The sequence below is a fragment of the Manduca sexta genome, chromosome 16 (genome assembly GCF_014839805.1).
Source record: "Manduca sexta isolate Smith_Timp_Sample1 chromosome 16, JHU_Msex_v1.0, whole genome shotgun sequence".
In the NCBI taxonomy this organism is placed as follows: Eukaryota; Metazoa; Arthropoda; class Insecta; order Lepidoptera; family Sphingidae; genus Manduca; species Manduca sexta.
This window is the reverse complement of record NC_051130.1, coordinates 6,173,210-6,317,388: the sequence shown is the minus strand read 5'-3', so window position 1 is coordinate 6,317,388 and position 144,179 is coordinate 6,173,210. Positions and strand designations below refer to the sequence as shown.

Here is a 144,179-nt window from a genome sequence, read left to right as displayed (position 1 = left end):
AGGTGCCACTATCGTGTATTTGTTACAAACCTTAAATATTAATAATGTTATTACGTCTAATTAGAAGTCAACATCCCTATGATGCAATAATTACGGCGAAGTATTTTCATAATAATTATAATGTAGGACTTATTCGTTTAGACCAACACTTTATACTTTCTATTAATTATTGAGCTATCAAATATGTAGGTAAAATGTAAAAGTAAACGCACATTTTGTATCAAACTGCAATATTATTATATTTGCGTGCAACCAATTGAATAGCAATAAACTACTCAAAACGATATAACTATTAGTAACTTTTAGAAAACACGACATAAAACATTCATTCAATCAGAGACACTTTCCAATCGTAAAAACTTTATACGCCACAAAATTACACTTGTCCAGTCATTTCCTTTTTATATTAGTATAATCAAAGAAGTTTAGGCGGTGTTATCATATAAAATAATTAAATTATCTACAAACATCCGAATGGAATGTTATATGTTAAGTTACAAGGGTTTATGTGCTATAGAACTCAAAATCACTCAACTATTCTATCTGTATGTAAATAAATTTAATTTTACAGCGTGTCCCCGCGTAATCGGTTCACGGTTAATGCTGTCGGATTCATTCGTGTGATATAGAGCTGTGATACCGATTTAAATGGGTATTTGATAGATACTTGAATAGATGAGTTTATGCACCGAGGGTGGACGAAGTGGAATTTTGATTGGGACTACTTCCACGTATAAATTAATTAACTAGTATTTACTTTTGTAAAATAACTTAATAGCAAACATTTTTCATAGAGACTTTTCCTTTTCAATTTGCATTATACAAAGTTTTTATAATGTAATTAACAACGTAGAGGGATCAGTTCTCAAAATTCTATAACTAGTGCTAATAAACGTAACAAGAATTTCTCATAGCAAAATTCCATGCTTCAAGACCCATGGTTTGTAGTGTTAAAAATTTTATTTATATATTATACAAAATATTATCTTCATTATCCTTGGTCAAAATTTCCCTATTCTGACTGATGTGTCGGCAACACATCCAAATTTATTTACGAGAATCCTCACTACTAAGATAGATTGTGGTCTATTAAGTTCAAATTCGAATACGACGTGATTCTTCTACTAAATATTACACGGGACTTTTAATTGCAACATTGTTTTATTTATTAGACGTTCGTGTTTAATTTTTCATGTGCTTATCCGGTTTTAACCTGATACTGATGTTCAAAGGACACTAGAACATGCTACATTAAGCCTTCAGTATGCGGTAGCAAATAGATCCACCGCTAATAATAATCGTGTTTGGAAATAAAACATTGTAAAACGGGTCCATTAGACCACCCGTGGCGGCGGACGGTTAATAGATTTGTCTTAAATGATAGTAGTTATTTCTTCGAAACAATAGCTATCAATTAAGTATATTATAAACTCAACACATTATATTAAATTATTTTTCAGATTTTATCGCGATTTTTTATTTTAATTTGGTTAATACACGATTTGATAAAATTCGAAAAGTACTTTAATTTACTTTGACCACTGGATAACCACTAGCAAATAAAAGAATATTATACACATGCAATATCACGGTTCAAAAAAAAGAGCATTCAATAATACAGATCCAACACCACATACCATGATCTTGAACTTCTATCCAACATTTTTATAATCTTTCTAATATCGTAACGTCATTAATGTTTACGTTAATATACATCATGTACCATAAAATAGATGACATAAAACGCAAATTACGGCTTCCAGATAATATATTTTTGAACAGGAATCTATTATTTACGTTTTATGAATGGGAAGTATTTTTTATGGATTCGTATCCGAATGAAATTAAAAAGTACCCAGACATATAGCCGGGATAGTATTCTTGAATAAATTTAATGGTAATTTGTTTATTATATTATAAATCTAGCTTTTGCTTGCGGTTTCGACCGCGTGAAGGTGTGTTTCGGGATACAAGTCCCGCTAAAAAAGTATCCGATTTAATTATATTTAAGGCTTACTATTTTGGTCATAGTGGCTGCCACATAAAAGATAGATATATGCTGTCGCGGAATTTTATTTAGATCTATTTAAGACAAACAACTACTGTACATCATCTTTGTCTAACTCCAACGGTTTTGGCAGCGTACGCCAATATATATATTTTTTTTACTTTATATGTATCATTATATTATAACCAAATTGCACAAAATCATTATAAATTGTAGCTTATGTGTTATTCTGATGTATACGCAATATTACTGAAAAGTTTCATCCAAATCCGTTCAGTAGTTTTTTCGTGAGAGAGGAATAAACATACATACATACATCCATCCTCAGTCCTCACAAACTTTCACATTTATAATATAAATAGGATTATGTGTATCAGTATATACATGCATAGTATGTTGTTTAAGTTATTTAATTAATATTTCACAAATATATTGATTGCTAATATTACTTAAAGTTGTTTATTCGAAGATTATTCGCGGTATCCGGCAATATAACATATGAATCCAAAATAGCATGAATCACGGATATGAATATCGTTCCATCAAACCAAACATCCGTAAAATTATTACCTATATTTTATAACATAATACTATTATAAAACGTAAACGGAAGCTCTTTCATACTAAGGTCTTGGTCATGCAATATCAATTAAAAAAGTAAATCTTTTTTATCGAGAAATAATGTCGATTATCCATATTAAAAATAAATCCCAATACGTTAATATAAAATAAAAAAAGGCATACTTTAAATGGCTTAACTAAATTATTAGTTATTTTAAATTAATGAAAAGGTTTTTTTTTAATATACAATTTTGACGCAGGCCATATAGCATATTTTCATTCCAAATGCTTGATATTACTATAAATATTCACAAATGCTAAAAGGACTAGGAACAAAGTGCGTGAAGACACTTAAAAAAAACAAAAGTTAACATAAAATTCCGCGATAGTAACACAATCCGGAGCTAGCGAGATGTACGTCACAGGTTAATATATGCGTGCCATTAGCGGCGCGGTGTCGGGTTCGCTTCCCGTCTGAGCACACATGTCTATCGACACGCAAGAGTTATGAATTGTGATTGTAACAGGACCTTTGCAATTGTTAAAAATAAACCTCTTGAACTCTCGGCAAATGGTTGATGTTTTTAATATACAATCAATACTGTATCTTAAATCTGAATGTATTGTGTAATTTATTTACAAATTAACGAGAAATACGTTTTAAGTGACCATATTCCTGTAATGTACAATAAATTAATATTCACTAATTCAACTATTTTAATTTTATTAAACTCTGTACTTTATGTAGGAAGTTTATTACCAAATCATCTGTAATTAAATCCATTAGTTAATTGCTCATATAACATATTTTTACTACATGTTTTACTTGGTGCTAAATACAATGTTTTATATTAATAATTGCAATAACTAAATAATTGATTACGTAATTAAATATATTAAAATAAATCTCTAAAGCATCTTAGTTTCAATACTTTAAGAACCTAATATATTTTTAGGGTTTTACAAATGCTATAAGTTACTACATGTAGCTTATAGCTCTAGACGTATTTAAGATCTTTCCTATGATAAAAATCCCACTGTCCCAACATTTTCGTGATAAAATTTGCCTAAATTACAGTAATTCCAGTAAATGGTCTATCTATATACTAAATTTCATCCAAATCCGTTCAGCGGTTTTAGTGATTACGCCAAACATCGTAACATCGTCACAAAATTTCGCATTTATCATGTTATAAGACCATAAGATGTAAAATAAAATTTTACGCAATTTTGGAGTAGGTACTTAGTTAGATTTTGCAACTAGTCTGATAATACTAATCTATACTAATATAAAGGAGAAAGTTTGGATTAATGTTTGTTCCACAATCACGTCAGAACCGTTGAACGGATCATAATGAAATTAGGCACTGAGATAGATTATAGTCTTTAAAAACACATAGGCTAATTTTTATCTCGGAAAAATATATATCGGGACGTTCATCCCAGAAAAACTTTTTTACGCGAACAGAGCCGCGAGCAAAAGCTAGTTTTAAATAACTCTAATTATTAATAAGCAATATTTTTAAACTTTTCATCTTTAAGGATTTATATACAAAGAATTTTATAATATTAGTGGTTTACCAAAAAATATTGAAATTCAAATACGTAACACTGATATATCCCATGTGGTACCCATTAGAAATGTTTATAAATAACTCAAACTACATAGTAAATGTAGAACTATAAAACTAGATTTTTATAGTTTCCTTATAGACTTGTAAATACGGCCAAGATCGAAGACCGGATGCCGAAGCGTCTTCGGTTCATTATAAGCCGATGAGTGCGTTTAATATCATAATTCCTAGCTTATTCCTTTTATTTCTCATTTGCAAAGATCGAAGTATCGTCTCAATACAGGGTAAAGACACCTTTTCAGTAAAGAAGGTCCGTTTTAACAGCGGGATTTTATGTATTAAAATAAATGACAGAACAGGAATTAACAGATCGGTATATAATATTAAGGGGAGACCCAATTCAGCATTGGACTAAGGACTTCCTTTATACAAATTGTCATTAGCGTGGTAGAAAATAAAAATGTTTTTAATCATTGGAAATGGCTAGTGAGTTCGGTTTCAAAATGTTTTTTTTTTTATTTTATTTAGTCTCCCTCTTTGTTTTGTATCTGCTATTGGCAACATCACCGATATATAAACGGTGTCATCATAATATTATAAAAGAAGAAGAAGAAACGACTAGTAGAAAAATCAGTGCCAATAAATCTAAGTTATAAATGATTGTTTTTATTTTTATTTAGATAAGTCGCAAGTATACTTGCACCTTTTTTGTTATATTCAGTCTCTTACTTCAAGGCCAAATTGTCTGGAAGAGATCGCTTTTTAGCGATACGACCGCCAATTAATGCACGTAGATATTTTTTATAAAATATTATTGTATTTACTTTGTTGTATGTGGTGTAAAATAAGGTTTTCATTAATTAATTCACTCAAAACTAAATCTCTTCGATCTACTGGTAATACATCTACTATTTGAATCAAATTGTTATATATTTAATTATAAATGTGTTAGATTTAGATCAAAGTTAGTACTTAACGGATCGATTTAATTCCAATGTATCCCCTGGATAATTACGACCAGCCCAGCGAGATTGCAAAACGCATGTTTAATCAAAGGAAGATAATATCTCGTCCGCAGATTGGTATATTATAGATGCTAACAGTACAAATGACCTGCAGCCTACCATCATTTTATCAACTTATCTCATACTAGATGAAACAATCTCACACAGATGTATTGATAGCAATATTATTGTACCAAAATAAATAACACACGCCTTTAATCCACAAAGAGGTAGGCAGAGGTACAACTGGTGCACCCACTTTCGGCCGTGCGTATTCCGAGGTAGGCTGAGGCTCAACTGGTCCTCCACCATCCACTTTCGGCCGTGCGTATTCTATGCCATGTGATAGAGGGCTAACCTATCACAATATCAGACACAAGATATTAGTAGAAAAACCTAATATCACTTTGCCCGACCCGGGGATCGAACCCGAGACCTCAGCACTGCCGTCGTACTGTAATACAACTACGCTACAGAGGCAGTATAAGAATTATTGACTGACCGATATATTCCTACATGTCATCACTGATAAAATTATGCTACGATGGCTTTTAGAGTAATTTCCTTGACTTTTATAAAGAAATCCGAAATTAATGACTACTAGTGATAGATGAGCATATCGGAATTTTGTCATTACGAGCATACAGCACGGCTTACTCCATATTAAACTGTCTACGGTAAATAATATTCCAATCATATGAAATTATAATCTACTGATCATATCCATCATGTGTTAATTAGTCATGCTTTATTGGTAATACCAAGCACATCTACCGATTGCAAGCTAGTGTATTTAACTGCAATATTAGTATAAAAAATACTTCTATTTAAATTAATTAATTGGAGGCAGAATCTATACGCCAGTGTCGCGTGGAAACTCCACTTAAAAAAGAAAAAAAGTTATCAATACTAATAATAATATCAGCCCTGTATTATATACTTTCCCAATACTGGGTTCGGGTTCCTTCTCCTCTACTGAGAGGGATTAAGTCTTAGTCCACTATGCTAGGCTACTGCGGATTGACAGACTTTACATAGTCTCCAACTTTCTATAGAGAACTCCTCAGATATGCAGGTTTCCTCACGATGTTTTCCTTCACGATTAAATAAGCGATAATTAATAAACAATACACATATAAGTTTTAAAAAAGTCAGAGGTGTGTGCCCTTGGGTTTTTGTAACTGCAACGGACATTCGTCTCGACAGTCCATTCCACTGCCAATGAGGCTATCGCCGCTTTATACCAATAATACAAACTAATATTATTTCAGCAAACAAACGTACACATATGAACATACATGAACTCTCTTAAAAGAAAATTACGTGGAAATTTCTATCTCATTGATATGCCGCGAGGGAATGCTGAACACATTGAGTGCCAAACTAGCGGAAAAACCAGAACGAACAGTACATCTGCGTGTTTATTGTTACGAGGCGCGAGAGATAAATTAATCTTACAAAGTAATAATATTAACAATATAATAATTGCTTTATATAATATGTTAGCGTAGAAAATATAAGTCATGAAGGACTTGCATTTTTTGCCACTGATTGGAGTCAATAATCGATAGAAAAATAATGCTGGTTCTATCCCAGTGCAGCCTTATTTATATAATACGAAGTGACTGGGTTATGCTTAAAACTTCAACTTAGTGAAAAGCCCTTTCCACTACAGAGGTCCCTAAAGTACTGTAACAATTCATAGCCAAATAATTACAACGCCAGCAACTACCTATTTAAAAATATGTACTTAAATACTCATTATTTCCTATAGGAGCAAATTACTGGGATAAAGATTGAATATGTGTTAAACCAGGATACAGAGTGGACATCATGCATTGCTATAGCAAACTGGATGGTGTTGCTGCAGTTTTTGAGAGATTGTTATCATCAGGCGAAAGGCTTTCTCATCTTCAAGGTAAGATTTATAAAAAAATGAAATAGAGTTAATTATAATTTGTTTTAAGGTCAAAGAATATTCTCGAAGTAAGCCCATTACACTTTGTTGGATCGTGAATAAATTCATACCAATAAAACATTAATAAAACATAGCAAATTCACTTCTTAACTCTTTCTAATCCGCCCAAAGCTATACAAGATAGTTATATCGTTTTGAAATGGCAACCGACACGCGTACTTTAAGAAATCAAGTGGAGTAATTTAATTGCTGTTAACCATTTGAGCAATTACTCTTATCTAAGCAATTTATTTAATCTACGTAATTCGCTGCGAGCGAACAAGACTTTATTTTGAATAAAATTTGTATTACCCCGCTGGATATTGATTTATTTAGACGTGGTTCGTGTAGATATTATGTTATTGATTACGTGGTTCGTGTTGATACACGTGCATGCAAATTGTATGTCTGAATTAAAACCCCGCCTCTATTTAATCCCAGTCTTTAAATGCCATTTTAACTGACATTCAAATCCCGGAAAGTGTATGATTGAAGCGTTTATTGATGCCTTTACAAACTTACAAATAAAATCTATGAAGTCATATTAACTTTTTTAAAATTATATTCTACATTTACAATACTAAATTATTTCGTAACCGACAAGATCTTAGATCTTAGGATTAAAAACACATGCAGATGTAAGATTATTAATAAAATTATATAAATATTGTTAAGTTAATAATATCGCTCAGACATGCAATGTGCGCATAACCTTAGGCTGAATAACCTGTTATCGTGCACGTGGCGCATCGTAGTTCAAACAGAATGCAGAACGTGAGACGCACGCCCGCGGCTGCGACTGCGATCCAGTGTAAACACAGCTTTACGAACTTCCAGCGCGTAAACAAAGAGAAACTTAAATGGGGAATATACAAGGATTAAATCTCTTCATACGAATAAACACCAAATAAATCTGCACAATCCATTTCCATCTTTGATACATTGCATGCCAATAGTTAGTTTTGTTACAGATATTGGGCTGAACAGCTTTTGAAATGAAGTTGTAAGTAATGATAATATATTCGCTACTCATTTCCACAATCCTTTTAGTCACAGCACGAGAAAAAGAATATTTTATTTATAAAATATAGTCTATTGTTATTAAAGTTGTCATAGACCTACAAAACCTAGACGAACGTCGTAGGGAAATCGGCCATTCCAAATATTACAGCGTATTTTCGGTATATTTGTCGTTTAGATTGTATTCGCTTCGATATTACTCTAAAATGTTTGTCTCAAGTTTAATGAACTACACCACATAATGTTAAATCACGCATGAAATGAAAACGGATCTTGGCAACGACTGTACATTCATTAGTGGAGATTCTTTTCATATTCGCACGAGATCTAAGAGATTGTTAGAATATGTCTCAAATGTCATTAATGAAACGAAATTTTGAAATACATTTTGTTCTCAATACATTCTATAGCAAGTTAATAGACATATTGGAAAGAAAGTAATGAAAGAGAGTATTTTTCTTCTTTTATGATGCCATAACTGGATTTTTTAATATTAATAGTTCAATATAAAATATATTTTTAAAAACTGCCACTCAATAAGTCACGAAATGTAAAACTACACCGACAAAAATATTTTTTTACCGCAACCAAGCCGCGAGAAAATACTAACACTATTTAAGTGAATATCTTTGGGAATTGTTAGTAAGAAATCTTAGAAAAAGAACCCGCTGAGTGCCAAAATTTAATAGAAAAACTATTTCTAATTAGCCATGCCTCCCACGATTCTTCTGTTCCAAGACAAGTTCTAATTACATACGAGATATCTCTAGAAGACCGATAAATCACAAAAACCTCACGACAATTAGTAGATATTTCTTTATTATCTTAATTACTATGGCTAGATTATATTCTATATGGCTTTCGTTTTCAATTAAAACTTTTATTGATTAAAGTTTAAGAAAAAAGGACACTAAAATAAACGCGATAACAGTTTCCAAAACAATGTCACACATGGCCTAGGCACCGGAAGAAAGATGCAGGCAATGTTTGTAAAAACCAACATTTTATGACCTTGCAGTAAATTGACTACTCATCATAATGTATTAAAACTTAATCAACACTTCCCAAACTATGTATCAAAGGTAGATTTCGTGGCCTTTAAAAATAAAACAGTAAATCAACTGACCGGGCTAACAGCTGGACGGCCAATAGTGAAGAAAAGTATAAAAATGATTAATCCATGACAACCAAAAGGAGAGACCAGCATTTGAACGTTTTAGTTAGGTGCGTCGCGGCCCAATCAACTTTGGGAACCACTGACTTAGCATTCCTTAAATGCATTATATTTTAATGTATAGCAGAAACGGACACGTGTGCGAATTTCAAAGCTGTAGGAATTTCTATTATGGGAATTCTCTAGTATTGCCATACGCTTAGAATTACCATTAATGTCTTGGACTATAATATCAAAAAACACAAATAGTTTCGTATATTTTGAATTATTATACTTCATTTTTGATAGAACAATATAATTTTCGAAGTATTTTCTATTACAATTACAATTTTGAGTTATGACTCTACTTAGAACCCAAACTATCGTCATTATAGTTATCTTAATTTTAGTCAACAGTAAGCCATCATTTTATGTTTATTTATTGGGGCTAATAAAGATTCTACAATAGATATATTTTCGCGATATGGCGCAGACAATAAGCAAAATGCTGTAAAGTAGGGAATATATTGTTTTTTTTTTCATAAAATTATACATAGTAAAACAATTGCTTGTCATAAAAATTGTAAAGAAATTTAAATATAATTAAAGAATCTTCGTTAAAAAGTTTTCTTAAATTTTCTAAATATTTTTGTAAGCATTAAATTAACCTGCTGCACATTTCAAAATGGCTACATGTAATAAGATCAATTAAATATTCTGTCAGTAATTTATCTACCTAACACCGGAATAACGCAATTAACGTTTCACAATATTATGGTTTGCGTAGTTTTTAAGTAACCACTCATATAGCTAACGAACACTAAACTTTTTCACTAATGTTACTACAAAAAATAACTAAGATTACCATCACATGATTATAATGTTTAAAACATACTAATTAAATTAAAATAACCCACCTTATATCACAAACACAATATTGAAATGGATGCAAAAATATTTTCTAATGACCGTCACAGTTGATGTTTTCCACTCAACTGATTAACAAGAATTGTCTTAATCACCGGATTTTCTCCGAGATGTATGGCATACTGTGCGCGTGCGCAGCGTCTGGCGCGAACATTACACTAAAGGGCTCCATAGTCTATACTACTTTTACTATGGAAAGTAAAAATGTAACCTGTCACAGTTTAGGCAATTACAATGTTTTAGATATGGAAAATGCATATAACAAAATTATAAGGTTACAGCCATGGAAATATCAAACTTTTTTGTATACGTATGTATAAAGTGTACCTTACTATACCCAATGGCCTTATTTTTAGTTGAGTCTCATCACGTGTGTCATCAAAGTGTCGATTTTCCTATTTCTATTATGTATTTTTCGACTTCAAAATTTCAAGACGGCTATATTCGTTGCTAATTTCATTCTATAGTTTTATTAAAGAGAACTATACACATATGATAATATTAATATTTCCTTTTGTATAACGATTCTGTAATTACGTTTAAAGATATTATAATATTACCTATCACGGAACATCTTTCCGTTCTTTGATCTTTCATCATATTGCCACGTTATTAGCATGACAGAAATTATAATCGCAGGCTTACAAAAATGTTTTCACATTTTTGTTGACCCATCAAGAAGTCAAACCCACCTCACAATTCACCTACCACTAAAATCAGGAACTGAACTTTCCATGAGAAAAATTAAAGCAACATCAATTCAAAAATATAATATCCACCTATTCCCTCGGCAATCTCTCGTGATTTATTACATGTTATGAAAAAGAGATTTCCTCAACTAAATTCATTTTATGTTCATCTGGCTTCCCCGTTAGTATTTACACATTCGCCACGGGACATTCTGGATACGGTCACCCTTGATTTATAGAGTCTATGCCTTATAACACCCCAGGTTCAGTGTAATAGAAAAACATTATTTCTCATGCGCACAATAGAGGAGTTAATTAAATAAGATATTGTGCGGTTTCAATTAAATTTTATACATATATTTCTTATTTATACCTATGTCTATTAAAAAACGAGCACCTAATAATAATAATGTTTTTGAGTTTTTAAGTGTCAGGCTAGACCAAATTTGAAATGTATTAGGTTCAACATAATGTTAAGATGTCGTGACTTATGAGTCCTATAAAAGTTACAATCATTCTAAGCTCTAATTTATATAATAAATAACAATATAATATACATTTAATTTTACAAAAAAATTATAATAATCAAGAAATACATAAACGAAACCGTGGGCGGTAAAACACATTCCGAAATAGACAACGAAATAAAAAACGAAGAATCGCACATCGGCTACTCGGATTTCAAAGAGAGCATTAAGTATTTAAAATTAACGCTGATCGCAACTATATAATTCTAAGGTAACCACTGTTAATATTAGTTCACTTCGATAATCGATGTAGGCGATCACGTAGATCGGTCTGACAGGACCACACAGACGGACACCGGTATTATTCTAGCCCACCCTCGTTCAAATTGTGGTCTGCAATCAGTATTGCATTCTTATTAAGACATTAACTGCTGGTCTCAAACGCCATATTAATTGGTCCCGGCTGCTGTCGATTCTACGATTATCATTCCTGAGATAGGCTATTAGGTAGTCATATTTTATGAGACTTCATCACGCAACAATTAGTATTCAGTATAACGAGCAATGTGTACTCAGAATGTAAGATATGATTAATTACAAACAAAGACCTTTCAAATAATGATGGAGTTTTGAGTTATAAAACTGAACAGTTTCAATACTAGGAACTCCATCATCAGTTGAATTCCATAATCATTATAGTTATCTCACCTGCAGAACTGCAAGTGAGATAACTATAATCACGGTTAAGAAACGGTAACCTTCTTTGCGAGTAATCTTGGTATATTTTTATGTAACTAAATGACAAGTTATTCGCTTGATGACTTAATATGTGTCGCCATGATCTTCACCACACATCATTTGGTTTTTTTTTTCACACGCACTTACAACTTTTATCCCGAAGGGGTAGGCAGAGGCGCAACTGGTGCACTGACTTTCCACCGTGTGTATTCCGTCTCATGATGTAATGGATAGCGAACTTATCGACATACCACACAAATTCCAGACTCTGGGCTGATGCTAAGCAGAAAATCACTTTACCCGACCGGGGATCGCACCCGAGTCTTAAACACTGCAGTCGTACCGTAATTACAACTACACCACCGAAGCAGTCTCCTTTTATATTTTTGGTCACATTACATGGACTTGTTTTACTTACCGACTTAAAGCAAGCATTTCCAAAATCAATGTTATCCTCTTATTACCTTTATTTTATTCTCTATTCAATTATAATATACCAGATCTATAAATCCATGAATACATTTCTTTATTATATACTAAAATCAGCAAAGAAATTGAATTATAAGGTAATAATCTCCGACAAGGCCCATACAGGAAATCACCATTCACCAACTAACCAGAAACATTTGAACTAGGAATTCTTGATTGGGAACCACGTTCCCGAGGGTAATGCAAGCTGGTAATTACTGCGGTTTTCCTCACGTGCATACATTGAAGTTTTTTAAATAGTAGCAAAGGAATTTCACATTTTGAATGATATAAAATTGTTTTACTCGTAAACATCTACCATTTTAAGGAGTGTTTCATAATCTAACGTTTAATTAGAATGCAATATAAAAACGTGCCGATAGAACAGTCTATAAAAAGTACTTTTCTCACGAATAATTTCTGTTTAAAATAAAACCAGAGCAATTGTATTATCTACTAAATATTTAAATACATTTCAAAATTCCTTTTCCCTTTCAATCGACATGTTACACAACATTACATAATTCACAGCATCCGAATGAAAAACCTTTATCATCTGTCATTTGATAAAATTTATTACTAGGTAAGCGTGTAAGTGAGTAAATTCAATGTAAATCAATGTACACTTTCGTTATGGTAAAAGCATAATTATCATCATTGGTCACGAACGCGGATGATACTTAAACATTTTTAATGCACTCTATAATAAAATGAATGTGTATGATTCACAAACGAAGTCTTAGTAAAATGTAAGTTAGTATCGCAACTCCGTGTTGGTTTGAAAAAATATCTTCGTATTCTTATTCTAATCGACTATTTCGTTAATTCTTTGCTGCCCAATATAACTACGTTGATCGTTCTTAAAACTGCTTGAAGTTACATGGCTATTTAGTAAATACTTTTTAATTATTACAATTCAAATAAAATAACGAAAATCAAAATGTAAATGTGATAAATTCCAAATAGATTTACAGAAATGTGTTAATTGTATCTAACACTTTAGAAAGGTGGTAGAAAGTGCCGCCGAACTTCTCTGTTGATATTGAAATGATTCTAAATGTGATGGTGTTATTTGGTATTCCATAACACGGTAAATATTTAATCGTCGAAGCGAAGACTATCATTGTAAGCGAAAGTCAAGTTTAAACTATGATATGAGCTGTATAATATAAAAGAAGTTACTTGGCTAAGCCGCTTCGTAGATATAGTATGTTTTAATTTTCATCCTTACTATTTTAGTTTTTTCCTGAAAGAGGAACAAACGTATATACTTACATCGATCCTCACAAACTTTCGCATTTATAATATTAATAGTATTTGAAGGTTTGTTTTATTAGAAATAAACGCCAAAACAGCTAAACGGATTTGGATGAAATTTGACACATAGGTATACCATGTCCAACACATAAGCTTCTTTTATCTTAGTAATTTGCTCACATAAGAAAACATATTTTTTTTTATCTTATTTTTATATAGATGGCGCAAGTGTCGTACAGTGTTTTAGTTTTGTAATAAGAAAGGTTTTTCACGAGGGCTAATCCACAAACACTAGCGTTACATAAATCTTATTTAATCTGGGTATACGAAAAATAAATTCAAATTAACCTAAATATCCACTGAAAATAATCAACACATTTTTAATCCGGAACTTGTAAATTTCAAATTCTTAATCCACCTTTATGATAAACGGATATCTGAATGTGGTTCACGACTGAAATAAACAAAAAATATTTTTAATTCGTTTCCTCGATATTTACGTTTACTATGTTACTGGTGTACCTGTAATGATACTTTAACTAATAATTACTCGCGCTTCGCCTCCCTAGGAGTTAACTCTTAGGCAGGTGAACCCGCGAGGAAATAGTGTACCTATGTATAATTTCATATTCAAAATATATCTTAACATATAAGCCATCTTGTTGTTAATTACTAAGATTCTGTTATTAATTTTCAAATGTTACTTACAACCAAAGTACAAAAGCAAATCTAAAAACAGTAGTCAAACTTCGACTCTCATTGTCTTAAATTTTTTCCACGATAGTTGTTGGGTCAGTAACTATAAATCTAATGATAATAATCCAATAGAGGCGCAGACGCTGCGCAGCATCAATTTATAATAATTAACAACCATGGGAATGACGTGGGGCGTGCGACCCGGTGATTTACCATTGAAGTATGAAGCTTTTTACTCCAATACTATAAATCAAGAAAACTATTACGATAGGCTTCGGTAATGTAGTTTGGTTAATGATTTTGTTATAGAAAGTAAGGTTGCTGCATTGTTAACAGGTTGTGGTAACGAATAGATGGAGACGGAATTCGATTTAGGAAAAATTAAGATAATTTATAATTACCAAAGACTGCACGGAAATCCTATAAATTGACAAATATATCATATTTTCCTCTTTAATTCATAGTTTCGTATATTCATGTAAATAATTTTGTGGTATTTTTTTAAGGAACAATCTTTTATTTCCCATTATAAATGGTACACAAATTTAAATACCTGTAACTTTTTTTCTACAGAACAATAATTCTTCCGAATACGATCTCTTATAGTTTCCCTATCCTCGTTCCAAAAGTACATATTCATCATGTTATGAAACACATTTTATTACATAGTGTGGATATTTTTGTGCATGTTTATTTGTCCCCATTCTTCACGCCTGCTGAAACAGTATGATAAATTAGAAAGACATCTAAATACGAGAAAGATTTTATTTCATATTCTTGTAAACATTAAATGACATAAAACATGAATTCTATTGACAAACTAAATTATAATTTAGCTAAGCGTAAACGACACACGTAATGCCTATGCCGTTATGAAACAAGTTCCTGGCTACATATAACAGTGACGATGTATTGCGAATCTAACCACGCATCAAACAAATAGTTGACATTAATGTTATTAATAAAACTTTTATCATGCAACAAGAATCATGGATTACTTTCTAACAAAAAAAAGTGCCAGCAAATTGCTCTATAAATAACACAATCCCTTTAAGGTTTCAATCATGTTAAAAATAAGGCGGCGATTGACGTGCACGGTTCAATAAATCAAAATCAATAATCGGCCATAATCGATACACGATGCCGATGCCGACTATCGATTTATAATCGTTGCAACTCGGGAAGTGTAATGTTACCTGCATGCATCCCGCACGGAACGAGTTAATGACCGCATAAGTGCGGGATTACCTTACCGATATTATTATAAAAAGCTTATTTACATTCTATATCGGTATATTTAGAATATTTTTTGCTGGGTACTTAGGTTAGTGTTTTAGTTAAACCAAAAAAAAATAACGTAAATAGGTACCTATTAATAATACTAAAATGATATTGTATACAGCAAATTTAAAAAAAAAGCATAGGTACTTCTACAGCCTCAACGATACTATGTTGATAAACCATTTTAGTATAATTGCATTTGTAATTAAAACAATTTATAACGACTTTTTATTTTCCTAATAATGGAAACAGAACAACTGGAAGCTGTGATGGACATAAATGTATTATTTAGAAGACTAATAAATGATTAAAAAAGAAACATTCCATCCTTACACACTTTGAACACAATCGTGAATTTATATTATGAAAAAATGAGTTCGGCTGGTCTTAGCGTGTTAATACTATTAATTGTTTAAATTACATCACACAGAATAAAACTAGTCGATGAATATGAAACAAAACAAACTGATTTATTGATATACTAGAAAAAAAACTAGTACAGAATTTAGAAACCTGTAGCCTGACCCATTGACCGTTCATTATCACGTGTTACTGTTGACAAATGGGCCACGCCTCGAGTAGACCCTCAGGGAGGGAAGAATTCATTAGCGGGCTTATTAATTCGAAGGCGGTCACAGGTCCCTCCCTAATTACAAGCGGCATCATAGAAAGTTTTTTCTTGTTCACCTATTTCGACTTCCATTAATTGAGAATGCAGTTAAAAAATAGCCCACGATCAAATTAAACTCGTTCTATTTTTATTGACAGACATTTTTTATTCTTGGAAAAGTTTAGACAATTATTTTTTAATATGCTTTCTCGGAATGCTATTTGTGGTATAAACAGATGGCGTTAGGTACGCCATCTATCGTCAAGTTCATATTTATGCAAACGTTTATATTCGCGACATCTTGTGTTAAGTTTGGAAATTAAAAAGAAAGCTTATAAATGAAAGAAAATTCACAGCTCGACGATAGAAAGCGCCGTAGTAATATTAGCTTTAGCTTTTTCTACAAATGCTTGTTTAATGATCGAAAATATACTGTCTATTAGGACTGGGAGGTCCTAGATTCTTTTGCTAAGTCATCTTTCTACAGGTTACCTAAAAAAATTCTTAAAGCGGAGTCTCTCAGAGGACATGTATGTGCCTAAGTCAGTCAGTCAACTGGTCGATTAAAATAAGCCAAATAATTTTGTAACATTTCCAACTCAATCACAATAATTGTAGACTCATCGAAAAATTCATCATCTTCACGAAGATTCGTGGAGTTTCGTGTTTAAAATACAACAGACGCCTTGTACATCTATTATCTTTAAACGTCTACCTGTTACCTTTGACCTCCAATAGTACCTATTGGCGTTGCCTTTATAAATTTAAAAATATATGATATTTTCTGATATAATCTATGTTTCGTGAAGCACTACATTGTCTTCAGAACTCAAAAAGGCAAGTAGATCAATATCACTTCAGTTATACCAGCGTACCTATCTACTAGAAAAATTACATATCCATTGCAACCTTCACATGAAATAAGGAAATTCAATCATGAGAACTTATTATTTACGTCTCCGCTATAAAACGACATTATACTATATTTCCAGACAACATACAAAATTCATAGTTTTACTTGCATACGAATGTAGAGATATTTGATCCAATTGTTATTCCAAAACACACCGTTGAATCGAAGGCACCAATGAAAGTATGTATTTAGGTCGAATCAACAACATGATCGCGACAAAAAGCCACTCCTTCAGTCTTAAAAATTTCAACATTACGAAAAAGAATGACCGCGATAAAAGTAATCAGCCGAAGTTACCATCATCTCGCATTATCGCATGGTTACGCAAGATCATAATCTTTAAACTGTCAGTTCGATTATGATAACTGAAATACAGATATAATTCTATCATCTTATCTTAAACAAGAGTATCACTATCTAGAGCAAATACTCTAAAATTTAGTACCAAAGTTGGCCGGACTCCATGTAACCGCGTGTTGTCTAAAAATTATAGTTTCTTTGAAACTTTATTACGGTTCGTGGAGTATACGAGGTGGAGACAAGATCGAAGATGGATAGGCCTAGTACGAGTCAGCAGTCAGTGGACAAAGTCGAGATGTTTGAAGTGAGGGAACACGTTCCATATCAGGCGGAGATCACTCGTGCTCCTGTGACTTATGACGAGGAGAGTGGAGACGCGTACAGCTCCTCGTGGGACTCCGCTTGGGCTGCCATCTGCCAGCTGTTCAATCTACTCCATCACATGCAAATAGCCATAGTGGTGTTCTGTATTTGGCATTTTGCGTTGACCTCGTCACCGAATGGAACAATCAGCAATTTGCAATTGCATATTATACTTGCTGGAACTGGCGTATGTATTGCGATCGTGATGCAATGTTTTTGTACATTATTATGTTAAGTGATGGGACCTCCCAGAAGTCGTCATTACCAATGAATTATTCTAAATAACTGGATTTGGACATGTTTTATGTTATAAATTAGTATACGTGATAATATAATCTGTGATAGGTATTATTTATTAAATTGTTCTTGGATCAACTGCGAGTTACGACTACCTAAGAAACTGACCAATTGCAAGTAACACTCCGGCACTAAGGGTTCCGTACTCCTATCACTACATTTTTATTACCTACACTAAATTATTTTTGGGATAATATTTCGCGTAATAACACAATATACTCAACATTATATATTATAGTAACATAATAGGTACCTACTTATATTATTTCATAAACTTTAATCAAACTAAGAAATTGAAACCGCTGGTGGACTTATTCATTCTTATCCCACACATTAAAACTACTATCGTGAACTTAGGTATACATACAGTTTTAGATAAATCAAAATTTGGACCGGGAGAATCGTGAGACGGGTAACGAGTGCTTAGTGACTCTATTACAAGTCTAAAGTTTACAGACATAAAAATTACGTGTTCCTATTATTTTGCATATTATATTTCATAGATGGAATTGAACAATTAACTAAATGATATTAAGCAATCAGTGCTGAATAATAGAAACTTTTGCGTCTAACTGGTTAGATATACAGTGGCCGGAAGTAGGCAAAGATATATTTATGATAACATCGCTGTAGAGCGATTAATATAAGTCCTATATTGGAACATGATACTTATTTACTTTACATTTAAAAGCAAGATTATCTAACGTAGCATCGCACTAATTTTAAGTCTAGTTTGTTAGATATTTCGTCAATTTTAATTTAAATACAACAAGAGCACAATCCGGCTATATATCTTTTAATTCATAAAAGTTTAAATAAAACAAAAAGTAACAGTGTTATGTACCTATATCCTCATTTTTTATTTTTTTGTTCCAGTATCAACTATTCCTCGTAGAAGCCATTCTAACTCTGCATAGGCACAACTCCTGGTCATCGCAATTGTCCAAAGACAGTAAACGCATTGTACACGGATGCCTGCAAATAATCGGATCTCTCTTCGTCATAACGGGAACGTTCCTCGGACTGGCCGAAGTGGACATGAAGATTTCAACTGCTCATGGCATTTGTGGTATGAGATTTTCACGTAATTATCTATAGCTAGTTATACGTTTACAAAGTAAGCGACATTTCAAACACGTAATTGAGTAACTTCAACATTTTTGTTGCAAATTGTTATCTCTATATGATAAAGATATTTTTTTGTGAATCATTGGGTCGCGTGAGGTATGAAATTATGAATAAAAAACAAAAATATACTGCATATTTTTTTATGACATAATCAAGTTTTGGAATCAAATAATTTTTCACCAAAATTTGGATTGCTTTCTGCGAGTGTATTTATAACAATTATAACAAGTTTTGGTAACAAATATCTTTATTCGCCTGTTTATCCAGATGATAATAAAGATAACTTTGACAGTATCTTTTACAAAACGCTCGAAATAATCTAAACTATTTCACACAGTAAAAAATATTTCTTTTTAAATATCTTCTTATTTGATATGTCCTTACATGAAATATCTTCCGAAAAGGAAAATGGATATAATACAACTAATACCGCGTGCCTTTTTATATAGGTAAGTATTAGGTCGATTGATTTAATTTTACGATATACTTAGTTAATATTATTTCGATCCGAAAAATCTTATAACAGTGGGTGTTTGTCGTAAAAAGTATGTCGAACTCTATTTTTTGTATATTGTCTGATAAATAAGCTAGCGTAAGTACTGGACATAATAAGACATAACATCTTAAGATGGCGAGCGCAGTGAAATACCAAACCATAATTCAAGGTGATGGATGGTGTTTCTACTGTTTATGGGCGGTCGCATCGCTTACTATACGGCGAACAGCAAGCTCGTTTCATCATTCAAAGCAATAAAAACAAAATCGAATCACCTTATCTATTGCAAATTAAAAATTAACTGGTAGACATCGATTATTTACAGAGTGTTTTTCGATTTACAAAGTGTTTTTCGATAGTAGAGTAAATGCTGCGCTCGACTATATAGAGGTCGATTGTAAAATATAAAGGCATTAAAATGATAGAAAACCTCGAAACATAAATTAATAACACCAATACATTATAAGTAAGACCGTATCTATATCTAAGTTTATAAAACTATTTTCATGTTCAGAAATAAGTTACTATAAATGATTTTATTACTTAACTTGTTTAGTTTTAGTTTCCAAATACAGTCTAAGTTAGATAAGCAAATGACCCTAAAAATCAAATCCCAAATTGTCCCTACATACAAATTTGATCGCATATAGGAACTGTTTATTAGAATAAGGAGATTATTCATAGATATTGGTATAACCGCTACTATAGAGACTTGTCTAGTACAGACGCATAGTCACAAGCACGAGTCTAAACAGCTTATTCAGGTGTAATCGTTACCCATATGCCGTCATTTTCGGGTACGAATAAATACACCAAGTTATTCGCAAATAATCTGAATGATGGATGCATAAAAGTGTAACTTATAACTAGGAAATATATACAATCTATATAGTTCATTTTATGTTTCAGGTGTGATCGCATTAGTGTTCTGTCTAATCAGCTTCATCACCGGCATAATTGCATTATTTTCATCGAAAGTGCGTTTGATGATCAAGAGCGGACCAGTGAAAATCCTCCACCTGGCAGTCGGACTATTCGCAATTTGTATGGGCCTTGTCACTATGATAATAGGATTCAATATGGACTACTACAGCTCCTCTCAAGGCGGTCTAGCTACTGCTTTAATGGTTTTTGTTACGATGATTCTCGGGTACGTGTTAGTTCAGCCTATTCTCAACTTGATTTCGACTACCAGAAACGTTATGTGACTAGTTGACGTGGCGGGATCAACAGATGGCGATAGCGTCGCGTAGTTGTAAGTTAGTAATTACTTAGAGTTAAGCTTTGATAGACTACATAAATTATAATCATACGATTGAAATGTAAGTAATAAGTATAATACACAAAGAAAACTGAATTACAATGAAAATATGAAAAAATATGTATTGTTATAAATTTCTGCTGTTCTATCTAATAGATACCATTCGTACTAGTAGTGTATTTATCGTCAAACATCTATACTAGTTTACAAATGTGTCATTACCTAATCGGTTATTTATATGTAATTATTTAATTTTAAGGGACATTACAAAACATTCAATTGAAATTGAAATTTATACAAAATTATTTTTAGATAAATAGTGAGCGTATTAGGCGTGCTTCTTTACAGATTTTTATGCGTAATTCAACTTAGATTACGTATAAAAACTCCGGTAGTGATTGAGTATTTGGGTTCGCAATTTTGGTCTAAATATTTATTTACCGTTTGATTTATAATTGAAATAACTTTTATTTGATTAAGTAAATAGATAGTAGACCTCGTGTTTGTGGATTTGTGTATAGTTACTTATATTGTTATTAAAATATAATAATATAAAGTAGAAATGTCCTAAATGTGTGTACGAACGTTTTTAAATAAATATATTTTTTTAAATGTGTATTTTATTTACAACTAGCCGTGCCTGCTGCAACTTTAGCTTCGTGGACTTAAATCCATCTTAACATGATAAAAAGGAATATAATTTTACAAACGATAGAACCGCCACGAACACCATCTATTGATTTGCATTAATTACAGTTCCATTTTATCCCTATGGAATATTTTCCTTATACACTCAAAAAATAAATACCATCAGTTGAATTTTCGCCAGCCTAACGCGCGACATTATTTCAATAAGTTCATTTTGTAATAGAAAATAAAACGCTTAAACTTAGTAAATTTAAACTGATCTACATTTCAGCGATTTCAACATACTAGACACGAAGGTCTATGTTTGCTAAGATTATTATAATTCTCCTTGACCTTAACTATGACTCAAACCATGTATTAGCCAATAAAATTATATCTCTAATTATAAAAAGTAAAAATACATAGTAGTTGATAAGTCATACAGTTTTTTTTTTATATTTCATACATCACAAGCAAAGGTTAGTATTATATTCAGAAACTCCCATTTATGTAGCAATCAATTAAATTATCATTAAAACCATAGCTATGTTGTAAAACATTTATTGTACGAAATGAAAAGTTACTTAATTAAAGATATAGTTATTAAGATTTAGCTAGCTGTTTCTTCGCAGCCTCGGCTTCTGCCTCACTCTTCTCAAAGTCTGCGATCAGTTTCTCAACCTCAGCACCAGTCAACACTCTAATTATTGTCTTGTTGTCTTTGCGTGTTAGAGTCGCCATTTCCACTGAAAATATTTACAGACTAGTTTATATTTGGTTTTATATAAATAAAGCAGTTGTTTTGTTTTTATTGGTATGAAAAATATTTTTTTTGATGTATACACAATACCCCTTTTAAAACAATTTTATTTGTCATGAAGGTATTGTGTATATTCGAAAAATGACCATTATCTGAATTATCAATATCAATAAATTTCTCAAAAAAAATTTCAACTGTTTATAATATTTACTATGGCAATTGATATTATTAGTAGAAAAAAGTTGTAAATGTATATTTTTTGTTTTTTTTTTATTATTTACTTTGGGGACTTTTCTCTAACATGGACAGTGCCATCATGACATTACCTAAAAGTATACAATCAATTTGATCAATTATACCTTTGTACAGCATTATTATTATGAAAAAATTGTTTTAAAAATATAAAAACCTTTTTCTGGAGTTAGTTTAGTCATGTCTAGAGTCTTGCTGAGGACCTTGATGGCTAGAGCCTGGGCTTCAGCTAGAGTTGTCTCGTTTTCTTTGTACTCTTGCTTCAAACTTGATACTGCAGCCTGAGGAACAAAGCAAATAAGGCCAAAGTAGATTGTAGATTAATCTGTACTTATTCTGAACCATAAATTAAAAGTCAGCAAAAAAAGTTTTGACAAAATTTTAACTCTGAATTTCCATGATTAAAAACACAATATGGTGGAGAGCTGTACCCAACAGTGGGCCAATGTTTTTGCAGGACCAATATTATTACTAAATAAAATTAGCCCTATGTATACATGTCTACCAGCAAAAAATAAACAATTAAAATTTTGAAGATTTAATTATTTATGTTCAGAAATCAGCATCATAGTGTAACATTTATAAAAAAAAACCTCAAAAAAAGTCAGCATGCATAAAATTACTACTGTACTTTCTAAAATATATAATTTTTATAATTATTATAATAATAAAAACCCTTACCGCACTGTTGTTCCCAATGCATGTAGCCTTCCATCCACCGTAATTGCCGCTTGGGTCTGACTGGTATAACTGGTAGCCATAATGCTTATCCCATCCCATGTACAAGATAGATACACCGAAAGGTCTCTTACCTGTAAAATAGATTCAAGAAATCACATTGTAGCTAGATAATAATTGTTTCACGTATAGTATGTCTAAAGCCTAGTTTGGATGATGCTAGAATTTTACTCAAGTAGTATTGTGGTTACTAAACGACTAAACACTGGAAACTTTTTTGAGTAGATTAGTATAGACACATTAGATTCCTAAATTACTTGCTATTCAACTATAATAGTATGCCGAGCCTGAACCAGGCTTAAGACTATTTAAATGCACATATCCCAATTTTCATATAAATTAACTAAGTTTAGGCAATGTGCAGTTAGTTTATAAACACTAACCCATCTTAACAAATATTCCCCAACATGAGAAAGACAAGAAAATATTTTATAATTACCTCCATATTGCGTGTATGCCTGCTTTACATCACAGAGCCATGAGACCAGTTGCTCACAAGGAATAGACTCTCCATACTGCAGCAAATATCTTTGAGCAATAAGTCTGAGTTCGTTTGTGAGCACGTTAGCGTCGGAAGTAATGCCGGCGACAGAACAAACCATATCGTCATTCAACTTATAGATTTTTTCAGAAAAGAACACTTCATCCAACAGTTTGTTCGTATTTCTGCGTTCGGCGGCCAGGAGTATACCGTCAGTGGCCAAAATTCCAAGAGATGTACCCGCATGACTGATGGCTTCCATGGCATACTCAACTTGGTAAAGACGCCCTGAGAATTCAAAAAAGGAATGTAGTAAATGCTGCGCACAATGTACATCAGAACATTGATAAAATATTACCTTCTGGCGAGAAAATAGTGGTACGTGTGTCATAACGCCGAGCCTGAAGAAAAGAAAATTGTTGTTATGAACTTGAATGACCAAGCAAGATGTAACTAACCTGTAAATATTCATTTTTTTTGCACTAGACCCGTTACAAAGTAGTGACTTACCATATTTATGAAATAATTACTATTTTCTACAAGAAATATGTAGTAAATGTAGATTTTTAATATATTAATTCGGTATAAAATTAACAAACTAGCTTGGTTTCGCCGGATTCAACGATGACTTTGACATTTATGAAATGACAATCACAAAATTGGTAAATCTTTTTCTTTTCAAACCACAATTTTCTATATTTGTAGCATGTACGTATAGGTGAAGAAGAAGAAAGATTGTACATTTATTGCAATGACTATTTATATACTATGCAAGTTATTCGGATAATTATAATGTGGTGGTCAATTCCCTCTGCCAGTTTCAAGGTGTAAAGTCGTGATTGTGTGTAATAGCGATTATATGTTTATTTTAAATTTCTAACTTCTTATTGGCCGAGTCAATAATACATCCTATTTTGAGATTGTAAATAAAGAAACGAATTTTTTAAATTCGGATGTTTGCTTTTGACGTTTTCTTATCTTTACTTTTCAACTCAACATTATAAATGAAAGTTGACACAGTAGAAAGGCTATATTTACAAAAAGAGATTTAAAAAGAAACGTTACAAAAATGATAACTTATTATTCGAAAATATACAATATATATAATTATAACTAAGATTACACTAGACATAAATACAATACGACTACCTCGTAGTTGTATTAGTTGTATTACGGTACGACTGCAGTGCTAAGGTCTCGTCTTTCAAAGTTCTGAGATAACTCTTGAAAATAACGCTAAATTGTTTTGGGGTCCGGATTCAGCTTCTAAATTTAGAAACGCGGTATCCGGATGTGCACAAGCTACTTACGTGTTGTCAGCAAGGAAGTCGTCAGTTGTCGTGATGCCGATGCCAGTTGTCTCTTTTGGTAATCTGTGGTTGTCATTTGTCAACGATATCACTTTTGTAAATGTCAAAAATTGCAGAAATGTTCTGTTTCCCAATTTAAAAAACACTATAAAACTCTGCTATAAAACACAGGGAACCGTATGGATCAAATGTAAGCAGCTGCTGCGTGGAAATTTTGTGTAGAAATGCATATATCGAAACTAATTTTTACACATAGTTAAAGATACAGTTACATTTAGGGTTTTTTATTTATTTATATCAAGCTTTACGGGTCTGGAACTAAATCATCGATGATAATGGAGAAATTGAAAAGTATTGGTACTGTCCCCAAAAAATCCCGTCTAGAAATGAATGTACGGCAACTCCTGAATAAGTGCGAATTGATTGCAAAACAAGAATGCATCGACGGAAACTGGAGGCTGAAGAAATATGTGGAAGCTTTAAACGATATGATCACAGAATTGAAAACTGGACCAGAGTAAGTTGCACAAACAAATAGCATATTTCATGAAAAAAAAAAAATCTCAATGATTATATTTCTTGTAATTAAAACTATAATGTTACAATAGAAATATATTTTTACAACTACAGCTGATGTCACAGAGTTCAAAAACATTCAATACGAAGATTTGTAAACTTAATATCTTTACTTCAAAATTGCATCTCTTGTGAATTTTTTCCCATGTATCAATAAGTAAGTACTTAATTTGTAAAGTTATTCAGAGATATCATTTTAATAATTTTAAATGGTACTTTCCAGTAAACCTTCAAAGGATTGTTTGGCTGAATATACTAAGAGAGCAACATTTCTCAAAGGAGTAGTGCAAACCGCCACACTGAACAGTCCAATAGAAAAAGTAAGTTTATATATAAAAACATATAATACTATGTTAATATTATGCAGAAAGCAAGTCTTATAAATATCTCCTAGCCAAATTTTGGCTACAGTAGTCAGTCTTAACAGAGATCAGCCAAAGATGCAAGAGATATGGTGCTCATATGTGTGTGCCATACAAGAGTGCCCTTTCTGTTCATTCAGTCTCATATTTTTGTTAGACAGCAATGAAAAAAGAGGGAGTTCAGGTACAGGTAAACAGTCTTTATATTCTTATCTCAGTAGGAAGTACTTTTTAATTCTAATTTCTAGCTCTTAAAGTAGGAAATGGTAACATGTATTTTGTAATTTTCTAGTTAGAAGCTGTCCAGCAACTATCACATGGTGCAGCTACTATGTCAGCCGATGCATCAGCACAAGAAATACATCAGAAAACGGTAGTCAAATATGGAGTTGAGTTACGTTCAGAACTCTTTGGCCTTGGTAAGTCTTACTATTTCAGTTTTTCATAGTAATATAATCGGCCTAGTTAGCATTAGTCAAATTCTGTGCATGTATTTAGTTCAATGTATTTAGTTAAATAGTTTTTTTTTTTTTTATTTGCTGTAGTTTTGTTTTATATACTGAATACTTATAACTTTGAGAACTATTCTGGTATGCTTATACTTTCATTAATAAGTATGAAAAATTGTAACAAACAATTATTTTAGTGTAATATAGCTTTTGCCTGCAGCTCTGCTGGATGAAAATGTTTATCCAGGTTAAACATTTTTCTGGAATAAAAAGTAGCCTAAAGCACTCGGGAGTAATGTAGCTTCCTATCAGTGAAATAATAAAAATCAGTTTCGTAGTCCTTACATGACTGCAACAAATAAATATGTATATGTTATAATTGTATTTATTTTTTCCAATTACAGAGGACAGTGATGAATCATTACGCAAACGTAACATAATCAAAGCACCAAACTTCACCAGCAATAGTACAAGCCAAGAAGATATTGACTCTATTCTCAAGTACCATCAGAATATGCAAGAAAAAGTTGCCGAAAATATGGTGTTACTGACAAAAAGTCTGAAAGAACAATCACAAATTGCAAGCACTATAATTAGAGGAGATACTGAAGTAAGTGCCTTTACTTTTTGTTTTTAAGATACAAATTATGGTTTTAAATTTTAAACTCCATATGTTCACCAAATTTAATTCAATATTTATGTAGAATAAAAAAGTGAGCATATTCTGAATACAAAATATACACATCATACACGCACATATACTGTAAAACAATATAAAATTCTATAATGCCACTATAGCCTAGTATGTACTAAAACTAGTACCTATATATGAATAATAAACTGATGGAAATATTCTTATACTCAACAAAGTTTCCTTTTTTAAGGCATTGAAAAAGTCGTCAGAGCTGACAGATCGTAATGTAATGTCTCTCAAAGTGGAGTCAGAGAAACTGCAAGAGCACAGTCGCAGCGCATGGAAATGCTGGCTTTGGATTATGCTGGCTATTGTTATGGTTATCTTTATAAGTAAGCATTCCTTTTATATAATACCAAATTTCACACAAATATTATTATAGATAAAAGTTATAGCATTCATACCTTCCTATCTAAGAAAGATTTTTGTAATCAACGAAGTGATATCACAGATTGGGCTAATAAAAAAATATAAACAATCTCTACATTATGATATAGATGTACTTGTGCCTACTGTTCTGCTTGATTGGTTCAGTTTATGCGCAATTGTTCTCAGTATATTTGCCATTATGGCCGTTTTAAATAAATTATTCTAATCGCTTTTTTCCATGCATTGTGAAAATGGAACAATCAGAACAAAGTATTTTTTTTATGCTTACAAATTACTTAATTTGATTGATTTATTCTGGGGATCAGATTGAAGATTAAGATTGGGATTCTTTATTGAAAAAGGCCGTAAATGTGTCTTGCTTTGCCATTTAATATTAAAAAATGTAATGAACCTGTCATTGTATATTTTGCTTTTATTTATTAACACAATATTTTTTTACAGATATGGTACTCTTCATGAAGGTGATGAAAAAAAGGAAATTTGAGTTGTAAGCCAGTTAGGTATGTAGTTATACTCCAATATTATTTAATGATATTGTGAAACTAAGGCCGTGTTGCTTCATCCGTGATCAGGTAAACTTAGAGCTCTTATTATACTGGCTAATTAATAACCAATAATTTACAGGCTAAGTGTGGAAAAAGAAGCCTGTCAACATAGAACACAGAACGATCCCAGCATTGAATGCGCATGCAATATGTTGAAGTCAGCAGCTCTGTTACTACACTGGTTAATTGCAAGCATATTCACAGTGAGGCAAAGTCATTCGTCCACATCCAGTGTAAGAAGACCATAACTTCTTCTGATCATGAATGAGACAACCCGGGCTAAGTCTGTATTTTTATCTTAATATGTATAAGTGATATACTTATTTATTATAGTGTAAATTAATGTGATGTATCCATAACATGAATTTAGAATTTCTAGTAGGTGGGGATGCGAAAAATGAAAAGCCCACAAGAATTTTCAATTACACATTGTTATATTTAGTTTTGAGAGTAAAAATATAAATTACACTATTGAATATATTCCATTACGCGATAAATACTAATGTGCCACATTTGGTCCATTATTTAATGTTACTATAATAGCTACAACTGGCAAGAATAATTAAGTTTAAGAATAAATAGCATTATAAATATAATAATTACACGAATTTGAAGTTTCATTTAAGAGAACTAGTTAATACATACAATCTAAACTCCTTCTTTCGTCTGTGCGTGATTTTTAAACCTGCTCAATCCATTTCAAATAACGTGTTTGTAAGACCCTGGCCGGAATGTTCTTACGTATTTTACTATAAGATCAAAATTGTAGGAATAGCCTTGGCTTGGATTTGACCTAATTAGTTAGCTAATAATTTAGTTTTGTAGTTAGAACTAGGTAGTTCTTTAGCTTACTAACGTAACCCAACTGAAGTTAGTTTCAAAGTTGAAACATCTTGAAAAGACATTCCTGGTCATTGATCGTATAAATCCTATGTGCATTTATATTAAAGTTATAGCAAGATATATGTGATTATGACGCCTACATCCCGCGCCACGCGCTATGCAAGCCATTTGGAGAGATTAATATATTGTTATGAAACATTTGCTACATATAATCTAATACTATTATTGAATCCAAATTGAACGTCAAACGACCGATCGTTGTCATCGTAGCGAATTTGATTCGCATTAGGCAAGCAATTCTCTATTAGTGTGGAAAATACTTAAAACTGTTTATTTCACTATTTTTTTTTACTTTTTATCATATACGTCGGTCAGTTCGAATTTCCAGATCTTGTTCGGTCCGATTTCTGTGACGTAGAGATGCGAGCCGTTCCGCGTCACGGCCAGTGAGTGGGGGTTTGTAAAGCCCTGTAACATAAAAATAATTATACTCTATGAGGTATTTTTTTCTGTTTGATTTGACACTTTAATTTTTACGTAAGAGGGATTAGTACTAAAACGCTTCTCTGCTGTGGAAACAGCAGTGAAATTTGATAAAATAATTCGATAACAATATTTCGCGTAATGAGACATCTCACAATGTTGCGCTATCTCTCTTGCACATATGCACTGCAAGGGCGATGACGTCGCGAGAGTTGAATCTTTATCTTCCATTGGACACAACATTTTACAATCTGTATATACATATATTATGTACCTATCATAACTTTATATAAAAATCAAATCATCTATCTTTTAGTTTGATCGTTTTGACGTCATTCCACAAATATTAAAAAAAATGTTATCTAAGATTGTAACTAGAAATTATTGTTTTTATCTGCTTGTATATCAAAATCAGTCATACTGCATTATTTTATAAAATGATTTTACATCTGAATTACGATATTTTTACATTATACTGTATTTATTTTATTTACTCGTACCTTCATGTCCCGTACTTACAGTAGTTGGTTCCCAGGTATCCAAAATATTGCCATTAACAGCATTCACTGTAAAACCTCTCACAGCAATGTTAGGGGATGTAGGTCCATTAACAGCATAGATCGTATCACCGTGAGATGTTACAGCAAACACTCTTCCCAATGTAGGATCCTCAATGATAGTCGCCGGTTCCAGTACGTCAACATAACTCTTCAATCCTGCTTTCGGGCAAACAATTCTCATGTTCTCTCTATCAGCAACACACACGATATCCAAATGCTCCAATAAAGTTACACTGTGTGGTAAGTTCAGGGTTAATGTATCTGAATACGACGGTATTGCTAGCAGCAAGGTCCCAGCCGCGTTGAATTTTAGTATTTGGTTGTTACAATATCCATCAGCGACGAATATTTCGCCGGTGCTTGCGATTGCAACTGATGTCGGCATGCAAAGTAACACACGACGACGGTAAGGATATCCAGCTGTGAATGCTTCTCCTATTGTCAGGCTTGGGTACTTGTGATTATTTGGAGTGTACTGTGAAAGAAATTTATATTAAATTGTTTTCATAACAAAGTTTTGTTATCACTCATGATTAGCATTGCATTCTGTGGAACCTGTCATATATGTTAACATAAGACAATAAATTTACCTTGAAGACCTGGTGTTTAGCCACGTCTGTCACCCATACGTTGTCGTGGTGGTCTACAGTGAGACCATGAGGCATGTAGAATGCGTAGGCTCCCCAACTATGAAGAACTGAGCCGGTATGAGAATCGAGGACAAGAATCGTGTCTTCAATTATAGGGCCTTTGTCAAGGTTTTGGTATACATTGGATTCATTGAACGTGCTAGAAGAAAAAGAAAATTGAAGGCACTTTATGGTAGTTTAGTTGAATCAGTATCATCTAGTACTCACTTTTCATCCCACACTCGTTCTGCTCTGTGGAAGATCACAGGTTGGCCCAATGAATTAATTGACACGGCTGTTATTTGCCCAACATTCAGAGATTGTTGGGGCCAATCTTTCACTTCCTGGGGTCTTAGTACTACTTCATCCTTCGGCTAAAATTCAAGTATAAATCACATTACACTGTTCGCGTGATAAAGTGCTGCGTAGCTGATTTGCTTTCTTACCAGATGTAAGTCCAAATTCTTAAGTATGTCTTCGTTGGCTCCATAATTGAAGTAGTCAAAGTTATCCCTCACTGTTTCTGGTTCACAATTAATTCCAGCGAAAGCGAAAACTAACAAAAGAATCGGTAACATTTTAACGATGTATTTTGTTATGATCGGACTGTTGTCGAAGCCTGTGTGCTGTGTGCTTGAGATTTTATTGATTTGTGGTTCTTTGATTCGGGTCGTACGCATGCGCGTTACGGCTGTGACTTCTTTACTACATTCTCAAGGTCAGATTTAAGGAAAAAGTACTATAAAAATCCATATGTATCAAGTAAACATAGATTTATTAAAACACATAACAATTAATAACTGAGCGGGTCGTGAGAAATACACATTACTCGTATGTGTATTATGTGATACGTGATAAATACTTGAAACAAATAGCTACATCTTAGATACAATATGAAAATAGAAGGCGAAATTTCATTTCAATTTATAGAATCAGTCTCAAATTAGAATCGTTGTTAGAATTTGGCACATATTAGTTGTTATGCCTAGAGCAATAAGCATAACGTAACATAAGTAAAATATGGTGTTTAATTGGATTTAACTGGTTACTGGCCGCGCCACTCGGAGTTCGGCTGGTCCCATATATAACCTGTCTCTGTCATAGAGCACACTGCGTTGTAGTACTTCCCAGGGCTTCGGCAATACGACCACGATGGACATTTACATCTGAACAACGTTTGGAACTCTTCCTTGCAAACCTCGTTCCACCAACACGTTCTCTAAAAACGAATTGATTATACGCAATGCAGGTTTTTAAATATTAAGTTTTTCAATGAATTAGTGTTTATTAGTCAAAAATATATACCTCTGTGATGTAACCCTTGACGGATTGGTCCGAATAACTTCTTTTTGTGATAGAATTCGCCTCAGGCATTGCACTGAACATGAGAATTAGTACGAACATAGCATATTGCACCTGTAAAATATACGTACACATTTAACACATTATCACTTTAAACGCACACAATATAGACATTACCTTAATCATATCAGGGGTTTTGTTTGAGTTGAGTTATATTTAGGGCGTATCGTTTTCATTTCACGCTCCCTGCTGGAGGTTTAAGCCCGCCCTGCAGACGGCAGCGGCGGCTTGTAGCTTTTGTTACGTTATTGATTAATCATACCAAAGTAGACTTACTAGATTGTGTCAGGTAACCTGTGGACTTTTGATAGTGGCTTTATTTCCTTTATACGCGTAGGTTTTATTGAACGTGCATTTGTTTGTTGCTTATGTGTTTTATTAAGAGGTACAAATGTATTCTATATTTTTTTTTATTTTCCATTAGAGTAATCATGATTAGATTTCGAGATTATATAGGCCCCTTATATTTTTAACGTTTCTATGTTTAAATATTATACAGGAAAATAAAACAAAGATAGTTTTATAAATAACTTTATTATTTTAACAATTTACAATATTTTCTAACTAATTTAGGACTTTTGCGAGTTCCTCAACTTAAATGCAACTACAATAAATATGAGCAACATTATTATATGCTTAACTATGTTATAAAAAATAAGAAAGTATTTAAAGGGATCTTAAAATATAATAAAAAGTGAAGTTTCGGAAAGTACAGTTAAATTATCCAATGTAGAATGGCACTCGGATACTTTTAAACAAAGCACTCTAACTTATAAACGTTCAGTACGAAGTACCATTAACAAATAAAAAAAAAATATCTTAAGATTACAATATTTCAATTAAAGGCACTTTATTTATGAGATTATAGTTGAAATTCCATTGTCAATGCTTTTTATTACGTTTATAAGTAAGAGGTCGATACATAAATAAAATTTTATCTATAAGAGACTAATTAACAATGAACTTTGGTCGAAAACTACCACTACATTTGGGATTATTTTTCTAGCTCGCCGGAGCTATGGGTGCCTCATAAGGCAGTCACAAGGGCTATTTTCCTGTGATATTGCTCCAATTGTTAACGTAACTTGGCCTGAGGTAAGTCATCTACGCCTCCTGTCTATTCTCTAATAACTCTTACGTGACTAACTCTAGATCGGCCAAGGTATATTGTTTCTAAGTTACATAGCATGGACCTCTTCGATAACATTTTCTTCGACGTTCTCGTGTTCTTGTCGTCTGTGTACATCTTCGGCTTCTTTACTGTGAATTCAAATATAATATATTAAGTATAATCCAAAATATCCAAGTTGGAAATAGAACGGACTGTCGAGGCGAAATTCCGCAGGTTCTAAACCCAAGTCGCGCACCGTTATATTTATTTTAAAAAATCGTAAGTTTCTAATAAAATAAATATTAATAAAAGTAATTTTAATTATTCATACCCTAATGGCTGCCATACATGCTACGGTCCATCGGAAAGGTCCACCGGTGCAGGTAAGCCTTCGCCGGTAGACCGAAATGTGTGTGGAAATAGACCTGTGCAGATTTTTGAGCCTGTGCAGGCGACCGGCGCAGGATCGAAAATCAATTCTTTCAATTGATACCTGCGCAGGCATACCTGCACAGATGACCTCTCCGGTAGACCGTAGCGTGTATGGCTTACATAAGGCCACCACTACACGAAGAGAATTAGCCAGAGCGATAACATCATACATTCAGAAATACATACTCGCCTCAAACTACAAAACTATCAATAAATGAGAAAACTAAGAACGGGATTTTATGTTAACAGAGATATTGACTAAAAAAAAAAATAACCCTATATACTTATATACTGGTCTATATAGCCGCCGTACACAGGCCTTTTATTCCCGAAAAGGTAAGCTCTGATGCAATCAGGCAGAGGTGGGTACAGGTTGAATTTTACAAAATCTAGGCGATAAGGGATAAAAGACTTGGAACAATTTTGTGAACATCAAATAAGTTAGGTTATATTAGTTCACCGGAAGACAATATCTCTGCAAATTACTGTTCGTAAATTTATAAATAATTATATTGATAAATGGTTTACAGTGAGTAACCTATCATTAATTCTTTGTAGAAGCCGTATATCTTACGATATCTATCTCTTCATTATTCATGCGCTGATAATTTTTTGATTTGTGTGAATTGTTGAATTTGTGATTTAATTTGTTTATGAACAGTTTTGGTTCTAAGATGCACGTGCAATTACGTCTTTTGTCCTCAAAGGGTTAGGCAGATGCGCAACTGGTGCAACTACTTTATGCCGCATGTATTCCGTCCCATGGCATGATGTGGGCGTCACCGTTACGTGCACAAATTACAGACACCGGGCAGTTACTGAGTAAAAAAATCCAACATCACTTTGCCCAACAGGGTTTCGAACCCAAGACCTTAGCATTGCAGTCGTATAGAAAAACCACTACGCCATAAAGACCGTATTATGTATATATACTTTTAAGATTTTTCGTGCAATTCGATCATTCATTATTAATATATGTTTCTATATTCTTGATCTACTTACGTGTATTTATTTGCGGAAGACTCGAATATGCTTTTAGGACAGAGGCGGTAGTAGGGCCAGCATTCACCCCCCGATTCACCAGCCTTCTGCGCTTCCACATATTCATCTAACAAATCTGCGTACGGTGATTTGCTTGGTCTGAAAATTAAGTCAATATTTATATTAGCTTAGGACTGTATTGTAAACCATATACCTAAGTTATAAAGAATAATTATTCGTAAATGAAATTTCATATAACCTGGTTTGGAATTGGTTTTATTATAGTAAAGACGTCGCTAATAAAGCTTAGTTGGATGTGGATCGGACTGCCGAGACGAATGTCCGTAGGTTCAAAACCCAAGGACATACACCTCTAACTTTTTTAAAATTATATGTGTATTCTTTGTGAATTATCGCTTGCTTTAACGATGAAGGAAAACATCGTGAGGGAATCTGCATACCGGAGAAATTCTGTATAGGAATTTTGAGGGTGTGTGCAGTCTACCAATCCGCACGAGGCCAGCGTGGTGGACTAAGGCCTAATCCCTCTCAGTACTCTCAGTAGTAGAGGAGGCTCGTGCCCAGCAATGGAACTGTATATAACATAGGGCTGATATTATTACTATATACCATAAACATCGTCTGCTCATAAGTTATTGATGTTCTCTATCTAATCTTTTGGGAGGATGGACAGAGACGCATGTTATGACCTGTGTTCATATTTGCACTTAATAAAATAGGTGAATATTACTGTCTAGATCTTTTCTCTTATGGCCAATTGAACATGGTTTCTGTATTCGTGTTCATCGTGTAATCTTATTAACATAAAAAAGCTTTGCATGTTTGCGTGTATGCGTGCTCTTTGTCAGATTATGTCATTAAGATTTATTGATTTTCCACAAAGATTTGATTTATTTATAATTAGATTTTAGTTTCGTAGAGTTTGATGTTACTAAAGTAGAGAAAATAGGTCGATCTGGAAATCTTTAGGAGAGGTCCATATTCAGCAGTGAACATCCATCCATATCATTTTGATAGTTATAAAAGTTGAGTAAATTTGTTTTAATAGGTAAATAAACAAACATATTATAAAGATACAATACTATGTAAGTACATTTCGAACGTATACTTATTATTTTGTGAGTAATAGAAAAAATACACTTACGTAAAGAAGAGTTTCATAACTTCGCCGAGAAAACCAAAGTTCGTGAGGGGATGCGCTTGTATCTCACAAATGGCTCGTAAAAGACATTCCTTTCCGGATAGTCCGAAGTTCGCCAGCATATCTTCGGCAATACCGTACATCAGTGCTCTAAAACCAAAGACATTTTTATATTATTCCTATTTAATTCAAGAACAGTCTGTTAAAGATAACATTATCTATAAAGCTAGTTTCACAATGTTAGCACACATTAGTAATTAATTAACTGCCTAAAATGTCTTTGTTACATGTCTCACATGCTTTTTTTTTTATAATAATGACATTTCTATAGTTCTAATTTGACATAATCATATCATATCTTAATGAAATGTAATTTTTGAAAGACGACCACCCGATCATGTTGTGTTTGCCTGTTCAATATCACTATTTTTTTTCTTTTCTCATGATTGAAAACTATGATTGTAAATGTAGGCGAATGCACGCTGTACGCCGTTATTTAAGTATGAATCTATGTTCTCTTTTATTTGCTATCGCTAATTTTATTTTATGCCGCTCCAGGTTTAGTCGATTGGATTTCATCTTATCCCATGTTAACGGTGATGTGCGTGCATTAGCTTATATAACTATTGTGACTATGTACAAGAAAGACTTGGAAAAAATACAAAAGAAGTACTGAACAATTGATGACAAAAAGAAAGCCCGGAGTTTCTTTCTGCCTTTCTTCTTCGGGTAGTCATCACTTAGGTAGCTAGTGAAAGGCTGGTAGGTTAGCTAGGCTAGGGCTCATGTCCTCACCGGTGAGGATCGCGACGCGTTACCCTTCTATTTCCCCTACTTGCCAGCCCGAGCTGGTTACTTCGGTTTGTACCTAGTCTTTTGTATAAACTTTATCCCTAATTTAAAATCTCCATAGTTATATAAGTGATTTTAATAGTTGTTTAGAAATAATAATTATTCTTATTCTTTGTTTTGACGTATCATAAGTGCAACTTTGTTCGCCTACGTGATAAATAAAGTATTTTATTTTTATTTTTTTATTTTTTATAATGTTTTTACTATTTATTTCCCGTAGTAAAAATCCATGTCATGGATGCTATTCTTGAACTTGGCGAGCGAAAGAATGATCATGTCGGACTCACCGGCCTTTCGACCCAGATGTAATCTAAATGCCCTCTGGATCGGGTCGAACTAAAACCTATGGTGGCCTGCTTCTGCGCACGTGAGGTGGTCACGGACGGAGGGGGAGGCCAAGAATGCTTCCGTATTCGCCGGGCCCAGAGGTCTCTTTTGGGGCCCAGAGGTCTCCCTACCTTCAGAACCATTCGATGAACTGAAGTCGCGCTTTGTTCTCCACAAATAATTACGTACCATTCGAAAGGTGGAAATCAACATGGTAATACTTTCAGCAGATAAATAAACGTATGCTATGTGGTATGGAATACTAACAGATACGGTGCACGATGTGATGCATTATAAATAACTTAATTATTTATTAACTAAAAAGAAGCTGGGCAAATCTACATTTAAAGTAAATAAGTTTTCTAATCTGCTTATTTCAATGTAATTTAAATAGACGTAACTATAGCGTAAGTATAAATTCTCCGCTATTATGCACGTTATGTAACGGAAGACGCCAAGTTTCGAATCACAAACAGCATTCAAAATGGTTTTATGTAAAACTTCCTGCAGCGATCGCCGAAAGTTCTGTATGGAATACATGATGTCTTTATTGGTATGAAGGTGAAAGTAACCGCTAATAACTAACCAGTGGCTGTCATGCAACTGTCACATGTCGAAGGTTGGAACTACTGAAATACGTGACAATCGGTACTGCGTGTGGTCCCAAGAGTTTATTTCACATCCGACCCCGTTTTCAGACTTGGTTATCGTTTCATTGTTTAGAAGAACAAATGATTTGCATGACAAAAGTAGGCGACGCTCATTATCTTCGACAATTAATAACCGAACTTCATGACTAAGAATTAAGGTTTTAACTTACCTTTCTCCGCCATGCATTCGGTCGAGCACAGCCTTTTCAACTTCAGGTGTGATAGCGTTTTGCACAGATCTCTTGCCTCGTCTTCTCTCTAAGTATTGCCCCACATAGTCTGTCATCATAGATAGCGCAGCGCTTCCCATCGATCGCGCCAGAATGGGGGGAAACGATCCATAAGGATTTTCGTTATCGGTTAGTCCGAGTTTATCGAAATCAACTGAAATTTTAGAAATATCAACCTTATTACCATTGTGTATGAGACGGCTATGTTCGAACCGTGTTTCATTAGTGTTTCATATTCTAGGTACATATTACACACTAAAATACTAATGATTTCTTATGTTTACACGAATGTTAGACATTAAAATTATATTTTCTAACTACCATTAATCCCTATTTAATCAGATAAATATATTAATAAGACTACTTGTCACTATACATATACAGCCATACTTACAACTAATATAACAAAATTAGATAAAATCTAAGTCCTATCACTAGACAACTATGCTACTGTGTTACGTTGAAGTACTGTTATCGATAATTATTTATATATTAATTCGCTATTTACCTTATCATTCTTTACTAGCACATTTCATGAATTTTAGCTATAATGTCTATTTATTTATGCTTGATTTCGACTACTTAGCTACATAACTTGGAAGGTAAAAATATTATTTTCCCTTCCAAATTATTAAGTTCAATTTTCTACAACTACTCTCATACAGAATTAGTTCAACTCCTAATAGACCTGAAAATACTGACTTTCAAATTCCACTTCGTACTTCAGTTTACCTGTAAAAGTTTTCAGGTTGGAAGTTTAATATCTGAACTATAACTTATTCAACAATTTTCGATTAAAAGTGGCGATCCCGAACAAGTACTTATAACATAGATGTTTTTATCAATATTATGATTAGATTTCTATACTCACTTGTAAACGGAAAACTTATAGTCATATTAGAAAGGAACCCCTTTGGCGGATGTCTCACAAAAGGCATAGATAAGGACGGTGTGATCGTCATGGTTGTTCCCGGAGGTAACGCCAACCGTCCATCATTTGTTATCCAAAGTATCCTTTTCTGTCGGGAATGGGGTATGTTCTCCTTCGCTATCTGATCATTCGGTGACGCCATTGGCAATAAAGCTGCTAACGCAATGCTTAGTATTACGCGAGGTACTGATGCGTCCATCGCCAACCTAGAAACAATTATCTATAAATAAGTTTCTTTAGATTGTATTAGATTAAAATAAAACTTTTTTTGTAATGTCACTGTCATTAAATTTGTGGTGACGTGTGTGAATAATTTGTCAATGTTTTTGTGATTTTATATCCATGTACCTTATGATAATTTAAAGCAGTACAATATGAAAATATCAGAATGTCATCATGTGCGTATTAGGGACGCAAACAATTGTAATATTGATGTGGAAAAATTTATACAGTCGATTGAAAAGCAATATAAGATAGACTTCAGATCTATTCCCCAATGGAGGGAATCGATACAACGCTTACATGTTACGACAACGGATTGCAAACGAAAAATACAAGATTCAAATCGCCGAAAAAATTTAATTATAAACAAAATTTGTCTACAGTGGAGTCGTCCATCACCTTTTGAATTAACAGATAAGTTGGCTAGAACTTTAAATAAGTGGCGTAAATTGCCGTGTTATGATAGAAAACGGAAAATCTCCTTAAAACCGGAACCGGAAGTAATACATTCTTCTTCTCAACTTGAGGAGCAGTCTGTGGAGGCGAGTGAAACTGCCCATCAAAACACTGAAATTGTCCCATCAGAAGAACATATTGAGGCAAAATTAAAAGCAACCGTAGACTCCGAGGTAAAAACTTGGTCATCGCCAACACCAACACATTTACCTACCTCGATATGTACGAATCCGAATAAACTTATATCCCCTCTCAATTCAAACGATAGCCCACTCATGAAAGAGTCAATTATTTCCACAGATTCTGTTTTAAAGACGGAAATGGAAACAAAAGAATGGTTAATATTTAAATCTACCTTGGGCATTGCATGTAGTCCTGCAAAACTTACCATCGATAACAAATCTTTGAAACGACAAAGTATGAAATTTACTTTAACTAACTGCACAACTGAATACATTCACGCTAGATTTGTATGTGTAACTGATGAGTCTTCGTTAAAATTAGTAAAGATTTTACCAGAAACAGCACTGCGACTGTATCCAGGGATAGCAGTTACTTTTAAATTCACATTCAAGCTGCTTCAAAATGAAAGGGAGTTTGAATCGAGTTTATATTTTAAAGTAGGTCACAACGTACTTATTGATGCACCTTATGAAGCGTGCCATGTGCCGATATTTAGCAAGTTTAAAGATTGGTGCCATGTGTCTGTTTCCGACACGGTATCTATACCACCTGTATATTTGTGGCATATTAAACGTGGCTATCCTAAAGGAGTAGCGACTGTTTGTGTCAACGACAGTAATTACTATCATGTTCATATTTATAAGCATGTGATGGATTTGGCCAAATTACCCGATAACAAAGCGATGTCATTGGAGGTGGTCGCTCCGACTTCACAAAGCTTGATACAAAGAATTGAAGATGGAGAGATTGAAGCTCAAAGTAATATTTTAGCTATAACTAGAGATGAAACAATTGATGAAAATGAATTAATAACACCAGCTGATATAGTCGCTTTAGTTCTTGATGAAATAATAGAACTGTGTTTAGAAACATTTTTGTTTGAACACACGTATTTATATATGCAACCGCAATCGAAAAAATCGTTCCCGGTGTATTTTGTTCATCCACACCATATTGGAAAACATCAATTTTATTATGACGTAGAATTTACAGATCCTAAAACTGAAAATGTTGTAACTAAAGTACCTATTAAAGTGTTTGCTGAAGTTCTACCACATCCTATTCAAATAGATCCATATATATTGGATATGTCAAGTTCACCCATAACGCATGGAATCTGCGAAGGTAGTTTTGTGATAATGAACACGCATAAACTTTATCCAGCTACTATTAAAATCAAGTTAACTACCAAAATGAAGAAACTTTTTACAGTATCGCCCATGGAGACATTAGTGCCCACAACATCAAGTGTAAATTTTAAAGTAAGAACTTGTTCAAGAGAATTTTTGTCGGGGAAAAGACGGGAAGAATTTGCGATTTTTACCTTTAAAATCATTGTCAATGGCAATATCGCGGTATATGACAATGTCCCGCCGATATTTTACGAAATTATCGCACCGTGTGCATTAGAATTCAAAAAAGTTTATAACGAAAATTACTACAAAGAAATCTCGGAGAAAAGTCATAGTGAAATGAATAATGATGAGCAATTTTGATGTTAGAGGTGTTTTCAGATGCTTTCACGATGAATGTTTAGAAATTGTTAATTAAATATTAACTAGAATAACGCAAAAAATATTGTCTTTATTAGAAACGAAACATGAAATATATTTTTCTGCAGAACAGAGATGCTTCGCCGCGCAGCCGATCCATTTGCACTCACACACACACTTACGCCTTTTATCCCCTAACGGGTACACAGAGGCGTAACTGGTCCACTCATTTTCCGTCATGTGTACACTCAATCACTTTGCCCGATCTAGGGAACGAACCCGAAACCTCAGCACTGCAGTCATACACTAATACAACTACGCCACAGAAGCGAATCCGTAATATATAAACAACATGCTATAGTGCGACCCTAGCCTCGTATCACATAATTAATTTCACAAAGTACTGAGATGCTTGCAAGTTATTACTTAAGCCTCAATCAATGCATACAGCAGCATAAGAAGGCATTGAAAACATAGCTTATTCGCCAAGGTCGCTTATAAATCGGTAAACATTGTAAAACATATTGCAAAACTTTCTATGGAATGTCCAGAGAGAAGTCTAAAAGGACCAAACCTGTTGATTCGACCGACTTTCGCATGTATTACAGGTCAAACGTCTTTATGGCCTGAACCTGCATAATATTCCAGATCTACGGGTACCGCGAACCGGTCGGATGTGACAATCGATTGTAAATCAAAGATAACTTTGATGAAGGCAATAGAGCATGTCTGATTCATATTAAATCGTGCACTTTGGTCACATAAACGTGCGAGATTCATGATCGACACCGACTCAAAACACCTGTCATACAACAAATGCTATAGAGTGCACTCTATAGTTAAGAAAGTATTGTGTTTTTTGATAGGCAAAGAAAAATCATGGAAATATTACGGGTCATATATTAGATAGTACTTAGATTATGTATTCGTGCTCGTTGACACTACAAGCTATTTACAAAGCATCAAACCCTAACATACTTTTTCTATTACGAGGCTTAACTTAAGCTAACATAATATGAAAAAGATAATAAATTTGTGTATTTTTATCTACACCCAGTTCGTTTCTAACCTTGAACGCTTTTATTTAAATGCAAGCAGTGGCCTGTGCGGTATACTAAAAACACATAAACGTAAAACGTTATATTTCAATGATCGTTTAGTTGGTAACAAGCGTAACGAAGATAAACATGTTAAACAGTGTTTTCTCAACAACAATACTCAAGTTGCAAATGAGCACATTAATTTTAAAGCATAGGTGAATCATTAGCATAATTTATTTAGTGTTTGTTGAGTAAAACATATTCCGAAACTGTTGCGAATTTCAGGGAACACTGATGAAAGTTAGCCTTTCCGCTAGTTAAGGTGACCTTTATGCAATTCACGTTGTGTTTTTAGATGCCTATCTTCTATAGTGGTTGGACATCGCGTAGGCAATCGGTAAATAGTTGGTACATCGCGAATTGATAATGTATTGATTTGTAAAGTATTACCATGAGTACATTTGAAATTCATTCCGTCTTTTACTTTCCCTATCAAAATACATGAGCGCTTCTTATTCAAACACTAGTTTACAATATATGCATAAAATAACCAAGAAACGATAGTACCTGTTACACATGTAATTAGATCTTCGGATTCGAGATGAATAAATCATGCCTTTATTGAGATGTGAACATTGTTAAAGATCGTTTTATTAGACTTGAATTATTTGAACATGTCAGTTTATGAACATTAATTGATCTTAATTGTAATTGCGGTTATGAAGATGTAATACTCCTTTGAAGAGTCAATATGCTTGTTAGGAAACAAAGCTTCTTGTTTCTACTTTTATTAATATTTCTTTTTATTTCCGCATGCCTTATTTATGGTGTACTGTGATGCTTTAATGTTGGCATTTTCTCAATTTTTTGCCTTTAGAGATCATGGCGTCTCAGACCGCGTATGGTGTAAAATCGCGGTTATTATTTAGTACTTAGAATGAAGACCCTTCCAGAAGCAAACAGCCTTGAGCATTTGTTTCATACATTTAGAGCGCTCGAGATACAGGCGGGAATCTTATATATTTTTTTTTAAATCGTACGTATTGAAAATTTTAAACAATTAAAATGTTTATTGTAATGGTATTATCAGATGTATTTTTATGTTAGAAAATGGATTAATGAACGGTAAACTGTTGATAATTATTATTGATTACCATTTACCATTGTCTATGAATACACACAACACTAGTGAACACATTCTAAATACTAAAAAGAAACTTAAAATTTATATTAAAAACGCCAATCCCATACAAAAGTTCTTAAAGACTATTCAATGCTTTTGCCATTCTAACGTGGCTGAATAATATTTTAGCGAGAATTATTTCGATTTTATAAAGTACTTTGTTTTCTATCTTCCCTTATGATTTTATTAATATTATAAATGCGAACGTCAGTGAAAATGTTTGGATGTTTGTATGTTTGTTTGAAGTAAACACTGGAACAAATAAACAGTTGTCATACGGGTAAACCAGGACATGAAAACATACCTAGGCTACTTCTAACCCCGGTAATATGCTCCCATGGAAAATAATTCAATATTTTTTAAATATAAGGTATAGTAAATCATTTCAGAGACTTTTGTAGCTGCAAAGGGATTTCACGCAAGCAAAGTCGAGCAAAACCGCGAGCAACACCTAGTATTCCATATGATTCAATATAATATAATTACGTTACTATAAAAGCTTTTGATGTCACCACACACCGCACCGTTACCAAGATTACCTCAGCACTAATGACTTACATGTCATCTATGTAGCTTACTGTTAGATTATGCATAGTGAAACATAGTGTCTATAAGAAAATTCACCTAATATGGATCCGCTTAGAATTGATTAATGCACATGTGTTAGTTTATGGTCTCATTAATTGTAGAAAGTATTCTAATTAATGACCTAATGTAGTTTCTTCCTCCTCGCCTTATCCTTAATCCTACCCCAATGTGGGGTCGGCGCAACAAACGAAACGTATATTTTTTAAACAACATGTCTTCGATTTTACTATCCATCCAATCCATCCAATCAATCATCCATATCCAACTACCGAACGTCAATCTTCTCTAGAAGATCCAATATCGCGTTAATCGTATCAAAACTTTACACAAGTCACTAAGTCTTTGCAGCCTTCATGGTCACGGGAGAATGGTATTGGTCGACCGACAAGTCTAAGTTACAATATCTACCTTAATTTTACAACGTAAGCACGCAGAAATTACTTGAATTTTTTTTTATTTTTTTTGAGTGTACGGTCAGCTACAGTATACAAAGAGATTATACATATATTGGGAATAGTGCAACATTAATAATTATTGGTACAATAGATAATCAAATACAGAACACGTATTTACATGACATTGAAACAGTTTTTTTCAATTAATAAAGAATCATATAACCCGTTGAGTCACTACATATCGCTGGCTTACCGCCATTTTCAATGAACGATCCCAATTCTATTTTTCGATCTTTCTCAAAAATGGACTAATCAGAAAATTGATTTTATTGACATGCTTAATAAAAATAAATTTAACAAAAAATTAAACCGCCTTCAAAAACCACTCAAAACCAAAAAATAATTTCACATAACAAGTATATATTGGATACCAATTTTGGAGTCGGTGCCTAATTAAAATTGCTAGTTAGCTATATTTGTTGCATAGTCCATCTACGAGCTAAATTTCTTTCAAATCAATAAAAAGGAGTAGGTTTGCGTGTACTATTAACAAACATACACAGTGAAAGGTGTAATACCAAGCACATGTATGGTATTTCATCTTTTTAGTTCCTCTTTTTTCGAGGCAGGGAGTGTAATACACCCACATTTAACCAGCTATATGTAACAGGGGAAGAATTTGGGTAGTGTACAGTTCACAAATTTAAATATTTCCTTAATAGCTTCCATTTGCTGTGCTGCGGCGATGTGTTTATCTCCGGTGACGATCTGACTTGCTGACTTTGTACGCTGGCAGCACATTGTTTTCGTATATTCGTTAATGTATTTATCTAGCTTAACTAGCAATTTTAATTAGGCACCGACTCCAAAATTGGTATCCAATATATACTTGTTATGTGAAATTATTTTTGGTTTTGAGTGGTTTTGAAGGCGGTTTAATTTTTGTTAAAATTATTTTATTTTTTGCTTTTTTGTGTTAGTAAAAAAATAGACCGTCTCAATGGCATAGTTGTGTTTCGCTCTCGATACGACTATCGCGTTAAGGAGTTACACCTCTGAGTACCACTGAAAAGGGGAAAAGGTGTGATGCTATATATATGTATGTAAGAAGTAGAAAAAAATATATTATAAAACAACGTCCCCCGCTGCATCTGTCTGCCTGAACGTGTTAAACTCAAAAACTACCCAACGTATTAAGATGAAATTTGGTATGGAATCAGTTTGAGACCCTGGGAAGAACATAGGCTCCCGGGAAACTACTACTTTTATAACGGAAAACTTTAGCCTGAAAAACTGCAAAAGCTAGTGTAATAATATAATGTATTTAACTTTGTTGTTACCACCCAAATAAAATAAGTAATGACATCAAAATATTATGTAAACTATAAGCAATTAATATATATATATATATATATATATATATATATATATATATATATATATATATATATATATATATATATATATATATATATATATAATTATTTATTTAAACATTTATAAAGGTGAAGTTAAGTTTATTTCACGCAATAACTTAACGTATAACGAACACGTTCAGATAATTTAAACGTTCTTAACAAGACGCAATAAAAAGAGTTCATGTTGTAATAACTTGCAAACTCCTTAGCCATTTTAAAAACAAAACATATTTTTAACTTTAGTAAACGAGAACAAAAAACATATTAATTATACGACCTATGGAAACCCAGATATTAAAAATACATAAATATAAACATTAAATTACAAAAAAGTAAAATAAAAAGGTAGAAAGTGGTATAAGATGAAAACTAATTACTGACATGTGGACTTGTCAACACAAGTTTGACCTAAACAGAATCTGGATCGACTGCAGAACGCGGCAATAGCTCGCGCTGTGGTACAAACAAATCGCAACATTTCATCTCGACCAAATGTGTTATTGTTTTAACTTGTAAACCGTTTTATAGCATTACCATTACTGTATAACACATGACCTTATTTAGTACCGCTGTGGTTTGGCAGATATAAACGTAGAAAATGATGTTCCACTTTTGGCACTGGAATCAATAAAACGCTCTACCGCCCGCAGTGAGATAAGCTTAATGTTTTCAAATCGCTTTTTCATGGTTCAATGTGCTTTCAGATTAGGGTCGTGTCGCTATATTTTCATAAACATTTTAAACTGTTGCTTGTTTTGTGATCTTGATTATTTTATTTATATTCATGTTACGATTGTTAGTGATTTGAATATGCATTGCCCGGTCAACATTCGCCGCTTAAGAACGTAATCTCATGCACCTCTATCAATGTATCCTCGTAAATATGTCGTAAAAAAGCTATAAAATAAACCATTAACTGTTTTATGTACCTATATTCCATTAATGTGGAATCAAGTTTGCATGACATAAATTGACTAACCAAAACAAGTACTTATTTGCAAATTTTAGTTGCCGTAATACTTAAAACAAGTACAGAACGGGGACATCTTTATATCTTAAAATGTTTACGTGCCAAAAGGTCTGCTATTGACAAAAATAAATGCTCTAATGGATGTAACAAAACTTACTCACCTCAATATCACAACAGGTAGGAATAAATTTTCATTCAAAGCACCACACAAGGCTACCTAGTGTCCTTGTCGAACTATCGATCACCATTAATCACACAGAACGAGTATGTCCTTCGCGAGCGATCATCTCAAATGTATCGGCCAATTGCAGGTCACCTGCGCACGCGACTGTCTTGCGTTGTTGCCAAAATTTCGCAAACTTTCGGCCACAGTTGCGCATAACAATAACTATTCCATGAATAGTGTCCTCCTTCGATATAATCCGCGACAAATTTCTTTTACTATTGACAATTCGAAAAGTTATGTGCGCGGCGTCGTCACGTTCGTCCTGGTGTCCTTCGTCGTCTGTAATTTCTTCGGCCGCGACGATATACTACGACTTTGTATTCACATGTCGCCAAAACTCTCTTTACTAATTAGGATGCGCGGTGCGTCCTTCGCTTTCCGCATTGTAAAACAATGGAGCGCGACACCCTGGGGTGATGGGTGGCTGGACCTCATCGTTTATGGCACGAGCGTCATAAGGTCGGTTGTTGCGCCTGCAGTAATGAGACTCGGTTTAAGTGTCTTGTTGCGAGCGTTGGCGCGGCGATACCGGTACGGAATGGAGGCTCGGGCGGGTGTAATCGTTCGACGTCGCCTCGCCAGTTGGCCACTGGGTTAGCGGTGTTCCTTTTCCTGCTTTGCTTCTTTAATGGGTAACACACATTGTAAGTGAATTCGCCCCCGAACTCGTTTGGCGAGCAGACGTGAGATCACCGTATCGAATTATCGAGATGAAACAATTGGATGTCGGTTGATATAAGTAATTTAATTAAACATAACGTCAGTTTGTAAAAAGCATGTCACGAAATCCCGTCATTTAAAACAATCTATCAATAAGTGCTATAGCTATAAAACATATACAAAATACGTTATTCGCAACAAAGTGCTAAAAGGTTTACATGAATCATTCATGATATTAAATTATTCAGAATGGAGCCAATAACAATACAGTATCACTAATCCGTTTTATCCGGTCACATTGATTTTAATTGATAATCATGTGGTGTTAAAGATTTATAGAGAAATATAATTTATGGATTATAAAGCTATTAAAATATTATCGATAGATATTAAGTCGATTATTGTCACTAAGTTTATTATGATTTTTTAATACAATAACATGTCTTGTTGTACACAGTATAGTTCTGAACTGGAATCGATTTTATTTGTTTTTAAATTCTGAAAACGTTTACACCATTCACGCCTCACATGACTTAATAATAATATTTTTGCTAATATCATAAACGTGTAGGGTTGTGAAGCTATTTGAATATTCAGATGTTTGTTTGTAAAACACACATACGATTAATTTATGAAATTTAAAATAAAATTTAATCAAGCTAAATATAAAAGTGAGACGAATTGACAACTTTACTACATAATATATAAATGTAATTTTCAATTCGTTTGCATTCGTACTTTATCCTACAAATTACTTTTATCTGATGAATGACAAATCAGCTTTTAAGCTATTAAATAAAATTACACCACTGAATAGATTTTGACGATATTCGGCATACATATTTTAAGTTCTAGTCTAATAAAGACATTTTTTCACAAAATATGCTTAGTTGAACTTTATTCATGGAAAAGATTTCAACGCGGACGGAGCCGTGTACGTAAGCTATGGAATAAGCTCGGTGAACCGCAGGTGCACTAGTTAGTTACACACGCTTACAATTCCGGAAATACCCGTGAGCTTTTTCTTATAATATGTAATTAGACGTTAGATTTTATTACATTATTCTACTATAATTTATCAAAAAATGTTATTTACAAAGTTCTAAAATTCCGAATTTCCATTAAAATTCAATTGTAAGGTAAATGTTGCCTTTGAATATATAAGTGCATACGGTAAGTAAGTTTTGTATTTAAAACATCCGCCATTTTCGTTAAGATGTTTAATGTCATTTGCGAATAGAAATTGAGCGGTGCCATCCTGGATATAAATAATGTATTTTACAACTTCATTGTTATGGTAATTAATTTGGCCCACATACCTAGTCCAGGGTGAAACGCGGGCTACAAATTTGAATACTAGTGTCTTAAGCGCCTGTTTGTAATGTTGACATAGATTTCTCAGGAAGCGTCATTCGTGATGTTTTTCAATGACACGCGCTTGAAATAGGAAGCATTGTTATACCGGTCAGTTATAAAGGTGCATCCACGTCGGTAGTTTTTGAGGAGTAAAGTTTGCAAATTTGTTTTCAACCATAGGCAAAAAAACTAATGTGTGTTTGCATCCACGCCGGTACTTTTTAAGGAGTAATGTTTTCAAGTTTATGTCTAGTAATAGATAAAAAAAGTAATGTCATCGTGATAAATAACTTTTAAAATAGGCAATATCATAGTAACATAACTTGCGGGTATATTGTTAGAGAAATATTGTTTAACGTTGCTTGTGGCCTTAATAAAGAAACCTCAAATAATATTTGCTATAAACATAATATGTTGTGTCAACACGCATTCTTTACTTGTTACAGAACGTTACTCTTTATCGTTAATAATTGCGTATTTTATGTTGTTAATTTATTGTCCACAGTTGAGCCGTAAATGCCCTGCAAGTAGCAATAAATATTCGCAAAATAAGAAATTTATTTAATATTACATTGCAAAATTTTCCTTCACAAAAGCCTCAGTGTGGAAGCTCCCTAAACATTTGCTTTAAGATTTTACACCGTCCGTTAATCTTGCATGAAAATTGTACTTGTAGGTCGTGTTTGCTAATATTTAATTAATATTTGTCTAATGTAACGTCGCGAATGTGAGGAGAAAGTTTGTGTGAGAATGATGCTGATCGTAAATATAATAAACATACAATTATTTATGACCGCGCTATCTGCCAACGGAATGGCTTAGTACAGAGATTTGGCAAAGAAATAAGTTTATTGCAATAATGGCTGATTTTTACGCTAATATTTTTGGATGTTATCATTAAGGACCTCCAACGAAGGATACACGGCATATAATAAAAACAATGTCGTAGCATTTTTACAATTAGCAATGTGACGTGCCTCTTCAATTATAGGAGACCACAGCATGCAAATTTATATATTGGTACAGTGGCAAAATTAATAATATTTGTTATTAATATTATTTAGATATATAAGTAGAAACTTAAAACAGACAAAAAAGGATAAAACATAAATAAACATACATATTGTGATTTTAACTTAAGAAAAAGTATTAGCAGTTTACCAAACTGCTTTTGAAGAGCATGCTGGAAGCAGTAAGTTCCCGTTTGAAAAGAAAACCTCACGCTCAACACAGGGAAAGTTAATACACTTGATATTGTTATAATCATTTACTTCATCCTTTTAAGGAATATTTGGTGTTCAGCCACCTTTTTTTTTATTGCTTTGAATGACGAGACGAGCTTGCCGTTCGCCTGATGGTAAGAGATCCCGCCCATAAACAGTAGAAACACAATCCTTGAATCACAAAGTATTGTTTGGTATTCCACTGCGCTGGCCATCCTGAGACTTGAGATGTTAATTCTCATTATGTCCTTTAGTTACACTGGCTACAATGTCCTTCAAACGGGAACACAACAGTGACTACACACTGCTGTCTGGCGGCAGAAATAGACATTGCAGTGGTACCTACCCAGGCGGACTCTCACATATGAGAGAACTACCACCACATTCATGACGTAACCTTCAAAAGCTAAAGCAGAGCAGCATTTCCCTTATAGCCTTAATAATAAATTCACGTCACGTAATATTTATTTTATAGAGATGAAACACCTAGATAAGATTCGATGCGTCACTTCTGTATACCAAGTGCATTGAATACATATTGTATATTTACAACAAGTTCCTAGGACTATGTAAGGTTAAAGTAGGACACCTTACTAGACTATCATTTATTCATATGTGCGATAAAATAGTAGACACATGTTTACATTTTATTCTAATTTTTTTATGTTGATACTGCGGTAAGAGCTTTGGCGTAAATATAGCATATATATTGCAGGAAAATAAGCGTGATATCGGATAGTTTATTAAAAATGTTTGCTAATAATGTTTTTGTAGCTATTACAAAATATTAGTTAAATATTCTCTTACCCTGACAAAGATTTTTTGATATTCTCGCCGTTTGTGTTTTCGTGTAAGGGATATTATAATCAACTACTAAATAATCCGAAACATATAAGGTAACACTATAGTGTTACCGTCACTATACAGGTATACCTGTAACTCTATCACTGATAGAGTTTAGTAATATGTTTATATTTTTGTTGTCACAGTTTTGATTCAGAAATACACAGACGAATTGCTGGGGATAATCATTACGTTATCAAGGCATGAAAATAAGCTTCAGGAAATATGGATATAATAGAGCTCTTGTCAGGGAGTTTTTATAAATAAAATTATTAATAAATAATTCGTTGTAATAACTATTTCTGTAACCAGAATGACATGGTATAAATATATAAATAACATATTCCAGGTTCGTTTTTAAAAGAACTTTAAGCATAAAGCTATAATTTATACGCCACTGTCAACGCACACATCACAGCTAAACAGAAAATGTATATGACTAATAGGAAATACACCTAGTTAGGTATTAGTATTGTCATCTCTAGAAAAAATATGTATTCTTGTCCTCAGCAAACAGCTTAAATCCATAAATGTTTCTAACCATTTGAAAATAGCCAATGATATTTGATAACGAGCTTATGGCTGCTCCGCCTGGGTGAAAATGTTTTTGCGGGTTAAATATGTTACCGGGATTAAAAGAAGCATACAGTATTGAGAAAAAATATCAAAGTCGGTTAAGTAGTTCCTGAAATTAATGCATTCCAACAAACAAACTCTTTAGCTTTATAATATTAACATTAATTAAATACATCCATTAAACTAGCAAAAAAAATGCATAACGTTGGATACTTTGTTATATTAGGCGATGCTTCGATACATGTAAACAATACAGTCATGCTTATATCAATAAAACGAAGCTTATTACATTGATCGATGTTGCTTCTAGGCATGAAATATACAATACAGTTAAGCCTTTAGGCGGTAGACAGACGTGCAGTAAATGTTGTCACATATTATGACGTAGGTATATTTCTATCTCATGTCATAAAGTTACAGGGCGTCTAAATTGTCATCTAAAGTGAGGCATATTTTAGATAAACCGTGGGTAGACTATTATTGAATATGCAATTTTGAAAAGGGCACATGTCCGATAATGTGAAAAGTTCAGGAAATGGAAATTTTCTAAAATAGTTAAAATAAATAATTTGTATTAGAATTTGGTTTCAATTAGCAATAATAAATTACAGAAGTTTTGTTATTTGTTATTATATATACATTTCTCGACATAGATCTAAATCTTATATTTCTGAGATGTGCCCTTTTCAAAATTTCATATTCAATTCAAACACCAATACATAATCACACTATCAGTCCAAATCAACCTAGTCAGTCGACACAAATCAATAAATTGATTAGAATGTATTCATCAAAATGACATAATTAGATGTCAAATTTTGATCACGATAATTTCAATGAAAAACGCAACTTTCTTTATAAATAAATGAGATAGTTTGCAGTTGGTTAGACGTAAACTTGGATACGTTCGATTTACCTAATCTTTCCATCTTGAGAGCCAGTTTTATAAAAGGGTCGCTTTTGACACCTTGAACGTAGATGCGGATGAAAATAGTGCAGCATTATTATTGAATTACATTACTTATTGAATTTGATTACAAAGGAAAATTTTGTTCTTCCTCTTTGCTTACTTCATAGTTATCAATGGTTTCTTCTAGGGATGACCAGATTACGTATACATTAGGTAATATATTCATAACATTCCATCATATGAATAACAATTATCACGTAAGTAGGTTCCCAGTTTATAAGAGTTTTGACAGATATGTTCCTTCTGCTACTGATCATGTTGTTTACCATCACGAACATAACCTCGTCTAGGCGTTTAGGTTCCGTAGCCAAAATGACTTTCTATATTCATTAACGCTAATAGAACATAGACAAATGTATGAGATGGTATCCTATCGATAGTTCTAATGCTAGAAATTTCATTCTCATACATAAATTTAGCATTTATCATTCTAGAAAAGCATATTGGCTACAGGTGCGATGGAACAATTTTTGTACTATTTAATTTAGATTAAAGAATGCGATTTTAGAGTTGCAGCGTTACTCAGCGTGTGTCATTTCCATACGTTAACTAACGATTGTAAAAGAACATATTAGCAACGGGTCCAGTGGAATTTTTTTTCATCTTGTTAATTTAGATTAAAGAATGCTAGAGTCGCAGCGTTATTCATCGTGTGGGCTATATCTCGCAGTTTTAACATCTAATTGGCAGTGTAAAGTTGTTCACCCTGATATGCCGGATAGGCTTTTGCGTAACACGGTTAACATTACACATCCCTCGTGCATATTTCCCCATGCATCATCGGTTGGAGATAACTCGTGTTCAAGGCGTTTAACTAATAAACACTATTTCTAATTACACAGAAGTCTTATGATTGCTGATTTGTTTATATTCATAACATTTTAAAAACTTGTTATTTAAAACTTCGTCTTCAAAAAATTCTAAAAACTAAAAAAAAATTAGCATTACTTATGTGAGTACCAATTTTGGAGGTAGTGCCTAATTTCAATTAAACATTGTCTTCGTATATTTTTTCATGCATTTATCTACCTTAATTGATACTTAGTATATATAATATATAACTTCCTCCTTTTTTGAAGTCGGTTAAAATACAATAGATTTATGTTGTGTAAAAAGATCTATGTCGCATTTACTATAAACATTTGACAAAAATAAGATAACAAGCGATCTATATTTATTGTAATTTAAAATACATTACGTTTTAAAATACAATATAGACGTATTTTTGCAACCCGCCACGTTAAATCCAAAGTCATTCATGTTAGAATAGATATGCTAACATAATGTAATACACCTTGTTCCTGGAATTGTTAAAATCCATTATCTAAATAGGTCAACAAATATTGTTATCAGTTTAAACTAGTTAATCTTTAGTCAAAAGATCTGGTTTATTGATAACTTATACATAGTTTTTAGTTCTAGAATACATCCGGTTAATCGTCAGCGGTAATAAATGTAGATGAGATCGATTTACTTGACACTTCTACGTAACACAATTAAACGACCGCCTACCAAGGTAATGTTGACACTAATGGATACGTTTGAGTTAGTAACAGACCGGTTACCAGTACCAGGAAACAGAAAAGCGAAAAATATCAACGGAATAATAAAAATAGAAAACAATTTTACAAACGGATAAGGATACAGGTTTGCAATGTGGCCAAATTCAGTGGGTAAACATCTTAAACAAGTGAGTATGTTTTTACTTCACCTGTTTTTACCGTTACGCTGCATCGACCCCTAAAATATGGCAACCTCGAAGCCTACATTATTTTGATAACTTTCTCAATATCACGACAAGTATATGCGATAAAAAATCCTGCCCATGAAGAGGATCAATGGAATTTATGCTTTTAAGCAGTAAAAAAGATATTTAATGCATGAACATAAACTTGTTCGGTTTCGATTTTACTGAACAATGTGTCACTTGCGCTGACAATGAAATTGTTATGCTTGTGCTATAAACACACATTATCAGATAAGTTATCAGAGATTGGATCGAAATTAAATATTAATCAATTGCGATTTAGATATTACCGATTAATGCTCTGCAACTAACATTGTTTAGTGTGTCTTCAATAATTGAAGTATTAAGTCGATATAAATAAATATGGCGGAAAAAGTGAAGAAGAAACCATCGTTTTTTACATTGAGGAGATGGAACAGTCAAAAAATGAATAATGATGTGCCGTTAGATATGGTGGCGCCGAACCTGGCGTCTCCTCGTGTTGTGGATAATGTGCAATCGGTTAGGACACAGAATTCACCAGCAGTGTCGAGGAGAGTTAACGTCGCAGCGGATTCTAAGCCTAGAAAGTAAGGGTAACTATTATATGACATATAGACTTAATAAATAAGTGATCTAAGGAACTTTACATGTAGATATAGTATTGCCAAGTCTTCAGTGATGAAAAAAAAATATACGATGATATCAATTCAACCGCAGTACATTTAGTTTTAAAATACGCCACGAAAGCGTAAGTGTTACTGATTGAGTGATTAATAATGATTGATGAGTACTAACGATATATGAACAAAATTTATGTAAAGAAGGTAGAAAAATATTAAAAAGACCAACTGGATATAGGTATTTTACATCTATTCAAAAATTGTTACTATAGTAGAACATTAAAAATAATGAATTCCAGTAGTTAGTATTTTGGTACTCGTGTCAATATTATAAAATAAATAATCGAAATAAACCTTTATGATATATAATACTTATTTCATTTTATACTTTATTTCTGTCGCGTTAGTTATTAAATTTGACATTACAAATAAAGTAATAAATTTCTTCTCTTCAAATATAAGACCACACCGATCTCGGTATTGTAACCTTTATAAACCAATACCTTTACGAGGTTAATGTATAAGACAAAATGGGTTTTGTCAGAAGTAGGAAAAACAAGCTTTCTACTTTATTGCATGGAACATAAGTACACACAGACAGAATATTAAATTATTGCACATATCCGAGTAATATATTATGAGTATGTTCCACAAAGGCGCAAGTATTTTGTCAATATATTGATTTATCGCTTTCTTGGCCTGGTACTCGCGCGGATCTTCATACCGGTTGTTGGGTCGTAGATTCGATTCCCGGGCAGGGTAACATTTTGTGCCAAATACCCAGAAGGGTTTTATAATTACCTTTAGTCAACTAATCGATCGTAAAAGCTAAGCTAAATCAGAGACAAATGTAACACGTAACTATTGACTTATTAACTTTAGTTCGGGTAGAGCTGAAAGATTTTGAAGTTCCCGAATTTCCTGACGGTCTTATTTTGAGATCTGTGCTCTGTCTTACTTATAAACTTATTTAGCACTAAGAAATGGTTAGGAATTGCTTAAATAATTATCAAAAACTTCACCGGTTTCTTAGTTAAACCTTATTAAGAAGCGGATTTTGACTTACAGCTGATCGAATAAATTTCTGTTTTAACTAAGCACAGCTTTGCGCAAATTTTATAAGACTGTATATGTATAAGTATATATTTTTAAGCAAAACTATTGCCATGTTCGTATCAATTATCGCAAGCAGGTTGTCAGCCGGCGGCATCAATGAGTTGGTGCAATGCGCGTTGTGTTTGGAGGTGATGCACAACCCCAAAATGTTGCCATGTCAACACACCTTCTGCATGGCTTGCCTCACCGTTTATATAGCCGGTTTGTATTACTTCTTTATGTGTTATATACGTAGTAGTTGTATTTATGTGAGAGACTGGTAGGATAGGAACCGGATAGCGACCAACGTACACAAGATGTTCAAACCCGCCATAGTGGCCCACGTAGGTGTGTCGCGTTTCGGTATCAGCCTGGGTATATCCGGTTCCAACAGGCCGGAATAGTAATGTCGACTACCAAGGGATAATATTTCTTGTCAGTCAACATTCTATTAGAGTCCACTCCACTTATCATCAGGTGTATTGGGGTCAAATTGCCATAATAAACCTAAAAGTATTTACTATTAAATCATAGGTTCTTTCTAAGTATTTATTTGTGAACTATTATAGGTGACTGCAAAAGAATTTCATTTTAATATCTAAACACCTCTAAGTAACCTACATTGTTTTCTACTTTTTAACTGCGAAGCAAAAAGAGAAGTGTTACTTATTACTTCTTACAAAATAAAATTCGTTAATAATACAATTTGTTGACAAAACTTAATATCACACGTTATTTTTTTCTAGATTTAGCAGTAGTTGAATGTCCCATCTGCAGGACAAGAATCCAAGTGCATGGACAGAACTTTGTAAACGAACTACCTTCAAACTTATACATAGATTCATTACTAAATATAGTTGGCATAAAAAATATGCCGGTAAAAACTTCAGAAACCCCGCCATCAACCCCCGGTACGGTTGGAATGCAAAGCGTGGATTTATTCGCTGCTGGGGTTAGATGCTGTCATTGTAAAACTATGTGCGATAGTACAGAAGTTTCATCGTGTTTGCACTGTAAGTTGGTAAGTATGCTGGACTGATTTATTACAAAAACAAGACTACATAATTATTTTTTTACTGCTTTGAATGACGAAACGAACTTGCCGTTCGCCTGATGCTAAGCGATACAACAGTAAACAATAAAACCCCTAAACATTGATTAAATGCGTGTGTAGGAATTCACTTTATTGATTTAATTATTATACGAGATTATCAATAGCAAGTTTTATACCGCCTATTAACTGCCATAATAACAAGGTCCATTGGATTCTTTAAATTTAAAAAAAAAGATGGCAAAAAATAGCTAAACCGGTAATTCACTTTTGATTATTGGAATATATTGTTTCCACTCTGATATTTTTGGGTTGACGATAAAATTAGCTACAGTTTCACATCTAAAAAGGGTAGTAAAGTTACAATCCTTTAATGAACTCAAAAGCAATGCAATTAAAATGAACAATATCCCTCCACAGAAATTCTGCCAAGTCTGCTGGTTACAACATTTGGACGATATGAGAACTCAAATGGCGGCAATAATAAAACAATTAGACGTCGCAGCCACTCGCTTAGACCACAAAATTGAGCATTTTAAGGTATGCGTTATTCGCAGCTAAATTTGACAGAACTATGACAATAGCCTAGTTGGTTGTGGAACGGACTGCCGAGACGAATGCCCGCAGGTTCAAATCACAAAGGCACAATCCTCTGACTTTTCTAAAAAATTATATGTGTATTCTTTGTGAATAATCGCTTGCTTTAACGGTGAAGGAAAACATCGTTAAGAAACCTGCATACCTGAGAAATTCTCTATAGGAATTTCGAGGGTGTGTGAAGTCTACCAACCCGCACTAGGCCAGCGTGGTGGACTAAGGCCTAATCCCTCTCAGTAGTAGAGGAGGCCCATGCCCAACAGTGGGACAGTATATAATACAGGACTTATATTGTTTTGTATGACGATGGACTTAACACTGATTATTTTACAGGACCGATGCGAACGTATAGTAGAACAAATTAACATCGCTGCTGATGATAAGATAAACGCCATAATCGAGTCCAAGGAAAATATTCTACGGGAAACAGGTGTTCTGCAAAAAACTGCTGATATGTCCGCACTCGCTCTTAAAACTTCACTAGAAGAAGCCAGAACAGTCGCTAAACAAGCAATGACTTTCACTGATCCTGTAGACGAACAAGAAAGAGTAGGTGCAATATTCCGTAATATTTATTACCTCAATCATGTACACAGTAATCTTACTAATTAAATCTGAACAAATCGCTTCACGATGATTACAATGACTAAAATACTTTAGCGATACGAATGGGGGCTGATAACAAGTTTTACCGTTTGATTTTATTGGGGTTTTGACACGATTTAGAATTAAAATTAATGCGTTTTAAAAATCGTATTATCTAGGGGAATTCCTTATACTAACTATATCTATAAATGTATTACCTTGTCAACTAGGCATTACTAAACATTGTGAATGCATCATGCAAAATACATTTTTGCAATATTAAATAAATAGCTGTTTAGATTGTTGAGATAAAATATTAATCAATTCCATCTAAAGAAAAATATATATTATGATGCATAATAAAGTAATTAATAATATATTTCTCAACAATTGATAATTTTCGTAATCATTAAGATACAAACAAACCCACCGAAAGTACCTAAACTACACAATTTGAAGCATACATCATATAATTACAATGTAATTCGAAAATTGCTGCAAAAGCAATCCCAAGCAACATTAGATGTGTTGAAGTATTGGAAGTCGTAACGGCTGTTTTTGTCAAATTCATTTTAATGCAAATTTGTCCTTCACAGGTGTCAACGTTCATGAACCTCCATCAAAACGCAGTACAACTTTTATCAGACGTGTCGAAATGGGACACAGACAGTTTTGTATTCGACAAAGAGAATTTCCGCCTAGAAATGGACACGGCGACGCCATTAGACGCCGAGTCTGATGATCCAGTACCAGAAGTCGCTAAGCAAAACGATCCGCTCGAGAGTGAAAACAGTCTTGTCATGTACTACAGGTGGGTAGACCTCGCGTTTTTATGGCATAAACAAGAAAACTAGTGTAACATATAGTGATATAATAACTTACAATAATAAAAAAAAAACACGGATGCGTTGCTAAAGGAAAGTGGAAAGGAGGGTGTTTGGGCTTCCAGATATCAATTACCATACAATAATCAGAAACGAACTGTCATTTCAGTGGTACTATCCCCGTCGAACGGACCCGTTCTTTCTATTGATATAATATAAAAGCCTTGTAAAAAAGTTCTCCTGAACAAAAATCTCGTTATATATTTTCTTTGGATTAAAAGTAGCCCATGTCCTTCCCAAGGTTTCAAACTCTATATCAAATTTCATCGAAATCCGTTAGGTGGTTTTTGAGTTCACGCCATTCGGACCGACCGACAGACAGATAGAGATGTAAAGATAGGTATGTCCACACTTTACAAAGTGTCTCTACCATGTAAACATCTGCTCAATTTTTATAACCTAACAGAAGTTAGTCATCCCACCCGCCCATTCTTGATCCGACAGTATGAAACAACAGCTATGTGATGCCACTCGTTACTAACTTCCGTTTGGTCATAAAGATTGATAATATAGTAATTAGTAATTGACGAATATGGCCGGTTCATAATTGTATTGCTAGCATTAATGGCATAAATTATTGTTAAAATTCATTCGTGGCATAATAAAATTATAAATAATTTCCACAGATAATAATATTAAAATTATTATTTTAAAATTTATAGTATCACAGTTCACAACTAAAAGAATTCACGCGGTAAGTATTTTGTCTATTCTTGATTTTCCGAGAAGTCACTTCTACTCTACTTTAGTAACGAATCCCGATCTAAACTATTACGGGTTAATGACATCGCGAAATAATAGTACTTGAGTTTCGATTAATTTTAAAATATTCCAGCCAGTTCAATATACCTACTACAAAACACTTTAATGGCTTCATTAACGAATACTTAAAACTACACACCAAACACATCCACGCACGATCTACATAGCAAAACGTTTTGCGTTATGATTAGGCATCGCTGTTACACATTTCAAGCGGTGTCGAAATTGCAGGCAACATTGGAAATCGAAAGCGGGGGGCGTGCGGGTATTCTAAGAATTCAATCACTCACCTTTTTACATGGGTGTCTTCATACAGCCGGTTAATTCACCAGTTCAAGTTGCCAACTTAAAATCATCAGTCGGAGAACAGATGTGAAAATAAAGTAGTTAATGCATCTTATGAAATTTTTCGCTAACTTTTTAACTCGCGTGATGTCGGCGTGCGCGCGCGATTCCAACGATTTTTCATAATTAATAGTCAGATGAAAAGTGAAATATATTCGATAGTAAATTCGTTACATAGGTAATTGCATGTCGCGCAAAATTATTTGGAAATAAATCGTTTTGTATTGCATATTTTTCTTCTACAGGAATATTATGATTCATTATCACTTTACTATATACATCTATTAGATACCTATCATTATAATTATTACATATAATAAGTTTTATTCGAAATTTGAACTTGGCATTTACATTCCAGATCTCGAAACTTCGTCCCACATTACGTATGGCGCAAGACGTCCCGTCCGTGCGGCATCGGTCTGAGCCCGTGGGACAACCATCTCTACGTCTGCGGGATGGATAGCCACTCCGTTTTGGTGGTAGAACGGACTCAAGCTAAAATAGTCACCAGGCTCTCGCATGAGGACATGCTGTGTCCCGTACAGATCGCGTTTATGAAGAGTCTAGGAGAAATTTATGTTACAGGTTATATTATCCGATTATGATACTACTTCTTCTTCAACGTTTGGAAGTCTACTGCTGAACATTTACCTCCCCTTCAGATTTCCAAACCAATAAGTTAGATGCGACCTGTATCTATCGTGTAGACTGTAGATAAAGAAGGTTCAAATTATTTTTGATTTGAGATTTTTTTTTATACTTTTTGGAGAATCCCCGAAAAATTAGGGGTTAGACTGATTGTTAAGTTACGTACTAAGCTCCTATAGAGCATTTTAAACTATAATATTGAATGTACTCTATATATTGATAGTAGGGTGGAATCGTAACTGTCGCATTATGTCTATTCCTTATTTAAAGTCTACAATATTCTCGTTTCCCTTTTAGCCTTAATTTTTTTTCAAGCTCAGTAGATAGTTCATAAATAATATTCTTTGGTTCTCCAAAAAGTGAACATCCAGATAATATATGAGTAAATGTAGAAAGCCGATTTGGCTTTGTTCCAAAACTTTGAGATGCTTAGATTGTGAGATTTAAAGTGAAAGACTGCAAAATATATTCTGCATGTGATGAAATAATTTCTTGGCTCCATTTATGTAAGTTTCAAATCTTTAACATGTTGCGATTCCGAATTGTCAATTGAATTTAAATGGAGTCTTTAAATATACATATACTACAGGAATACTAAGTACTTAACTGGCCGGTACAATGTATATATTCAAATATTATAAAATAAAGATATTATGAACCATCGTTCGATGAACCTGTTTAGTACTTATACTATATACAATAAATATACAAGTTAGGTATTATACAGATATCTTATGAGGGACTACCTACGAAATTAAATGATGACATCTTTCAACATCAAATCTTTAAATTTTCACGTTACCGTGATGCACCTGCCTTATTTATCTCTGCACCACCCTAAGGTTGATTTGGAGAGAATGTTTATAGCTTTAAGTCCACCTACGTGCATTTGTACATTAAGTGCAATTAATAACATAAAACAAAACATAATAAAAAAGCGCAGTTTAACCATTTGAAATAATATAAAGATCTTGATAGTGTTACAGCTATTTATTTATAAACATTCTTATTATCTGGCGAGGGACTAACAAAACTCCATGGTGAATTAGAAAAAAAAAATACGGTCATCTCCGATTGATCCTAACTCTGTCTAGCGTGAGGTCTGTGTATCATAATTTTGACACAAGTAGACGAGTTAATGATATGACATTTTTACTGCCCGCCCGCCGCCTGTCTGGCCCGCCTCCTTTTAATACAATAACGGAAGATCTGAACTCATACAAAATAGCGTGCAGGTATCAAACCCTGAGGCTCATAACAATCCTTAAATGATGCCATAAGAAGTAATTATTACTTATTCTATAACAATCTAATAATTATTCCAATTTCATTGTTACAGATAAATGGAAACACTGCGTCCACGTGTTCTCTAAAGAGGGCGAGTATCTGCGGAGTATCGGCCAGAAAGGGAGCAGGATCGGCATGTTCCGATCGCCTGAAGGTGTCGCTACGGATAACACTAATCAACACATTTATATAGCTGATACTGGCAATGATAGAGTACAGGTGATTTTGTTTTTTTTTTAATAAACTTTTTTTAAATTCTTGTTTAAGGAGTTTTGTCGTATTTTGATACTATGTCATTCCACAAGTACACATTGAGCGATGTTTACACATTTCCCCTAGTACTTTTAAAATATTTTTTAAACAAAATTCTAGTCCCCCTGATGCCAACACATAATTAAATTACGCTACATTATTAGCTAAAATGAGGTCCACTCCGCCTTCATTTGACAAAATATAAACGTATATATCGCAAACCTTCGTACCTAAATATTATAATATTTCAAATATTATAAAGTCTATCAATACAAATATAAGCGCTTTCAAAAGTAGATTAAGACCTGTGCTCGCCAGTAAGACATTTTATTATACAGAGTTAATTTTAGATATTGCAAAAACTAGAACGCGACTTTATCCTGAGCCCAACATGGTGTCAGGCTGATATTGAAGTCTTGGCTGCCCCTGTAAAATGCCCTGAAAATTTACTGTAGTTTTTTTGTATATCATTTATTTCAAAATGCCCTGCTTTACTTTCTCTGACGCTCTCCAAAGACTAGATCAGTAATTATACACGTGGAATACTGACATAATGGTTTGCTCCGACAAACTACAATATACATTCAATAAGACAGACCCGCATAATTCTGGCAATGTTTAACCGTTCAGTCCAGCAGTTATTATCTCAGTATAAACTAGCGTTTGTTATAACATATAATTCATTTCAGATATTACAACCTGACGGCAAATTCATCGACCAAATAGGCGTAGTTGTGAAACACCAGCCATCACACACTGCAACTGTTTGGGAGACTAAAGAAGTGACGTGCACTGAACTGAACACTCCCACAGCGGTCGCAGTAACAGCTGACCGCGTCGTCATACTTGACAGCGGGAATCGTAGGGTCAAAATATACAACAAACAGGACAAGGGCAAAATAATCGAGTTTGGATCCATGGGGCAAAGGAAAGGGCAATTCAGACAACCTGAAGTTCTAGCTGTGGACCCCATGGGGTACATACTAGTGGGCGATTCGGGCAACTGTAGAATCCAAGTATTCAAACCAACAGGACAACTCGTTCGAGTTTTTGGAGGGCTGGGAAGCCAACCAGGAAAGTTTGGATGGATATCGGGCATACATGTCACGAAACAATTAGATATTATAGTCAGCGACACCAAAAATCACTGCGTCAATTTCTTTTAAATAACACCAAATATATTCATAACAACATTTATTTCAGTAAAGAATCATTACTTTTGTTATAAATTAATATCTTACGTAATAAATGAGACAAAAATAAATTGATGTTTCAATTGCCGAAATAAAGCTATTCTTCGTAATTTTATGTCAATATCACAATAACAGATCTAAATAAATGAATGAGGTTCGATGACTTTTCATTATCTATTTAATGATAAATTCAATAATGAGAAATAATGTTTGACAAGCCTCTAAACATGATTTCGAATTAATTAGAAATAAACATAGTCTTTATTATCGTTATTTTTAACTCTTTCACTTAAAGCAAATTAAAAGACATTTACTGAAAATAAAAATAGCACCACATACTAGCTGAGATGCTAAACACTCATAATATTATTTGCTCTAACTGAGGTCACCATAAACTCTGTGAAATGTAGAAAATTCCCAAAAGTCTGCAAACAATTGTTAGTCACCTTCTATAGCTTAAATCCTATATAATATACCACATATAGTACATATTATATTTTATATTTTATACAGTATCGGTGCAATAATTTACGTACTTTCTCTATCCTCTACTCATAGTAGGTGTCTACCACTTGTTCACGGAATATAACTCCACAAATTAATAATATAACTGAAAAAATATATTTTTTATGTGATATAACAATAATGTGCTCTTGTTTTAATTTTTAAACAAAAAGTATATAATGAAACAATATTGTTCAAGAAAATCATTTGAAGATGTCCGTATATATCCATAAATTCTGGTAACCCCATAAAATGAATGAGGCAACTGGTATATTCTATACTATATAACGAAAAATAGGTATATTTGACTATTATCTACAGAAATACGTATATATACACTTTGGACGCCATAGTTGCAATTCCGTCAAATAATATACTCTAAAAACGGGAGGTATCAAAGTACCTACTGTAAATGTATTAGATGATCAACTTCTGAAAGGGTTTTTAGAAAATTGTAGAAAAGTGGTCTACAGTGGAAAAATGTCACATCGTGTTGGTATATTTTGGTAAAAAATTCATATTCGAATACCTAACACAAAGATTTTAAGCTAAGTCTTATTGGGGAAATTTGTTACAAACAACTCATTTTTTTCTTAATTTTTCCAGAAACTTATGACATACCATAGTTTTCACCACAAGTTAATTATTATATTTCATCTTATTTTAATTTCTGCTAATCCTTAAGAATTTTTAAATAATTTTTTGTAAAAGAACCTGTACATTGTACAATGATTGAGTTTTTACCACACATAAAATGTTTGCATTGAATCAGTTTTGAGATATTACAGTTTTGAAATATTAACAGTTATAACTGTAGGATAAAGGTGTACAATAACACATACTAATTATATGGCGTAAATCAGTCTCGAATAGGTGGTACGAGTAAATTAATATTAATATATTTACAATATCGAAACTGATTTAATAATAAACCACTAAAATTAACATTGAGATTAGTTCTTAAGATTAAGACTTAAAGCCATGATCATGAGAAACATCGTGAAAAGAAATCTCAGGAAAATTTGTAAAATGCATACGAAATGTACGTAAAACAATTTTTCAATAATAGTTTAGTTCCAAAATTAAATCACTATAAAACAAATGAAGCATAATTATAATATATGGAATTAAAACTCTGTTAATTTAAATTGAGCAGATGTAAATAATACTTTATAAATTGCATTTTATGCTTCATTACACTGAATGATTTCTTTATGCATGACTTAATTTCATAGTGCCCGTTTAACAGTGAAGGCACATTTGCAAATTGATTTAGGCCCACTTGCAATAATCTTGGGCTTGGCAAGGTTAGGACATATTTGTCATATTTATATCATATCAGTATATAGCAGGGTACAAGAACCATCTATAAATATAATAAAATTAGACTAACATGTACTCGCAGCAATATTTTGAGCAAAAATTTCGGCAGTCTAGCGGCAATATTTCAATGGTTTTAGCAGCACAAATATAACATGCCGCAATTCCTGCATTTAAAAAATTGTAGATGTCGGCTTGCCGTGATTATTCTCTGGCAAATTGCTTGCATAACACAACTTCTGCATGTTTTGCTGTTAATGTAAACTTCGCTTTACATTTGCTAATCCTCCTTTAACATAAGTGTCTCCATATTTTTAAATATTGCGATTGACATATTCAACTATTCTCATTCCTGTTCATATTATTTTTGAAAGTTTGCGAAGGTATTTCAATGTTTTATAACGTATTATAATTAGGTGACATAACATTATTTAAATTTGGCACATAGATAGACCATGTCCTAGGTAAACAAAGGATAACTTTAATATTATGTATTTCAATACGCGAGCCGAGGTACAAGTAAATCTCTATAGTAGCATATAAAGATTCCTTGTCTCAGAAAACCACAATCCTTTTGCAACATGCAAAATAGTAATCGGGAATTTACTTTAAATGGACACACTTACGTCAATGAAAGGTCTTTGCAACTATCTGGTTCTTTTTTATTATATTTTTATTTGTATTTATTTTAGTATTTTTATGAGGATCGCCAATTTGATTACAGCAAGTGGGTGTTTGTGACCAACATAGCAACCTTGAATTAATATATTTTCATGTGAACATTTGGTCATGTTACTTATAATGAACAATGGATTAAGAGGAGCGGCACGGCTGACATCTGTTTACCGAATGACTGTCGCCAAGCACTACCGAGTCGCACTCCGCCGGCGGGCCCTCGCTGCTGTCGTGTTGTCTCTATAATTAAATAAAACATATTTTTTATATATTTATTTATATGCATATATAATCAAAAAGGAATAAAATAAATAATAAAGGTAGGATGGGAACAGTACTATATGATTTGCTAAGCAATTTTTTTCCTGTAATGGGAAAGTGCCTATAGCTCATTAGCTCATAGTCATGATTGACACAAATACTCTGATATTCTAATGTCTTATTTGATTGAATACTCAAACAAATTTCCTGCTCAACATGGAAATCAAATACAATGGCTTCAAAATAACTGTTACCTTAAAATATTTGCAATAAAACAATCGACTTCATTTCAAAATCAATACATAGGTGCAAACTGCATTATACTAATTAATTTTTGAAAGTAACTTTTCACAAATACTTCCTTCATTAAATTCGCCTTATTGTTTAATGTATAGTTTATAACGTTAAATACCCTACTTAAAACTGCCAATATCTTACGCTTATTTTGTAACTAAAAAGTCAAGGTGAATAGAAAAATAGAATTTACGGTTATAGACAATGTTTTCACACTGCATTATGAATTGGCCCTGGTTCAATAATGAGATTTTGTAAACATAATAATAACCTCACAAAAGGAGTCAATGTTTTGCCATTCTAACTGAACTAATAAGGTTTTGAATTATTTTGTTTAATATTTAATAGTATATTTGACTATGTTTGATTTTATGCATTTTTTAATAGGTAACAGCTATTAGTACAAAAATGCTTCTGGGAAAAGAGCCATCAAATTCGATATGAAATGAGGCAGTAATTCAAATTCCAAATAATGCTATGTGCAGAAGTGGGCATGGAGTAGGGATATTGCTCCATTTCTTCATTGCATTACGCATTGTAATGCCCGCTGACGTTACATGCAAGTATTTTGTCGTTTTTCTGTTTATTGACACTCACCCCTACTACCAAATTTCAATTGCTTATAACTTGTGGATAGTTCATCAGATTTCAATGATTCCTTCTATTTTAGAATTTATATGACATACATATTTTATAAAAGTTATTAAAAAAATAAGTCAAATATCCTATTCTAATGAACTTTAAAATTCACAACTTATAGTATACTTTGTGCAATGTAGACTTGTATATTATTTATTACATTAATATTCAAATTAGTTAACAAATCATGCTTGTGGACACAAAAAGAATTTTAATATTTCCAAGGAGCTGTGGAGATAATACATAAAGGCATATAGCAGGCTCAAAATATTTTTAGGTAATAGTCAACAAACATACCTTTAATTCAGTAGCCAGACTGCGGAATGTATCTTCAACATTGGTGTTGTCCTTAGCTGACGTTTCCATAACAAACATAATCTCTGGGACATAGCGGCAAAAGGACTTTGGTTCATCGGGTTCCACCTCTCTTTGATCAGTCAAGTCACATTTATTACCGATGAGGGACACAATGACATTTGATGATGTGTACCTTCTCACTTCTTCAATCCATTTTTGTAATGACAAAAATGTAGATCTTTTGGTTATGTCATACACTGAAAATTTTAAATCAACTTTCTGTAAGATATGCTATGAATATGCTTACTGATGATTCAGTGATTACATAATATATTTACAGAGTCTAAGTATTATATTCAAGACAGGACAGGTCAATATGACTATGATTAATTATCATATTATTAAAAATTCTATCTCATAATATTTGTAAATTTAGGATAATCTAAACATTTATCTCAAGATTTTGAATACAAAAAAGCTATTACATCACAATTAAAAAAGAAACACAAGCGATTTACTACAGTAATTTTAAAGTGGAAATGTTTATGCTGCTTTTTCAAATATAACATAATAGATGGTGCCATATTTTTATTATGCATTAACTGATCAACTCGTAATTTAGTTTCTGTAACATTTTTTACTTTGAAACAATACAATTACAACATGTAATAGTAATATTATTTATAATAAAATAATACAGAATGTTACATCTAATTAACTCCCGTTATTATTCATAAGGTTAATGGATTGAATTATTTTTGGATATATAATAATCTTGAAAGTATGAAACATACATTTGAAAATTTTCTGACAATAGATTCTTATGGAAGATATATATAATGATACTAATAACACAAGAATGATGATATAATGTTACGGCACAACACAGTTCATTATATCAGCATATTTCGTTCATAATAGCATTATGTTTCATAAACAATAATGATGAGTCACAATAAATATCCAATGACATAGAATATGCTGTTGTGGGCGTTTAATTACAACATACCAATGATCACTCCATTAGCAGAACGATAATAGCTCTGGGTAATTGTTCTGAACCGCTCCTGGCCTGCTGTGTCCCAAATCTGAAGCTAAAATACAAAGTATTTAAAATATATCATATAAAAATAAAACGCAACATGTAAATCTAATTAGATAACTGCACTAACCTTGACTTTCTTCCCATCCACTATCAATGTTTTCATTGAAAAATCTACGCCTATAGTATTTCCGTGCCTTTCTATGAAATTCCCGGATTTCAAACGTTGAACAATGCATGTCTTACCAGTGCCGCAATCACCGATTAGAACTATTTTGAATAGATAGTCAAATTGTTCGTCGGGAATGCTCATCAGAGTATTTGGGTTACGGCTGCTCATTTTTAAATTAATTATTTTTTATAAAAATTCTGTTTACGTTGTTAACTTGACATTCCATCGTCTAATGACAGATCAAAGTTGCTAGTTGCCACTTAATTAACTTTTGGATTATTTTCTTTATAGCGTGGAGTTGCAAATTGGCAATATTCTGAATGAACGGTTTGAAGCAAGTTTCCTTTTTGCAGATTCTGAATTCAGAATGGAGTTCCGATTATAATGTAGTTGTAATACGTTAGCCTAAATTTTATACATTTTATAAAAATCAAATATGTGACATTTGGTGACAGTCGTTCCGGAATGTATCTACTATACATTAGGAGTAGGCAGTATTGTCGAAATATATAGCCTGTCTTTTGGACGAATAAAAAAATCTAAATTGACAAAATACGTAAGACTAGACAGTATGGTCGTAGGACTATAGCCTGTCCTCTAAGGACGAAAGAAAAAAAAATTGACAATTGACAGTTGACACTGACTGAATTTGACATGCCGGAGTTACAACTTATTTCTATTTTCTGTGAAAATTGAATTTCTCAATTAATTTTAATAATACTTGCTGATTTGAACTTGGAAATATGAAGTTATCAAACAATGTGTATTTGTTATTGTCTTTTATAGCATTAAGTTTGTCTTACACTTTAGGGATAGAGGTAACTTATATGATTAATTCAATTGCCATATCTCTAATCTTTACTATTTTATAAACGTTTGTAAAACCATTTCCAGATACCAGAAAAATTCCAAAAGTCTAATCATACAAACAATTGGGCGGTTTTAGTGGATACTTCGAGGTTTTGGTTTAATTACCGGCATGTTGCGAATGTGTTATCAATATACAGGAGTGTGAAGAGACTCGGTATTCCTGATAGTCAGATTATTCTGATGATTTCTGACGATATGGCGTGTAACCCGAGGAATCCACGCCCGGCGACCATTTTCAACAATGCCCATGAGCAGATCAATGTGTACGGAGATGATGTAGAAGTGGACTATAGAGGATATGAAGTTAGTTTAATTGAAACATTGTCTTAATGTGTTCTATTAACTGAAAGTTATTTACTACATTGTAGGCGAAATTGCTGTGTTCATGTTCCCTAACCTGTAATAGAGTAAACAAAAAAAATTTATTAAAATGAACATAAGAGTGTGTTTACTTGATTTCTATGAAATACAGATGCATGTTACACATGAATTACATTAAATTGATTGGATTGTTTGGATTGGATTCAGTTATGGTAAAATGTGCCAACCCACAAATTATTCAAAAATTATTTATTAATATTTAACATGTAATTCAATCTATATTTTTTTTATACATAGTTGAACCATCTGTAACAAATAACAAGCCAGAATTGTAGTTTAAATAGGTACATTTTGGCATAACCTGGTCCAATTTTATCTTATCTACTGCCTAAACTTATAGTGGTCTTGGCCCTCCTTATTTTTACACTAAAAGTACTAAGACAATATAAAACAATTACAAAAAAAACATATTTACTACAATTTGCATTGCAGGTGTCAGTAGAGAACTTTGTGCGTCTCCTAACTGGCCGTGTGCCACCTGACACGCCGAGATCCAAACGTCTTCTCACTGATGAGGGCAGTAACATCCTGATATACCTGACTGGACATGGAGGTGATGGCTTCCTCAAGTTCCAGGATTCTGAGGAGGTTACTAGCCAGGAGCTGGCCGATGCCTTGGAACAAATGTGGCAGAAGAAAAGGTTTGTATCAAACTAGTTTTTCTTGTGGGTCTGCCTGTGTGAAAAAGTTTTTCTGGTTTAAATATTTTCCCAGGATTATACAGCCTAAGCACTCAGGAGTAATGTTGCTTCCTATTTTTATTTATTTTTTCAAAATAAGTATTGCATTTCCTGAGATTAGTGGGTTCAAACAAACCCTTCAGTTTTATATATTAGTGTAGATTACTAGTTTTTGTTTGGGGCTTAGTTTATGTCAAAGACCTGTGTCAGAACAACAATGTAACTAAAATTTTCCATGGTAATATGTAGCCCTTTTGTTAATTCTATCCTAATACCTATTTGTTCACAGTGATAATGACATAAAATCATATTAAGATTTTTTATTTTTGTTTTATATCTAAGGTACTTGTATTATACAAGATAAATATTTTCAGATACAATGAAATCTTCTTCATAATAGACACATGCCAAGCTTCATCTATGTATGAGAAATTTTATTCTCCAAATATATTGGCAACTGCTAGTAGCCTCGTTGGAGAGGATTCCCTTTCTGTAAGTGTTAATTTGTTAAAATGTATTTTTAATAATTATATAACAATTTTATGAGCATTATGTATATATTTTTTTGTCAAATAAAATGAGTATTATTCTCAAGCAAGTCTATTCCATACAAAAATCATCTGTAATGGACACTACAACACTTTAGATTATTTTATAATAATGTTACATTTGTGTTTCTTTTTCAGCATCATGTTGATTCTGCTATTGGCGTCTATATCATTGACAGGTACACCTACTATGTGCTGGAGTTTTTGGAAAATGTGCATCCAAACAGCAAAAGGACAATGTCAGAATTTGTAAGTTTTAAAAATTCACCTAACATAATTTTTATTAACTATTAGATCAGTATCTTTTTAAGTCATTAAGCTATAGTACCTGTTAAAATTATTGTTTAATTCATATTCTTCTTTTAAAAATGGCTTCAGTTATTTTACCAACGTTGAGTGAAATGACTAGAGCTGAAGTGATTCGTTGAACATTGAAGCTATACATGTCCTTACATTTTACTCCATCAGGGCCGACATGATATGCTCTTTTAAGCATATTGCAATAAACATTGAAATAGTGTTCCTTATGGTTTCAAGAGCCTTCTGACCCTTTTCCACTACAAAAGTCCCTAAACCTCTTATGAATTATGTGTGTGTGTGCTATATCAACATCAGCAATCATTCAAATCCATTGAGCTGCTGCTGAGTTTACGTTATGTTTGTAAACATCCAAATATTTTCACAAACTTTCTTATTTTTAGTATGATAAGATGAAATAGAAGTAAGATGATAATAGTGTATGTAATTTAAACAGTAAAGTTAGGTTATTTAATATTGTCTACATTACTAACGCTGGATTTAGCAATAGAGGGGCTGTTCTATGATGTAATTTCCAATGCTGTGTATGTTAAAACAAGGTATATTTTACATTGCAGTTGGCTGTGTGTCCCAAAAGCGCTTGTTTATCTACAGTAGGAGTTCGGCGAGACTTGTTCAATCGGGACCCTAGTAAAGTGCCCATTACGGATTTCTTTGGGTCCGTCAGACCTGTTGTGATTACCACAGACCCCATCGACATTCAGGAAATACCAAAGAGGAAGAAGAAAATTGAGTAAGTCCAAAATTGTGTTTTTTCGTAATTTTGTGTATTTCGAAATCATACGTCCAAAATTTGTTCCTTCCCCATTGAGGATTTAAAAATTAAAAATTTTAAATTGTTTTGTAAACAATTTAATTTTCCTTGCAGGAACAAAACCAAAGTGCAAGAGAAAAGGGAATACCTGCCACAATTTCCGATGCATCTAGTCCAAACTACATGAAGTATTATTGAATTATAGATTTTTTAATAAAGTTGAAGTACACAAAGTTCACACAAGTTTAATTTTGATTAGTAACTTCTATATATGATTTTCATCTGCTTGGTGACGACTGTGGTGGACACGAAAGTCTTCGAGATATACTTATAGTAGTAAGTAATAACAGATATTTTATTAATGCATATGAACATAGACAATGGACATAATTTTTCTAGCATGTTTGAGGGTATACCAGAAATAATACAAAAAATAATATTAAATAATTAATTTATTTCTCTATAAGTACTAAGAATAATTTTTATATCATGTCAACGTTACACAACCGACTCATTTACCGTTGATATTCAATAACTCAATAGCAACAAGTCTGCGTGACACTCACATCCCACACTGATATGAGATCAATATCTAAATGACTATAGCACCATTACAGTTACGTTCATAGGCCATATCTTTTTGGTCTAATAAATCGTTCCGTAATCTAATACAACTCACTAGGTTCGGGCTTAGGACTTGTGTTCTTCAGGCATTGGAGTTGCCAGCGTCAATGAAGAATTGATGTAAATAGTTACTGCTGAAACATCTTTATTTAATGTATATTTAAAGAGTTAATGGTGGCTCTAAATGACATGAGGCCCTAGTCGAAAGCATAAAAAAGTACCGATTTTAACAGTTTCGTCGGTAAGATCGTAAAAAATGGTCCTCCAAGTCACCCCGCGAGGCTCTGGGCCATTGCCCGGTTCGCCTCCACCTAAATCCGCCTTCGTTAAGAATATTCTTACTTGGATTCCTACGTATTTGGCAAGATAGTAAAAGTAATGTTGCCAACTGTAAACATTCAAGCCAGTTTCTGACATATTGTAAATGTATTTGTCCAATAATTTATTCAACGAAGTTGTTGAACTCATTTAGTTCTTATTCTAGTTTTTACTAACCTCGCTTGCATTAGTAACATGAATACAAGCCACTATTTTAAATCAATTCTTAATTGAAGCTGTTTCGATAAAGTTTTATCAAATCTTTAATGGTAACCGGCGCGAACTTTTCGATACATTTAACACATATTTCCTTTTTGGGCTACTTTGTCCAACAAAAATAATGTTATTCGGTAAAGCTAAAGGTTATTGACAAGAATTTGCTGAACTTATCAGCAGCATTTGGTCAGCAGTCAGCATTCGACATTTATATAACGTCTTTTACAATGTTGCCATATTCTGAACACAATTCCCATGACATTTTCCCCAAATTTAACCTACCGCAGTATCAACAATTTATTAAATACTTTAGGAATTTTGGAAATTTTCATACGTTACGAAAGCTTACGTAAATGCGAAACAATCATATTCTAAGCTCAGATTTTAGTACTACGACTAGTAAACCTTATCTATATTTAATTTACATCTAAGTCTTTATATCCGATTGATAACAAATTGGTGTTTTATTTTGTAATTGTAATGCGTATCTATTACCGTGTTCTATTGTCTATGACAATTTAGATTCCACGCGGATTTTTGTAACGCACAAACATCAATAAATATTAGTATGTATTACGTAATGAATCATGATATTGAAAGCAACAAAGAAATTAATATAGACATAATCATTAAGGTCTAAAATCCTATGATTACCAATTTCATATGCAATATTTTGCTTCGAAACCCCACGAATTCCGCGCGTTATGTCATAGAGAATCTAAATTACATATCAAAGTACCAAAGGATCCGATGAAAAAAAAAACTAATATCTATAATTAACACGTGAAAAATGGAATTGCCATGGAAAATACAGTATTAAAGGCAGGACTAAGATGAGGTGATTTACTTTAATCGATACCAGCAATTAACACAACGCTAAATCGATTTTTGGCTTATTTCCGTTAAAATGCAAAATTATAATTTTTTTATCTTTTATAAGCTTACAAAATGTCTTTTTTTTTGTATAAAATGAAGAATTCTTCAATTACACAAAACGCTCATAAAGAAAACTCTAGTATTATAATAATTATCTTATTTTTCACGTCTCTCCTGTAAAGTTGTCATTTTCAAGTTAGCGTAGTGTTAATTGCAGCTGTCGTAATTTGTAATGTCAAAGTAAGACACTTGATAAGGCGGGTACTTGGTTCGCGAACCAGCGTGGACGATTTATTATACATTAAAAGCATTTGTGCGATCAATATCAGGAATTTTAAATACTATGATTAACATTCGAGTAACATTAGCAAATGCTGTTGGAATTAAATCTTTCTAAGTTTCAATAAAATGGGTCTAGAAATTGCCTTTATTTCTTATATGCAGAAAGGTCTAGGCTAAAAAATACACACATCACGCCATTATTCTCGAGAGGGTAGGCATAGATGTTACCAGGGCACACTTCGTCAGGTGTGTTCGGTCCGATGATAGGAGGCATCCTATCGCTATCATCTAGGTTGAGATTGGAAATAATTCTAAGTTCCAGTCAGAATGAAGGAAGCGGATATTAGAATGATACCTTAAACTGATTACTGTGCTGGTGGTAGGATATATTTTATATCCGCCCAAATAGCGACCACCATATACAAGGTGTTGATTAGCGTACGATAATAAATATTTAAGTAGATGATTGATTAGCGCACGATACTATATATTTAGGTGATCGATTAGAGCATTCATGTAAAAAATGTATGTGTGACATTAATTTATCTATACGAATACAGAGAGACAGGTTTCTGTCACAGAAACTGTTGGTATACGAGTTTGAATAAATAAGGAATTATCACTGTGGACCTGGGCGCCGACAAAATTAGTTTTAGGGAGGTGCATCTGCACCTACGCACTTTATAACATGATATCATTCAGTTTATTTTTTTTTACAAATTCAAATCGCACGAGTTTTTGAAAATAGTTTATCTTAAAAAAACTTCCGTGGTCGATAGTTCACATTGTAGCAGATTTATTCAGTGACATTTTGTTTTGTGATTTATATCTAGGCAGGGTGGTGCACGTGCACCTACTTGCAACCCCCTACCGGCGCCAATGACCATGGAATACAGTGATGACAATACTTAAATATAAAGAATACATACTGCAGTAGAATAAAGCGGTTATAAAGTATAGTGAAGATTGTTGCTAATGGCTGCAGAAAAGAAACAGTAAAAAATATTTATTATTGTTAAACAAATTCGGACGAAATTTAGCTCGCTATCTATTAATCTAGTGCGGCCAAAGACAATCAAACATCTACATTACATATTCGACAAATCATTTTGTTAATATGGCCATATTTGAGCGCGCAGCACAATTTTGATAGGAATGATTTCATAATTATAAACTACAACATAAATATCTTAACCACATAAAATTCACAATAGATTATATTAACTCATCTATTTACTCTATTAAATAAATATTGTAAACAAATAACAACAAATCAAACAACTATATCAACCTTGACCGAATACAATATTTACAAGTAAAATCCAAAATTATGGTAACTAGGGAACGTTAATTGTAGCTAAACGCTCTATTACAATAAAGATATTCTACATGAAAACAATAACTGTAACAATTATTTTACAACATTTAATGCAGTAATTATAATTGAATGGAGAAAGAATAAACGATATTCTATAATCGATCATAGTTATAATAATAATTCAGTAGCTTTCTCTATAATAACGCAAAATACTGGGCTAAATAGCAGAATATGACAGTTCGAATGCATGCATTTTCAGAAAGTACAAGATGATATATCCTCTTGTATATAAGGTTCATTTTACAACAACAATTGTTGCAAGTGATTTTTACAAAGCATAGAGAAATCCTGTAATTCATTTTCAAATTAACATTGACGTGACGAATGATTCTTAAGTCTATAAAATTGTCTTTTAACGCTTGTTAATCGATTTCATATAATTAGTTGATTTCTTAATAATATTCAAAATTTTGAATTAATTTATATTTGTTCTTTAGAGTATATTTATTCCGCATATAATGAATACACATGATTCATATCCACAATTCTATATATTATGGAAGCACTAAGGAATTTGTCTTGCATTATAAACCTAAATTTAGGTACATATACTCGTGTAATGAATTATATTGAACTATTCATAGGATTCTATATAAACTCATTTATTTCAACAATGCGTATTATCGTTGTTCAAGAATTTTACAAAATTTGTAACAAGTCTTATCAACTATACGTACTTTGCGACGTATATTAAATGGGATTTTTTTTAAAGTTTATAAATATAAGTTTACTACCTAAGTCTATTCAAGTTAAAACAAAAGAACTGGCACAATTTATTGCAAACCAACGTAAATAGATCTGCTAATTTTTTAATATTATGCTCGACCATTATCGTGGGTAGGTCTGTTTGATACTTTATTGTCTTTAAGAATTTCAATTGGTCGCGTTAGAAAAGCAGGGATGATTCTCCAGCTTAAATTATAAATACCAATCGGCTCTTATTTACCAATTAAATGAATTATTTATAGAGAACGAAGAAACTAACAAAAAATAGGTGACCGTTTCCACGATATTGTACTTGACACAATTTATCTAGCACTCGAAAAACCCAAAGTTTCAAGATGTATCACAAAATATATCTTTGCAGCGATAACAAATTTGTAAATTGACGTAAAGGACGCACTCATTCGCCACCGGATCAATAAAATGTACATCAATCATTGAACGTCCAGTTTTTCTCGCTATTGATGAATTATTTCATCAACCTTCGATGCTTATATGCCTACCCTGCCTACACGCGTAATAATTTATTATCACGAAGCATTCCCGCTGTTGGAAAGTTCATCCATGGTTGCTCGAATCGTCTTGTACTATTTCGTAATAGCTGTCTATGGTGTAGTTGAATAGTTGAAAGTCGTTTCTGAAACAAAAGGTATTTGCTATAATCATGTCTCGTAGACATATATTACTCACAGTTTTTGTTTGTATTATAGTAATCTAATGTTTTTGATCGCGTATGTTGATGCATCTTATTTCCATCCCACGTGATAAGTAGACGACGCTCTAATCGAATATTTCATATTTAAAATATAGATTCGAATAAAGAATCGTTTTTAAAGTGCTCTGTTACTAGGCCAATTAGTTTACCATTGATTATTCATGTAATCATTGAATTAGATTTGATCTTGAGTGTCGTGGTATCGGAAGATTTGCTTCATACATAATGTAAAAAGGTTAATTGACTATAATCAGTCAAATTATCATTTTTATGAACTAAAATAAAATGTTTAAATTGGTTTGAATAATTATATATTCAATTATATATTACGTAGTAAGCATTATAGACAATAGTAAATGATTTTGATTAAGTTCCAAAACCCAATTCACGTCTGACTTTTCTAAATTACGTGTGTTTTGAATATCAATTATCATTCGCTTTGAAGGCGAAGGGAAATATCTTGAGAAAAGCTACATTCATAAGAATTGTCCATAATAATTTTGAATGCATGTGAATTCTGTCAACCTGCATGAGATCAGCGCGATGGACTACGGCCTAAAGCCTTTCAGTTCTAGAAGGCGCGTGAACGGTAGGGGGCAGTATACAGTATGTAAAGTTATTCGGGGGACCTGTTTAAGAAGGGTATTCAGTGTTCAATTTTCATTCCAAATATGTATAAAATATTTGACCTGAATTTTTATGGTAGTTTTAGCATTTAGGTTTTTGGCTTCCTTCGCCATGTTTGAAGTATGAAGGGAAAATGGATAATTCTTGAAGGTCATATTCATACGTAATAAGCGATAAAATAGGTCAAACAAGTATACAGTAACTACACGCTGGGAGCCGTTTTACGATTTTTTTTTAAGAGCGTTTACGCATCCGCGCGCCGTATGTCTCAAAAACAGCACTTTTCGAAGGAGATAATATCCATCAAAACATTATTTTAAAAACATATGAATTAGTAATTATTATAGAAAATTTTGTTGTCTAAAAAGTTAGTAGAGAAAATTTTTAAATTTATTGAGTATTTGTAAATTGTTTAATGATTACTGAACAGAGGTTTTCAAATTTGCGCTTCGAACGTCTATTTCGAAGCTCAAAATATCTTAAACCGCTAAGGAACATAACAATATGTTATTTTTATCTAACTACAAAGATCCTGAAGAAAAAAGTTAGTAGAGAAAAATATCTTTTTATGTTTAATTCATGAGAAATAAAAATTCAAAGAATTCGAAAATTTCAGAAATGTTGGTCATTTAAATTATTTTTTTATCACTATATCTTACTTAATTGAATATAATATTGGATTACTATAATAGAAGAACATCTCCTTAAAACATACAATTTAAAAATTCAACAAAATTAGCTCTGTTATTTTTCTATAAATATTTTAAATACCACTATAAAACGCAACGCGCAAATCGTTTCAAATTAGTCCGCCTTGAGGCTTTCTAGAGAGAGGACGTATCGCTTGTCGCTCCGGCCAGACTACAGTTGACCTTGCTGCGCGTAGAAAAAATAGTCACGTGTATACAGTGATTGCCACATCTTAGTACTACTTTAGTAAGTAAAATATTTTTTCTTTAATGAGTGACAATAATTTTAGTAGTTACTATAAATTATTATTATATTATTATGTTTCAGACACAATGGGAAGTAAAGCTATTTCTAGGCAAGAAAAGGAAACGCAACAACGCTGAAACTTCGGCTAAAGCAAAAGCTAAAAGATTGATGTACTAATGTTATAACATGCGTCTGTAGTTATGGCTGTTGCTTTTTACTCATTAAACACTTGAGCAACAGTTACTCGAAGGAAAAAATGGAACCTTAAGCTAAAAACAATTAGCCCATTGAAATGTTACATGAGCTTTGTATTTTTTAGAGGACCCAATTTTATTTTTACAACATGTGTGGGGGGTCAATAGAAGCTTAATCTCAAGTTTGTGAGGTCGCCCCCCTTATCCCCTGGCCGCCATCATGGAAAAAGCTTCTATGACCCCCCACACATGGCCCAAAAATAAAATTGCGTCCTCCAAGAAATGCAATATTCGGTCCTTAAATTGTAACATTTCAATTGGACTAAACGCACATTTCAAAACCCGTTTTACGCCCGCGACGTGCGCGGTTATATGCGGTACCCGCCGTATTGGCGTCCAACTAGTAGAATCGTGCGGGCCACGGTAGCACCAGCGCGCTCTGTGGTTAGTAGGTGGGCGACTGCAGTAGTCGGTAGGGGTGGGGTGGTTACAGAAATCTGACGCCATTTTCCTCCATCGTGATCGTTTCTGATATGTGTCCATGGCGTTCTGGAACTCAACTGACCGTTAACTGTCCATATTGTAACCGCCCGCCTTGCGATAATCGCTCGCCAAGTTTGCAGGACATAATCGGAACCGCGGTGGTTACAAATCGCACAGATCTCCGGTCGTCATGAGTTTGGAAATAAAACAGCCGTTTCTCAACCACGGCGGGCGCGAGTAAAAACCGCTTCGTGAGTTCTTAGCCTTATAGAATCACTTTGCTGTCCCGTTGTCAAAACGTCTACAACTCGCCAAATACTCAGTGCGCGAATCCCACTCGCACTTGGCTGATTTTTTTGCATAATGCATAGGTACGCTTACTTTCAAATAACAAGGTTTTTGTGTTCACTGGTGCGCACTGTTAAGAAAATTCAAGTGACGAGAGACGGAATCCTATATCTTTCTCCTCTTTGAACCTTAGAAATAAGGGATTTGGTAATTTATGTAGCTAGTGAATAAAACTACTAGTAGTAGTTAGTATACCTATCTTCTTAACTATTTGGGCTAGTTTAGGTTTACACGCTCACATCAATTTTACATATTATTTTATCCTGACGTTTAACCCTGTGCAGGTTTCGGCGTCATTATACTTGTATAAATTAAACGCGTCTAGATCCATATGCAGTTTTACTTAAGTATGTAGTGTTTGCGTAAACTTCGATAACAATAATAGTATATTCTATATATTTTTTTTTAATTTTTAGGTAATCGAGCCTGATATTACACTCAAAATAAATAAGGTTATTAAACGCCGCAAAATTATAGATTTTCAATATTTTTTGGATCAAATTAAAACACTCAATAACCACAACAGAGCAACAGGTTGTAGTATCGAACATTTACAACTATTGAAAGAGAATGTTTGCTTGCAGTCAACATTTTTAATGAAGTGTAATATGTGCAATATGGAATTCAAGCTATTTAAGCGCTAAGAGATATACTGATAGTATGGACGTATATCGTGGAACTGTGAATGGAGCTATGATGACTGGAGTTGGTAGATCAAATTTAAACGAACAGTTGGCTTCCATAGATTTACTAATATTAACGCAAAATGTTTACATTAAATGTTACGACGACTTAGCTAAATGATTGAAATTAGCTGCAGAGGACAGGATGCAAGAGGCCGCTAGGGAAGAACTGATAAAGATGTTGCCTGTGGCGACGTAAAAGACGGTATTACCATACTTACAGTCAAAGCTAACTGCTGTTGGTCAAAAAAAAGTACAGAACCAACTATTTTGCTTCGTCGTGTGTCGCAAATATTATGCAAAACTATGGATACACTGGTACAACTGGTAAATTGTTATACATGGATGTACAATCGATCGATTGATGATCGATGTCACTGAGAAGCAATACCTATTAAAAAAAAAACTATCCAAAAAAATATAACCAACTTCCGAAAAAAGAAGTCTTTTATTTCTCACTTTTTAGTTATACACCTAAAAATGACATCTCATTACATACACCTTCTGACTCAAAATATGAATTCCAATATGTAATTTCTAATGACTTAATTAAACTTTGGACTTATGGAGTAATTATGTGATTCATTATAAACATCGTAGCACAGTAATTTTCCTGATTTATTGTCTGATTACGAAGTTCTGGTGCCTATCTTTCGGCTTCATGATGAGCTCCACTTTACTAAAGGGTACTTTCTAAATGCAAATGCTTACATTTTTTTAAGAATTTGCATTTAAAAAGTGAAAATAACAATTTGTAAAATTGCCGTTAAAATTTGTTAAAAATGTTTATTTTTTTTTATAATTACAAAATGATACATATAAACTATTTCATGATGAATTCTTATATATTTAATAATAGAATTCTTCATTTATCATAAATTCATAAATCATAAGTTACATTCCAATTAGATAATTAAAGCGAAAAGATCAAAATTGGTTGGTCTGACTATAAAGATAGCCGATGCGCTAACTCTACGCACACAGCTACGCACGCTGTCTGTGTGAGTGAATTTTGCGAAGAATTACCTATAGTTGACTTCACGCGCGGCACGTAAACGCTCTTAAGTCTTCTCTGTCAATGATTTTTTTTCTATATTTTATAAGATACATGCAAGCATGAACTGCCTAATGTTAAATAGGCCCCTCAACTAGAAAAACTTGCTTAATAATACAGTGTTGGTATTATTATGACTACCTATATGGAAGAAGAATATTGCTCGCGGTTTCAACCAATAAAAGATTTTGCAGAATTCAATTCCCGCTTTATATTTTTCCGGGATTGTAAGTATCGTATGTCTTTTCCATGGTGTCAAACTATCTCCATACCAAACATCGAAGTCCGTTCGGTAGTTTTTTAATTTATCGCGTTCAGACAGACAGATGCGCGGGACTTTGTTTTATAATACTTACGTAAGGATTATGGAAAACGTGAATATAAAGTTTACCTGTACAGTCTGTAAAGACCTTCTAGCTGCGATTTCTTTAACCTTGAGTAAAGATGGTTGATATTGTTGAGCGTGTTTGTGCCTTTGCCGCTGTTGCGCCACTCCGGTTTTATAATGTCTTGCAGATGGGCCAATTGTATCAGATACTTTTGGTCATCCTGTAAAAAGCATAATCATATGGTCCATCTTAAATGTTTATACTAACGCAAAACTGGTTACTAATCTTATTTTGTCATCTAAATTGACTTACCTAAACAAGTCAAAATCTAGCATTTTTGGGAATGTGTATGGTGCTGACTGCAGTCGGTATTATTTTTAAATACAAAATAATGATGTAATACTAAAAATTGAACTTAAGTCGATACAATAAACATTGTTAGAAGAAATAATTCCTTTAGCGTTACACTTAAATTCATTTTAAAGGCGAATTACGTAGAAATGCAACTCCAAGATAGTTTACCAGACGCCACGCTTCTAATGTAAATCGACATATGCAAAGCAATATTTCATGCCTTACTAGTTAAAACTAGCAACTCGCCGATTCATCGCGTCGCTCACGCGAATCTCAAACCTCAAAGCAATTTGTCAATGCAATGGCAGTTTGCGGTAGTTCAATATAAAGAATGACAAAGCGGTTGCCAACCGCACGATTCTGGTACAATTGTGATGGACACCCACATTTTCGTTTAAAACAGACTTCCTCAATGGTAGCATCAATCTGATCAACCGCAATCCAGAATGGGTTTACAATAAAAACAAACGGTATTAAGTTACACGGTTTCGTGTTGCAGATGGTTATTGTCATTGAAATTAGGCCATGTGGTTTTGATTCGATGCGGTTTAATTATATAAAATTCTTGGTAATTTAATTCTTTTGGGCTATTTAATAAAGTCATTTTAGCTTAGCGGGTCTTCTTTTCGTTATAAATTATGTGTATTTATGCTGCGGGAGTTTCTATTTTATTCTTTATTCAAATAAAACTATATTTAATTTGTAACTGAGAAAAAAATATGTCGCTCATTCGATATTAGTAGTTGCCAAATATACAAAAAAGAAACCTTAAAAAAAAATATATTTAAATACTCACTTCTAATGTTTCGAACTTTAAAATTACGTCGAAATTAATTCTACAAGGCGTACAGAAGTGTGTATAAGGCGTCCAGTGCATATCGAGCGACCGTTTCGCTCTCACTTCATCTAGAATGTATGATACAAACTCTTCAAACACCGGATACTTTTCCGTAGGCGCAGGTTTTTTTAACGTCTATAAAAGAGAAAAAAAATAAGGCACATTGTAAAATATATTATCTACAATTTTATGGTTCAGGTTTTCTAGCAAGTTCTTATAAAACTAGTTCTCTAGTTTTATAAAAACTCGAAAAGATTTTATCATAAAAACTGTTCCTACCTTTCTATATTTCTTGATAATCAACCGCCCCATCTTGTCATGGAAAGATTTTGGCCACGCATGAACAATTTTATCGTTATAGGCCGACGCTAGCCTTTCCAAAGGATGCCTGACAATGAGGAATGTTATCGAATCTGCTTGAGCTTTCTTTATCATTTCTACTGTTGGTCTCGCGTACTTCTTTCTTGCGAGGACCAGAGGCACTTCTTTTGTGATAGCCAAGAAAGTTGCTGAATAATTTGCCATTAGATTAAAGTTATACATCCACGATGTCGACGCTGCCTTGAACACGTTACACCTGAAACAATTAAGTTTTTAGACCTTCGATATAATGTTTTGTCATAAAATATAGAGGTAAAAAGTGAATAGGCGTTTTTACTCGTAACTTAGACTACTTTTTGTGTATTACCACTTAAGAGCCGATAAATAGTGAACATCGTAGACCAATTCGTTTTGGTCCTTGAATTCTGTTAATACTGTAGATAAAAAGTGTCAGAAAAACTAAGTACTTTTATTTTTAGACTGTTCAGTATTGCCATCATTGCTATAAGGACTAAAATACCCGGCTATTAGTCCTTGTTTGTTTCTTTAATTCGTTCGCATTGAGAAATACTGAGTCATCGCTGCCAGTTAGCCATGCCCCTGTGCCAGTATAGGATCGTTAATTAGTTCATTTTTAACGCGTGCAAATTAAACTTCGAAATTAGTTTGCTTAACACATATTGTAACTTCAAGGGTATTCGGTCGTTAACTTTTTGAACGTATAACCATTCATTGAGAAATTAACTATTTATTGCAAGAAATACATGATTTTATTTTCACGTGACTTTGTTTGGTCTTTGTTGTATTTTAACGTAGGAATACTGCGATACAATAGAAAGCATATACATATATACAATATAGATTATATTTTCATCCACGAAGACGCGTTCTTCTTTCCCCAAACGCTTACAGTGTGCGTGAGAAGCATGAGTGCACACGCACACTACGTTGGAAATAATTGAAATGAAGGTAGTGGGACGCGTTTTATGATGAAAATATGATATATATACATGAAGCTTATATCAAAACTTTAATATAAAAAAAATCTACTATCATGTGAACAATATCGCCAAAAATATATAGAAATATACTACTGATTGAAATATCTCACCATATGACGTGATACTGTCTATTTATCAGATATTCCCAGGCATTAGCCTTGTGACTACTACTGTCTAGGCCCAGTCTTGAACACTCGCTCTTCAGAAATTCTCGCCTCGCTTCCATTCTCGCGTTAACTTCCATGAACTTCTCCCTCGTGAGAAGTCCTTCTTCGTGAGTACCGTTGTCGTAAACAAACTGTAACAATAACGTTTACGTTAGGTCCGGATTCATGATAATGAAATATTAGCAAGCACTTTTTGTTATATTCTGCACATATCATTCCGTTGGGGTATTTGTTAAGTTACATAATACATAATGTATTTTATATATTATAGAACTTTTTTGTAGTTTCTAACCCAGTTTAACAGATTGTAAATGCCTGAGCCAATATCAATAAAATGTTAACAAAACTTAAATCGTCATTATACAGTAAGTTAACAAAATAATAACTACAATATATACATAATTTACACTCAACACATTTATATTAAAGACCTCGATTGTTCCACACAATCACAAATCGTGCAATCTAAACTTTTTTTATTTGTATTGCTGTGTGCTATTTACGGCTGTTTTTAATAAACGATCTCAATCTTAATATTTGATCCGATCCTGAGAATAAACCAATCATAATAGTGCGTCAAAATACCTCTATTCTGATTAGTCAATATACGCGATGGATCGAAAAACCCGATTGGGTACTTTATTGAAAACGTCAGTTTGAGATACGTTTGAAGTGTTATTGCTATATAATATGTTTTTGTTTGTGAGTGTTCTAATTACGGTGCAGGGCAAGTTTTTAATTAAAAGGGGCCATCCGTAAATTACGTCACATGTTAAGCGGGAGGGTCAACGAAGTTTGACAATAATGTCATAATGTCATATAAATGACAAGGGGCGTGGGTAATAAGCATCGTGACGTCACATGGCAAAATCTTTAGTATGAAACACATATCATTAATTGTAAATTAAAAACTTAAAAATAAATTCTATCTCTGTGCAAAATAAGTGACGTCACACTAGGGGGTTCCCGCAAATGAGATCACGGGTGACAAGGACGGGAGAAGGGTCAAGAAATCATGAAATTCGTGTGACGTAATTTATAGATGGGCCTAAAGCAATGACTTCAACATGTGCCAAGACAAACGCTCAGAGTTGATACAGGAATTTATCTTTTCGTTGTATTTGAATACGTCTATCTTTTACCGAGCGTCTAATTTCACTTGCAGTCACAACGAACTATGTCAGGCAAAGAGTTATACCTACTAGACTTTTATGTGATATTATTAGCCACCTCAAACAATCTAAGCTAACAAACTAATATGATCATAGGAATTAGTGTCGTTCGTTTTAAAACTTTAGTCATATTACTAACGTATATTCAAAAGATAACCCATTGGAATAAGTGTAGTACACGCTATCTTTTGTATTTCGCTAGCTTAGTGCCGATTGGCAGACTTCACATACTTTCAAAATGATTATAGAGAGCTTCTCAGATGTGTCGGATTCTTTACGATGTTTTCCTTAACCGTTAAAACAAGCAATAATTCACAGAGAATACACACATAACTTTAGAAAAGTCAGATATGCGTGCCCTTGGGTTTTGAATCTGTGGGCATTCGTTTAAGCAGACCGTTCTACTCCCAAGTAGGCTATCGACTCTTAACAATATATAGTCCAATTCGTACACTCAGCATGAAATCAACATTGCGGGAGTTGATCTAAATAGGTATCAATATCTCATAGATAACCAAGATCTATATTCTTGTGTAGGAGTTGTAGCTCATGCTCGAGCACTTTTCGGTTATTAAATTTTGTCTTTTGTTAGATAGATTGATTTTCTGAGAGAATTCAGTGATATCCGCGTCTGTTTACTTTTATAATAGTAAAAGGATCATACGCTGCTAACTTAAGGTTATAGCTTAAGGTCCATTTTTCATACATTTTGTTTTACCTTTAATCTGGGTAACTAAACAAGTATTGACAAGTAAAGAATTTAAATTCACGTCTAGTTAGTGATTAGTTCTCGCAGTTGAAAGAAAAACGTAAAAATAATTAATATGCATGGATATTTCGGCCTTTAAAATTTCGTCGTATTAACCTTAAAGGAAAATATAGACGCGTAAGATTGTTTACGTATATAGCAATCTTGCAGACTACGAGACAACAATACCGCCATATAATGTCAGTTTTCTGAGACTGCGAATAGACTCGAACGAATTCCTTCATACTATACACTCCAAAAACATGTGACTGCGATTTAAGATGTCAAATAAAATCCAAGATCGTAAGAATAATCCAAACAAGTTTTCGTATCCAGGCACGTCTCATATGGTTAGGTCTCACTGAACTTTCACTTCGACACTTTCCCAATACGCTGCACTCTCCCTCGTCCTCATTTTGTCAGGTGCTTCATCTGGTGTCGCAATGCGTACCTTCAGAATGTATTGTTTGCCACCCACATCTTAGTTGTTTGTAATAAATAAGTAAGACTGATGTAAGTAATACTTCCATTTTTAAATATGGAATCCTATTCAAATTAACGGAACATTTTAAATTTTAAAAGATTTTTCTACTATGATGTTTTAAAATTTTAACTGTCGACTTGATTATGCCACTAATTATTTATAATCATTATTAAATTATCAGAAGCTGTTTCATCACAATCCTTTCTTTATGGAGACTGCGTAATTCCAACATACGCGAGAATTTTAAAATTGGCGCCACAGTTAATAATTATCTTTGTTTCCAATTCTACCAGAGAAGTGTTTTTATTGGACAAAATGTACCTCAGATAACCTTCTGAAAGTACATCCACTTAGAAAATCTCATCAAAATCAGTTAAGCTGTTCCCGCTTTTCTAATCAATTTTAAAACTCGAGTATTTACGTTTTTATTAGTTACCGCGCGAATAACTACAGTAGCTTAGGAAAAAATATTTAGAATCCACTGACACTTCAATTTGATTTACTGGTATAGCTGAAAATAAACAATATGAGCACGTGCAGTTGTCCTACTGACCTGGACAGTTGCTTCTTCACGCATCATCAATATTACTTAATATTCGTAATTAAGTGGTGCCTGTATTCGATTGGTGCATTTTAAATACAGTGACCACAACACTTACACTAGTTTATACAAGTTCTTTGTTGTCTCCACTTACCTACTATAATATAATTTTTGATTATGGGAGTGTAGGTAGGTATATATAGCTATGTAGTATATTATAATTTATAATATTTGTATGGGATAATATGTAACCATTGATAAGAGGTCATTCATGTCATACACCAGTTAAGGCAAGATCTTCAATTTTTAGCTGAAATTATTAGCCTATTTCATACGTTACTGGTGGTAGGTCTCTCATATGTGAAAGTCCGCCTGGGTAGGTACCACCGGAATGTCTATTACTGCCGCCAAGCAGCAGTGTGTAATCACTGTTGTGTTCCGGTTTGAAGGTTCAGAATCAGATCAGAATTTGTATAAACGAGTAACTTATTAATTTTTCTATTTACAGAAATGTAATCCATACCAATAACATTTTATAATTTTATTACTAGTTAAAAACAATCTCGATTAACTTCTATTCAATTTCTAAATATCAAGTACATATTATATTAACAAAAGGACATTCTTTTAGAAAAATAAGCGGGTTCTAAATTTCTTTCACTCAGTTTATCTAAGACGAGTAGTAAGCATAATGCTTTCAAAAAACATGGGTATTATAAATTCGCGTAATCGTTTAAATTGAAACCATCTGTGCAAAACGGAACACACATTTTAAGTGAAAGTTCAATTGAGATTTGTTCAATGCAACAACATTTTTAAGTAGAAATGTTTATGTAGTGAAAGTGGAGTTATTGTTGCAAACCTCGTTATTTGAATCGCAGTTATAAAAAGTATTATGAAATTTTTAAATAATTTTCCTGAATAATATAAGAATTGTCAAGCAATAAACTTAGGGGGTGTTACCAAGTTTATTCAACCATTCATTCATTAAATTAGATTCTATTATTTACTAAACCAATTGCATTTTCTCCCATCATAACACAACAGTTAACAAGTTTCTTTGTCAACTTTTTCATTCATTAATTTCGATTATATTAAATTAAATCAATTGCATATATTCTTAACATAACACAACAATTCTCGACTTTCTTTGAACTTTAAAAAGTATAAATCCAGCTCCTCAAATCTCAATTTCTTCTTCAAAATCTTCGGTAACTCCATTGATGACAATATATAAACAATAATGTATTCTGTTACTACGGACTTTAAATTCAAAAGCACTCAGCAAATGAAACGCTAGCGATTGTAAACGTTAAAGCAGTTGAAATGATTGTCCCGATCTAATTCATCAGTTCGACCCAATTCGTTCAATAAGGTAATTCTAGGCCTTCTTTACATTACTCATGATTGAAAGCACTTTAGTGATTACCAATTACCGTAATTTGAAGATGGTTTTTAAGTGTAGAGACTAGAGACTGCGGAAAAAATTACAGAATATTTCTGTGAATATAGAGACTACACTATCATTAAGAAAGAACATATTGGGGTTTAAAAGCGCCGATAGCTTAGTTGGGTGTAGGACGAGTTACCGGGACGAATGTTCGCAGCTTTTAATCCCGAGGCCACACAACTAAGACTTTTCTAAAAAAAATATGCGTGTATTCTTTGTGAATTATCGTTCGCTTCAACTGTGAAGGAAAACATCGTGAAGAAACCAAGATAGGAATTTTGATGGTATGTGAAGTCTACAAATCCCAGCAGTGGGACTATATTAATATATATAATATGTATAATATACTAGGGTGATATTATTATTATTATATATTGGTGTTGAAGATTATTGTTTTAATACATCGTTTTATATTTTTAAATGAATATAATTAATCAATAATGGGCTTCAGATAAATATTGAATTTGAGTGTGATTCAATACTCAGAAAGATTCGTTATTCATTACGTAGGTAACAATTGCAAATCTCTAAACTAATTAAATTTAGAAACCTTAACCCCAATCTGTTTATAATGTAAACATTTCAATCAATACCTAAAGTATATAACCGTAGTGATTAGTTTTCAACGATCGCATCGCGTGTCGCGCTTCAAATCCAATAAGTTTATACTGAGCTTCTTGAACGAAAGCAATTTTATCAAATGCATTCGCGTGCGACGAGCCACGCGCGCCCTTTGTTTAACAGGGATATGTTACACTTTACCCCTGCAATGGCATTTTATAATGTATTTTTTATTATTGTTCATATTATAAAATTTTTAGTTATTGAATGTTTGATTCATTTTTATTTTACATTTAGGGATAAACTCTGAAGATTTTTTTTATATGATACCTACTTTTCTGTAAGACACAATGTACTAGAATAATTTGACTGAATTTTGCCAAAATGTACCAACTACTTTTAAACAACTTTTGTGGATTGGTTCATACATACTTTTTTTAGATAAAAATAGATCTTGGCGTGTTTTGCTGAACAGTACCCTCATTTAGACTAATTGCGTATTAAATATTAATAACTTATTTATGTATAATTTGTGGGTTGGTACATTTTGGCATAACTGTGTCCAATTATGTGTACCGTTAATTATGATATACTGAACTAGCGATCCGCCCCGGCTTCGCACGGGTGCAATGCTGATACTAAATACACTACAGAAAAACTGTGAACGTTGTATATAAAAACATAGCGGCCCGCTCTGGCTTTGCACGGGTATAACATAACAAAATAACAGTATTTCTCCACTATTTAATGGATGTTATTATACATATAAACCTTCCCCTTGAATCACTATATCTATTAAAAAAAAACCGCATCAAAATCCGTTGCGTAGTTTTAAAGATTTAAGCATACAAAGGGACATAGGGACAGAGAAAGCGACTTTGTTTTATACTATGTAGTGAAGATTATCAGCGAATGCATAATGGTCATTGGAAGGAATAGTCAAGGAATTATTACTGAGGTATGGTTTGTTAAAACATGAATATAGCTTACGTCGATAGTAAAAAACTGCTACCAGACATTCCAAATAAAATGCGTAACCAAAATAGACGGGGCTATTGCCAGCGTTTCGAACTTTGCGTGTTTAACTAATAAATACAACCGTAGCATTGTCAATTATGGAAAATATAATTAATGTCTCGGTGGCGTAGTTGTATTACGGTACGACTGCAGTGAGGTTTCGGGTTTGGTCCCCGGGTCGGACAAAGTGATATAGGATTTTTCTACTCAGTATCAGCCCGGAGTCTGGAATTCGTCCCCGATATGGCGATAAGCTCGCCCTTTATCACATCATGGGACGCTACGCATACAAATAGTGCGCGAAACAGATACGCCTCTGCCTGCCCCTACGGCGATAAAAGTCATGTGTTTATAATTATTGTTATCGCTTACTGATAGGGAGAAATGCGAGCGACCATTTTAAATACTGCTAGTTTATATATTATGCTCTGCGATGTTTAGTATACAGGCAGTCCTCGAACTTAGGGTATGTTAGTTTCTCGAAATACGCGATGTAAATCGAAACGACGTAAGTTGAGACATAGTTTTTATATGTTTAAATGTAAAAATCAAGGCTTAGGATCCATACGGACTCAAAATAAAAAAAACTGCATCTATAACAAAGGATATACATTATAAATTCTTTATTATCAACAGTAAGCACTTAAAATATTTTTATATGTGCGACAAGTGAATTCTCCTATGCCGGATATCGAAACAATTGACGTATGCTTGAGAAATAGTGTCAAAACATTGTTCGTCGTAACTTGAAACGACGTAAATCGAAACGACGTTAGTCGAGGACGGGCTGTATTCCGATATATGTAGTTATGAGGAGTTTTACATAGTTTAAGTAAATACACACACTCTCACGCCTTTTATTCCCAGGGTAAATAGAGGCGCAACTGGAGCACACACTTTTAGCCGAGCGTATTGCGTCCATGATGTGATAGAGCGCGAGCCTTATGTAAGTATATTTACAAAGCAAAGATTTCTGAGTTTGCTTTATATTACAGTTATAATGATTATATAATATACATCTTATTAATAATGCAATAAGTATTAGTTCTAATTTTAAAATCCAACATTGATCTATAATGCATTTCTACTTATGTATTTCAAGTCACGATTTTATTCATGAACAAACGTAAACAAGTTAAAATAGTTTCATTGTACGATATAAAACAATCTCAATGTATCGCGCATTATCATTCCATCGACTTGTGGGTTTCCCCGCTTCCTTCATCGTAAGGGCGTGACACACACTTACGAATTATAAAAAGAAATAAAATTTAAAGTCATTCACATCGAATTTTGAACAGTTTTTATAACATTTTGCAGTTTAAAGGTAATTAAAATGCTAGCTGAAATTAAAAACTTTTTAGACGAATATCATATTTGAAAATGGAATGTTGTTTTTATTCTGGGAAAGAATGTGGCGCTTTAGAACTGATAATATATATTTTACATGCTTAAATCCAGACGTAGATAATATTAGCACAGAATATACTACTTATAAAAGTAAGAATAAAAAAATTGGTTTGACTGCGTAAACAATATCTTTTCTGTACTCTACTATTTAAATTTGTAGCCTGCGTTTCGTTTTCGTTTAAAACTTATTTGTTTCTCTTAGCTGGTACTTAGTAATCGTCATATGTAACTAACTTTAGAAACGTGCATAAAATGCATAGCTAAGTATAATCTCCAACTTCCATTGCTATTCTAGACGAATCCAAATAAGATTTAAACAACTTGTATAAGGTAGAAATAATTTAGTTAATTTCCATATATTATATAATGCCAGTTTTAGTTGTTATAATTATAAGAAGAGTTGTTATGCAAGATAAAATAAAAATGGATCTGACTGCAAAAAGTAATAATTCTGGAAAAGATAAAAAACAAACACAAATTTAGATATGAAACGGTATATTAATATAAATGAAAATATATTTAAATCATTGTTTCATTTTGTCTTTCTTACGGCAGTTTCGCCAAAACAGAAAACACTACGTGTAGTAAAACTGTTTCAATTACTGAAAGTAAACTACACTAACACACGACATCGGCACTTCACTCATGGACACTGACACGCACATTGTACGGTCTGAATATTGTCTACGCACGCAATATAGTAACACGAGAATGTCTGCCTCAAAAACGAAGACACAGGTCTGGTTCAAATGTTTTTGTCGTCTCAAACTAGGTTTCAAAACGACCTTTACTGTCGGATGTTCAGAAGAATGAGTTTAATTATATTTACATATTATAATAAAATTGTAACTATGTATGAATGAATGAATGAAACACTTTATTGTATAGACCAAATACAGAAAAATGAATATAATGATTACATCATATAAAAAAGAGTGCACCGATAGGCGGTCTTATCGCTAAAAAGCGATCTCTTCCAGACAAGCTGACATATAAAGAGACTTATATTTATGACAAACTAAAGAAGGGGTGTGTAACTTATTCAGCATGATAAAAAATTAATAATAAAATTAAAAACGAATTTATATATACTGAAGAAAAATTAATATGGCGGTCTTTATTAGAGCAACAGAAGCCAAAGCAACAGTTTTTAGAATTTTTGTGTTTCTGTCTGTTTGTACACGCATCACGCAAAGACTACTGCATAGAATTGAATGCAGTTTCACTGATATTTTGCTAAAGGTCAAACTTAAAATATAGACTTCATGTTATTCCGAGAAGTTATTTTAAAACGGGACTTTTGTCCCGGAAAAACTATTTCACGCCGGCAGAGCCGCACACAAAAGCTGGTGTATAAATCTAAATGTAAACAAAATAACTATCAATTATTAAGTAATTGACAAATCCAAAGTCATTTTTAAAAACTGGAGGTCCAATTGATTAATTTTTTTTTCATTCCAATTTTAGGCACAGTGCGTTGGTCTCTGATTTATAACACTATAGATATAAAATACCTACATACTTTGAATTTGAACCGACTTCAAAAAAGGAGGAGGTTCTCAATTCGAATGTATGTTATTTATATTTAACATGATTGCTTTCCCAACATACAATTTACGTTAAGATTTGTAAAAATATATATGCAAGTGCATGTATTGATATTCATAATTGTTTTTAGTGTAACTTTGTAAGCATACTCAACGAACAATTATAAATGTTGAAGAAATAAAATAATTATATCATATACATAATGAAAGATTATAACAGGTATACTTAACGTCGCTTCCGCATCATTATGCGTACATTACTGTTATTTAGTCTTTAAAGATTCATACACAAACAAGTTTATACATGAATGAGCGTATTATAATATTATAAATTTTCATTCCTTTAACGAGATGATTAAATACTGACGCCATTGTTTCCTTCAATATGTAATCCACAACTGCACAAAATTTCGTTGGATGAATACGTCGTTATGTGTAAGTTAAAATATCACTTACTAGATTTTGCCTGCGGCTGCGCTCCCGTGAATTTATTTTCCGGGATAAAAAGTAGCCTATAACACCCAGGGGTACTATAGCTTCCGATTAGTGAAATAAAATCAAATTCGACTTAGTATTTTCTGAGATTATCGCGTTCATACAAACAAATTCTTCGGTTTATATATTGGTATAGATTTCTGTTTTTCTTTTTGGATGTATTACCTGCATTACGATTTCTTAATGGAAATTAATAATTTCTATCTATAGGTAACCATCTACATGCGGTGTGTTTTAAAAAGGCCTATCTCTCACGCGTTTACAGATTATTAAATACTAGGTGTCGTTCCTGGTTTCGGCCGTGAAAACGCTTTCTCGCTACAAAAGTGCCTGAAGCACTCTAACTATTTATATGGCCACCTGAAAAAAGTGACATCTATTTAAAGAAATTGATTAATAGTCTCCATTATTTCATATCACCTCACTAGAATAAAAAGAAGCATATGTTAATCCAGAAAATGGTCACCAGAGTGCTAATTTTCACCAAAATCCGTTTAGCCGTTTTTATATTTACTTGAAACAAACATACAAATATTTTCACAAACTTTCTCTTTTATAATATTAGTAAGATTTCACCCGAGGAGGTAGTCGTTAGGCACGTGGCCTGCCATAAAGTCAAGTCAAATAGTTTCTGCAAAATGCTAAAAACGTGTGCTGCGCCGACCCAAAAATCGAATGAAATAAGTAAAATTCTTAATCAGGCAGCTACTTAGTTGCGCCTCTAGCATACGACGTCTAAAATCTACGGTGACTATTTACCATCGTCTGTCATCTATCTGAAAGCCGTTTTCGATAACCGATCCCCATCTCAATCTTCAATCCGATTCTGAGAATGAACCAATCAAATAACTCATTTGTAAGTGTAAAAAAAGTTCTGTAAAGTTCTAATTGGTCCATTTTTGAGCTAGATCGAAAAAACTATTGGAATCTTTTAATGTAAATTGTGGTAAGAAGGTAATAAAGAAGCAGTGGCCAAGGGTGAAATTTTCTGAACAGGAAATTGACACAACATATAAGTACTTACTAATAAGCATAAATGCGCCTACAAATTGTTCTAAGGATCATTTTAGAAGTTACGAAAGGGAAGCCAGGAATCGGGTTATATTGATCATTTGCCGCTGTCAAGAACAGTTAACTTGTACACTAGTTTCCAACGCAGGTACTGATTTAAGTATTAACTAGTTTGTACTTCTTGTTATCTTATATTCGTGGAACAGCGACTAAACACTATACCATCTGTAAGCTACCTGTCGCCTTGTGCCGAGAAAATGACAAATATTAATCTAATTGACGAATGAGTGATTATAGTAGTCGGCCGGATGCTGCGATGATTGCCTTAAATAATACCTTATACTGTCTGGTTAATTATTTTAATAGTATGGATTTTTCTAACAGTTTTAAACTCCCTTTTTTTCGCAAATAATGTACCATTTTTTGCTAGCAACTTCCATATTTTATAAATGTCTAGCAAACAAGTAATCATGAGGTGAAAATTGGTAAAAGTAAGCTTTAAAGTTAGCTTAGTATAGCTAAATCTCATCTATCATATTTAACCCCTAAAATATATATAGAACGATCTGGGAAATTAAACAATTATGTATTTTTGTTTTATTCATTCTAAAGTAGGACAATTGATCAAGATCATAAAACCTAACAGTCGCAAAGGCTCTATATAATCAGATTCCTGCCGACTACCCTTTAGTAATTGTAAAATCTAATCATGATTAGAATGATTTCCAAACCACATTTAAGCATGTTATTAATACCTATAACTTGGGTTCCCTTTTAGAAAAATTTCATCCTACGTCACTGAAACCTAAAGATTTTGATTATACTTTTTTATACTAGACCAAAAACTAGTATGATAATCCCACACGTTCGTGAACAGCGGTAATTCGAGATAATGTTTACGACATACCGTTGTCTCTTTATGTTCGGTTGAAACTTTTACGACGTCCCGTAATTGTGGTTAGCATCATTTCTGCAACATTAACGCGAGTTCGCTCTATTTTTATAGACTTCGACGGTTTTATTTGCTTAGATTAATTGATTCATCGGCCGTGTTTTATATTACCTAAATATGTAGTCAGTGAGTGATTTTGGGCTTGACATTAATCAGATGCCGTAAACATCAGAAGTAATAATAAGATAACTGTATCTCAAAAGAATCTGAAACAAAAATTGTAAATAATTTTGACAGATTTTTTTTTAATATATCAATAACTAGTTATATTTGTATACTAAAATCTATGAATATAGAGTAATTTACATTAATCAGTAAACTTTAATTATATTGCATACAGTAATGAGATTTTATTATGAGATAAGGCGTACCGTTGAAATCGTTTGTATGGAAATGTTAATGGTAATGCAACATGTAGCGAGCTTCTTTGACTTGTCGTTTAAATGGCACAATGAGTTGTAAACGAAGATGGATATTGTATCCTCCCCATAATTGCCCACCCTTTAATGCATTTACTGCGTTACTGAAATGCCTTATAACTTCGTTAAGCCTTTATTGCGTTTTATCTCTTAGTCTATTTAAATGGTTTGAATTTTTACTACTAATTAACGATTATTGCCAGAGTTATGAATCTCTTATTCCAACATTATGCATTTATAATGAATTTATACTGCTTATTGTTTCAAAGTACTCAACTTGGAATGCGAACTTTGAAACTTCAGTCTTTTCTATAATAATTCAAATTAAATGAAAGATATACTATCATTAGACCAAAGTCATTTCGTTTTGATACATCTGTACTAGCGTATAGGTATACAAGATTGTAGTTGAAGTGCTGAGAGCGGAGCGGAAGTGCGGGTGGCCCCGGGCAAGGTGCGGCCTCAAACGGAACTATGGCGTCCGGTACATTGTTCCGTACTCCGGGACATCGACATGACACTATTGGTGGTCAGATGACGTCATATTTCCTCTGTGTACTTAATCACTTAATTTTAATCAAGTGTGGGATAGTATAAACTTCGGCAACAATTTATATAATTCGACACGGCTAGTGATAGTTAATTGTCATATTGTATAAGTATTAACTAGGTACGAAAATATTAACTTATATTAAATTTAAGACATGATATATTTAAACTAATGGGTAGTTTCAAAAATTCCTAGAAATAATAACAAAGATTAAATGTACAGAGATTTTATAATAATTTTAAATTTTGAAAATCGAATGCGAGCGTTTTTCAAAACGTAGTCGCGAGACACAAACAAAAGAAGTGCGATCAACACAGAACTATATATAATAGACAAAGTGTTAAACAATTTAGTGTACAATAAAGTTTATTGAAAGTTTAATCCAGTTGTGATTGTTTGGCGTTGTTTTAAAGTGTTCCAAAACTATTCGAGCAAACTGACTTTACGTTTAAATATGCATCGTGGAATAGACAGGCTGTAGTTTCTCTTATAAAACTTTCACATTGAAAATGGAATTCTGTTTGCCTTAGGGACCACGTCTATTTCAGATGCAGTTTGCAGATAAACACATGGTAGCGAATAGAGATGGCGCATCTCATGTATTATATTTTTTTATACAAGAATTTTATAATTAACCACTTTTATGTATGACATGGTAAAATAATACTTCGTTGGGGAACGCACTACCATATAAAATAAACAAAAATTTCGAATGTATGTTGTGAAATATGTCAACCGCATTAGGCCAACGTGGTGGACTAAACCTTAAACGAGACAGCATGGACATTGTACAGGACTGATTATTATCATTTCATACATATGTATTTTATACAATAAGAAGAATTATAGTATAAACACTAGGTGTTTCTCGCAGCTTCGCCCGCGCTAAAAGCCTTTCCTGCTACAAAATTCCTAACTATAGCAATTTTATAGCGTGATTTGTATGACGTTAGCGCGTTATGACGTAGATTTAAAAAATCTTAAAAAAAAACATAATTTCCCATGGGACCAAATTACTGGGATCAAAAGTGGCCTTTATTTTAATCCGGAACGTAGTATATCTATCTGCCTAATTTCATCTAAATCCGGTCAGCTATTTCCGCTATTACTTCTAACAAACAATCAAACATCCAAACATCCGAACATTTTCAACAAATCTTCCTTTTATAACATTAATAAAATTAAGTAAATTTTAAGATACATCCATATTAACGTACGTATCACAGTGGCGCATCGAAAGCGCGGTATGCGTGCGGTCTACTACATCTTACCAATTATTATAACTCTCGAATGTATTGCGTAACGCCGCGCGTGCCACTAGTGTGCATATTTCGCTTTCAATGCGTATTCGTCCATAAGTGTGTTGCCATAAATAAAAGGCTGACAGAATTTTAACGACTTTAAAATATTGCACAATATCTACAGAACAAAGAAATTGTCGCCTCCTTGCTCACTAGCAACGAATGTGAACTTTAAAATGGCAGATTGTTATTTAAAAAAAAGATTTCATTTTTTTTATTTTTTTTCACAGAACATTGGCATCACAAAGGCGGTTGCTAGCAAGAACTAAGCTAAATACTTTTTGCAACAGCCTTAACAAAGCGTGTTACAGCCTTAACGTGCGACTCACTTCGTGGTGGGATATGAGCAGGTGGTAGAATTAAATAAAACAACTTTATAGGGCTGATACTGGCATATTTTTTTATGAATCGACTGTCTCGGTCGCGTAGTACTGTGCTTGCGTGGTACAACACCACTATAAGGTCCCAGCTTCGAATCCCGGATCGTGCAGTGATAGTAGGTTTTTTGCTCAGTATCAGACCTGCATCGGGAATTTGTGTCCGATATGGCGAAAGGTTCGCCCTCTGTCACATTACGGAAGAACACACGTGGCGAAAAGTAGGTGTCCTATTGCACCTCTGTCTACCACTAAGGCGATATAAAACGTGAATGCACGTGTTTAATTAATTTAGTTCTGGAACAAACATAGGATGTTTTATGTTTACTTACCAGTAGCTATGTTATAACAAAGCATATTTTATTTCATTAATGCCACTACACCACAAGCGTGCATACAAAATTAGCAAGTAAATGCCTGGACATTGTTATACGAGGTCAAGTAAGCATTATCTCATCAAATATTTATTGTTTACAAGTGCAATTTCGCACGAGTACTCGCGTCGTATTAATTCTACACAATGCAAACTGTACCTACAAGTAAAAAAGGAACGAGTTTTGATAGGTAAGACGAGCATTAACATTTATTAATTTAAGGAACTGGTTTTAACTTATTTTATTTGACGGACGGTATTTTCGACCTAAAGAAATTGAATGCTTTGAGCTAAATATTGAAGAAATAATACTATCCTTGCGTAAATACACTAAAGCTCTAAGATTCAAACTTCCTCCCATAATAACCTATCCTCTTTGAATTAACGAGAAACACAGAGATTGAATGACCGACGACCTGGTGAGGGTCGCCGGAGTCCGATGGATGAGGGCGGCCCAGAACCGGCCCCTATGGCGCTCAATGGAGGCGACCTATTTCCAGCAGTGGACGATTCTCGGTTGAAATGATGATGATGATGACAGAGATTGAATGCATCACTATATTTACAGCAATTCGCTAAATGAATAACTCAATGGTAAATATTTATCACAGTTTGTTGTAAGTAAGTCTTTGAAGGTTCTTCGTCAAAATAGAGAAACAGTGTAGATAATATATAATTCACATCAATGTAAAGAAGCTACTATTGAATTTGACAAAGTAAATAGATTGTAAAAATACTGGTTTAACACGAACGCTAGATCGTATCAGTGTTACATAATAAAAATCAAAAGTGTGCCAACAGGTTTGTCAATGCATCATTTATTCTTCATCTCACAATCGACTTCATTAATATTCATCGTTTTCAATACACGGCCGAATAAAAGTAAAACCGTTTGATACAAAGCTTTAGTCTAAAAATGTTTATTTTGTTGTTTGAACGCGAAAATCATGTTACACAATATTTAGAAACAGACATAAATATAACTACCAAAAGCTTAATCGGGGAAAATATTAAAGTCGTTTTATTACAATAAACCCTTCAAAAGATCAGGTGTAAAGGAAACAAAACCATGATAAAAACAGAAAAATAATTTTATATCGATGTCTAACATTATTTAAAGATAAAAATAAAACAATTAAATCCGAGCTAAGCAGTCGTCACATATCGCTCATCGTTGAAGTACATGATCCGCACTGAGAGGTTCGCGTGACAAGGCGCATCGTTTGGGGTGAGAAACATTCGTTAGTAAGCCGATATGCAGACGAAGCTCGAAATCCCCTCTGCACCATATTTCTCTTTAATAACACTTTGCAGACATTCAGATTTGAGTGGATCGTTTGATATAGCTTGAGATAGATTGGAAAGATTTTTCTGTATTATTTGTAACTTTACAAATAATAAACTTAGCCATTGTCTGTATTTATGACCTCAATTATAAAGGTTTTTATTTAGTCGTAATGATAAACTATCATGACTAGGCTGAGTCAATTGTTGGCTTACCAGTTAGGGTTTTTGGTCTGTCATCCCATAAATAATATTCAGGATTTAAAAATAAACAACATTATTTTGTTTATAATACCTGACAAAGAAATTCCATTCATTTACACCTGTGCGAATTGAATTATAAAATTTTCATATCCTCAAACAAGTAAAACTTCTACAAAAAAATATATCATACTTTCAAATATTTACATACTCGTATTTGGCTTGTTTATTGACTAACATGGCAAATTAAATCTGCTAATTGTGTGCTATGTTGTGTAATTCGTAAGTATTACAATTTAATCTCCTGAATATGTAATATTTGCCTTAACTTTGGACTTAGCTAAGCCGTTGGTACATGAATTGTGTTCAGGTATAAACGTGTGAAAGTATTTTACATAGAGATGCTAAATCAGCTACTTTGTGCCTATTAGCATTCTTTTATTACATTTTAGCAGATATATTATACGTTACGCGTACTCAATTTCATAAGATTTGTATAAGGAAAATCTCTAAATATTACGTCGATGACCTTTAAAACCTTATACCAAGACGTGTATGGGAGAATATAAAATATTTTTGTCACCAAACGAACAAGGGTCACCTGATGTCAAGTGATCTTCATAGTCCATAAGCACCTACAATTACAAAAGGAGAATAAGTGTTGGCAAGAGGATGAGGGTGGTTTTGCGATATCCCACTTAACGGAACGCAACAGCGAGCTGACTGCTGACGTCGGTTTGATATTGTAGTCGATGTAAAGTATTCATCCTTTAGACAACATTTTATGTACAGTGTGGCTTTACTATGTATATATATTAAATAATATATACTACTATATAAAGCTGAATAGTATGTTTGTTTGATCGCGCTCATCTCAAGAACTACTAAAGCGATTTTGACGTTCACTAATAGTAAATTACATTACTCCTGAATGCAGGCTACGTTTTTATTGCTGCATAATATAAAGCGGAATTTTTATCCCGGAAAACTATTTCACGCGAGCGAAGCCGCGAGAAGAAGCTAGTAATAATATTAACTAAATTTAATGCGAACTATCTTTGGTAGAAAAAAACGCAATAACTGTGAACGAGTTTGAATAAAATTGAGAGTACAGAAAATATACCATAGTTATTGGTCATGTCTTAGTATTAGTTCAGGCCACTTTTTATGTTTTACGACGAGAATTACTTTTCACATCGGTGGAGCGGCGAGCAACACCTGAAGAAAATAAATATTACCCAGACATTATAATGTTCCAAAATTTTCCGCGAGAATACTAAACAAGATACGTATAAATAATGATTGTGTTAAGGTGTGTTTATTTACAAAGTCTTTATGTGTAAATGGTCAAGGCTTTACTATTTGCAGAGAAGAAAAACACGTTTGACACGTTCTTAATGTCGTCCTGTATAAATAAAACTTTGAATTCAATGCATTTTCGGTAAAACATTTTGTTTATTCCAATTTACATGTTTATTATATTTTTATAAAATGCAATAACACCTAACTGTTAGTAAAATCAATAATTGATATAAATTAAGTATGATTAAGACTTTATAATATCAGCCCAGTTTAGGCCTTAGTCCCCACGCTGGCATAATTCGAGTTGGCAGATTGCACATACCATTGATATACTTATGAGAACTCGGCAGACTTCACATACCTTCTAAATTTTATAGATAACTATATGCAGGCTCCCTCAACATGTTTTCCTTCACCGTAAAAACAAGCGATAATTCACAAAGAATAAAATCATATCCTTTGTAAAAGTCAGAAGTGCCCTTGGATTTTGAACCTGCGGGCGTTCGTCTCAACAGTCTGTTTCACTCCCAACTAGGACAATACTGCTATTTATAATTATGCAAATTTAAAACATTCTTCCATATAGCTTTAAACTTCAAGTTTGAAGACTTTAAAAACTAGGCAGACGTAGAAAAGCCAGAATAAAAATAAAACACTATTCTTTCCCAACATCAGCTCGAGCCCGCACTTCCTACGCTCTTGAACTAGATGTTTCCGCTTTTATTCTAGGTTTCTTAAGCACGCTGCGAAGGCACTTCGAACATAATGCCTCGCCTTGATTAAAAAACTGTATAATTCGTTTTTCTTCTTTTAAAATACAGTATTAAAAGGTCGGTATTGTTTATCCTACATATATTTATATTTAGAGTTTCAAATAAATTATTTCATATCATATAAACTAGAAATTATCCGTGACTTCGCCCACTCCATTTTTACCGGAATGAAAGTCTAACTATACAGGATTAGTTTAATTCTGGAAAAGGTCTTTCAGGGCGGAGCTGCAAAAATATAATAGTGCTAATAAAAATAAGTTATAATTAATTAATAATTCATTAAGGTTTTAAGCAAGAAACTTTTTAATTTGTTGATCATACTAATCAATGTTTTGTTTGAATTATATTTATGATTTATGAAAGAAGATTGTGGCAAGAGTGTAAGTAGTGAAAATATTAAAAATAATACAAGGATAACAGAGCTTATTCATGAGTAAATGAAACTGACACAAGCAGTCGCTTGAGGTATACAATATAAGTATGTACCTTAGGCGCATGCAGAAAGATGATTGATCTATTATTTTTGCATAAGATTTTTAACGGTAAATTAGACTTCAATGAGCTTGTAAGTGTCTTGAGTATTAACGCGCCAACTCGAATTCCACGAAAAAGCGTATATAATCTTTTAAGTATCCCCTCATTTAAAACTAACTTGGGTCACTTCGCTGCTGCGCCAAGGTTCTGTAGGCAGTATAATGCTCTTGCAAAAACGCATGACTTTGACATCACGGACATTCCTAAGTATGGGAAACAAGTCCTGCAATTATTACGTACTCACAATAAATTATAATTAATCACATTCACCACCACAATATGTTATAACATAAGATGTTGTTATGTTTTGTCAGTTCTTATTATGTTTTATCCTTTTTTTGTCTGTTTTAAGTTTCTACTTATATATCAACAAATATTTATTTTTTGCCGCTGTACTAATATATAAATTTGCATGCTGTGGTCTCCTATAATTGAAGAGGCACGTCACATTGTTAATTGTAAAAATGCTACGACATTGTTTTCATTATATGCCGTGTATCCTTCGTTGGAGGTCCTTAAATAAATATATAAATAAGACGTACTTTAAAATTGTGTTACGACAACCACTTCAGTGTCGAATAGAAGCAACGTCAGGACAAATTGTGCTCCCAGATAAAAGTAACTAGAAGATTAGATGAATGAAAAGAAGTCTTATGTAATTTGTATCTGTTTGGCGCAGTGCGACGCTCTCCGGCCTTGCACTAAACGTGACCTCTGAATGGAGCCGAGAATGAATCGCGAAAGATTTATAGTTGGTACTTGTTTTAACATAACAAAAGTTTTAATGTGTTCGCGTATGAGATAAATATATTTTTTCGAGGTTTTATAACATATAACGGTTTTTTTATTTTCATATTCTAGGACGTAATGTAATTAAAACTTGATAAGTGATACGAACGCATAAAGTTATAGAAATGTTAGGATTTAAAAAAGTAAAACTGCACGTAAGAACTAATTTTTCGACCGTCCACATTGCCTTCATTTACCTGCAACAAAGTTTGTGGTTGGACAATCTTTATTGTCCCAAATAGTATCACTAAAAAGCCGATCAACATGTATCATTATGCAGTCACGCGTTGTTATCTACCTGAACCTAGTTTAGACGTATACTTATTACTTTAAGGTGGTACCCGCAAAATGGCCCATTGACTGTATGTAAAACCTATGTATTCGAAAATTATAATACATGTCGAAAAAACATCTTCTTACTTCTATAACATGTCATAGGTATTCACCTAAGTTGTTAAAAAATGTGGTTATACTAACTGCCTTTACAATAGTTGATTCCGTACATCTTCTCATAAAGTATAATTTTAATTTGCAACGAATACTATTAGATATATAATTTAATAAAGAATATTTTGGTAGTATGAAATTTCTGAAAGACCTTAAAATTGCTATTTTAAATAAATGAATCGTAAATCTTTATATATTTCCCACCTAGATCGTGCGCCATAAATGTATGGAACAAATGCTTAAGGTCGTTTGCTCGAAGGAGGGCCTTAATACTGCTCTACATTTGACATCCTGTATGCATTCATATTTTTGATAGTAACGCAAGATAGCTGAGGCATCAAATTAGTTGCGGTAGACTGTATTTTTCTTTACTTTGCATACTTCAAACATGGAATGTGATCGCGATGTGGCACTAAAACGTCCATGTTGGAATTTTTCCAAGCGCAGCAATTCACAAAAAAAATAAAACATTTTATCTGTTTTTTAATCAAGTTAGAGCGTTCGTTCCTGTTTCAATGGCTGTCATCGATATTTTAGTCTGTGCAGATGTTTTATTACTTTATTACACTTTCAAAGCTGTTTGTTGCTTTTCTGTTTTATTCTAAAATATAAAACATTCATATACTTACACTTCTTTTTCTCAGCTTCGATAAATTTCTTGTAAAAACGTCAATCGCGTAAACACTTTGACATTTAACACTCTCAGCACGTTTTATTATACATTGACATTATTATGGGGTACCTAATAAGCATACCACATGCAACTAATGACTTGAATACCAAACGAATAAACAATGTCTTCGATTTTTTAACTGTTTATAGTACGGTAACTTGCTTGTGGTTTGAAAAGTACTGCTTTGTTAGATACCAATTTTCAAACGAATTATGATTTAAGAATTAAAATTGATAATTTTATTTACTTCTATATTGTATAATGGAATGTTAGCTTAGTCCGTATCAATGCTTTTTCTTTTCTGCCTTCAAACAAAACTTTCTGGGTAGATTCTGCAATAGATGATTTCGTCCGACGTTAAAAATATATCAATCCATTTCGAGAGTATTTCTAATGGTTAAATGGGATTACTTGACTATTGTTGTCCTATATAAAGAGCAAGACTATGAATACTCAAGGTCTTAGCAACTAATTACGATTCATCCTGTTTTTGTATTCCTAATGATGTCTTATTTTGTGTGTTGTCAAATAAGCTCCGCTCCATGATACTACATTGCACTACCACGTTGCTTCATATTTGTTACGTAAGATAAATGTTACCACTATACGACACATAATATTTTATTAAATTCATGTAACTCTTCATTATCTCGGCGGGCGCTCCGGAAATTTTTATCTTCGTCAAATGCAAATGATGGGGTAATTGACTTATGAATATGATAAGAACCGGATGGAAAGATGCATTTTTTACTTAGCCCAAATTCCTGGATGGACTAATACATTTTTTACTTAAATATTTTGTATGTAATAATTGAAATAAATATTATGGTATCTAATCTTTCATAAACTACCTTTATCAGTGGTTTGTATAGTTAAATGGTTACTGGTCATTGCAGTCACACATGCTATAGATGCCCACACGCAGACTGGAGTAGTATACTATGCGACTGTCACGCACGGTGAGCGCGGTGCTATGCGATAGTGCCGCGCGTGACTGCGAACTTTTCATCGGGCAAATTAAAATAATACCTTTTATATTGAATGCTTTACAATAATTGATGACAATAAGCCTTTAATTAAATTTATTTAAGAGCATTAAGTCCACCAAATCATGTTCAAAATGTATGGAATAATTTATGATACGATGTAAGTAATTATTATTACATAAAAAAAGAACCGTAGAAGTTTTGCAAAGTGTTAAACAGCTATTTATAAAACCTTAAAAATAACATTCAACAATTACCTTCTTCATAGGAACGAATCAGAGTTATAAAGTCAAGTGGACATCTTCTATAGATAGGTATATAAAATTCATGTCACAACAATGTTATACATTTTTTGGCACTTACTTGTAAAATGGCTTCCATAGAGCAATGACCTTAAAATGGCTTTTCGTGCAAAAATGTATTGCACTACATAAATTACGCAATATCGGTGACTTTTCCCTTCCTTCAAAACGTTCAATAAAAGAAATTGATGGGCTGGTCTAAGGAAATGTGGAACATAAATCAGTGTAGTTACGTTAGGACTGAGTTGGCATTCAAACGTATTTTAATAATGCAACGAATCTGTCAAAATGTTACTTATGATATATTATTTGAACATGTTATATTATGAGATTTGGACAAGAAAAATTTGTCTCAAATAATGATTACTCCGGCGAATACAAGTGAACTTGATTGACTAAGGGTCGTGTAAGAAACTCTTAAGTTTATCAGATTCATCGTCAGGCACTGGTGGTAGGTCTCATATGTGAGAATCGCCTGGGAAGGTACCACCGCATTGTCTATTTCTACGGCCAAGCAGCAGTGTGCAGTCACTGTTGTATTCCGGTTTGCAGGATATTGTAGACAGTGTAACTAACATTATAAGACTTAACATCTCATATCTTAGGATGGAAAGCGCAGTCGAATACCAAACAATACTTTGTATATTATTCATGGTGTTGGTTGGTATTTCTACTGTTTATGGGCGGTCGCATTGCTCAGTATCACGCTAACGGCAAGCTTGTCTTGTCATACAAAGCAATAAAAAAAAGGCACCTTGATATATATTATTCTGTCTTAAACTCAACCAGTATTTTGTCTCCGACTTTCGAGTTTTATATAAGAAATCAATTGACATAGCTTTGCTATGGTAGTGGTCAGTGGTGAAACATGAAATCTTTCCAAAGGGAACCCGATAAATTAATAGGTGCTAGTAATATGCATAAATGTGATCTGGAAATCGTTCAAAAGATAATTAAATTTTACATAAATTACGAAAGAGAATACGGGTAATCGTAGTGATTTTTTCTATATGTATTATAAATTGCGAATAGACCACTTTGAAAATACGGTTCACGCTCTTTTCGCTGGGGCCTACGCCTTAATGAACCATAGTCAATAGATACATAAACTAATTAATTTTAAAGTCGTATAACAACAAAAAAATCCATATTTACGTGCCCGTATTTTTTTTTTAATGAGGACATAACAGCTTAGTACGCTTTATTATATTTGGCAAATGAACAAATAAAGAATACGGTGGCACATAACATGCATTTTATTAGTCATGTTGGAAGAATGCTAAAAATGTCCTAATTACTTCACGCTGTGTTATTTTTGTTTACAGTTATGTTTGAAAATATGCCAATTACTGAGAGAAATATGACAAGAACGTATATTTATGCCGCGTGTACTGAATAAATATAGTTTTATGAGCCATCGGTCATAGAAATAATAATGAATTTTATTTTAAGATTTCTTATTTAGAACAAAGAGAATATACTACGTTAGAATTTAGAACTGTCTAAATTGTTACATTATTTTTATATAGAAAAAACACGTGTAATTATCATGTTTTAGTTATGGAAGAGCGGACTCTACAAATACAGAGACACTTAAAAGGAGACTCCAGCGAGCAATTATTGTCAACGACAACTTTGTTAATATAAATAAACGCTATTATCATTATATTAATAACCATTCTTGTTTGAACCGACGCTTTATATTAATCATCATTATAATACAATGACGGTACCGTTACGATGTGTACAATTAATTCTACATAATAATATTGTATTCCGTTCAAAGGGCATTGTAGCCTACTTATTGGGAGTTTTGTCTATAGTCTCTCTTGACACTTACCATCAGGTAATTAGCCGTGGTGGTTATATTCCCTCTGTGAGAGACTGCCTCGGTGGCGTACACGGTACAAGTAGGAGTACCGCGTTGAGGTCCTGGTTTCGAATCCCGGATCGGGTAAATATAATTGTGACTAGGTTTTCCATCTTAAAAAGTATTACTCAGTCGCAGTTCCGAATCAGAAAGTTGGCGGTGTGATACTCCTGTGCCTTGGAAAGCACGTAAACCCGTTGGTCCTGCGCTTGATCTCTCTTCGGTCATGTCGGATTGCCGTCTCACCGAACTATGAGAGTGAAGGAACAGAGAGTGCACCTGTGTATTGCGCACACACTTGTGCACTATAATATATCCTGCATACCTGGCTGATCTCCGTTGAGGTTGGCCGCCGCGCCGTGGCCGAAGTTCGGCAAGGAGGGATTCAATTCTCTCTGTAAGTGGCTTATTCCTTATTAGTCTCATAAAAAATTTTTAGCACTTTAAATTATTTCCATTGAAGGAATTCTAGCTAGACTTAATTCGTATTAAATTCGTGCGCTTTTACAAATAATACTTGTACAAAAAGTGCTGAACATTAGTCACGATTTTATAATCGCACAAACATTTCCAGGATCACGCTCCGGAATCGTGAGATTTAGATATCTAATTTTACCGTTCATTCAGAAGTACGAAAGGTCATCGATATTTGATCTAATATTTAATTAATAGATTATTTTTATACACACTCATGCCTTTTATCGTTGAAGGGGTTAGACAGAAGCACAACTGGTGCACCTTCTTTTCGTCGTGCATATTCCGTCCCATGATGTGATGGGGGGCGAGCCAGTGTGGGTGACTCATGTCTGTTGTGTTTGTTACTCACACATACTCCATACGTAAATCCCTCCTAGTGGAATTTAGGCCACGATGGCCAATCTAAACGGAGATCAGCCAGGGCGAGCCTATCACCATATCGGGCACAAATTCCAGCCTCCGGGCTGATATTAAGTACAAAAACCCAATATCATTTTACCCGACCCGGGGATCGAATCCGAGACCTCAAGTCGCACCATAATACAACTACACTACTAGAGAAAGATATATTAATAGATTTTATTGGTTTATATTTACGTTTTGTCTTAGCAGCAACCGTATTGTTTAAAAATAATAATATATTGTTTAGAAGGATAGTGTTAAAATTTCCTCGTCAACGATAATTGTATTGGGAACCATTGTACATAATAAATAAGTCTGTTAATTCTGTGTCTAATTCTCTTTTGTTATATCGCAGCGCATGAATTCGCACATCTAAAATTCAGATAAAAACAGTCGCATTCAAATAATAAATGGAATTTGACTTTGTTTAAGTTTGCGTACGTTTTTTGTTATATGACTATTTAAGAGGACGTGTGAAATGTCTTCACGTAGTATGTCTCAAGAATCAACGAATAATAAAACTTAAATGTAAATAATAGTATTCAAAATATTTCAACCATAATTTGGGTATTATGTTTACTAATATCAAGGATCTTGACCGTAAATTATTTAACCCAAATGCATGGAAAAAAAGGTAGGTACACGTTTCTTTTTAAACTTTTAATACAATCAGACAGCAAAATTGCTTAACATACCACATCGCGTACAGGCAGTGGCGGTCTAACGGACGCGAGGCCCCAGGCAAAGGAAAAGAAGACGCGAGGTCCCCGCAAAAAAAAGTATCCCGGTTTTAACAGTTTAATTGGTAAGATCGTAAAAACAGGTCCTCTAAAACACATCGCGAGGCCCCTGTAAGCCCGAGGCCCCGGACGTTTACCCGGTTCGCCTTTCCCCCTAAATCCGTCTCTATGTAGAGTAATAATTTAATCAGATCCTCTATGTACAGGTGATGTATAATGATTTAATCAGTTATTTTTGTTGCTAACTGTAGTTTATTTATTTTCCATTGAAAGGTTATCCGTACGGCATTGTTTCGTATTTGAATAGTGTACCGTTATGAGATGTCGCGTGCATACAGATTCATCTTTAACCATGTTTGTCACGAAAGCAGACGGCTCTGAATTCACTATTTATATACCTTACTTTTTAATACACTTCAACGTAATGCTAAGTTCAGACTACCATTTTTCGTAGCAAGATATTGTATAGTACATATTCCGTCTGATGAAATGATAAGGGGCGAGCCTATCGCCATATCGGGCATAAATTCCAGACTCCGAACTGATATTGTGTAGAAAACCAAAATCATTTTCTCCGACCGAATTCGAACCCAGGACCTCAAATCGGTGTCATACCGCGCACGTAATACAACTACGCCACCGAACCAGTCAACAAGTATGTTAAACCAAGTCCTCTACTGTTTGTACTTTCGCAAATATACGGCGCATATTACCGAGTTTAAATTATTTCGCCGATTAAGCGTACGAACATTTTAAACTAATTGACGTTAAAAAACTCAACCACCGTTAAATTGAGCATGATTTAAGTGTTAATCTTAAATTAGGGCACCGATGTGTTAGTAATTACTTACATATATATCATTGTTTATTGGGCGTATATTATCTTTATAAGTACGTTTATTAAATTGGCTGTATTTTCTTTACTTACGGGAGAGCCGAGGGAAGACATTTGGCCCGGCTCAACCGAGGTAAAACCACTGTCTTACAGACGGCGGATGGTCCTTAAATTACAGCTTTTTATCGTTCTTTATATGAAGAATAGGATTTCGGTTACAAACAAATTCCTTTGCTTCATACCTCCTTAAGTTTCAAAACACCTCTCTATTTAATTCGGTTTTTAATACCTCATACGTATGTATCGTATCTTAACACAAGGGAATATATTTTAATAGAAAAATACAATTACATTTTATTAAGCCCTGCGTGACTGAAAATACTTTAATTAAACTATAAAAAGTATATTGTTAGTTTTAGTAACTGTCTATAATAATTGGCGGACCGTCATCAAATTACTAATAGCTTATAAAAATATAGTTCTTGTTGGCAACGGCAATATAACTAGCGGTGTTGAATATTGATCGTAGTAACCCTTCAAAGGGTACCCGAGGGTATTGTCATACTTCGAACTGAACTATATCGGTACTGTATAGAGCTGTCTTCATTTAAATGATATAGGACAAAACTAAATAATAATTCTCCTAAAGCATAACGTATTTTGGCTCACTATTTCAAGGTATAGTAGTACATCATTCTGTGTCTTTATCAATAAAAAAATCCAATAATAAACGGCGAACCATTATTTTTGTTTTATAATTTATACGAATATGAAATTTTTCAATCTGTTTACAGCGTAAATAAAAAATTACATTATACCTAGTTATATTGAAAAAAAAAAAAATTCAAAGATAGATTAAGAGGATAGATAGCCCTGAAGTCCCCCTCTAATATATCGATGGATGTAAACTTAGCCAAATGCAGGACCATTTTGCGCCCCGTTTAAGCTGTCGACAATAAAGTCATGCACTTATGTATTGTAGAATATAGTATAGATCAGGGATAGCGAACCTTTAATAACTAACATGCCATTATTTATTAAAAAAAATATGACTTGTAACGTGTCATCCAAGACTGTTTTTATCTATCTCTATGACGCGCGTGCACTGGACGCCATCTTTGGTATAGATTTAGGAATTTTCTACTTGACGATCATAATTAAACGGTTATTCCAGAATAATTATATGATTAGTGCAATACTTGTATGAAATTCTTATATAGACATCAAATAATATAAATAGCAGCGTCGAGTATTCTCAGAACTTTAATTAAAAATAATTAATTTACTGTAATAAATGGGACGAGATAAAACTGTTCCATTTAATTATTCATGTACGAGTCACCTGTTCATATCCACACGAAAGTATTTTTAGCTAAATATATGTACCATTTGATACTTTAGTTCTTGGTTACATGAGAGTGAATGTATTCCTCCTGATTCATTTTTATACCTATAAAAAAATATTTTTCCACGCGCCGTATTTTTAAAACTAAATTGATGTACAAAAGTGTCTGAACAAATTCAAAACATCAAAGTGATTCTACACATTACTTTATTTTTTTTTAACTAAAATATAGTAAACCCTTTGAAGTTTTTTTTTTAACATCACACTACGTTTTTTAGCCTGGCAAAGGCCGGCTTATACAAACACCGGACTTTTTGGTAAGCACTTTAGGCGCTCGCAACCCTTGAAAATTAAGCAACCATGCTGAGGGCAACCCACTAACAGGTTACGAGCCTCGGCTCAGAATGGTAACTGGAAAATATATAACAAACTATAATATGTCACGAGAAAGTTAAAGGGCGTGCTATCATTTTCATTATTATATTATTATATAGGACATGTTATGGAACATTCGTAAGACGACAAACTTCAATAGATGCTAAGGGGCCGTTCAATATTACGCAACGCAATTTTTTAAGATTTTCGACCACCCCACCCCCTAATGTAAAGCGCCGTAACGTTTTCCTGTACGCCCCCCCTCCAAAAGTTATGTAACTCTACAGTGACATTTTTTTTGTAATATTCACAATTATTTTACGCGAAATACCGGAACGACGCTAAAATATTTTTTATTGTTTTAAAATAAAAAAAAAACAATGTTACAAAACGCTTTGTATAAGACGCCCCTCTCGCCCTTGTTACGCATCGTAACGTTTTACATGACCCCCATCTCCCAAGTTACGTTACGTAATACTTGAACGGCCCGTAACGCGATACTAGTCCTGGGCCCTTATTCTGTATGATAGTGTAAACGTGTAACGCGGCCGTGTCATGTTATCTTCGAGAAATGTGCGTGGAACGGTATTCTGTAAGCCAAATTTCTATAGTCCTAAATATGATACGTTGTGTTACGTGCTTGTTACGCACTGTCAAAATAACGTGCGGGATAGAGAATAAGGCCCCTGCGCTAATTATCCCAATTCTATCGTGTCACTAAAAGACTGTATAAGGCACACATTTTTATAAATAAATCATTGATGCTAGTATTCAAGATCATGACCTTTCTGCGGTCATTACCCACACTTTCTTGTACATCGATGCCGTCAAGGAATTGCAATTCAAAACCCTGTTATGCCATGGATTACATCAGTCACAGTATATCAAATATCTTCCTGGTTCTATGAATGTTATGTTTACGTTTCTAAAACCTGAGAAATACAATTTAAAACACAGAAGCTATAATCTTCTGTAGATCTTCTTTCTGTTCTAAAAACCGTAGCAATTTCAACTTTGTAATTAAGGGTTTAAAATTGTCCGTATATACATTTATAAATGTTAAAACTAAATTACAATCCCATGTTATCAAAGCGGTGTACATTATTAGGAAACATCGACACTTGCTGTACAGCTTATAAAGGAACTACATGATAATTGACTATCTAGCTGATTTGTGTTTCCAAAAACAAAGTGTAACTTACAGAGTTACAGTTGTTAATAGAGAATCGGACTCATTTTTGTTCTTTATATTATCAAATATTTACTTTATATAAATAATACCACAGAAGTAATAATTAAAACCCGTTAAAAAACCAATCATGAGTCTTTGAATTTTGGTGGAAGGTGTAACAAGAATCAGAAAAGAGGCACAATACGCGAAAGAGATGAAGCGATATCTCCACAACGCGCCCACTTTTACACATTGCAATATTTGAAATATGAATTACAGGCTAATTTTTTAATCAATTTTAATGTAGTCTTCGCAGGATGGTATCTTTTTCATATTATTAACCATTGCATATAGAATAATATACAAAATCAAACAAATGATGAACCCCTATTGTTCGTGCACAGTCGTCTCAAGACCTTTGGTGTTAGTAAGCTCTGGTGCAAGTGTTAGGTTCGTGGTCTATTACCTGATTCCGTAACAAAGTAGGTGTTGTTATTGTATACGCGGGCGCATAATATGTCCCGTTTATTTTATAGAAGTCGCTCTGGAAAGAAAGAAATGGCTGAAATATCTATTTTGTGTGGGTTATTCGCTTGTCTTTCGAATGCTCTCCAGATAATTACAAGGGTCATTTACTGCGCTGTACAGAAGGGCCAATATGTAACTAATATTTATGCTTTTAAGTGGTGTATTGTAGTAAACGCAATAATAATAATATAGGTACATTTAAAGTAATTATAATCCGTCCAAAGGCAATTATGTTTCCGATGCGTCATCCAAAGACATTATAGTAAGATGTCTCACAAAGCAAAAATTTTTTCATCTCTAACTTGGAACATAAGTAGCAAAGGATTTTTTGTGTACCGTTGGAATAAATTATTCTTTATGAACCCATTATGACTAAATACGTCCATTTTAGTGGACCATTAAACACTTGGTCTAAATATAACATTCTGACACTAGAATGAACAGCAATTTTACGAGACGAATGTAAATAGTGAAGAATTATAATATTTAATAAGTTTTTTTAACCGTATTTAATATTACTATTGTATGGTATTGTACGGCGTTTAGGCGTACACAGTTATTGTTGAAAACTGGAGTTTCAAACGTATTTACCGATCGTGTTAACATCTTCAATAAACAAATATCTATTCTTATCTCGTTTTATCGATCCATAAATCAACAAAAATCAAAGCAATGGGCCATATTTCTACAATATATCAGATAAACGTTGCGAAAAAATATTGAGAGGAAATTTTTGAATACACTACTCAAAGAACATGTTATATATTCAGTTATAAAATATGAGTATTATGATTACTTATTAGATAATTAAATAGATAAATTAATGGATAGCACTTGTTTTTTGTTTTATTTAAAACTGAATACAGATACATAATTGAATATTGTTCTACAAATATAGATAATACAATGTTTAATGTGCGTAATAATATAGAAAGTATATAGAAATATAACTCGATTGCATTCGAAAGACTTTTATTATAGCCGCAAATAACCCAATTTTCGTTCCGAATATTCACTCAATTCGATAACCAAAAGCAATAAAACACTGCTTCTATATTATATTTAGTTTATTAGCGAATTTTTGTGTCAACTTTCTAAATCTCCGATATTTATACTCAGAATAAAACCATCAAATCCTAATCTATTAATTTGGGACAGATTCATTAATATCTTAACTATTTCGTTATAATATCCAGTCGGTGTTTATAATTATTTCTAAATATTAACCGGTTGTATTAAATATTACTGTAAATGAGTTACCTCTTGATAAAACACTCGTTTCGAGTTGTAGGTGAGGTTGTACTGTTGGTCAGCCACCATCAGCAGTATCGTGAAGGGCAGCAAGCAAGCAGCCGCCGCCAGGAACGCCACACATCGTCCAAGCCGCATCATACTTAAATTTCTACGGCCCATTGCCATTTTCACGTCACTTTTTATCACAATTTTAACACATTTACACTTATTTTAGAGGACTGATGTTGGTCATAAAATTAGTTATAGTGATATCAATGGGTGAAGATTTTTGTTCTTAAACTGAGATATCGCTCATTCGTGGAGATAAAATGGTGTTATGATAAAACTTGAGGATGTTGATAACCTCTTGCCGCGTCTTTGTTTCTCTGAACATTGATTTCTTTATCAAGAGGAGAATACACAGTAAAACATTTGTTTCATAAACAATAATATACTGTGTATTCTTACGTAAGTTAATATTTAAATAAAGAGAGCCTTTCAAAAAACTTGTAATTCATTCAATTCGTCAGAGAGAGGTTTATTAGTAATATATTCAATATATTACGTTTAGTACAAGCTGTAGGGCAAAGTGACTAAACTGCATATAATGGAAGATAGTAAAGAACCTATTAGTAAGTAAAATAAGTAAAAGGAAACGCCACAAACAGATAGACATCAATCTGTCACTATGATGCTTATTCCGAAACTAGAAATGTATAATTAAGATAAATTTTATATAAGATTTCATAACAATTACTTTGGTAAACATAGATTAACTAGACGAATGAAATTTGACGTAATTCTAGCAAACAGAATATTACGGGCTTCTCATTTTATCTGGAATCAAAATTCAATCAACCCATTCAAATACAGCATTAAAGATAAGTTTATCGCTATAGTTCTACACAATTTTATGTGGCTTAGATAACAACATTTAGAAGAGATGAGAGCTTGTAAAACTGTTTGAGGTGTGAGATAATTTTTAAGATATTATATTTAACGCGTTCCACGAATTACTTATCGCTTCTTGAGGTACGATGACCCACATAAACCTGATATATAAATTAATTATCTAAATTGTTACCAAGTTATTTGTTTAACATACCAATAATTATACAATGCAATTAAGCAGACCGACAAAATTTCTAAAATAAGAAGACACAGAACTCTCGTTGATTGTCATTTCTCTTGGTATGCACAGCAATCGTGCAATTTCGCCATACAACAGTAATAGCTTCAACACCAATTTAACAAATAGGTGTAAATAGAAGCACCAAGCAATCTCTTCTAGACGATATTACCATTTTCAAGTCATCATCCTGTGTAATTTTATTATTATCTATGTATTAGCTAGCTATAAACTTTCTTAGAAAGGTTTATTATTGGAGACGGTTGACAGGGACAGATAGCTTGTGATTGTCCCTCATCAACGATTTCTACGGTTATAGCAACATAGATCAATAACGTTTTCATAAGAGCTGTTTTAATAGTATAATACATAGATTTCACATGAAAATTGGTTCTTAATAGACCAATCATGGTACATTAAAGGATTTCTCCTGAATGACAATTTTAGTTCATTCATAAAACGAGTTGAGTGCATGAGGTACGTACGGATCTTTAAAATGCACATTACACAATTAGCTATTGATCACTGTAAAGTCAGCAAATCATTATTCTCAAAATTGTCTGAATTATAAATAATGTTCCTAGGTATCCAGACTGTTACAAAACACGTTTACTCTGATCGATTCGTGTAGCCTGAGGGACCATGAAATTAAGTATCCTATTGTTCTTTTTAACAGCATAACTCGCTAGATAATAATCCGAAACGCAAGTTCATTTATAAATGAGTAAAACAAAGGGTTCTATGATTATATAGAGCGGACATTGGGAAAATTGTCATCTAAGTTTTGCGCTCATGTGATGCTTAATTTACTGTGAAATAGCAAAACAGCAATGTAAAATACTTCGCATTTTTGGAAATTAGGATATTTTCTATAAATATGTTACTAATATCTATGGACGCTATTATATATCTAGGGACGCTGTGGCACTTTGTCACACGGACATTTTAAATAGGACAAAGATTTATTACCAATTAGTAATAACTTCTGGAGCACAAATTTGGTCCTGATGTCTGGACTATAAATAAGTATACTGTATAATATCTTTGAAATAAAAGCTGGTAAAATTACTTTTGAGAATGAACGTGATACAACAAAGTTCGTTTCTTAAATTTTTTTATGAGGATTTGGTCATAATTGACAGTCGTAAGAACAAAAGCCGTCTAGAGAACTTGACAAATGATTGAAGTTATAACTAGCTGCTCTTTCGTATAACGATAGTAGTTAATAACAGAATTTTTATTTTATTTTCTGTAACTAATAGAAAAAAGCAGTATAATATATATAAATAATGTAATACAAAAGTCTGAACATGTAATGCCAAAAAAGTTTCCGCCATCTAAATCGATGTAATTAAGTCTTTGGTAACTCTAAGTTGTTATTAATCCCCTAATTTTGTCTGTTAATAAGTCAGTGTTTTCGGATTAGAACAAAAAATATAATTGTTAAGTTGAAAGTGTAGATACTTCTGTAGTGCATGTGCACATGTGACGAGCAAGTTACGAAAACGGTTCTCATGTAAATTTTGGGCTGTAAATTACATCACCAACTCGGAAGACTTATGGCAAGCGACTTATATGTAATAGGATAAAATTATTAATGTGGGATAGCTAGGAATATGTTCAAATGTTGTATCTTAAATAATACTAAAAAAAAAGAAAAATATTCTATGTATTTGTTTTTGGATTTCTAACCGTGATGCGTTTATCGCGGAAAAACTTTCTCATGCGGGCGGAGCCGCAAGCAAAAGGTAGTATCATATTTTGGGCAATGTATTACATCTCTACGGTAATGTCCAGAAATAAGTAGTTAAGATTTATTTGCTTTCAGTGTATATTATGTTTAATTTATATAAACTGACATGCATCAGTAACTGACGCGGTCTAAATATTTAGACTGGCATAAATTATAATTAATTACTATTAATAATTATGTACCATAACAGTTTCATTTATTTTGAACCATGAAATAAAATTTAGTTTTAATATTTTTTTTTGTCCTCTTTCTTTCGATTAGTTGGATATATTTTATCCAAAATTAGTTACGGCCGAATGAATAACGGTCATAACAATAAAGAGAATGTATTTTTTAGTAATCACTATCGCGAATTCGGGCTCTTTTACAATTTATTTTTCAACCAGTTCACTTTCACCCAATATACCCATACGCATGCACATAAATGTAGAGATAAATAATTATGAATTCATTGGTTTTGGTATAGCTTTGTTAAAAGGAGCGATTAAACTGTCGGAAACTAGATCAATTGTTGTAAATCGTTTTGTTCTCTTTCGCTGTCTAAAAGGTACAATATTAAATATTGAATATTTGATAGTATTAATTTAATTTAAGTGGTAGGTCTCTCATATGTGAGAGTCCGCGTGGGTAGGTACCACCCCAATGTCCATATCAGCCAAGCAGCATTGTGTAGTCACTGTTGTGTTCCGGTCCAATTATAGTCAGGGGGCCCTATTCCGTCCATGAGGGCATATCCGTCTTTTTGTAATTACGGACGATGTAATTAATGGAAGGACAGCTTTGATAGCCGTATAGGTAAATAGGCGATTTTTTTACTCTTTTAAAGCTATTCATATCTATCTTTTGATTAGAACGTCTGTCATTGCAAAAAATCTGATTCCCCCGTAGACGGTATAAGACCCTCCAGCCATACTATTTTGATTTTAATCAATTTGTAATTTTACATTCCATGATATCTAAACCGCACTTGCCAAATGTTTGAAACAATTACATACAAGCGTAGTGTTCAATAGACGGATAATGCAGCAATTCTTTGATATCGTTAGCTCTTTATCAATACGCCATATAAAATAGTTTCAATTTCTAAAATTAGATAATCGTCGCGGATGTTGATAGTTGTATACGGCAATTTTCATCGTGAAACAGTACTGCTACTCTATCTATCAACTGTACATTATTTACAAATTCATAGTTCAATCTTCGTTTTAGATTTACTTATGATTTGTAAATTTTTAGTAAAAATCTGACCGACTATTGCATTACTGTTTAAATCTTAATTAAAAAGCGGCGATAGCCTAGTTGGGTGTGGAACGGACTGCCAAGACGAATGTCCGCAGGTTCAAATCCCAAGGGCACACACATCTGACTTTTCTAAAAAATCATGTGTGTATTCTTTGTGAATTTATCATTCGCTTTAACGGTGAAGGAAAACATCGTGAGGAAACCTGCATACCTGAGAAGTTCTCTATAGGAATTTCGAGGGTGTGTGAAGTCTACCAATCCGCACTAGGCCAGCGTGGTGGACTAACGCCTAATCCCTCTCAGTAGTAGAGGAGGCCCGTGCTCAGCAGTGGGCAAGTATATAATACTCGTACTGGGCTGTTATTATTATTATTATTATTATATTAAACCTTAATTGTTGGTCTAATGACAAAGTTTTTGAACGGTCAAGTTCTATATCTATTTGCAATATGGGTTCTAAAAATACACGTGAGTTTCTAACAATTATAATTTATTACATATTTTAGGCTAGGCAATAACTTTTATTTAAAATGAGCTCGGCTCGTGGGTGCATTAATTACTCCGCTTCTGCTGTACCTCTGTACCGCATAAAGATTAATGGCGAGTACTTATAATACATACTAGATTTTGCCTGCGGCTCCGCCCGTGTGATAACTTTTTCCGGGCTCAAGTTTTCTGTTATAAAAGTCACGGTATATATTTTTCCGGGATAGAAAGATTGCTCTGCTGCCGTTGGTCATAGCATGAAGATATATATCCTATAGCCTTTCTCAATAAATGGGCTTGCTAACATCAAAAGAATTTTTCAATTCGAACCGATAGTTCTTGAGATTAGCGGGTTCGAAAAAAACAAACTCTTTAGTTTTTTCCTTCTTCAGCTTTATATAATAAGTATAGAGTATAGATTAAATATACTATATTGATTAAAAAGAGAACAAAAACAAAATTAACCTTTAAAACTCTTATGCAACAGTTTATTTTGCCAAGTTGAACTATTTTAACAGTAACCTCACTCACAATGCTAGAAGTTAATTAGGAATATGGAGCCCTCTTTCGTACTATTCGCAACGCTAATCATGCCGAATGACTCGGTGTTTCGGAAGCAACAAAAAACACATTAAAAGCATAACAGGACCTGCTGATGATTTATGATATCATCATTAATTCGGGCCGGTGTTTTTGCGCGGTCTACTTTTATTTTTATTAAAAACTTCCAAACCTGATTGAGGAGATATCTTAAGAGCTAATGGAATCTGTAGTAACCTTTGTGTGTAGTGACAAGTCTCGTATGAAGATTGGTGTTTTCTCATTTATAGTTCTAGAACAATACCTCAATTTCGGTATTACTGGATTTTAGCGTTTTCTTTTCGTGTTAAAGACAATAATTAAATCAATTAGCTTTTGTTAAAATAATAAAGCATCAAAGCATGAATTATAAATAAAAGGTATTTCAATTTCAAATACAATCCGTAAAGAACTAAACACTGAAACCCATCAAGTGCGCAAACCGATCCGCTTACAAAACGATTAAATAACAAACCGTTGGTAAAGCGTTTAACTTACTTTAATTAATCCTACCCAACAAACAAAAAAGAAACAAAGCTAGAGCAAGAAAAAAACCGAGGAAATGAATACCAAAATTGGCCACGTTTGCCGAGGCACGTCGTGTTAATGTCTCATAAACCATCCTTCGTAAGTGCGCGAGCTAAGGGACTATGGAATAAGCAATTTAATTTTTAAGAAATTATCTTCATTCTGCGCTGGGGAAAATTGGTTTCGCGGAGTTGAATCCCTTTTGTCGGCCAAAGGCGTACTTGGATTTACCATTCTGTGGATAATAACTATGAGATTTCAATTTGATATCATGTATATTGTAATAATTGTACGGATATTAGATACAGCGCTTCACGATTTAGATTTGGTTTTGAATTGGTTATTGTCTGTTTGTTTTTAGTAATTAGTACAACCGTTAAGATTTTTGTGTGTGGAGACGAGACGCAAGATTTTATTTCGCTATTCTGTGAGGGTCATTGTGCCTTTAAGTCCTTAAACTGAGCAATTCTAAACACCTTCACGCCTTGATCGGATTTGTCAAATGATGTTAACTATTTTTTTCGGGAATTATCTAACTGACGCCATAACATACGCTTTTCTAGCTATAGTTAACGATTATATTTTTTTCCCATCATTATAATCCGCTTTCAATGAATGTTTAAGGTGCGGTTCCACTTACGGCTGCATAATATTTAATCTTAACTATAAGGCATTACTTGTATTGCTTTTAAACGAAACAATACGCATTGTATTGTAGTACCTAACAAAAGAAGAAATTATTACTTTTTACCGCTGACATTTTGATTTATTCGGCTTCAACTAGAACAGTGTTTAGTAGATTTTTTATGGTGATAATTGTAGATTACTTTGAAATGTTTGAGTAATTATTTTAAACAACAGACCTAGCTATCGCACTGTTGTTTTACCACTGGTCGATCGTAGTAGAAGTGGGAAATTAAGTGTAAACTGCCCTTAATAATACTGAATGTTGAATCAAAGTAATTAAGTCGTGATATCGTTGATATATCTTTATGTATAAAAAATGGTGTTAGTTACACTATTTATAACTCAAGAACGGATGAACCGATTTGGCTGAAAATTGGTGGAGAGGTAGCTTAGAACCAGGAGACGGACATAGGATACTTTTTACTATTATATAAAGCTGAAGAGTTTGTTTGTTTGTTTGAACGCACTAATCTCAGGAACTACTGGTTCGAACTGAAGAAATATTTTAGTGTTGGATAGATCACGAAGGCTATATATCATCACCCTATGATCAAAAGGAGCGGAGCAGTAATGAAAACTGTTGAAAACGGAGAAAATTTATAACTTTTGAGAGGTTATAACGCAAAACTTTATCCCGATAAACTATATCACGCGGGCAGAGCCGCGGGCAAAAGGTAGTTCTAAATATCTTGTATACTATAAGCGCAATATACAATGCCGAAATAATAAATAAAAATCCTTATATGTTAAGATAAACAATTTCAAACAAAGAATCACTAATGTTTACATTCGCACCTTTAATGCAGAAATATGTGCTGTGCCTTACAATTATGTCGGACAGTGATCCTTTACTTGCATAGGTAAGTAAATTTGTATCTCTAACGCAACTATTTGTGCTGTACACGACAATTTTGTCGCTGCTGTCGTGTGTGAAATGATATCTTTACTCATCACAATCTCACACTACATAATTAACTTTCTATATCGTTGCACTGTTGGATTAGCTGCGTATCAATAAACACGCGAGTTATTTACGTGTTTCGTAGCATTTTAAATGCCAACTGCGCCTGGAGGCGATGATGAACCAAGTTCTAAATACAGCTCTTAGAAGGTCAGATGTTAACAACATAATGCCACATAAAATAGCATCTTAGAGTGATGCAATTCATAGTTTATGTTGTTTACGTACTTTTGCATAAGACTGGCATGTCATAGATGAAGGCACTAGGGAAAATCTTAGGATGTTTTAAAATTTGACGTTTAGGTTTGTGGATTTATAATTTTATTATTTAATGTGGCGTTGGATCCTGAAATTGATCCGACTATGGAGTTAGAGAATTACATCATATTTTGTCGGAATGTGTGCGAAGTGGATCCATACTTTGAGTTTTAATGTGGGAATTATAAATAGTTTTTTTGTTGGTTCTTGCGTCAGGAGGAGGGTTTTATTAAATAAATATTTTGAAATGGTGAAAAGTGAGTAAACACCTGTGAAAACGGACTGATTGAGCGACATGGTCGGGAAATTACAACCAAGCTCCATAAATAAATTAAAGGAAATGTGGCGTTCGTCTGTGTAACTTAGCTTGGAGCCATAGTTTGCTATAATAAAGAATCAAATCCTAGCTATGTTATAATTAAACCAATCAATGATTCCAAGTTCATTGTCTCCAGAAAAATAAAGAGTTTACTGATTTTTTCAATACCTACACAAAATATCATGTATAGTAATTAGTTATAACTTGTTACCCTTCATTGATTCTAAAGAATTCTTAAGTTTATGAACAATATTACATAATGTAGATGTAGATGCGAAATATGCAACAATGTTTAAATTTATTTTTATTAATTACCATTTTCTTCAGTAAAAAAAAATATTCTATATTATTCGGTATTGGATCATTAATTATTTATTTCTTTATTTTCCCGTTCTTTTTCGTAACATTTTAGTACTAACCACTAGCAATTTTATTCATTTAAAAATACAATAAAAAATATAATAATAATAAAGCCGGGAGAGAGACTGGTAGTTAAATTCCTTTTAATGAGTTTCATCATTAATATTTCCTAGTTATTGCGGAACCATTGGAAACTACATATAAATGTTAATGCATAGACGTATCGCTGGGTGAATGTTGACCGATAGTAAACTTTTTGCCATTGCTTTTACATTGGGCTCGGCGCTCACTAGCAATCAAATGATTTATTGACGTAATTTTTAATACCGTAATGCAAGTTAGCGTCACATGGAAATTATAATAAAACAGTGTTATTATAATATTCAATTCAATATCTAAAGGTAATTCGCTACCTTCCACTACTGACAACAATTATCATTCACATTAGCAAAGGTAAAATAATTTTCGCAGCTTATAAGCGCAACTTCTTGCACCAATTAGCTAATTCTGACACCAGTCAGATGATCGTAAACTAACTAAGATAAACCTTAATAGGCTTTATACTGGATAATTCCAGTGCACTCATAGACTACGTTTTTTGTAGTAATATAAGAACAAGACGAAATGGCAAATAGAAGAAAGCGGAATCATTTCATTTTCATAGTGAGCGCCCAGCCTTACGTTATGCTAACATTTATAATTACAGGAAGCCGCTATCGAGGCTCTAGAGTCTGTCGTGTTTATTTCCGAACATTTGCACAGCGGCGTATTGCATCGATTCGTGACATCTTCATGTTTACTAACTTTGATTTTGCATTAAATTGTTTCGACCTGAATGCATATTTATTAGATAATCTAGAACATGGACATTTTCTTATAATTCTAGAGCAATCACGATGGTTAGAACACCCACGCTTTGTTTTGTCCTTACTCTAAGTCATAACAATACCCTATAAAGTACCTATTTTATTTTATATATTAATGGTAAACAATATTTTAGGTCAAACGATTTTTTTTGTTATTTTACCTTTTCTGTAGTTCATAAGGGTTAAAGTAGCGTGTTTCAGAACCGTTTCAATGGTCTATGGATAGTGTATTTGGGCTGTAAACCGTATCCTAAGTTCGATATCAGGTTCAGGCAAAATAAGTACACATTTAATGCGAATTCATTCAAAAATCACTTTACTTTGCTAAACGCTCTCCTCTACTACATTACAAGTTCGAACAAAAACGAATTGATTAGTTACGCCTCTGCTGAAGCTTATAGAGGTAAAGGCGTGGACTTAAATGTAAGGTCAGGAGGAGCAATTCCGTCTATAATCCGATATACAGAGGATTTTTTAGTCTTTTATCTATACGGTAATCAAATTTGCACTTCGATTAAAATGTCAGTGGTTGTAAAAATACCGATATGATCCCACAGAGTTATTGTACATAAAAATATTACGTTTTTATCCTAGTATTAGATAGTATCATTGAATATGTAAAACCTTGTAAAATGTAGCTTGTCAATTAACCTGAATTTATAGTCATATTATACGATATATTCATAATACGCTTGGACTAACAAATTATTAACAAAGTAGGTCAAAACGTTTTATATTTTAATTTGTCTTCAAATGGTTTTAATTTGAGTGCATGCAACTCGATTCTGAAAATTTGTAATATTCTTATGTTTTAATGGAATATTGGAGTTGTAGCCCTGTTTAATTTGCTGATTGGTTACACTAAGACACACTTGTGTAGAAATGTTTGCACTTGAATTAAATTTTAGTATATTCACAATTATTTGTAAATAAAGAAAACAAAAGTAACATTTGATTTCTATGACACCACGTATGTGAAAAGACCCGTAAAGCTATGTGTTTATGGAGTAATTTACTAATGCATTTAATTTCGTATTTTCCTATTGGTTGTCCTCTACCGATGAGAGAGTGTAAGCCTTGAGCCGCACTGGTTTGAGATGCAGATTGGCAGACTTTCCACACCCATCTTAAAACTAATTCTCAGATACGCAAATTTCATTACAATGTTGTACTTTATCTTAAACCTGGCCATAGTTTAATTAACTAATTAAACGTAATTTACATTCCCGTAACTTGCCTCAGTGTCCATGCCAACCATAGACATTATAAACCATTAAATCCCGCAACGTAAGCAGGTTTTTCATGCTCTAAGTTGTATGCGCTATCGCTTCGTCCATTAGTTAAGCCAGTAATTGTGATAATAGGCCAATTACGCGACAAAGCGTTCTACAAACATTGGAGTTCGTGCAACATATAAGGCCACAAATAACATAAAATATTAGCCCTGTATTATATACTGTCCTACTGCTGGGCACGGGCCTCCTCTACTACTGAGAGGAATTAGGCCTCAGTCCACCACGCTGGCCCAGTGTGGATTGATAGACTTCACACACCCCCCAAAATTAGAGACAATTATTTTTTCCTTCAGCGGTCTAACTAACTGAATCGCAATATCAAAGAAATAATACTATTCTTCCAATTTTATCGCGATACAATATAAAAACAATAACAGATTATACTACGACAACTAAATTTTTTATCTCGCCACAGAAAATATGTTGCATCCAGGATCTTTTATGGTAATTAATTTTATTATTTAGTCTTTTTTATGTAGAATATTTTTAGCACGTAATTTTAACGAATGCCTTATTTCTTTTAAAGAAGTATGGAATACGGCTACACTTTTTTCTTAGTATAGTTTAGTAACAACGACACATTATAATTGCATAATAAGTGTAGATAATACATATGATAATGATAAATAAATACAGACATTAGAACGTACAGAAAAGGCATAATATAAAAAATGCCTAGCATATAATTATGTACCTACTTTTATTTTTTACTGAGCAAATCATTAATGAATGACTCCATAATATTTATATATGTGAATTTGAATGTTAAAGCTGTGTATATTATAGAGATCTATTATTTTATTATGTCATAAGAATAGACCTAGATTCCAGGACATTGTTCATGTATGTGCTAAATTTGATCTAAATCCGTTCAGCTGTTACTGAGTTTTTTTGTAACAAACATCCAATAATCCAAACATTTTACAAACTTTTCTATTTAATATTAGTAAGATAAGACTAATTAATAACGGGAAGTAATGTTATATTTTGCGGGTGTTGATATAATTTCACAATATTCGTTCGAACTAATGAGAGCATATTTTTTAATTAAGTTAATTAATTGGAGAATATTGAATGGTTGTTGCACTGTTGGTAATTTCATCAAAATAAATTAGTTAGCACGATCAGAAATTATGACTTTTGCAGTCAAAAGCATTATAATCAATATGAGTTAGGTTGTCAGCACGACCAGAAACTATCACTTTTATAAAAAAAAGGCATTAAGTGGAAGATGTGTAAGTCATAAGATTATGGGAAGCCTAAAAAATTAGATATATTCTCTGTGCATAATCTTTTCTTTAAAAATTAACACGGCTCCGATAATTTCTTTAGCATTGTGTACCTGTCTGTGCAGCATAAGGCGGCGGTATTCCGTCTACAATTCTGAATAAACATGATTAGAAACTCTTAGTTCATATCAAAGTTTTTTTGCTCAAACCTAGTATTCCTAAAGTAAATTCGATACTTTGTGAAGTTAATATTACATTTTTTTTATCGTAGAGACCGCATGCGGGATACGGGAGAATTCTGTTTAAGCATGCCACAGGGCCCGCATGTGGCAACCATTTTCATTTGTCGCTATCCCGTATTCAAGAACATCCCGCATGCGGTACAACTGAGTTAACAACCATTAAAAATTAGGCATTATGTTTTCAAATCATTAGAATGTAACGCTAGTCCTAAATCTATTATTTTATCAATTGAATGTCAATTTCACGTGTAATATAAATAGGTCAAAGTAAATAATTTAAATAGGTAATTAGATTTATACCTAAATGTAATTCTGTTTAATAAAAATATCACAACTATTATTTTAATGAGCTTGGAAATGAAACAATCTAATCTGTGGCAAATATCTCATTACGCTAAACGCAAGTGAATTGCAACAATGGTCGGCTAGTTGAAATAGTGGAGTAAATATTTGGCTGTCATCCAAGGACTTTCATTTTTGTATCTTTTATGTGACAGATTTACCTTTCGAAAGACTATTTTCCTGTCTTTATGAGCTGTTAACTAATAGTTTGTTACATCCTGGTTCAAGGATTTACTAATCGAAGAATCTTTAATACGGTTATTTTGTCTTTTTAACAAATTATTTAAGTTATTAAAACCGTTATCCCTGTTTGCTAAGTATTGAAAAGCAGCTCTAAGTTAGGCGTATATAGGCATACCTACATAGATATAAAAAATAGCACAATTAGAATTACATTCGGGTACACCGATTATCCAATGAAGTTTCTATCCGGCAGTGTGGTAGCTACATTAGATAATTCTATCCTAAAAATACATCTAATTTCCCTAGCATTAGAGTTCTCAATTGCGAAGTAAATTAGGTATTTTTTTTTACTAAAAAATCTCACACATGTTTTCGTGTGTTATTCACGCATATCGAACCCAGTGCCGCAAAGTTAAGAGTATTACAATTTATAATGTCACTAAACCAATAATGCGTCTATAGGCTATGTTTAAAACTAATTGATTACCTCGAGCGATAATTAATAGCCGTGTATTGTATCACTGTTGTGATAATATATAATATATGGGCAATACGTAAGTGGGATATGCTTTGAATGTATCGAAAGTATTAATTACATTATAAACATAGTTCGAATAGCTCGAAATAAAATAAAAATTCAATCAATTATATTTTAGGCTCTTTAATGTTATTACGATACATATTTAAAATAAAGAATAATCATTTTTTTATTATGGCAATTGTACATTATGTCAAAAATATTTTAGGTATATCATTTTTTTTTTCGTCGTCCTGAGAGGACAGGCTATAGTCTTACGACCATACTGCCTAGTCTAACGTATTTCTTTTCTTCAAATTTAAATTCTTAACATATTGTCTTTCGTAAGTTTTAGGTATATCAGTTTAAATAAACTGTCATATTTATAAAAACAAACGAAGGTGAAGGTACACAGAAGTTTGTTGTTATGATTGAGCCTATAACAAATAGATATGCAACAAATCGGTAAATCTGTTCGAACGATGGATAAAAAATTATGGATATTCCGGTCACGACCACTGATTGAATGGTTGACCGTCGTCGCTTGAATGTCAATGTCAAAAATACACACAAGTGACGTAATAAAAATGCCGTTTGTTTTGTTCCCTGTTAGAACATTTAGGATAACAAAAAAATCTCACCTAATAAGGAATTAATGTTTTAATTTGGAATTAAATCCTTATAGCTGAGAGGAGTGCGTTGATTGGCTAAATAAGTAAGGACGGATTATACAAATGTGTCTTATGTACTTGTACGTATTTAAACACAAGGACATGATTATAGAAAGGAAATCTTGGCGAGCTATGGAAACCCGTATAGCTATAGATGATAACATATCCGTGTTAGTTGTTTATTTTTATTATTAAACACGTATCTGAATTATTATTGACTGTCTAGGTTGTGTAGTTGTAATGCGCGCGCACGACGCTGCTCAAAGGTACCGGGTTCATATCTCGGTTCGAGGAAAATCATATTAGATTTTCTTGCTCAGCATCAGCTCGTAGTCTGAAATTCGTGCCCTATGTGGATATAGGCTCGAATAATACCATTTCATGGGAGAAAGGACTTGGTGAAAAAAGTAGATACGATGACTGCACCTGATCCCTTTGGGGGAGAAAGGTGTGATGTGCGTATGTGTTCTGAATTATTTTAAACCATTAAAGATATAGATCGGAAACGGAAACAATTTTGATGAGACAAATGAGATTTTGTAAACGATAATGAAAAGAAAAATAAACAAAATATGTACGTAATAGAGTATTAAGAAAATGCAATTTAGAATTATAGCAAAATATAGTGAACTATTAGTTAAATGTATCAAAGTTTTCAAATTAGGTTTAGATGTCATTACCATAATCATTTGGAGAGTCACCATCTTGAACGTTTAAATTCTTCATGCCCTTGCCAGGCGCATTCCAAGATCAACCACTGCATAGCATGTTAGACGGCACGTATGGTAACCAACGACAACTCGTCATAGCTCCATCTTTACTATGGTAAAGAGTTAAATAACGTTGTAACTAGATTTTATGTTTTTCATATTGTATCGGCAACGCTGGATTTCCCGCTGTGTGCCCATTTGGTCTGAATTAGTTCAGCGGTTTTGTTTTTATTTACACCAAATATTCCGAACTGCAAAATTTTCTTTAAATAATATTAATAAAATATTATTGTTTTCTACCTATCCTCGTGGCAGGTTTGCTTGATGTTGCGACCTAATCGAGGGTAACAGTATAGTTCACTTCAACTATATAGCCAGTGTAAATGGACATACTAAGACTTAGCATCACATGCATCAGGATGGCGAGCGCAGTATAATACCAAACAATACTTTATAATTCAAGGTGTTGGATGGTGTTTCTACTGTTTATGGGCGGCCGTATCGCTTACGTTCTACGCTTTCGCTTACTTAAAGCTATAAAAAAAAACTTAATCGATTACTTGAGAAAAATTAGCATTGAGAAAAGAACTCCAGTAAATCCCAAACGGTCTTGATAAATAACTTACGCAATAAGTGGGCACTTGAACTCGTCGTCTGTAAACTAAAGAAAGGTCACCAATCGATTGGCACGCTGTACGGGACTCCGCTTCTCACAAGATTAATAGATTGTCTACACACGAGCTATTACTGACTTCTGTTCCAATTTGTGATAAATGATCGTCGAAGGTCGTAAAGAGGATGATATTGCACTATTAGATGACATTCAGGGCCACACGCCAGATCATTTTATAGATGGGAAATTGATGTAATAAAACGTACATACATACTCCTATATGTGTATAGATATTATTTGTATATAGTTGGATATTATCTATAGAAGATTTTTTGAGAATATTCGAGATTGAAATCTAATCAGTCACACAATTTGTATGAAGACAAATGTGTGAAACAAAATAAGTATATTTTAGTATACCTCTATAATAGTATGTACTGTGTAGTTAGTATCATAATTTATGATTTATAAAGAACTTATACTAATGCTTCTGAAGTATATTATAAAGTTAACAAATTTAGATCAATCCGTATTAAATAATACCAATCATTTTTATATAATGTAACGTTTTTTAGTAGTAATGACACATTAATAAGTACTTAATCAAAGCTGTCTCTTTATAAAATATATAGCAAACAACATGCCAATACACCTATCAGGAATTTACGCGTTATAATATAATAATAATAAGTTAGTAACGTTTACGACTCTGTAGTTGTTTGACAATAATATACGTTAAAGCAACAAATTCGTACTGCCCAGAGGTCTAAGAATATATAGAGCGGACATTGGGAAGATTGTGCTACAACTTTTTGCGCTCATGCGAAGGATACTCAATCTACTGTGAAATAGCAAAACACCAATGTAAAATTCTTTATATTTTTTCCATATCTCGATTTTAAGATTTTAATGAGCATATAAGCATAATTTTTGTATATAAGTTACTTCTGAATCAATATCTGAGTACGCTATGACATCTCGTCACACGATCATCACTACATAGTATAAAACAAAGTCGCTGTCCCTATCTATGTATGCTTAAATCTTTAAAACTACGCAACAGATTTTGATGCGGTTTTTTTTTTAATAGATTGAGTGATTCAAGAGGAAGGTTTATATGTATAATAACATCCATTAAATAGTGGAGAAATATTGTATCCGTGCGAAGCCGGGGCGGGTCGCTAGTTTTAAATAAGACAACGACTTATTACCAGTTGCTAATAAATTTTGTAGCACAAATTTGGGCCTGATGTCCGGTCTATAATACTGTTTAATGTCTTTGGTACTTACCTTAGAGTAAGTATCTATACTGTAAGGTACTGCCGATTCCCATTTTAAGTTAACCGTTACCATGGTTACACGATTTACTATTCAAAGTTTACACGCGCGCAATATTCATGCTGCCTTATATTAGTTCCAAATACGGTCACGGGGTGCTGATCAATTTTCCATACAAAAATTTACTTAACACCGTGACTACGTTTATTATTATGGCGACTCTGGCCCATTATATTTGTTTTAATACATAGGACGAACACGTCATTTAGGCTCCAGTTACATATAACATGATATTTATTGTCTCATGTCTGCATCAATTACCCTAATTAATAATTAAAACTAATATATAAATATAGAAACTAGTTTCATAATTTCCACATCAGACGCGTTTGTTTCGTTTACATAACTAAAAACCAAGTTTGGCGAAATAAGGCATTACTAAATGTTAAGTAAGTCCGTTCGATGAACCAACACGAAAATAATGCATTTGTTTGGACAGAAGTTCTTGTTTTTATGTGTGGAACTAGACCTAGGTAATATTACCTTTATTTTTCACTATAATAATATCAGCCCTGTATTTTACAATGCCCCATTGTTTGGCACGGGCCTCCTCTACTATTGAGAGCGATTAGGCCTTAGTCCACCACGCTGGCCTAGTGCGGGTTGGTAGACTTCACACACCCTAAAACTTCTATAGAGAACTTCTCAAGTATGCATCTTTCTTCACGATGTTTTCCTTCAACGCCAAAGCAAGCGATAATTCACAAAGAATACCCACATAATTTTAGAAAAATCATTCGTCTCGACAGTCCGTTCCACACCCAACTAGGTTATCGCCACTTTTTGAATGGAACATAGTATTTAAATCAATTTAATATACTATAAAGGATATAAATTACAGCCTGGAGAATAAACAAATAAAGTGACCTAGGAGATTCAAATAAATTCCTTGTAAGCATTTTAGTGGTTTAGCTAAATAGAATTAGCTGTGGCGATTACCGAATTTGTCAAGGAAATTATTCATAAAAAAGAAGATTGTTTAAAAAGTGTGGACTCTAACTAGGATCTAGAAAGCAGTCCCTGTAATGACAATCATCATTTCAATAAGGTATTTTAAAAATATTTTTTAAAACTATGGTGAAAACTTTGATGTTAAATTTAAAGACACATCGAGACACTTAATAGTAAAGCATAAAAATATAATTTAAAATTGGCCCGGACCTTATTGAAAATATGTAGAACTGTTTAGGTATATCATTTTATAGATTAAACTGTAGTTGTAAATATTACAAGGACTGTCTTCCTCTCCCCCCAATCCATGTCTTCCCATCTATAGTTAAGTTTTGTCTTCAACATCTCCTGTTTGATATTTATCCCTCTTCCATAAATTAAAAATGGTTTCAAACTGTTTATTTTGAATAGTATTATTGCTAATCGTTACGACTGCAAAGACACTTTACTGGGTTCTTGAGTAAATCCATAATCATGTAAGTATGGAGTACCTATGCCAATTGTCAGCAAAGTTTTAGTATTTTGCACACAAAATGACCTTAATATTTGATTTAAATAAAGAAATCTCCAATAATTCATTTATGTCATTAGCAAATAAAGGTTATAAATAAAATACTAACTTAAGAAAATGTTTTGAAGCTTTGTAACCTTGACTTATATTGATATTAATATAACCATGACTAAACTGATTTAGCGAAGATGAAATGATGTGTTTTTCCTATTAAATATTTAATCAAATTGCATATACTTTAAAGTTTATTCTCCTGTGTAAATTCGTTTCGGATATATAGTCATATATAAACCACTACTTCTACATCGGAAAATAATAAATATATATAAAAAATAATTTTGGATACTGCCTCGGTGGCGTACGACTCTAGTGCTGAGGTCCCGGCTTCGTTCCCCGGGCCAGGTCAGTGATATTGCATTTTTCTATTCAGTATTAGCCTGGGATCTGGAATTTGTACTCGAAATGGCGCTAGGTTCGCTCTCTATCACATCATATGACGGAATATACACGGTGGAAAACAGGTCCACAAGATCGCCTGTGGGCGGTGGGTGAAGTAGTTCGGCATTAGGTGTGTGTGGATTATTTTTGAATATACCAATACTGATATAAGTACCTAAATATATGTATTTGGAAACGTGCGGTTTGTTTGCTGTTAGAAGATACCGGACGACCTCGGCCTAATGTCAATCTGCTTAAGGAAAATGTATGAAAATGGAATCTTAAAATCACCAACATTTACTTAATAGGCCTATACGTTAAAATTAAAGCTGCTTTAAAACATATATTTTATACATTACTTATTAAACATAGAGATTATCTTCATGACATATGTGCATATATTATAGATGTATATTATATAAGAGGTGTGCAGATGTGCATCTAAAGCGTTCGCAGTATGCATAGCCTTTTCTCTTTCCTATGGCTGTGCTGATAAAGCGGCGGCGGCCTATAGTCTTATAGGTCACAAATTCCAATCTGGTAAAAATATTGTGCGTTTTTGATAAACAAAACACTCCCCCATTTGCCCGATCCGAACATCAAACAAAGAATCTAACGTGCTTTACATTTGTTTAAATCCGGTCTAAACACGGTGCCAAAAGAACCAAATTTATCATCAAAGAATAGCCATTTTTTGTCAAATCATTTTTCCCAAATATAATAATATTTATAGGGTCAGTAATAGCTGTAGGTACTTAATATTATTTGTTATTATTTTTATTTCTTCAACTTTCAAGAATTCTTTAATACAATAGCAAAACAAACGAAGTCTTAAGCCATTATTTTACCTAACGATCTATACTGAACTTTAATAAAATACCCATTGAGTGTAAAATAGTGCAATACTGTTTTCTCTCTATACATTTAATAATGTTTACAATAGACGCCGGCCATGTTTTGAATAATTAATAGACTCAAAGCCCAAAGGTTAGAACAACATTGTTCTTTCATGCATTTTCTATCAAGGGATTTTGTGCTTTATTCCCAATTGCTGACTAATATTGACGTTAGCTACTGCGACTCTTGGTGTGAGAAAGATTTCATTCGCAAATTTTAAACTCGCTTATCGATTGGGATAATTAGATTAAAAGTAATATGGCAATTGGAAAAGCCAAAAAGAGATATTTAAATTAGATTCAATTACTGAGTTAAACTTCAAGTATAATTATCTTGACAAAAAAATTAAGTTCAACATTACAACAGACTATTTCTTATTTATTACATCAAATAGGTAGAGATATTTTTTTATAGCAGCACAGCAAAATGACCCCACTGTACCCGAAGATAAATGGAGTGGGGTGCAATAGAATGTCGACTGATGAAAGATGACCCCTCGGCAGTCAACACAATTATGCCGGCCTGTTGAAACCGGCCATACATAGCTGATTCCGGAACGCGACATACGTGGGCCACTATGGCGTGTTCTAACACTCTGTGTACGGTGGTCGCTATCTAGGCGGATATAAAATATATCCTATAGCCCAGCAAACTGATTAGTTATTTCTTAGTACAATTTCTTCTGCGCCTTAATCGTATAGGTAGACAGTTTTCTAAGGTAACGAACCCTAATTCTTAAAATAAGAATAACTGGACCACGACTAACCCACGAAGCTTACCTCTAGTTAGATTTCTGATAATTGATTACACAAAGCGGTATTTAATAGCAGGCTTTTTAGGAATGATTGATATGAGTAATGTTACATTCATAAACTAGCAAAGAAAACTTAAAAACTTTAGTCACGCTATATGGCAATTTTGTTGTTAACATACTAAAACGAGCTTTCAATAGGCATATTGAAAGCTCATTTTAATGTGTGTTTAAACGCTTTTACTGTAAATACCTGAACCGATTAACTAAATCGTTGTAATGCCGAACTTTTGAACCATAAATATATTTTGTCCTGGATTCGAATGGTAAGTGGAAACTAATTGACTACCGCAGTTGGCATCTATGATGAATACGCCATAGTTGCTTCCACGGGTGAGTCACTTTTTGGGGTCGGCCGCTGTACGTTAAGTAAGGTAACCCGAGAAAAAATTGCGACCATTGGGGGACCGGGGATAGGTACCATAGCTTGTCATCATCATCATCCTACATAAAAGTCGATACCTCTGTACTTACCAATAGATGCAGTGTAGTCACTTACAGGGTAAAAAATACACCAAAGTTGACAAGAATTATCACTAGAGGGTACATGAGATTAAAATATTTAAGTTGCTTTTTACAAATGTGAGCATTAACAAAACAAAACAAAAACGATAAAAGGAAGTTATTCTTTTAACTTGATCATTGAATTCGGTTTGTGTTAATTGTAAAATGTTGATGTGATCATCTCATTTGCATACGAAAGTCCTTCAATTTAATCTGGCTATGTATTTCTGGCAATTAGCAGAAAGGGAAACAAACCTGATAACAAATTTATCAAGCATCAATTAAAGATTTATTGAACTTCAAACTTATTTAACATCATCGATTCCTATTGTTTTGTATATGTCCAATCATTATAAAGTCAAAACAGCGATCTAAACCAAAAAGTTTAGCCAAAAAAGATTTGTATGTTATGTATTTATTGAACATAGAAGGTTTTGAGAATAAGGTGATTTCCTACCGTCGACATATCGCAAATTTTCTCACCGTCTATCCACCACGGCCTTACCTAACCTCACTTCGTACTAGTACTTAATGTTCCATTGTCTCGAACCGTACAGCCTCCTAATTTGATTCACGAACGTGTCACAATTTCTAAAACCGTATTCAGATCTGTAGGTGTAAGTGCAACGTAATATCTATTATTATAGGTAATGAAAATCAATCGGAACCGACTGCCGAGTTTAAGCCGATATTTCTTGTCGATATTTTTTGTGTAGCTCGGTTACCTATTAATTATTTGTCGTTTATACGCCTCGAGGCTTCCAACACACGAAGTTTATTTAATGATCTCTCTCTGAACGAAGGTTTCTTTACCAGTTATGAATCACGAGTTTCTTCTGCAGGTTTCTATTCAAGTTGACTCTTTGACATCACCCATTAACATCGCTACTTACAATAAACTTATAGTAAATTACTACCGAGTTGAATTATTTAATGTTTATGTAATGTCTGTCGTCACGTGCGCTTTCACGTTAAAAATATTGAATAAATTGTTGTTTGTCAATTTCACTAATATACATACATCCTCGGGAATATATTGAGAAAACCGTTTTTAATAAATGAAACTTATGACAATATTCAATATTTGCACTGTATTTGGAATTTGTTTATAAATAAAAGCTTCACTATGGTTATGAGTCGGTTGCGCACTGGTGATGCGAAGTGAGCGGCAGCGCGACGCAAGGCTCACGGGCACGGAGTACAACCGCGCAGCACAGAAGGCGCGGCGACACTGACGATGTATCGACCTCTCGACATCACAATGAATGGGCCAGCACCGCAGTCTACCGCTGCAAGCTCACTACTGCACTGCAGCTTTATTTCTGGCAACCACCCCGATACTTAGCGAATGAAAACAACCGTGTATTTTCCGAGCGGAGCGTGCATTGTGCCAACGACACTGGTCCGTGACATGCAAACCGCTCGGGATGACCCGGTTCCGAAGAGCGTATACAAATCATTTTCGCGTTTGCATTCCTCGCACCGTACATAAAATTTAATCTTATAGAATCCGCCAAAACGGTTGAGAGCACGCATGCGTGACTCATCATCCGTGGCGGCTGCATCAGCTGATTCGATGACCTTGTTCCTGTATTCCGATTGGATTGGTTTATTTGGGGACAAATCTATTGTGGTTTTTGTTGTTGACATATAGCATTATTAATATGAACTTTTATTTAAACGTTGTGTTTGAAATAGCGTAATGCTCATGTATGTCTAAGCGAATTTATGATAATGTTTATGTCTGATACATTTATTAATTTGTTCGTTGAAGTTTTAAACGAAGACGTTATATTCAGGAATTATTTTGTAAAACAGATTATTTTGTTATTATGCCACGAAATATTCAGGTGGTAAAATATTTATCAGACGAGGTTATAAATAGAATACTCGTAAAAAATTATAAAGAGAAGGCAAACTTTTAAAATAATAAAATCTTGATAATGTTTCTCTGGAAGTCGCTTAACTGTGCCAATATACGAGCCAATAATTATGATACCCTTCAATCTATAAAGGTGACAAATGCAACGAATGCTTCCACTTTTCGCCGAACTTTATTTTTTCCTGTTACATAAGAATATTTTTCCGTATGGAGTGCCAATTCCAAATAACGTCGTTGGTAGCTACAAACTTATCTGAAAATGAGGCAAATGTGGCGATAATTAATTAATGATTTTAAAAAACTCTCATACTTAAGAACGAGCCTCGTTGTTGCAATCTCATATTTTAGTTCTGTTTTCCTCATACTGCAAGTTTGTTTTCTAGGAACCATTTTACTTCGACCATACGATTATAATACACAATGCTTTGCAAGTGACCTGGCTGGAACCAAACACCGGCTCATTTTCTACGTGACGCGACTGTAAATTTTGGAAGCGGTCGGTCTGCTTACGATACTATCAAATGCTTCCTGTTACCTGTCTTTGGAATCAGCATACGAATCCATATTAAGAAGCTTTATATCAATGATTATCGTAGGTATTTTGCTATTGTTTACTCACAGTTAGTTTTTTTATCGATAGTTACAGTGGAAGTTATTGCTCCTTTACCTAAATGTACCTATCTTTTGTGTTGCGGCTACTGGGCGCGGGCAGGTGAGGGCAGCTCACCTCTAGATTATTTTGTATGTAAGTATTTGTTTTTAATTATTGTCATTTCCTACATGAAATTATTGTTTTGCCCTATAACAACACCCCCCCCCCCCTGTTCTGTACATTAAAAATTGACCACTAAATTTGCAGCGCGCATTCTGTCAATCGCTGACAGTTATTTCAAACAATTGACAGTTATATAAAATTAATATTTTCGTTAAGTTTTCTGAAATTTTCTAATTATCCGCGCAATTTTGTGATTTTTTTTTTTTGGAAGAACCTTCTCCTGACAATTAACAAATACAACAAAAAAAAGAGTGAAATAGGTCTAGCCGTTCACGCGTGATGGCGTGACCAAGGGAAATAGGGATTCATTTTTATATATTATATAGATTTATGCTATTTATAATAAGACGCCTATATAAATCTTCTCGGTGACTTACGTTTCGCATAAACAATATAAAATTTTGCAACTATTAACCATTTTTGCGCCCATAAAAGCCAGTTCCCATCCATTCACTTTCTAAACTACTGATCTATTTGCTTATCATAAATCCAAAAATTATGTTTATGGTTTTAGGACTTGACGTAACGTTACTTTCTACCGTTGATATGAAGCCTCTCTTACTTACTTAATATGATAAATTTGTGAGGATATTTGGATGATTGTAAGAGGTAAACACAATCACCTCTATACAAATTTTAATTAAATTTGGTTCACAGGCTATGTCTTGTAATAACAAGTACGTTACTTTCATCCAGTTAAAGTCTTTCACTTGAGAGGAGACGCGAGTAAAACCTAGGTGGATATAATTATGGATAGGTACGTTATTGAACTGATTTAATTGTTGCACAAGAAATCCAAGAGGAACATTTAAATTATTGTTAGATTCAAACCACAAAAATCTTTACGAAGCATGTTCCATGTTTGAAGTAGTAGTTCTCGAAAGCAATACATCACTGCATTAGTACAGTTAACTGATTGTCTCCGAGAGCTAGGAGTAACAATGTATCACGTGCCAGTCACGCAGCAATTTCAATGCCTTGTTGTTCACACCAGAGGAAGTACCCCATTTAAACTATTTTAGACTTTACGACTCACGGCCACAGTATGCGTAGGTGACAGGGCTCACTGAGGTCCATCATACGCTACATTTAGAACTAAATTGCTTATAATCTTCCTGTCGGCACTGAGACTGACGTAATTATTTGTTTGGGAAATTTCCCTTTATGCAATATAAGTAGATCTAGTTCTTTAATTTCGAAAATGTTTTTTTTAATAGTAGTATTTCGGCTACTACCTAATATCTTGTATAAATGACACTAATGGTATACTTTTAATATTATATGGTGTAATAGACAAGGTGTTTCATGCATTCATAAAGACATACTATTTATAGGTACATATTAAGTAGTTAATTTATAGTTTATATTCAAAACTATGTCAGTGTTGACTTCTCACTAGATAAATATCTCATTATTAGTTACCAAAAACTACAAGCTAGTTTAAACTCCATAAATATTGGTGTCCGAGTTATGATGGAAGTTGGAGCAGCGTTAACAACCGATGACATATTAGTTATGGGAGAGCGACAATAAATCCAGATGATTAACATTATCTCGACGAAGTCTTTATTGAAATAGGTAGCAGCTAAAACTGAATTGAATAAATACTTATGGGAAATATCCACATCAATAACTGATAAGTTCAGTAAAATCCTAAATGATAACGATCGTTGTAACTATCTCGAAGATCAAGTGACTCATATTGATCGCAGCTGCCATGCCGACCTACAGAGTAACTGTACGAAAAACGGAACACGAATTACGGGAAATGGATAAAGAAATTTTCATCGGTACGGTACCCTGGCTGACAGAAATACGCTATAATGAGAGATAGTGATAAGATAAAAAGAATAGTTTTTACTAATTTTGATTTAACCTAAAAGAACAGTTACATAACACTGTAACAGTTTATACACTAAAACGAGATTTTTTTTTCTTAATTTTGTCTTTTACTGAAAAAACAATTACGTAACAGTTTAAACCCAAAACAAGGTTTTTTTTTGTTATGCTATTGATGAATCTTTGTTAACAAGGATTTACATAACGGCTCACGAGTGCAGCTAACTCAACCGATGACGGTCACATAATTTCCTGTCAATCGAAATAGATTCACTCAACCATAATGCGAATCTATTTGTGATTGGCCTTCAGCTATGCTTCTGTGAACAGCTGTGTTGTGTTATAAAACTCATCTCTTGATACTTTTATTTAATTAGTTCGTGGACCTAATCTTACTAATTTTATAATTAATGCGAAATTGTGAAGATTTTAAGGATGTTGTTAGTTGTAGATGCAAATATCTATGAACACTAGGTCTTTCTAGACAATATCCCGGATTTACGTATGTATAGTATAGTAGGCTACTTTTTATTCCGGAAAAGGTGAACTACGCAGGCAACCGCTGTAGTAAACAAAATTCTGTTATTTTTTTGTGTAAGCTATAATAGCTAATTTTTATGCGATAAAATTTACTTGCACTATCCCATGATTAGATATTGATACTGTTTACTTTTCTGGTCCCATTTCGACACCGAGACGAATGCTTGTATGGCGCATAACAGGCTTATGATTCTTTTGAGGAGGGTGGTTTTATCTTCAATTTAGAAGTGATCTAATATTCAATACCTATATCAATAGCCTAATTTTTAATTCGGTCGAAAACAAAGAACAGTAGCGCAAAGCCCGTAACCACTCGAGTCACGGCAAAGAGCTATAACTTTTTAAGTGATATGTTGACATCCCCTATACCATCCATCACTCAAACAGTAAGTAATTAACTTTCACCGAAGAGTCTATGCTTCTTCATGTTCAAAGTTTTCCTACACATTTCATTACATCACAGTAATTGTACCTACGTACTGGTGCAATGCAGATGTAATTTTGCAATAACAAACCATCACCCGAACGTGTTTCCCAGGCCTCGGGCTGCGTTTTTGTTTTCGATTCCATTTCAATGTTCATTAACGCTTGCAAGATTGTTTTCTTTCCATTCCCGGCTTGATAATGTATGGTAATTTAACCTCATTAGAATGGGCATGCGTTGAAATTGGATGCGAAATGACGAAGGTCAGATTTAATGATGCTCTACGGTCAGCAAATTAGTTGCATATTACAATTATCCAATTGGTTACTCAGTTATTGTGTGACAGTAAAACACCGCTTAAGCTTAAATGGAAATCACGCAATCACGGCGTAAATATTTTGTGATTACTATCACCGATTACAGAATAATATTTATATCGCATGTTTTTAACGAATAGTTAAGTAAAAATTTTCTGTTGAATGTAAGACTTTAACTCTCTTGTCTTAAAAATACAATGAAAGTTCTGTCAAACTGATATCAGCTGTTTCCGTTAGGTATTAAGCGCTATTTTAATAAACGATCCCAGTCGCTTTTCTCGATCTATCGCGAAAATGGACTAATCAGAACAAAGACTTTTTGACATGCTCACAAATGACTTATTTTAATTGATTATTTCTTCGAATTGGATTGAAGATTGAGATTAGGATCATTTATTGAAAACTGCTATAAATCAGGTAACATAATAAATAGAGACAAAATACACAATATAAATTTCGTTAACGTACGATTAACGAAGCTTTCGAGAAGTCTCCAGTTATGGTAAACCGCCAAACTAATTTGATTTTATTTGAAAAAATTATATTATTCTTTACTGTTAGTAAAATAAAATTCATTTACAGATTTCGCTAAGTCCTTCGGGTCTACGTTCTGGGTTCATTGATAATCCACTAGTCATCATATATCATCTAGCCAAGTCACTGAGGCACGATTATGAAAATGCTCGGTGTAGTACATATTTTTCCTTTATCTGGCGTTATGCCAGTTCATGCCTGTTCGGTCATACTTTTCCCTCTTTCCTCAACCATGTCGTGTGAGTATTAAAAGTGGGCCATTGTTTTTATTATTTTATGGGTGGTAATTATTATTTTCTCGGTATAGGGTTAGTCAGATTCGAAAGTTGTCCCTTCACTAAAGCTGCTGCTTTTGCATAACGCTATATAAATTCACGAGTCATCACAAGAAAAGACTACTATGGGAAAAAATCGTCTTTTCACAATAATATGTTGTTGGAACATAAATAGTAGTGAAGAATATTGCGAACTATGTATGACATGTGAATAATGATTGATTACTAGATAACAGCAAAATTTATTTAATAACTGGTTGCTTTAATGGGTTAGTTGTCCGCGGTACGACAAATGGGTGGAGGTCTCGGGTTCGAATTCCAGATCGGGCCGGTACTGATATTGGTATTTTCTGCTTAGTTTCAACCTAGAGTCTGGAGTTTGTGCCAGATATGGCAATAGACTCGCACCTTATCGTGTTATGGATCGGAACACAGATAGTAAAAGAGTTTAGTTTAGATGCACCTCTGCCAACCTTTTCGGAGATAAAGGCATGATGTGTGATTTTTTTGTTTTTGTAACATCTTAGTAGGTAATTAATACATATTCCTATAGAGAAAACACATTAAAAAGCATATACGTGTAGGTACTACCTAAGTGTACCTATGTGTTATAGATTAAAGACACATCTACCTACAATTGCTTGCTATTTTGTATAATTATGCACACGCCTATGCTTTCTATGGTACTATTTAAGTACGACGTGACGTATAATCGTGCTTCAAAACAGGATCATGTAATTAAGTCCTAAATACATTCAGAGTTTATTAGACCGTATCAAAAGCCTGAGAACGATGCGAACGTAAATGTGCAATTGTAATAAAATGCAAAATATGACCTTAAAATCCTTGCATACCATTATGGTCTTAAATTGTCGCTTATTAATACTATTGGCTTCATGCAAATGCGATCACGTATAATCGTTGAAACTTTATGCAATCTACTTATCACGGCAATAACAGTCCACCGTGAGATGGGAAACATTTGTGTGTACCACACAATACACTGATAGACGTTGAAAACTGTTTTAATATGCCTTGTGACACGTTCGACCTCGTTAAACCTATAATGCACCCATTGAATGCTTTTTTTTATTTACTACCTACTGTTAGACATGGCAAGGTTTGTTCATGGGATCAGTTTATGCAGGACTATACATATCTCGTGTAATATTACAAATATCTACGTATATACTTAATCTCTATACTGTAGACAATTTTCAGGAAATAAAAAGCATTTTTATTTTTTTATTTATTCATTATTCTTGCTGAAGTTTATTAATATTACTACATCAAAAAAACTAGCTTAAGTTACCGATATTTTAAATAATAATTGTTCAACCACATCAACCACCGTGACAAAGTAGCGGGATTTCCGTTACCTCGTTTGACGCTAAGGGTGCTGTTATAGGGACGCGTTATACTGTTCCTCGTTGATAAATACTTTTACCTATAATAGTCTAAGAGCCCGTGAACCCCAGACCTTCGTTATTTTATAAAAGCTGAAAGTTTGTCAGCGCATGC

The 144,179-nt window shown here is 33.3% G+C and overlaps 12 protein-coding genes across 20 annotated transcripts in view; 5 read left to right on the top strand and 7 right to left on the bottom strand.

The window, feature by feature from the left end:
• Window positions 1-10,340, bottom strand: part of LOC115444751 (thrombospondin type-1 domain-containing protein 4) — an 80,287-nt gene extending 69,947 nt beyond the window's left edge. Inside the window, exon 1 of the mRNA XM_037439417.1 lies at window positions 10,195-10,340. The gene's annotated coding sequence lies outside the window, so the exon portion shown is untranslated. The remainder of the gene's footprint in view (window positions 1-10,194) is intronic.
• A 7,416-nt stretch (window positions 10,341-17,756) lies between these two features.
• On the top strand, window positions 17,757-21,780 carry LOC115444752. Its single transcript, XM_030170657.2, has 3 exons — window positions 17,757-18,173; window positions 19,160-19,352; window positions 20,817-21,780. The coding sequence occupies exons 1-3, from the start codon at window positions 17,874-17,876 to the stop codon at window positions 21,113-21,115; spliced, it is 792 nt and encodes a 263-aa protein (XP_030026517.1). The 5' UTR covers window positions 17,757-17,873; the 3' UTR covers window positions 21,116-21,780.
• A 560-nt stretch (window positions 21,781-22,340) lies between these two features.
• LOC115444753 (proteasome subunit alpha type-4) lies at window positions 22,341-24,780 on the bottom strand. The gene is made up of 6 exons (XM_030170658.2): window positions 24,537-24,780; window positions 24,385-24,427; window positions 23,985-24,314; window positions 23,489-23,619; window positions 22,965-23,088; window positions 22,341-22,541 (listed from the first exon to the last, which is right to left on the bottom strand). The coding sequence occupies exons 1-6, from the start codon at window positions 24,537-24,539 to the stop codon at window positions 22,399-22,401; spliced, it is 774 nt and encodes a 257-aa protein (XP_030026518.1). The 5' UTR covers window positions 24,540-24,780; the 3' UTR covers window positions 22,341-22,398.
• Window positions 24,781-25,396: 616 nt separating this feature from the next.
• On the top strand, window positions 25,397-28,960 carry LOC115444748 (vesicle transport protein USE1). The gene is made up of 7 exons (XM_030170651.2): window positions 25,397-25,853; window positions 26,136-26,232; window positions 26,567-26,693; window positions 27,128-27,333; window positions 27,608-27,749; window positions 28,249-28,307; window positions 28,432-28,960. Exons 1-6 carry the CDS (start codon window positions 25,666-25,668, stop codon window positions 28,296-28,298), a joined length of 810 nt encoding a protein of 269 aa, XP_030026511.1. The 5' UTR covers window positions 25,397-25,665; the 3' UTR covers window positions 28,299-28,307; window positions 28,432-28,960.
• Window positions 28,961-29,012: 52 nt separating this feature from the next.
• LOC115444747 (peptidyl-alpha-hydroxyglycine alpha-amidating lyase 2) lies at window positions 29,013-31,857 on the bottom strand. Its single transcript, XM_030170650.2, has 5 exons — window positions 31,314-31,857; window positions 31,096-31,241; window positions 30,829-31,027; window positions 30,198-30,713; window positions 29,013-29,663 (listed from the first exon to the last, which is right to left on the bottom strand). The coding sequence occupies exons 1-5, from the start codon at window positions 31,545-31,547 to the stop codon at window positions 29,544-29,546; spliced, it is 1,215 nt and encodes a 404-aa protein (XP_030026510.1). The 5' UTR covers window positions 31,548-31,857; the 3' UTR covers window positions 29,013-29,543.
• On the bottom strand, window positions 31,785-32,675 carry LOC115444750. Its single transcript, XM_030170652.2, has 3 exons — window positions 32,347-32,675; window positions 32,173-32,283; window positions 31,785-32,086 (listed from the first exon to the last, which is right to left on the bottom strand). The coding sequence occupies exons 1-3, from the start codon at window positions 32,353-32,355 to the stop codon at window positions 31,913-31,915; spliced, it is 294 nt and encodes a 97-aa protein (XP_030026512.1). The 5' UTR covers window positions 32,356-32,675; the 3' UTR covers window positions 31,785-31,912.
• A 71-nt stretch (window positions 32,676-32,746) lies between these two features.
• LOC115444757 lies at window positions 32,747-47,665 on the bottom strand. 2 transcript variants are annotated; one of them, XM_030170665.2, is made up of 6 exons: window positions 47,015-47,665; window positions 38,846-39,111; window positions 37,915-38,128; window positions 35,919-36,065; window positions 34,775-34,912; window positions 33,408-33,489 (listed from the first exon to the last, which is right to left on the bottom strand). In XM_030170665.2, exons 2-6 carry the CDS (start codon window positions 39,102-39,104, stop codon window positions 33,408-33,410), a joined length of 840 nt encoding a protein of 279 aa, XP_030026525.1. In that variant the 5' UTR covers window positions 39,105-39,111; window positions 47,015-47,665. The 2 variants fall into 2 exon arrangements, with proteins under 2 accessions (XP_037295101.1, XP_030026525.1); XM_037439204.1 differs by lacking the exon at window positions 47,015-47,665 and having other exon boundaries at window positions 32,747-33,489; window positions 38,846-39,104.
• Window positions 39,280-41,282, top strand: LOC115444756. Its single transcript, XM_030170663.2, has one exon. The coding sequence runs from the start codon at window positions 39,280-39,282 to the stop codon at window positions 41,260-41,262; it is 1,983 nt and encodes a 660-aa protein (XP_030026523.1). The 3' UTR covers window positions 41,263-41,282.
• A 7,064-nt stretch (window positions 47,666-54,729) lies between the features above and the next one.
• Window positions 54,730-63,826, top strand: LOC115444733 (RING finger protein nhl-1). 2 transcript variants are annotated; one of them, XM_030170630.2, is made up of 9 exons: window positions 54,730-55,023; window positions 56,249-56,373; window positions 56,898-57,172; window positions 57,623-57,742; window positions 58,133-58,348; window positions 58,981-59,195; window positions 60,734-60,960; window positions 62,363-62,529; window positions 63,252-63,728. In XM_030170630.2, exons 1-9 carry the CDS (start codon window positions 54,818-54,820, stop codon window positions 63,726-63,728), a joined length of 2,028 nt encoding a protein of 675 aa, XP_030026490.1. In that variant the 5' UTR covers window positions 54,730-54,817. The 2 variants fall into 2 exon arrangements, with proteins under 2 accessions (XP_030026490.1, XP_030026489.1); XM_030170629.2 differs by having other exon boundaries at window positions 54,737-55,023; window positions 56,246-56,373; window positions 63,252-63,826.
• On the bottom strand, window positions 63,742-69,216 carry LOC115444736 (ras-related protein Rab-43). The gene is made up of 4 exons (XM_030170632.2): window positions 68,918-69,216; window positions 68,755-68,839; window positions 67,746-68,002; window positions 63,742-66,494 (listed from the first exon to the last, which is right to left on the bottom strand). The coding sequence occupies exons 1-4, from the start codon at window positions 69,125-69,127 to the stop codon at window positions 66,393-66,395; spliced, it is 654 nt and encodes a 217-aa protein (XP_030026492.1). The 5' UTR covers window positions 69,128-69,216; the 3' UTR covers window positions 63,742-66,392.
• A 356-nt stretch (window positions 69,217-69,572) lies between these two features.
• Window positions 69,573-72,746, top strand: LOC115444734 (putative GPI-anchor transamidase). The gene is made up of 7 exons (XM_030170631.1): window positions 69,573-69,777; window positions 69,854-70,132; window positions 70,643-70,851; window positions 71,265-71,382; window positions 71,577-71,687; window positions 72,314-72,489; window positions 72,625-72,746. The coding sequence occupies exons 1-7, from the start codon at window positions 69,703-69,705 to the stop codon at window positions 72,695-72,697; spliced, it is 1,041 nt and encodes a 346-aa protein (XP_030026491.1). The 5' UTR covers window positions 69,573-69,702; the 3' UTR covers window positions 72,698-72,746.
• Window positions 72,747-72,944: 198 nt separating this feature from the next.
• On the bottom strand, window positions 72,945-137,388 carry LOC115444730 (carbohydrate sulfotransferase 11). 7 transcript variants are annotated; one of them, XM_030170619.2, is made up of 8 exons: window positions 136,966-137,388; window positions 115,680-116,038; window positions 114,358-114,435; window positions 84,921-85,108; window positions 83,768-84,065; window positions 83,447-83,623; window positions 82,359-82,516; window positions 72,945-77,564 (listed from the first exon to the last, which is right to left on the bottom strand). In XM_030170619.2, the coding sequence occupies exons 2-8, from the start codon at window positions 115,836-115,838 to the stop codon at window positions 77,486-77,488; spliced, it is 1,137 nt and encodes a 378-aa protein (XP_030026479.1). In that variant the 5' UTR covers window positions 115,839-116,038; window positions 136,966-137,388; the 3' UTR covers window positions 72,945-77,485. The 7 variants fall into 7 exon arrangements, with proteins under 7 accessions (XP_030026479.1, XP_030026481.1, XP_030026482.1 ...); XM_030170621.2 differs by having other exon boundaries at window positions 115,680-115,891; XM_030170622.2 differs by having other exon boundaries at window positions 136,990-137,388.
• Window positions 137,389-144,179: the final 6,791 nt, after the last annotated feature.

Excerpts from the sequence above, each read along its gene's own strand:
- LOC115444752 (XM_030170657.2), top strand. The coding sequence starts at position 17,874 with ATGGATAGGCCTAGTACGAGTCAGCAGTCAGTGGACAAAGTCGAGATG. Across the intron at positions 18,174-19,159 it reads TTATACTTGCTGGAACTGGC|TATCAACTATTCCTCGTAGA; the intron begins GTATGTATTGCG and ends TTTTTGTTCCAG. Across the intron at positions 19,353-20,816 it reads AACTGCTCATGGCATTTGTG|GTGTGATCGCATTAGTGTTC; the intron begins GTATGAGATTTT and ends TTTATGTTTCAG.
- LOC115444753 (XM_030170658.2), bottom strand. Across the intron at positions 23,620-23,984 it reads GGCATACACGCAATATGGAG|GTAAGAGACCTTTCGGTGTA; the intron begins GTAATTATAAAA and ends TCTATTTTACAG. Across the intron at positions 22,542-22,964 it reads TAAACTAACTCCAGAAAAAG|TGGAAATGGCGACTCTAACA; the intron begins GTTTTTATATTT and ends AAATATTTTCAG.
- LOC115444748 (XM_030170651.2), top strand. The coding sequence starts at position 25,666 with ATGATAATGGAGAAATTGAAAAGTATTGGTACTGTCCCCAAAAAATCC. Across the intron at positions 26,233-26,566 it reads TGAACAGTCCAATAGAAAAA|TTAGAAGCTGTCCAGCAACT; the intron begins GTAAGTTTATAT and ends GTAATTTTCTAG. Across the intron at positions 27,334-27,607 it reads TAATTAGAGGAGATACTGAA|GCATTGAAAAAGTCGTCAGA; the intron begins GTAAGTGCCTTT and ends TCCTTTTTTAAG.
- LOC115444747 (XM_030170650.2), bottom strand. The coding sequence starts at position 31,547 with ATGCGTACGACCCGAATCAAAGAACCACAAATCAATAAAATCTCAAGC. Across the intron at positions 31,028-31,095 it reads GAACGAGTGTGGGATGAAAA|CACGTTCAATGAATCCAATG; the intron begins GTGAGTACTAGA and ends TTTTTCTTCTAG. Across the intron at positions 29,664-30,197 it reads ATACCTGGGAACCAACTACT|GGCTTTACAAACCCCCACTC; the intron begins GTAAGTACGGGA and ends TTTATGTTACAG.
- LOC115444750 (XM_030170652.2), bottom strand. Across the intron at positions 32,087-32,172 it reads TCAAGGGTTACATCACAGAG|AGAACGTGTTGGTGGAACGA; the intron begins GTATATATTTTT and ends ATTCGTTTTTAG.
- LOC115444757 (XM_030170665.2), bottom strand. The coding sequence starts at position 39,104 with ATGGACGCATCAGTACCTCGCGTAATACTAAGCATTGCGTTAGCAGCT. Across the intron at positions 38,129-38,845 it reads TATAAGTTTTCCGTTTACAA|TTGATTTCGATAAACTCGGA; the intron begins GTGAGTATAGAA and ends CTAAAATTTCAG. Across the intron at positions 34,913-35,918 it reads GTTATGAAACTCTTCTTTAC|ACCAAGCAAATCACCGTACG; the intron begins GTAAGTGTATTT and ends CTTAATTTTCAG.
- LOC115444756 (XM_030170663.2), top strand. The coding sequence starts at position 39,280 with ATGAAAATATCAGAATGTCATCATGTGCGTATTAGGGACGCAAACAAT.
- LOC115444733 (XM_030170629.2), top strand. The coding sequence starts at position 54,818 with ATGGCGGAAAAAGTGAAGAAGAAACCATCGTTTTTTACATTGAGGAGA. Across the intron at positions 57,173-57,622 it reads CGTGTTTGCACTGTAAGTTG|AAATTCTGCCAAGTCTGCTG; the intron begins GTAAGTATGCTG and ends ATCCCTCCACAG. Across the intron at positions 59,196-60,733 it reads AGTCTTGTCATGTACTACAG|ATCTCGAAACTTCGTCCCAC; the intron begins GTGGGTAGACCT and ends TTTACATTCCAG.
- LOC115444736 (XM_030170632.2), bottom strand. The coding sequence starts at position 69,127 with ATGAGCAGCCGTAACCCAAATACTCTGATGAGCATTCCCGACGAACAA. Across the intron at positions 68,840-68,917 it reads TGGATGGGAAGAAAGTCAAG|CTTCAGATTTGGGACACAGC; the intron begins GTTAGTGCAGTT and ends TTTGTATTTTAG. Across the intron at positions 66,495-67,745 it reads GTCTGGCTACTGAATTAAAG|AGACAACACGACAGCAGCGA; the intron begins GTATGTTTGTTG and ends ATTTAATTATAG.
- LOC115444734 (XM_030170631.1), top strand. The coding sequence starts at position 69,703 with ATGAAGTTATCAAACAATGTGTATTTGTTATTGTCTTTTATAGCATTA. Across the intron at positions 69,778-69,853 it reads CTTACACTTTAGGGATAGAG|ATACCAGAAAAATTCCAAAA; the intron begins GTAACTTATATG and ends AACCATTTCCAG. Across the intron at positions 70,852-71,264 it reads CAAATGTGGCAGAAGAAAAG|ATACAATGAAATCTTCTTCA; the intron begins GTTTGTATCAAA and ends AAATATTTTCAG.
- LOC115444730 (XM_030170619.2), bottom strand. The coding sequence starts at position 115,838 with ATGGCAATGGGCCGTAGAAATTTAAGTATGATGCGGCTTGGACGATGT. Across the intron at positions 85,109-114,357 it reads CTACTTTGTTACGGAATCAG|TTTGTTTACGACAACGGTAC; the intron begins GTAATAGACCAC and ends TTATTGTTACAG. Across the intron at positions 82,517-83,446 it reads TAAAGTTCGAAACATTAGAA|GATGACCAAAAGTATCTGAT; the intron begins GTGAGTATTTAA and ends TGCTTTTTACAG.